The 125,666-nt window shown below is 45.4% G+C and overlaps 1 protein-coding gene across 1 annotated transcript; it reads right to left on the reverse strand.

Moving 5' to 3' along the window:
* Positions 1-38,015: 38,015 nt before the first annotated feature.
* Positions 38,016-117,502, reverse strand: RECQL3 (DEAD/DEAH box RNA helicase family protein). The gene is made up of 19 exons (XM_087370806.1): positions 116,803-117,502; positions 110,480-110,648; positions 110,254-110,361; positions 110,094-110,101; positions 109,899-109,982; positions 109,670-109,810; positions 109,539-109,573; positions 109,272-109,355; positions 108,034-108,122; positions 102,264-102,416; positions 102,022-102,122; positions 84,037-84,186; positions 83,740-83,832; positions 50,951-51,016; positions 50,711-50,841; positions 50,201-50,295; positions 43,186-43,316; positions 38,853-38,962; positions 38,016-38,681 (listed from the first exon to the last, which is right to left on the reverse strand). The coding sequence occupies exons 1-19, from the start codon at positions 116,815-116,817 to the stop codon at positions 38,300-38,302; spliced, it is 2,145 nt and encodes a 714-aa protein (XP_087226932.1). The 5' UTR covers positions 116,818-117,502; the 3' UTR covers positions 38,016-38,299.
* Between the last annotated feature and the right edge of the window lie 8,164 nt (positions 117,503-125,666).

Here is a 125,666-nt window from a genome sequence, read left to right on the forward strand (position 1 = left end):
AGTTATATGCAGATGTGGCAAGCATTGGAGTCGAAGGCATTAGCCGAAATGTAGCTGCATGCAGATTGGGCGAGATTTGCCAAGGGTGTCTTTCTGCTCCAAAGGAACTGAAATAGGCTTACAACCTCTCATCCCATATTTGGACAGCATGTCCAATCCATACGGCCTGTGCAAGAGCCATATCCCACTTGTGGATCTAATCACCTCAATGCCCAAGAAGTAACACAGCTCTCCCAAATCCTTCATCTCAAACTTCTGCTTCAATAGCATTTTCACATGAAGGATATCTTCATCACTATCACTTGTGATGATCAAATCATCAACATAAATGACAAGCAGTATAATGTCTCTATTTTTCTCACATAAAGTGAGAAATCTGCCTTGGAAATCTAAAAGCCAATAGTGACAAGATACTGCCCTATCTTGTCAGACCATGCTTTGGGTGCTTGCTTCAAGTCATACAAGGCTTTCTTCAACCTGCAAACAAACTCAGGATGAACAGCATGAACATAACCTGGTAGCTGCTCCATATAGACCTCTTCTTGCAAATCACCACATGCAAGAAAGCATTCTTTACATCCATCTAATGTAAAGACCATCCCTTTGAAGCAGCCATAGCAATGACTACTCTTACGGTTGCCATCCTTGCAATCGGATGGAATGTTTCTTCATAATCAATGCCATATGTCTGTGCATACCCGTTGACAACTAATCTTGCCTTGTATATGTTCACAGAACCATCTGCATTGTGCTTCGCCTTATAAACCCACTTGTAGCCAATTGCATTCTTGTCTTTAGGTAAAGGCACGAATTCTCATGTAGCATTTGCTTCGAAGGCATCCATAAATTCATCCATGGCTTCCTCCCATTTTTCTTTTCCCATGGCTTGCTCAAAAGAAGTAGGTTCTAGTTCATGTATCACTTTGACCATATACGCATAGTGAATGGCTATAAATCCATCATATTTCAGCCTATCCATAGGATACCTAGCTCTGGTAGACCTGTGCAAAATAGGCTCACTACTAGGTGCTCTCAAAACATCCCTTATCTTCCTTACTCCAGGTGTAACAATAGAATGAATACCCAACTCATCATCAAGGCTCTGTTCTAAGCCACTGGATTCACCATCCACATAAGAGTGAACTGCATTCACATCAACCATGGGCTGATCTACTTTCTCTTTTCCCGTTCGTGATACTTGCATACCGCTATCTGCATTGATTTGAGGAGATCCTCTTGATCTCAATCTACCTGTCCATGGCAAAGTATGTGAACCACTACTAGAGGACACTACAGGTCCACTAATCTTTTGTGATTACTCCTATGAATTCTATGCAGCATTACCATTTTGTGCATCTACATCATCAATCACATTTACTGGTTTATACCAGCTGCTCATCTCATCAAAAACAACATCTCTACTCACTCTAAACTTACCAGTAGAAGGGTTATAGCATCTATATCCTTTTTGCTACAGAGAATAACCAATAAAGATGCACTTCTTAGCTTTTGGATACAACTTGGATCTCAACTCATCTGGCACATGAACATAGGCAATGCAACCAAAAACTTTTCAATGAGAAATATCTGGTTTCCTACTAGTACACTCCTAGTACACCTCTCCTCTGGCGTCATGCCATGTATTGCTATAGTGGGAGTCCTGTTCATTATGTACACTATTGTAGCAACTGCTTCAGCCTTCTTGACAAGTTGCAAAAGATCCCATGAATGTGAAGAGAGTAGGAGAGAAGGAAGGAGTCTTACTTGCAGCTTTCTCACATACACAATGGGGGAATATACACAAAGGTGGAGGCTAAAAACAATTTTTCTCTTCTTAGATGTGAAAGCCAAAAGAACTCTCTATGTACAAAAGGAATAGGTGAACCCTATATGTGGGTCTCAAACCAAACTCAGCTAACTAAGGTGGCATACTAACTGAGCCACTAACTAGAGTACATAAAGATAGCTATCATCCCACTATTATTCATGGGCGGTGTACCAACTACATCTGTAGCTAACAAGTCGGTGACATAAATGCACAATGATCACCCTGACATATCACGAGTGGAGCTCGATATCTCAACACTTTATTGGTTATTCTCTGCACAAGAAAGGGTATAGATGCTATAACCCTTCTACTCGTAAGTTTACAGTGAGTAGAGATGTTGTTTTTGATGAGATGAGTAGCTGGTATAAACCAGCAAATGTGATTGATGATGTAGATGCACAAAATGGTAATGCTGCACAAAATTCACAACAGCAATCACAAATAGGTGGTTGACAAATCAAGGGTTGGAGCTTACCAGGCATTGCGTTTGGTCAAATGGCACAACCTCCCAATTCAAGGCTAGAAGGACTTTCTATTTCATATCTAGATTTGAACAACTCATAGGTTTGCAATTGACATTGAATTTCCTTGGATCTAGGCATGGCAAGGGCGACGAGCATAATGGAGCTATAATTGTTATGAAGAGAGCATTGACACATGAATAGCTTAAGGAAAATGGAGCCTCATTCAATTGTGCATATGATGTCATGGGTTTCTTGAGTACCAACTTGTCTGCAAGCTAGCTATGCATCTAAGAAAAGGAATGTAGCACAAGGTTAAGGAAGGAGGAGAGAAGGAGATGTTGATAGATCTATATAGTGGAGCTATCAACCTGTTCCCAAGACACAATCCATGCACTATGTTAGAGAAGCTACACAAGGGGCCAGCAAGGAAATAGCAATGAAAAGGTTCTCATGCTACTGCAATGCTTGTATCGAAGAGTCTTGGAGAAAGTGCATGAATAAAAATCATGTGTCCAATTGGAAATATCACATCATTGTTCCTAATGATGTTGGTGATTTGTGTAGTGATGATGAGCTCCTTGATGAACCTATTTATGCAGGGCATCATGATGCAATTATTGACGCTCTTTGCATGGGGGACAACTTTGCGGTGAATGCAGAGGTAGACAATAAAGAAGGTGCACACTTCTACATTTTGAAGTGTACCAAAGCTAAAGAGTGGAGCAAAAAGGCTATGCAAGATGGTTGGGACAACATAATAGTAGAAAACTCTAATGTTGTGAAGGGTTTATTTTATGGCCATCAAGGTCACTGCCGCTATAAGCTTCTTAATGATCAAGTTGAAGTCTTCTTATACTCCCATCTTGTAAGGTCAATCAAGTTTCCACTAGAGTCCATTGAGGGAGAGAACTTGTACTTGAAGTGTATGAGGTAGTCTACAATAGTATGCCTTATGATATTGAATATATTTATTTCCCTACCTTGCTTTCATTTCTAGCAATGTTTGCTTAGACATGTTTGCTTAGACAAGGGTGTTGTGTATGCTGGTATATATATTGTCTGTGGATATGCAATATCAAAACATTAGTGAATGAGAAATTGCTTTAATAAAAAATAGAAAGCTATGTGAGTGCTTTGTGACTGCTTGGAAGTGCTTGACCAGGGCTTTGTGACTATTATGACACTACTTAGTAGTGCACCGTGAGTGTTAAGAGACTTCTTGGAAGTGCTTTGTGACAGTTATGTGAGTGCTTTGTGACAGTTATGTGAGTGCTTTGTGACTATTATACGACTACTTGGTAGAGCTTTCCTTGTGACTACTTTGTGAGTGCTTGATCATTACTTTGTGAATTATGACTGCTTGGTATTCTTTGTGATTTTTATGAGACTTCTTGGAAGTGCTTTGTGACTGCTTGGAAGTGCTTTCTGATAGTTATGTGAGTGTTTTGTGACTATGATATGACTACTTGGTAGAGATTTGTGGCAGTTATGTGAGTGTTTTATGATAGTTATGTGAGTGCTTTGTGAATACCAGGCAGTCTCATAACTGTGAAAGCTATGTGAGTGCTTTGTGACTACTCTAAGTGCTTGATCGATGCTTTGTGATGATTATAACCATGATTGGTTGTGCTTTCTAACTATTAGGAGACTTCTTAGAAGTGCTTTGTGACTACTAGGACTTCATGTAAAAAATAGTCATAATGGATGGCAAGATCTCTTATTCTATTGTGTTGAACATGATCTTTGTTAACACTCTTATCATGAGATATGAGTAGTTCTCAATTATTAGATCTTGATAGTATTCTTTTCAAGAACATCCCATGCACACTACTATAATTCATAAATGAACAAGTTTGGAATCAAGGGGTTGAATCTATGCTCAATCTATGTAAACAAATTTGGAATTTATGAAGGTTGAACAACCCCACTATAAAATTCAGCCATTATGTCTTCTTTTGACATTCACATTTTAGGCTATATATATGCTATTGTCTTACAAACATTATGCTCTGGTGAATTCATGTAAATATGAAAATGACATTCAAATCTTTGGTTAAAGGACAATCATTAATGCAGAAAGGTCAATGATAATATTACTTAATGTGGTTACAATACATTTTGTAGGCCTTCCAAAAATGAAAGGAACCTGGGTCGCGATTCACAAAGTACATAGATAACATCATTTAGTTACAATTCATACATGACAATATATTTAGTGCCAAGACCCTACCAAGGTTTTGGGTCTGACATATGTTCGGGGCATCTCAGGATCAACCATCTCGGCTGGCATCCATCCTAGATGTACAACAAATTTTTTTGCAACTTGCAGGCTTTCCTGGTCTGACCAAGATCCAAAAGGGTCTCTAGAAGCAAACTGCAACCGATCCTATGATGGTAACCACTGCCCTAACCATGGTGCCAATTGTCTAATCAAAAAATTGCAATGCATGTGTGCAAGGACTATTTTCATCTTTGGAAGTATGTTGGATGTCCAGGCATATTTCCTGTACACTTGTAAAAGATATCATCAATAATTACGGTACATGACTCATCGTAGACAGGGTATTTCTCCCAAAAATACCATAGGTTCTTAAAAAATATAGGCTTCCCATACAAAAAGGTGAAATGCACTGAGTCACAATATGCTTAATCCATCCACCCTAGGATAAGAGGGTCCTAGCTAGGAAAGCATAGTTTGAAACACCTTCTTAGGTCGTGCACACACTGTGATCTCCATATATACACATCAAACCATCGATTCGCCAAATGCAAAAAATGTTCTACATCCTCTGGAACAAGAAATGTGACTTCGAGATTAGATCCTTTGTTGAAGTCTTGTACATGCCACATGTAAACATGCCATTGTGATGAGAAAAACTATTTTTTATGATTGTGTGGATGAACCAACATACTGTTCATGTTGAGAATAAGAGCACTGTTGAGAGTTCAAGCTTAACATCATGTGATCATGTGTGCATAGCACCATCACGTGATCATATGTGCATAGCACTAACCTTATAGAGTGCTATAAAGGAAAGGGTTAGATCCCCTAACCGTAACCCTAAATGGGTTTGTATATATTCTATTTTTTGAACTAAATCTAGTGTACAGTTAGTCATTTGTGGTGTGCTCTCTAGGTGTGCCCTCTCTCCTCATCTCCACTCTTCTCCTCTCCCCTCTTCATATTTTGTCATGGTATCAGAGCTCCCTTGCCTTCAGCTGAGGCATTGTGATTCTTGAGAGTGTGTGAGAGTGTGAGTGATTGAGAGATTGAGAGATCGAGAGTCCTTTCACTTTCGATGAGTGATAGAATTTCAGTCCATTTGAATAATTTCCGTCCAATTCATTTGAGAATTCCATCCTTGAGAAAGAGAGATATTTTTTTTTTCAGTTCGATTCCTTTAGAGAGAGATCTTGTTGCTGTGGGAGTGAGAGAGAGAGATGAGAGTCTTTCAAAGAGAGATGTGTGAGAGACCTCCTTTGGATTTGTTGAGAGGGAGAGAGAGATAGAAACTATCTATCAAAACAACTAAGCCGCTGAAAGCTTTGAAGACTGATGCTATGTAGCCTTGCAATTTGATTGTCTCTCCAATGCAATGCTTGGCCTCCCATCGATGGACTCCTGCTATAGCCAGCTTCAGCCGCTTCAAAGCATGCACACAGTGCTAGCTCCTCCAAGAGGGCCAATGGGCCTACCTCAGCCGCGTCTTTGACTCCAAGGCTTCGACGCCCAATGACCAGCCCTCCTTTAATGAGTCTTCCAACGACCTCCTAGACAGATCTTCCCAACGTAGCGCTCTAGCACCACACAGCCAATGCCTACGCACGGGCCTCCTCCCAATGAAGCAACATCTCCGTGTAGCAACCGGCTCCTTATAGCCCATAGCTCTCGAAAGGCCTCTCTCAATGAGCTCCAACTGCCTCCAAGCCGTCGCCAATGACAACGCTTCAAACTCCACACCACGCTCCAATGCTTCATCTTCGACTGCAAAGCTTCAGCTGCGCCTCCAAATATTCCGCTCAGAAGCAAAAGCCTTATGTGTGGCCGACTCTTCTATGGACGACGGCCATCTCCCTCGCCTATAGTGCCCAACGCCTCCTATACCAACCGAAATCAGTAAGGCGTCTACTCCAGTAAGGCATTGCGCAAGGCTCCAGAAGGTCGTGCCCACGGCCTAGCTCCCACAACCAACTCCTCTGATCTACAGCGCCATAGCATTGCTCATAAGCTTCAAAGGCTTAAGCATCTCCAAAGGCGGCCAAATGATCGGCGTACATAGCCAGCCTTCTACAACGACACCACAAGCACTATAGCTACTACAAGCCATCGATAGCAAATACACCATCCACAAATTCTGCAGCCTCTCCAACGACTTCGACATCTTCAGCGCCCAGTGCCCAGTGATGGCCAGCAAGCTTACACCATAGCACCGACTGCTCTAAAACGAAATGACAACGGCCAGCTTCTCGTAACGCTACATGCTCCATAGGCGAACTCCTCTACAAACGTAAATCCTCACATAGATGAAATCTCTAAGATTCCATCAGAATCATCAAGATTTCAGTGAACTACTACATGACACGTGGCACAAGCCACCAACCCTATCACAAGGTTTACCACACACACCCGTGTGGTCTCAAAGTTGACTCGTGTCAACCTTATCTGCCACATCAAGAGTCTCCCGTGCTTGCTACATCACCTTATCTGACACGTTAACAGCCCCGTGAGGCTACCATGTCACCCCTGCTAGCTCAATTGCCACATCACCTGCCACATCATCAAAGACATGCCATCAGTGACACATCATTTGCCACATCACTAATGACACATCACCTACCATGTCATCAGGGACACGTCATTAATGCCACATCATCATTTGTGCCACCTCAGTTGTCTAGTCAGCACTGACCTCTGCAGGCACACATAGTGCTTCACAGTCACTACATGTGACCACTTTTGCCACCTCAGCATAGGGCTCCACTAGCACACCTCTTGCTAGGCACAGTGCCACATCATCAATGTGTGTGACCCACAGTGACACATCATCATTGAGCACATTTGCACTCCTTTTGCCCCTCCACCTAGATCAAGTCATATCTCTTGATCCAAGAAGAATTTGAGGGCGCTCTAAAAAGGAAAGTCGATCGTTTTTCGTGCTCTACGCGCTTGGGACATCACGCGCACATTTCAGTGCAAGTTACACTCACATTTGAGCCTTGCTAACAAAACCACTTCCTTTATGCACATTTGCCTCTACATTGACGCATCTGACCCAGCACTTAAAAAGAACAAAAGAAAAGGAATTATTTGCTATTCTTTCATCGATCGACGGTTGGTATAGATCTAGATTAGAGTAGACTAGATCGCCATAGAGGGGACGCTTTAAATTTCCCCAAGTTGCCAATCTAAGCCATGCCTGAGATTCTTGACTAGTACCTACTCGGAGCCATATGCTCATATATGGTTTCACATCATTACATTACCTAAAACCTTACGTTCATCAGTTCAGTGAGCAGACTTCAGACTTCAGACGCACTGTAGATTGTTTTAGTGGGCAGATAGCATTTGATTTCACACACACATGCCACCATTGTAAAGCCTATTCGGCTATCTCACGGCATCATGCACATCATTTCAGCCTTGTAAATCCTCTTGGCTATTCCCGGCATCATTGCCACAAGCCTTGTAATACAAATCAGATTTTATATATTGCAGTTCTATTTTCACCGATAGTTCAGAAATTTCACTTGGCATAGTCAGTGTATTTGCAGTTGATTCATACAGAGATTTTCATGACACTTTTGAGTACATTTCTTGCACCATGTCTATGACTAGCAACCTCAATCTGGAGGCATCTGCTAAGTTAGACAACTCTAATTATGGTACATGGAAATACCGAATGGAGACCATTCTTGTACTTCAAGACAAATGGGAGTATGTCGATGGGTCTACACCTAGACCATTGGCCGATCCAACCACCAGTAGCTCTACTCCATCTGTTGTCACAGCACCAGCAACGGGATCTACATCTACACAAATAGTTTTCACACAGTAGCAGATCTTGCCATTGCCTGAGCTCAATGGGATAAGAAAGTCAAGTACGCCTATCATCTGATCAAGCAACATCTGATCAAGCAGAATGTGCAAGATATCATGCTAGGGCAGCTCAACACAATCAAGACATCAAAAGAAGCATGGGATATGTTTGCAGCTCTCTACGAGTCCAAGAACACATCCAGGATTCTCACCCTGAGAAACTAGATCAACCAGAGTTTCCGCAACAGCAGTGAAATAGGTCATGCTTATGTACTTTGCATAAAAGACTACAACAATCAACTTGCAATAGCAAGAGAGACTATGTGTTAGATATCAATGCTCCACTCTCTGTAACTACGTGGGAACCAACTAACTCTACTTGTAAGCCCCCCATATTGAGTAGCTCGGTTATCTGATAGGTCCTGGTTTGGACACTAGATAGGGGCCATGTGTGGCCTGATGGCTAGATGGCTTTAGATAGAGTTGGCACACTGCCAACTAGGCTACATGCAAGTGCAGGAAGGCATCCCATGATTGACCGCACTGAGGGTAGATGGAGCATTTCTCGGGGCAGTCCACTCTCAGGTTGCAGGGCCCGTTTGGAGCCCTAGATGATCTCGGATGGCTCTATTTTGCACCATGGTTCTATCATGTGGTCGGTGGTCTATTTCGGGACCAACCCCCAGTCAACCATTTTGGGCGGACTGGGTCGGTCACCCAATTGGGTCTAACTGACTACGAGTGGTGGCTATATAAGAGCAAGTCCGTGAAGCCCATCATCATCATTGGCTACAGCAACCCTAATTCCTTAGCATCCAGCCTCCGTCCTCTACTATTTCCAGCATGCCATCAAAGCTTCTCACACAAGAGTGCATGGCTGGGAGGCAGCACCATCTATTGTATCAGTTTTACAATAATCAAATTTTTTACTCTCCATACTATCTGCTTTTCTCTCTTGCATACGAGATCCTATTATCTATTGAGCATAGACGTTGTATTGTTTTCTTACATGGTATCAGAGCCTGGACTCTAGCAAGAAGATTTGGTAGTGTGTTTCTGTTTGCGAGCAGATTGTGAGAGATGGCCTAGCCAGCAAGACTGCGAATCCCACCGTTCGGCGAAAGCGAAAATTTGGGCGGCACTAACTATCCACTCTGGAAGTTCAAGATGAAGACCATCCTAAGTGCATACGAGCTTTGGGATACTGCTACTGAGGTGGATGTGAAGCCGGTTGCGAGATCCGAATCCAGCCAATGCAGGACAGCAGATAGTACCAACTATGGATGAGATTCTTACTTGGACAAGAAGAAATGTAGTTGCACTGTGTTCTATTGTCTGCAGTGTAAGTGATTCTATCATGGCGTTAATTCAACATGTCACCATAGTGGAGGAGGCATGGACGGTCCTGAAAAATCAGTACGAGACCACAAATCAAACGCAGATTTAGAATCTGGAGGCTCAACTTGTGAAAGAGAAACTGTCTGAGTCTGAAGCGGCAGAGAAGTTCATCACCAGGGTGAAGAATCTGCGCGATCAGATGACTGCAATTGGCATCACCATCACTAGCGAGAATCTAGCATGAAGGTGCATACGGATTCTCCCACCAAAGTACAATGGTCTTGTTACGACGCTGAATACACAAAACAGAAATCTGCCCCTTAACTTTGAGGATTTCAACATGATGCTTTTGGAGGAGGAGATGCGTTAAAAGACGAGGACTGGAGAAGATTTGGCTTTCTCGGCTAGATCAAAGAAAGGTAAGGGTAAGGACTCTGGTAACCCATCTTCTTCTGATGATAAAAAGAGAAGGAAGAAGATCAAGTGCTTCTATTGCAACAAGGCAGGGCACAAGTAGAATGAGTGCCGAAAGAAGATTGCAGATGAGAAGAATAGAGTAAAGAAAGAGTCCAGCAATAGCGCACAAGCAATACTAGTAGAGCTGTTCATAGCAATTGAGGAGATTTACACGGAGGCAGTTCATGTACCTGCAGAAGAACCTTGGATTATTCACAATGGTGCATCGTGCCACATGACCAGTTAGAAGGATTAGTATACCTCTCTACATCTGGTAGGGAATGACATCATGGTAGCAGACGGCAATGATGCAAAATGTCCAGCAAAAGGAAAAGGTACGATTGCTCTCAAGTCAGATGGAGTTGTAAAACAGTTGTCTGATGTTCTTTATGTGCCAGATATCAAGAGTAACTTGTTGTCCATTTCTGCGATCACGGATCAGGACCTCAAAGTTCACTTCGATAAGAATGGCACATAGATTTTGGATCTTCAAGGGAAGGTCGTTGGTAAAGGTACATGGCGCAACGACATCTATGAACTCTCAGCTTTCAGTGCTCGAGCCGATGTGAAGAACACTAAAGTGTGGCATGAGAGGTTTGGTCATCTAAACCTTAGTTCTTTAAAGGAGATGCATAAAAGTGGAATGATTGTAGACCTACTAGAAATTACAAATCTACCCGATGTATGTGAAGCTTGCATGATGGGCAAGCAACATCGGCAGCCCTTTCCTAAAGAGGCCAGCAGGGCAAAGGCTCCTCTAGAGCTCATTCACATGGACCTTTGTGGAAATATGGAGACAGAATCTTTAGGTGGTTCCTACTACATGACGCTGATCGTCGACGACTACAGTAGAAGGATATGGACATACTTCCTGAAGACTAAAGATGAGGCTTTTAGTAAGTTCAAAGAATGGCATGTAATGGTCGAGAAAGAAACGGGGAGGAAGGTGAAAAAGTTGAGATCAGATAGAGGTAGAGAGTTCACATCAAGTGAATTTGAAAGTTACTACAAAAGTCATAGGATCAAGGGCAAAAACCCCCACCACATACACCACAGCAAAATGGAGTAGCAGAGCGCAAGATGCGCATCATCTGCGAAATGGGCAGGAGTATGATGAAAGGGAAAGATTTGCCAAAGACTTTTTGGGCTGAAGCATGTAACACGGTAGTTTACATTCTGAATCATAGCTACACAAAGGCTATGAATGGGATGACTCCATTGCAGGCCTTTTCTAGTAAGAAACCTTCAGCTGCACATTTCAGAGTTTTTGGATGTGATTGTTTTGTAAATGTCCCTGATGCTAACAGGACCAAATGGGAACCGAAGAGCTGGAAGTGTATTTTCTTGGGCTACAGCGAAGAGGCAAACGGTTACCATCTCTATAACACTGTTACCAAGAAGGTAATAGTAAGTCATCAACTAGGATCAGGATATCCATCCAGTACAACCACCAACAGTAGACCGAACTCCCCTAATGGTGCTTGGGAGGATTCAAGATAACGAAGAGGAAGAAGAGCTTGTGGAACCACAAGGGCAATGGCCATTCCCGAAGTGGGTAAAGCAGCTTTTGGATGGTAGAGAACCTCCAGCCATTGAGGAGGAACCATCCGAACATCACCGGTCTAAGAGATTAGAGGAGCAAAGAAGGGCGCAGGAACACTTGGTCAACTACGCTTTGATGATAGAGGTGATCCGTGCTAAAGAACCCAAGTTTTTTGAAGAGGCACAAGGTGATGATAGGTGGATGGAGGAGTCGGAGTATGGCTCCATAATGAAGAATAACACTTGGGACCTTGTGGATCGACCACCAAAACGCAAGGTAATCGGTATCAAGTGGGTGTACAAGACCAAGTACAAGTCTGATGGCACGTTGGATAAGTACAAGGCTTGGCTCATGGCAAAAGGATTCGCATAGGTACATGGTTTTGATTATCAGGATACTTTTGCTCCCATAGCTCGACTAACCATAATTCGTAGTGTTTTGGCTTTAGTAGCCCAGGGAAGTTGGCCCGTGTTTCAGATGGATGTAAAATCCACCTTTCTGAATGGAGATCTCAAGGAGGAGGTATACGTGGAACAACCACCAGGATTTGTGATCCCCGGTTCAAAAGGTAAAGTCTGTAAACTGAAGAAGGCACTTTACGGGCTAAAACAGGCCCCACAAGCATGGTACCAACAGATTGATGCCTACTTTATGCAAAATGGGTTTAGGAGGAGCCCATCTGATGCAAATTTGTATATCTACAGAGAAGGAGGTAGGTGTATGATCATGGTCCTTTATGTGGACGACCTTGTCATAACAGGGAACCATGAAGAGAAGATCTCGTAGACAAAGCATTTGCTAGGAAGAGAGTTTGAAATGACAGACCTCAGACTGATGCATTTTTGTTTGGGGATTGAAGTTTGGCAAGAGCCAAAATAGATCTTCATCTCATAGTTGAAGTATAGTTGAAGTATGCTAGAGAGATACTGAAGGCATTTGGCATGGCTAAGTATAAGATAGTTGGCACCCCTATGGAGGTGGACGTGAAGCTCTCAAACGAGGATTCATCACCACTGGTGGACGAAGCAAAATACAGAAGGCTTGTGGGAAATTTGATTTACTTATGCAACATGAGGCCGATTTTGCAACTGGTGTACTAAGCAGGTTTTCCAATAAGCCTCGGGAGAACCATTGGAGGGCAGGGATGTGGGTGCTGAAATACATCAAAGGCACACTTGATTATGGCATCACCTATACCAAGGGCAACATCTTGACCGGATTCTTTGACTCGGATTGGGTAGGAGACGTGGACAGTAGGATATCAGTGATAGGTTACTGTTTCTCACTTAGATTTGTCATGGGTCAGCAAGAAGCAACCCACAGTTGCTCTTTCTTCTACCGAGGCTAAGTATCAGCATGTTTTGCTTCTTGTGAGGCAGTGTGGTTGAGGAGGATTTTAGGGGACATGGGTGTAGTGCAGGAATAAGTCTAGCCGAGTATCAATTATCACTTGGTTTGCAGATACTTGGTGATATTTACCATTGAACCAACAATGCGAATCATCATGCCCAAATTTAGTGCAAGTGTTACAATACTTACTTTTGCAATTTTCTTCTAATGTACATTCCAATACACTTGTTGCACAATTTCTCATTACTGCCTGGCTTCCATTGAATTCCCAATTCCTTCAATGCATATTTCATCATGGACTTGAGTATATATTTCTTTGAAAAATCTAGTGTCACTGTCTGCATCTTTCTTCCTTATCTCTTCCTTAAGGCCTTCACTCTTCTGTAGAGTGACATCTCGGTCAAGTAACTCCTCATATATCTAAGTCAGATTGACTATTTTTGGCTTATCCAAGTCCACCTGAGTACATCTCGTAATCAACCATGATCTAATGGAATTGTCATATAGCATATTTGTCAACTAGTTGATCAATGCTCGCCTTTGTAGCACAAAGTCTTAGACGTTCTACTTCAATTCACTCAGCTTGGTGTGAGAACATATTCTTCATTATTATCCCATCTGAATTGATGTAAGAATGCTTTAGACAAAGCATACCAATTAGGGAAATTCCCAATTGGAGATTGGTTGAACCATACCTGCACATTTTTTATCAAAGTGTAGGGATGTATTCTTATGTAGTATGTGCATTCAAAATCAAGGGTATTTAATTATGACCACTTTCTAGGTATTTATTTATAGAACTCTAATTTTAGCTTAAGGTTTAAAATCTTATATAAGTGGTTTGAGTATTTGTTAACATTTAGAAGGGTTTTATGGCCTAGTGGTTTTACTCAATGTGATTAACAAAATTGAGTGCATCTTGAATGCTATTTTTTAATTTGGTTCAAGAAAGCTATTGGCTGGATTTCAAAGTAGAGGGTCCTCCTTTAGCCTGCTCTTCTCTGATTAGGTTCAACATTGATAAAAGATTATCAATTGAGAAATCATTGCCGTAGAATCTACTAGTTGCTCTCCACATTTTCATCACAAATTTTTCGGATAAGATCAGTAGCTTGAGTTTGCCCAGCCTTGGCCTTTTCATCCATACTACCAACGTTCTCTTGCATCAAGTAGAGTTTGAGGGCCATTCATACATCAAATCATTGCGCTTCATCCATCGAATCATTGCTATGCTCGTTTGTCATACACCATTTTTTTCAAGTCACATTGTCTAGTAAATGTTCTCCACTCTTTATCCTGGCTCTTCATGAAATACTTTTTTTGGAAAAATTATCCGCTTTTTTTTCTCATGTAGATGTTGAATCCTTTGGGTACATTCTATGAAAATCAGTGTGGTGAAGCTTTCAAAACTAGCAAATCATGTGCTAGATCAAATTTGCATGAAGAAGATCCATATGGAGGCATTTGCATTCATATGGTGACTTTGTTCACTTTCATCGTTATCTAAGAGGACTCTTAGTCTTAGCTTTGGGAAATTGATTCATCATTGCTCAAGTTTGCATTTGATTTTGAAGCAATGATTCAATCTTTATTGTAATCTATGATGGGTTTGTTTTTGAGTGTTTTGGAGTCAAGGGTGGGTACTATAATGGATACGATGCCCTTGAGTATAAAGAAGGGTGGAAAGATACCTTGGATCCTCTGGCTATATTTCTCACTAACCAAATGGCAAAGCATGTGAGAGACATGACAACCATATTAGCATCAAAACCACTCATCAATGGGTGCCAAATAGCTCCCCATAGTCAAATATTTGCCCCATTTGCTTGTAAGATCTTGTTTCATCCTTCCCTTAATTTGAAAGGGCATTTTGATTTTTAGAAGTAGTCATTGGTTGTGTGTTTTATATCTTGTTTAACTTTGATGCTTAATTGTTGTAAATCATATTTTTAGGATTTTTGCTCCTAGTTTCCTTGAGATCTAGCAAAATTCTTTCTTCATGTTCTTCGCAATTTTCGATTTTCCTTTATGGTCATTATGTATTACATTTGTATCTAATCAACTCTTCTAAGAAAAGAGTGAAAATAAATCCGTGTCTTTGCATTTGTCTTGGCTTTTTTCCTTCATGGTCTTTACGCATTACTACTACGTGTCTAAAAATTTCTTATCGGAAAAGATTGTTCAATCAAGAATTTGCATAGGGAGGCTTTCACAAGATTGTTAGACTAGTCATATTTGAGATTGGTAGCATACAATGAGAATTTCACATATTTGGCATTTTGAAGTTCTAAAAGTATTTTGTGATGAAGAGATCTAAAGGTTAACCTCGGAAAAACCAATGTTATGGTCTACATCCATCTGAAATTTTTGGGCACTTTTTGGCGAGCATGTGCAAAAATGCCAAGCATACTCTCTTTCCTCTCTCTCTCTCTCTCTCTCTCTCTCTCTCTCTCCCTCCTCTCTCTTGTTTCCTCTCACCTCTCCTACACTACCTTTATATTATGACTTACTCACAAAATGTAGAAACTGAATGAAATATAAAAAAGCATAGATGATACTATATTCCAAATAGCAATATTGTACTACATCTTGGATAGCCAAACACTCTAACTCACTACATGGAGCCATGGAACTAAAAAGAAGTTTGTAGAGGTAGCCACATGCTGATCTCAAAGGTAGCTAAGCAAATCACACCATCCCCAAATGTGCTCAACCCGTCATTGCTTGAGTTGCATGCAGATACTTTTCATGTAATTGCCACATGGCAATAAGTCTACCAACCTCCTTTAAACCTTGCCTAGACAACCTACTAATCCAATCAAAGTTTGGCTCCAACACCCCCCTCAAACTAAGAATGGGTGATCTCTAGGTTAACCATGAGAAAATCCTGTTGTCAACAAACTGACAAATGATCAAAACAAAGATCCTTCTTCCAAAGTTGATGCAAAAATCAATCTAGCATATACAAATATTTACCACAAAAGAAACTGGCAAAATCAAACATATCCTACTCAAAATGTTCACAATTGACCAAATAGCAACAATAGACAAACCTAAAACATGACATAACAAAAGAACTTGAACCGACTTGACAATCTCGACCATGCCTCAACCCTATAGGGTAATTTTGGCACCTTAATTCATGACCTTATTCAAGACTTGACTACTATTTGAGACCTCACTTTAGAATGCATATTCATCATAGTCGACACCTTCGACCTCACATAGACCTGCAACATCTCCGTGAACTTTTGCTGCATGTGCCGTATCTTTTTCTTTCTCCACTGCCTTGTTTCTCTTTTCTGTATCCTCTCATTTTATATAGCAATAGTTTTCATGATGACTAGGATTTCCACAGTATCCGCATGTCAAGTCCTTCTTTACCACCTTATCTTTCTTGGGAGATGTCTTTGACATATAGGCACGGTCCATCCATTTTTTATCGAGGCTCATCATCCAGTAAAGTCATGATCATTTCTTGTAGGAACACTGTTCAAACACAAGATCTTTGAAATCCCATCATATGCTGGTGGCAAACTTGTTAGAAGGACTGCTTTGATGTCATCATTGTCTGCTTTAACTTTTAAATCAAGAAGCTGATTGAAGACTAATCGCATCTTATTCACATTTTCACCCAAAGAACCGTTTCCTCCATTTTTAGGCCTAAAAGCTCTTGTTTCAACATCATCTTAGAGTTCTTGAGACTAGCACTGAGCAGAGTTTCTAATAGAGTTCTTGAGACTAGCACCGAGCAGAGTTTCTATTGCAAGCCAGTTGTCTACAACACTTGAAGTCAAGTCGAGATGCTAACTGTATTTTGTGCCCAATGCTCTACTCATAATACCGAGAGCTATTTCATTATGATTCTCCCACTGTGCAAAGTTATCCAACTCCTTCTCACTTCCTAAAATAATTGGCCACAACCCTTTCTCCATGGGGTAGAGTCACAACTACAATTGCCATGTAGGAAAATTGGTCCTAGTAAATGTCACCAGCTTCATTGCTTCATACTTAGTCTCCATCACATACGAACCTGCTCTAATACCAACTATTTAATTCAAGAGTAGTATTAACCTTTATATCAAGAAGTACTCACAAGACATATAAATTGCATGAAATATAAAGAAGCATAGATGATATTGTATATTAAAGAACAATATCAGACAACACCTTGGATAACCAAACACTGTGACTCACTACATCAATCCATGGAACTAAAAAGAAGAGCCACAAGATGATCTTGGAGGTAGTTGAGCAAATCACACCATCCCCAAATATGTTCTGAGTTACATACACATACTTTTCATGCAATTGCTCGATTTTGTCTCCGACACCCTCTCTCTCCCTCAACTCTCTTTTCTCTTCTTCCCCAGTTAATTTATCGCCTAGGAATGGACACGTTGTCATCACCTTCAACTCGAAGACACTCAGGAAGAGGATTCTACAACAATCCTATAAGCTGAAGGGGACAAAGATATGGATTGCTGAGGAGCTTACAAGAACCCAATTGAAGAACAAAGCTACCAAGCTTGCTAAGGTTCGGGCAGCCAGGGAAGCAGGAAAATGGGCAGTATATCGTGATGGTCTTGCAATGATTAGAAATTTTTAGACAAAGTCTAAAGACCCTCAGTCTTAAACTGATGTAATGGCCTCTCCATAGCCTAGTACTTAGTTCCATTTATGTTTTATGTTCTATGTGTTTTGTTTTTTGGAGGAATCTGATGATACTCCCAGGGAGGTTGCCTATGGCCCTCTTTGTGTTGATGTATAAGCAAGTCTCTTTTGTCCCATAAGGTCTCCAGTGGACATTAATAAACTTTCTTTCTTTCTTCCCCATCTCCCTTCCTTGGTGATCTCTCCCTGCTGCTCCACCCCCTCCCCCTTCCTGCTGCTCCGCCCCCTCCCCCTGCCTGTCCCTCGTCCCCTCCCCTTGCCTTTCCGCCCCCTCCCCCTGTTCCGCCCCCTCCCCCCTGCTGTTCCGCCCACTCTCCCTGCCTTTCCGCCCCCTCCCCCTGTTTCGCCCCCTCCCCCTGTTGCTGTTCCACCCCCTCCCTGCTATTCCGCCCCCTCCCTGCCTGCTCTCCCGCCCCCTCTCTTCCTCTCAGCCCTCTCCCTACCTCTCAGCCTGCTCCCCCCTGCCTCCTCCCTCCTTCTCCGCCCCCTCCCGCCCCCCTCTGTCTCACCCGCTCAGCCTCCCCTCCCTCACCCGCCAGCCCCTCCGCTCGCAGTCCCCCCTCCCTCACCCGCTCAGCCTCCCCTCCCTCACCCGCCAGCCCCTCCACTCGCAGTCCCCCCTCCCTCACCCGCTCAGCCTCCCCTCCCTCACCCGCCAGCCCCTCCCCCTGCGCCTCAGCCTCTCTCTCTCCCCCTCCGCCCCCCCTCTGTCTCAGCCAGTCCCCATTCCCTCCCTGCGCAAGCCTCAGAGCACCGCAAGCCCACTCCCTCCCTGCACAAGCCTCTGTTGGAAGGGAAGGGGGTTTAAGGAAAGTCTTAAACTCCTCTCCCCCCCCCCCCCCCGTGTGAATAGACCTACAGCAAGTGTCCTTAAAGTGCAGGAAACAGAAAACAAAAAACAGAGTAAAAAGGGGCAAAAAGAGGCAGTTTTGAGAGCAGAGAATTCAGCAGCTCCACCATGGCCCTCAGAGGCAGTTTTGAGCAGAGAATTCAGCACTTCCAGCCGTAAGGAGATGCCACAAACAAGGAGCTCCACCATGGCCCTCCAAGGAGCAAAAGTAGAGAAAGATAAGAGCATAGGCACAGCAGTACAAGAGCTGAAGAGGCAAGTTCTTCTTTACCCTTAACATCTCCTTCCCCACCACCTCCAACGACCTCCCTTGCCTCCACCCCAACCCTTTCCTACCCACCTACTTTACTCAATCCTCCTGTGGCTCCAACCCCATCTCCTTTACTTCCATCTCCCCCATCACTTCAGGTTACCTCCCTTGCCTCAATCCCAACCCTTTCCTACCCACCTCCTCTACTCAATCCTCCTCCTCCCCCTCCTTTAGTTTCACCTCCTCCTCTTGCTCCTGTTCATTCCTCCCTAGCCCTTTCCCTTGCTTATTCCTCCCCTCTCCTAGTCCCTACCCATCCTCTTCCTTCCTCTTCCTCCCCTTCCCCTATTCCCTACCCAGCCTCTTCCCTCCTCTTCTTCCCCTCCCCTAGTCCCTACCCAGCTTCTTCCCACCTCTCCCCACTGACCCTCCCTTTCAGCCCCTTCCTCCCCTAGTGTAGGCTCTTCTTCGGTCCCTGACTCCCTACTTCCTTCTACCGGATCTCTCTCTTCAGGACCTCCATTTTCTGCACCCCTCCTTTACTCACCTTCTTACCCTCTTACCCCCTCATCCTTGTACCCCCTCTCCCCTTCACCCTCCACAGCGGAAGCAGTCCTGGCAGATAATCTGCGCTTGAGAGATTTAGTTATGCAGTGCATGGAGACTTGCAGACTTCAGGGCGCTGCGATTCAGTCTCTCACAGCACAGATACACACACTGACTGATCAGATATCGATAGTTGAGAGTCATAGATCTGATCAGGACTCCCATATTCGCCAGCTTCATACCAGAGATATTGATCGGGACATCCAATTACGGACACATGCTGAGCGCATAGTGCAACTGGAGGCACGCATTCAGGAGCATGTTGTGGCATGCGATGATCGCCTCCAGCAGCTGCATGTAGCTCCTCCAGCTAGTGCAGCAGTTGAGGAGAGGTTGGCCACACTGCAGACAGAGGTACAGAAGACCTCAGAGTGGGTGGACGTTGTGCGTAGAGCCCCACAGGCCCAGCAGACCACAGTCTCTGAGACTATTGCCGAGAGTCAGCGGCGAGCTCAGAAGGCCCTCAACATCCGCATCCGCGGAGTTGAGCGATCAGATACGAGATCAGCCATGGACCAGGCGACAGATTTCATATCTGGGACACTCGGAGTTCAGGATCATGGCATAGTAGCTGCATATCGAGTGGGCCGGGATCCAGCACGGCACCAGCCACTTATCATCAGATTCAGAGATGCTGAGGCCCCGTCTCGCAGTATTACGAAGGAGATCCAGATTGAGGGACCATCCACAGATTCACATGGATGAGGACCTTACAGCTCTTCAGTGGGAGGAGCATAGACGTCTCATTGCACAGAGGGATGTTGCCCGTCGTGAGGACAAGTGGGCCATGATCAGAGAGGGCAGACTTTTGATAGGAGCTATGCGATCTAGACCGGCACAGTTGACGACACGAGGCCTATGGGACATGTAGTCTGCCAGATAGCTTGAGTTTCGCAGTTTGGAACTGTAATGGTTCCCTCACAGCTCAGCCTGGCAACTTACGAGAGGCCTTTTTTGATCAGGACATCGTCTTCTTTACAGAGACCCATGAGAGCCCAGAGAGAGGCTTGCCGCAGGTGACAGGGTATGCCTGGGATTGATGCCTTAGCTACAGTCCTCTCCCGTCTTTTTAACGAGTCCATTTGTACAGGTCTTCCACCTAGTTGGCTAGAAAATACTATAGTACCCATACACAAGTCGGGGGATCCTTTGGAGGCGTCGAACTACAGGACCATTATGATTGGCCATGTCATGGCCAAGATTTATGCGACCATTCTAGAAGGACATATAAATGACCATGCCGAGGCGACAGGCACGAGAGCTAGAGGGCAGGCAGGATTTCGTGCAGAGCACTCGACTCTAGATCATATCTTCACACTCAGGGCTTTGATTGAGGAGGCGAAGTCACGTAAGCAACGGCTCTATTGTTGCTTCGTGGACTTCAGAAAGGCATTTGACACTGTGCCGCGTTTCAGACTCTTCCAGCGACTTCGTGACTTGGGATTCAATGGGGAGATTCAATGGGCGATCATGGCCTTGTATGAGAGAGTCACAGGTAGAGTCAGGACACGGGCGGGGCTGTCGGGGGAAGTACGCAGTACGATAGGAGTGAGTCCTTTGTCTCCGACACTCTTTGGTCTCTATATTGATGAGTTAGAGATGTACATACAGACGATGGGTGGTACAGGTTCTTTACTGGCAGGATCCACGATACCGATTCTCCTCTATGCAGATGACGTGGTTCTTATTTCTTCCTCCCAGCAGGGTTTACAGGCACATCTCCATGCACTCCACAGCTTTTGTCAGGACAGAGGGTTGTCTGTAAACCTTGGGAAGACCAAAGTCATGGTCTTCAACACGTCATACCAGGTTTATAGGAGAGGCGAGTTCTCTTTCACATTTGATGGGTAGGAGGTGGAGCTAGTCAGGGAGTATACATATTTGGGTGCCACATTTAGAGGTCCAGTCTTCACCATGACGCATGCAGCACGAGATAGGATCAGTAGAGGGTATGCCGCCTTGGCTCTTCTCGAGAGGCAGTGTGCACAGTCACATTTTCAGCATCCCGACACGAAGTCCTTACTTTTCGATACGCTGGTGAGACCTGCAATCATGTATGCTAGCCCCTTTTGGGCAGGAGATCTCAGTGTTGCAGATTGGAGACGAGTAGAGAGGTTACAGATCATCATGTTCTCCAGATTGATCAGAGCAAAGACCACGGTACCACATCAGATTACGTTCGCAGAGTTTGGAGCTACACCCCTAGCGCTAGATGCAGCATTTCAGTCAGTTACATACTTGCATAGGATCAGGGCGCTCGGAGACTCAACAGCAGGCAGAGCACGATTACCGTGGCTAGCACTGACATCCTCGTAGATGTTAGCGGAGAGAGGTCATACTTTTTGTTGGTACCACACACTCTCCACATGGCTCACCTCGCTGGGCTTGGATATGGATAGGCTGCCACCATTTCGATACAGCATAGATGCCCCTCGCCTCCCTCTCACTCGACATGAGCTCAGCCAGGTTATCAGGGCAGATTTGTTGCAGCTACACACGTTTCGCACTTGGGTTCATCCCACGGAGCTTCCTACGAAGATGGCCCATTAGGAAAAAAGGGAGCTCATTTTGGGGCCTTTTAGAAGAGAGAGAAAATAGGCTCTCAACCAATTAGGAGTGGGCCAACGTAACGTTGAAAATTCAACAAAAGAAGATGAAAATAAGAAAAAGAAATAGTACTATATGTTCGTAGAAGCATGTCACATTAATGAGGTGATCTGATTTGAATCTTTAAAAAATTTATTTTCTGTGCAGAATTTGATGATTCTGACACCGCAGACGCGTCCGGAACGGCCCAAAACCCCAAGAATGGCACTGGAAACGTTGGAATCGGACATCCGGAGGCCCGGAAACGGCCAAAAAAGGCCGAAAAACGCGATTTGCAGCAAAATGCGATATGGCACTTTTGAAATTTCAAAAGGTGCCAGATCGCATTTTGCTGCAAATTCCACTTTTTGGCCTTTTTTGGCCGTTTCCGGGCCTCCGGATGTCCGATTCCAGCGTTTCCAGTGCCGTTTTTGGGGTTTTGGGCCGTTCCGGACGCGTTTGCGGTGTCAGAATCACCAAATTCTGCACAGAAAAGTGTTGCTCTTATATGAACATTGAATGTAAAGCATGTGAAAGAATATATTTATTCCTTTTCACACTGACATTTCTCACGCAAGTATCCATATTTTCTTGCTTTTGTAGAGAGAGAAAAGAGAAAATAGTGAATTTCTTACAGGGCCCCAAAATGAGCTCCCTTTTTTCCTAATGACATATCGTGACCATTTTCTCAGGATTTCAGAGGATGGCTTCATCATATCCCCAGGATATATCGGCGTTCATATGTCGCACTCACTCAGGATTGCCTCAGGGTATCTTCCCACAGATTAGACGTTGAGGCCGGCAGGATGCGTCGTACAGCTACCGGACATAGACCCAGGCGAGAGACTAGGATATGCCCTTGTTGCACTATGGGGGAGGTGGAGACTGAGGAGCACTTTGTTTGCAGATGCCCTTTATATTATGAGATCCGTGGCAGATTTCACTGTTTATTTGGGCACGGATTTGGACCTCTCTCTCGGATTATGGAGTATGAGGATCAGTATTGCTTAGCGTTGTTCATCAGGGAGATCACCAGATACAGAGAGAGATTCCTCAAAGAGCACCGTCACATCCCTGCCAGAGACCTGGTTATTCATGAGGAGCAAGACGAGGCGCAGGACCATGAGCACAGAGATAGCCCATCTTGCCAGAGAGCACCGATGGTTCCACCCTGAGGATGTACATATGACATGATCCGGCAGCACCGCAAGATGATCTTACACAGAGGCCGTACCCGTCGCTTTATTTCTAGACGACGGAGGATGATGGCAGATTTTCGGAGGAGATTGCTCCATGGAGACTTGGCACCGCCAGCAGCCCATTTGACACTTGCCCAGATCTTCACACTCATGGCAGGAGGCATGGTCGATGGCCATGACTTCCATCATTTCTTTGGATCACAGACCCCTTAGGGAAGACGATGTTCCTCATATTTCATATTTTACATTTTGTATCTAGGCATTTTTGGTACTCTATTTCATTTTATTTTGTATCTAGGATTTTTGTAGCCATTTTTGGCATCTTAGCGGTATTACGATGAGGCCACCTAGTTGGCGCATCGTTGATGATGTATTTTCCTTTCGGATGATTTTGTGTCCCATAGGCCATGTATGGCCTTCCGTGGACCTTTAATAAAATTTCTTTCTTTCTTTCTTTCTCTCTCTCTCTCTCTCTCTCTCTCTCTCTCTCACGAAATGCATAGTTTTCACCTAAAAGTTGTGTCTATCACACTAAATGTTTCACAAGAACATGCTTTTTGGGCTTGTTCGACAACCTAGCTTGAGAATTACCATGAATATTGAAAAAATAAGAAAATCATGCTGAAAAACTACATTACAAGAGCCATAAAATTTCCCCATGTGCTAAACAAAAAATTTAAGTAGTAAAAAATCGTAAACCAAGAGTAGTTATTTTCATAACTCCATCATTAAGTCCCAAAATTTTGGTTAATAAATTCCTTTTGCTATGTTCCTACATCTTACTTATGGAGCTCAAGGAGACATGCCAGAAGAGGCTCAAGAAAATCCCCAAGAAGAAAATAGTTTTGAAGAAAAAGACAAAAATATTGAAGAAACATAGGAATTAGAGGCGCAAGATATTAACCTTGAGGAAAAGAGTAAAGAGGCTACACATTTGGATATTATAACTAAAGGAATTGATTTTGAGACCTATATTCCAACTATCCCTATGCTTCCATCCTTTCGAATTCAATGCTATCAAACATACTCATCCTCTTTGACCATGACGGAAGATTAAGCCATCGCATTAATTGCTCAAGCTTGTAGTCTAGACTAATATGTTGCTATTGAAGATGATGATTTGATGGTCCTAGAAGATAAGTTTGACCCCAAGGAAGCACTATCTATGTGCTTTCAAGAAGCCATAAATTTTGAGGACATGGATGATGAGACCTTTAATTAGGTCCACACAAAGATGCATGTATAGCCAAAGGTACAAGAGCACAGGAAAGCAGAGAGTATTGAAGATGACAGCTTTCTTAAAAGATCCATTGGAAGCAGAGAAAGGGAACTTGGACAATTGTCTTCCCTTTCACACTGAAGAAGATTTATTCTGCCAAGATCCTTATTTATCATAGACAGTTGAGCAATGATGGAGAAGATCTGGTCTTTTTCTTCAAATGTTTGTCGGAGTTTCTTAGTAGTTACAAAGTAAATTGGCAAAAAGGCAAAGTGATATTAATTGAAAAGTTATTTGTGTTGGACATTCTTGGGTATTGCCTAGGCCAACAGTACTCAAGGGCAGGGTACTTTCTCACCTACACTGCATATGCGCTAGCACATGGTATGCAAAATTCTCTACACCAAGATGGTGATGGGGAGCACCATCTTATAAGGTTTAGAGAGCTAGTTTTAACTTCTGAATCTAAATAGATAGAAGAGGGAAGCTCGATGAAAAAGATGCAAAAGTGTAAAAACTGATTATATTTTATTTTCCATTGTTACAAAGGACTACAACAAAAGATAGTCAACTCTCAATTTGTGTTAAATTTCTTAGAATACATCATATAGCCTCTAGTTTACTCGAATGATTTGTATATTGTTCTATTATTCATAAACTTTTAAGCTCTATCAATCCACTTGTGATCCACAAAGATATTTGACCGCCATGTTTCTGTGTAGCTATTGAGTTGTCCAAGATTTGCCTCCTTCTTTTCTTTTGTGACATGTTGTGAAGACAAGTTTAACTTGTGATAATATAACTTTTTACTTATTTGTAAACTTTGTAGTATATCTCTATAGAACCATTGAAATACTTTTTGAGACTATTTGCCTTTTGTGCTCCTCTTAAATATGTTGTCGAAGAAATGGACTTCTTGCAGTGTAATGAGACCTCCATTCCTTGTGTAGACCCAATTGCAAGGCATTCATTCTTTTTGACAAAGTACGAAAGGTGGTTATAGATAATATGTTGCAATCAAAAAAAATATTAAATCCCTATTTTGTGATGGATCTTCTTGACAATATAACTTAGTTTTTCTTACCATATAGTGTGTTATGTTGCAACTTGTCCAAGCTTGTTTCATTGATTTTCCAAAAGTTTTCAACTCCTCTTCTAAATCATGGTGATCGGTCTCGGTCCATGTCTTTTTGTCACAAAGTATGAATAGCTTGTCTAACTATTTCCATACTTCTACTTTAACATTTCTAGCGACATCATTCACCTCATCATCTTTGATAGATTATGTACAAACCTCCAAAGGCCATATCTGTCTCTCGAAAGGTATGTTGATTGTCTGCCAAGCTTTCCTTCTCTTTGTGGTTTTGATAAAAACCTTCTAGATTGGACTCCACCTATTGATGGTTTGATAGAAACATCATTTCCATTTGTTGGCTTTCTATATCCGTTGTTGTGATATGAACCATCTCGTCCATGGAGACCCATGTCTAATACTTTTTCCAATGTAGTAATTGCTTTTTTCCTATGCTTTTTTAATTGAAGCTTCTAAGAAAATCCAATATATTAAAAAACCAACTTTTCGATGATTCAACATAAAGCATGCAATGTGCATATATGTACATTGCACAAAGGAATGTCAAGGACTGCTTTGAATTATGGATCAATCTTATCCCTATTAGGAGCTTTTCTCCACCATTTAGGATCCATGACATGGGTTGGCTCCTTGTAATAAAGGCACGTAGGTTTTGAATTACCTCCTTTACTTATGTTCAACATGCACTTCAGGGTCTTAAGGTCCCTTGCCATATGCCAATCAACTTTGAAAATCACCTTGGCCTTCGACATAAAGTTTCCCTCCTTGAACTTGATTGTGGATGACTGCTAGTATTTCCATATGATGGAACACCGAATCAAGAGTTTGGTGGTCCTCTGTCTTAACCTGCCATTTGAAAATACAACTCTATTTAAGTTATGTGGTTTAAGAATCAGACATCCAGACATTATAAATATCGAAAACCATTTAAAGTCCAGGTTTGTGCTTACCTCAAAAGAACCCAACCACTAAATGTGCTTCTCTGATTGTACACTAAAATGCTTTGAGTTTGCTTTTGTTATTGATGGATCAAGGGCTCTATTCAATAAGCATGATGGTCACTCTTTCAATATTTTTATCCTTAACAATTTCACATTCATCCACCTTAATAACAAATATAAGATGTGCTTGGCACTCTTCAAACGTGATACCATAGAATTCAACCATTCTACTTTGTAATTGTTGAAGATCAATAAAAATATTGTTCCAGGGATCATACACATTGCTTCTTTTGCTACTTTCATATACCCCCTCAATATGCAACTAGCACTCAATAAAATCATCTAATTGGTGGTTAAGTAAACCTCTTTAACTTCCATACTTCTGTAGAATTTGGTAGAAGCACATATTTGATCCTTTAATCATTTAAAGTTGATGAGACTGCTTTAAAAATTGATGAGTAACCTTTTCTTCTAACTCCACTCTCATCAAGAGCGTCTTGGATTAAGTTCACATTAACTTTGTTTCTTTCTATGAAATGTTGCACAATGTCACGCTTGATGGTTTTAAATTTCTTTTCCTCAATCATACCTTTCGCAATAGTAGTTGAAAATAAACCTTTCATTTGTTTCACTAGAAGAGCATTCAAATCAACATTCTCCTTTTGAGGCTCCAAAATGTTTCTACAAAAAGCATGCATACGTAAGAGTTTTTCTTCATTTCCATTAACATAACAGTATTGAACACATATGCATTCCAAATCGCAAAAGAGTTAAAAAAAAACCTACTGTGCTTCTTGAACTCGTTGCTTGCACCCTCCACTTCCCACTTTCAATCCTTGCTCCGAACTCACAGCCAAAACTAGTGGAGAGGTGAAAATGCAAGTGCCATGTGGCACAATCTCATGCATAATTCTGTGTGGTTCCTATGAGGAGGCTTGGAGAAGTATTTTGGTAAATGGATAGGCCGTGAAATTGACTCTCCCATGAGAGTCGGAGCTCGTCATCTACAAGCAAGTAGGGGTGACATTTTGAAGCTAGACCTCGTCATGGGATTGGCTATGGCTGCTGGCATGACTCTTTGGCTCTCCACGAGCTCGTATGGATCTCTACTGCGACATTTACATATATGCGGCCTGAATACAAAAGTATGATTGGAGTTCTTTGCTCCGTGTGTTTGGATCAAGAGTCTTTCCTTGTGGTCAGCCTTTGTGGCTAGTGTGATGGGCATTTTGTAAACAAATGCAACAAGCATCCGTTAGAGTGTGAGTTTAGTCCTTAAGGTTGAAGCTTCTCAATAAAGTGTGCTTTATATTTCATGCTTTATATTTTAGTCTCATAAGTCCGTGAGGCTTTCTGAAGACGTAAATCTCTCTCTCTCTCTCTCTGTCTCTCTCTCTCTCTCTCTCTCTCTCTCTCTCTCAAGATTCTTCAATATCGGGAATGTTGTATTACTCAATGTATTTCAGAATAGTTGTTTTCCTACCCCTTCCATAAAAGAAGGGAGACACTTGTATTGTGATTTTCATGGGTCCCATGGGTCGGTTTCTCGGCCCCCAGAGGACGGTAATACATTCTTCTTCTTCTTCTTCTTCTCAAAGAGGGCATGGGGAGAAAGTCAAAAGCCCCAAAAGACAAACAAGAGCAAGATTTTGGCATCTGGATGGGCACTAGATCTGAGAAATTGGTTCAGGAAGTAAGAGGTAGAGGAGTACTTGAACTACTCACTAGAGGAGGTAGATGAAGATGCTTTTCATCGTGACCTGCTGAATGCACTACATAGGAAATGGCAAACAGCTAAAAATAGAGATAAGTTTGAGTACTACTGCACATTTATCAACCCCCAATATTAGCCCACTTATACGACAGAGGAGTCAGCCACGCAGAAGTACATTTGCACACCTATGGCAATGCATAAGCGGAGGGCTTTGGCTTCACTTCGCACCCGATCACACCAGCTACAAATTGAAATAGGAGGATGGAAAGACATGCCAAGAGAGAGCAGAATATGCCAATTATGTGACCAAGGTATGCCAGAAACAGAAGAACACATGGTAATGGTATGCCCTTACTATGCACACATTAGGAAAAAGTTCAGCTCTCTTCTTGAGGGACATAACAGACTAGCTAATTTGCTACATAAGGCGTCACCCTCAGCTTTAGGAACATTTGTATCTAAGCTTTTCAAGCACGGAAACTCACCTAGACATAAAGGTAGTTTCTCTTATTACCCTCCCCTTTGAGGGAGGAGTCTTTATGTATGTAAGATTTGTATTGTTTCAGGTCCCATAGGCCGATTTTTGGTCTTCAGAGGACGATAATATATTCTTCTTCTTCTTCTTCTGCACGCGCGCACGTGCATGCGTGTGCGTGTGCGTGTGTGTGTGTGCGTGTGTGTGTGTGTGTGTGTGTGTGTGTGTGTGTGTGAATTCTGAATTCTCAGTTAGTGAGTTAGTAGTGCATGCTTGCATCTCTCCAATACCATAGGTTAGAAAATAATTTGGTTCAGGATTCAAGGAATCTTCTAGGTCTGCATCAGCTAGAAGGATGATTCTTCTCAAAGAGTGAAGAGACAATCCTTTCTTCTTTGACTCTCTTATGGCATGGTGTAGCAATTGCACAGTGACACTACCCCAACACTCCTAAAACCTCTGACCAAGCAAACACAAGAGCACACAAAACATGAGGAATTTGAGTAGGCTGCCAACCATGACACCTATGGGATAAGATCCTGAATCAAGAGATGTCCCCTCCGAGCCACGAGCTGAGCTACTCACACGAACTCCCAACTGGATCCTGACCATCCTGGTGTCCCATACCACCAGGTGGTGCCTAGAGGCCTTGGATCTGCTGCTGGGTTTTGGGCTACGCTAAGATGCAGGTGCACGTCTGTGACTCAATCCACAATTAGACCTAGCACTAGTGAACTAGACTTGCTTCCCTTGGCTCCACTGAAGACTGAACCTCTAGGCCCCCTTTACAGGCTCAGGCCCCATTTGCCGGAAGTTAGTGGGAGCATTGGTCAAACCAAAAGGCAATACGAGAAACTCGTAGTAGCCATACCTAGTACGAAAAGCGGTTCTATCTATGTGTTTAGCATAGATACGATTTTTTTTTGAACTAAAATGACTTCATTAAGTATGAATGAAAACCGCGAGAGCAAGCTCAAATGCAAGAATACATCGTGCTATGTACGAGGGAAAAAAATAGCTTAAAAAAGGCTAATAAAAAACCAAGGCGGGGGTTGAAAATGCCACCTCAACCTTAAGGGAGACTTAGAGAAGAAAGGAGATCCTCTAAACTCTGAAAAAAGTAACTCTCCTAATAGTGGCTGCTCTGGAGGATCCCTGCATGCTCGCTCAGATGGCCATCATAGTGTGAACTGTGTTGGTCCAAATATTGGTAATAGTCTAAGAGGGGTGAACCTTGGTACACTCCATCGCCTCTATACACCTAGCTCTCCAAATATGCCAAGCTACAATGCTAGCCAGAATCTCCCATGATGCATCTACTGAGGCATGAGCAGCTCTGAAAGGAGTGAAGAAAACATCCTGGAGGGAACAAGACTCCACTGAGTGTCATTGTACAATGAAGGCTGGATCTGGATCATGTCCCTCAGAGAAGACATGAGAGCGAGTAAGAGATAACCATGCTACTAAACCCCAAGTCGTATAGAAAGGTGTTGTATGAAAGATGCTGAAAATCCTAGCAATAACTTTCCAGATCGTCGTCCTCACTTGTCTGCACTCCCAAAGGCAATGTTGTACTGACTCAACTGCTATGTGGCAACGAGGACAAGTAGGGTCAGGCCCCCCGAACCTAGATCTCCACAGGTTCACTGCAATCCCTACATGAATAGAAAGCCAAAAGAAAAGAGTGATCTTTCTATTCCTGAGGGATTTCCAGAGCCTACGCTAAAAGTTTTTTCGCACAATTGCAAAAATCTGAAAACTATCCCAATGAGGGGCTCTAAAGGGCCTCCAACCTCTACTGCTGAGCTGAAATCTCCAGGCATTTCTATCTGTATAACGAAAGAAGGGGATGCTCTTCTCTCTGTGCCCCTCATCAATTTATTCCCACTCCCCTGGGTCCCACTGTAGGGACCTACTAGGGGAGCCACCGTATAACCAGATTCTCCAAGACCCCAATGCAAGAAGAAGAGGATCAGGGTCAAGATACCACTGTGAATCCGTGCCCCACTCCATGAAACCTGTAATCCTAACAGGCTAAAAGGCAACCTCCAAAAGAATATCATCAGAAGATCTTGTAAGTCTGCCTCCCGACTGAACATCAAAGACTAGGGTATCGTCATGTGCATCTCGCAGGGCAATAACCTGTAAAGGAATGCCCGTCCCTGAGAACGATCCCCACCAAGTGGACTCTATGATTGGCATGTCATTTGTATCTATTCACTTTGCCGGAATGGCTGTCTCTATCTACAGTATCTTGACTGCAGTCCCTCTGAGGTAGCCAAGTGCTAAGAGTCTCTGATCCTCTGGAAGTCTTCTAAAGGCCTGCCAGGCACCTACTGTAGAAGCAAGTCCCCTCTCCCATCTAGACCACTGCATATAGTGTGACACTCCAAGTGGCATGCCATGGTCATCCAATATCGAGTCATTACACGACTGGTTGCCTGTGAATATCTTCACAAGAGGTGGGTGGAACTCTGCAAAGAGTGTTTCTGAAGCTGCACCAAGCTTTCAAAATAGCAGCTAGATGTGCTGAAGTAAAGATCCATCATATGATGTCCATCCAATCTCCCCCATGAGATGGAGTACAAGATTGAATGCTGCGTGAGAAGAAATCTTTCTAGGGCTCCTTTCCAGGCATCAATCCACGTACTACGAACTTGCAGAGCAAGGCCATACATTGCAAGTTCGGGTCAATAATATTGAGACCTCCTTCTCCTATGGGGCGAATGAGGGTCTCCCAAGCCACCCTGGCTACAACATCTAAGGTGCCATCTAAACCGCTCCATAGGAAGTTCCTAATAGGTCTCATGAGCTGAGCGATACAACCTCTCGACCTGCACCAACAAGAGCAAACGAACCAAGCAGTGGCCAATAATACCTCGTTCACAACAACCACAACTCTAGATGCAAGGTCAAGTCTCACAGAACTCCAAAAGATGAGTTTCCTCCTGATACTCTCCAACACGAGAGCAAATTGCTATGCTAGAGAGATGCCCACCCCAACTTGGCATGCCAGATACATGACAGAAACACCCCTCTGAATCCAAGTGAACCCTATGTCATTCCCCTAGTCTGGAGTGCCCTCATCACTGATCCAAAAGCCATTGGATTTGTTCAAATTAATGTGTGCACCTGCCGCAATGCAAAACAAATCCAACGCCGTCCTGCATGAGGTCTGTGTCTATGGAGTGGCATCCAAAAAATAGTTGTATCATCTTGCCTAAGAGCTCATCCTCCTGCCTCAATGGAAGCCTGAACCCTATAATACCAGCTTGAGCTCTAATGTAATAGCTCATAGCTTTAGCCATAAATAAGAATAGAAAGGGGGCTAGAGGACATCCGTAGCGGACTGATCTGGTAATCTCAAACTTGACCCTCCTGACTCCACCAATAAGAACCTGGCTGTGAGCTGATCTATAGAGGGTTGACAACCCTCTGATCCATGCATCTAAGAAACCAAAAAGCCCTCCAAAAAGCCTCCAGAGGGTTGACAACCCTCTGATCCATGCAAGTAAGTGTCCCTCCAAAAAGCCCCAGTCTACCATGTCATAAGCTTTCTCAAGTCCGGGAGTAGAATGACCAGCCTATGGCCATTATGCATGGCCCAATCAGAAGCCTCTCAAAATGAGAAGATGTTGTCAAAGATGCTCCTGCCATGCACAAAGCTAGTCTACGTATCATGGATAAGATCTGGAAAGGACTGCAGACGAAGGCTGATAGCTTTTGCTAAGATTTTATACAAAGTACCCAGCAAAGTAATCGGTCTTCACTAAGACACTAAATTCATGCAATCCCCTTTTGGAATCAAATGAATGAGGCCTTCCATAAGTGAGTCTCGCATCTCACCCAAGTCCCAAACACCCTACAGGGCTGAAGTAATGTGATCCCCAATCTGGTCCCAAAACTAAGGGGGTAAGTCCATCTGACCCAGAACAATTGCCCTTGTGAAGGGCCCTTGTGAAGGGCAGAGAGAGAAGTCCCAAACTCTATGTTCGTGAAGGGTGCATCAAGTGAGACAATCATATCCCCAGTCACCAACATAGGTAAGTGTTGTCAAATAACCACTCTAGCATCATCTGTGGCTTGAGTGTGAGGATCTACTTTAAGAAGGGAGGCATAGAAATCAGTGGCAACCTGCAAGGCAGCATTCCGATGTGTCTGAAGAACTCCGCATGAGTCAACAAGTTGTGAAACGCTCTCCTTACTATGTCTGGGGCCAAGAGTAGAGAAGAACTACTTGTTGACCCTTCCTCCCGTCTAAGTCCAAAATGACTCTCTAGCATGAAAGTCATACTTTACTCTCTCTGATCTAAAAGTGACTGCTGCTGGGCCCTTGTTGCAATAAGGCGCTCCTAAATCCAAGCATCTGTAGGCCACTTCTGCTCCTTCCTCTAGAGAGCAGCCAAATGGCTGACGGATACCTGAGGGTTTGACCCCTCTGGATACGAGTAACTGAAAGATAAAAGTCGCTAATACCAAAGATAGCTGCAGCTAAGTCTGACAGAGAAAGCTTCCCATCATGCATATGAGATAACCAAGTCCTCAACACTGTCTTTATAAGGCCGTCCTCTATAAAAGGCATTTGGAATCCTAACACCGACAGAGCAGCCCCTCCCATGTTGATCTGAAACCATCAGAATCATTGGAAAATGATCTGAAGTGGACACCTCAACTGCAATGCTAACTGTACCACCTCTGTCAAGAGCCCAATCATCCACATAAAATCTGTCAATCCGTGCATGGATAGCCATCTGCAATCTCCTGTTCAACCAAGAAAACAGGAGAGAATGTGACTGAATGTGAAAAGTATCATTGTGCCAAGCATTCCTGCCATTGTAAGGCATACCAAGCTACTCTATGTAGGGAGTGGATACCACCTTCCCTACCACCCCTTTTGTCTGTGGGTATTTCAGCTAGGTTGAAATCGCCCCCTATAATCCAAGCCTCTACAATATGTGACCAAGAGAGCAGTTCCTTCCATAGAAGGACACGATCCCCTCTAGAATTGGGTGCATAAAGGTTTAAAAAACCAACCTTATGCCCACTAATCAAAAGTATAATCCACTGAGCTCTAGAAGGGACTATGATCCCGTGTCCAATCACAAAGGAGAGTATAGAAGAAGAAACAGAGATACAAGTACCTCCCTTGGTGCCCAAGGTGGGTGACCAAAAAGTATGGCCTAAGAGAAGCTTACCCGACTTGCCACAATCCCTGACATCCAATTTGTGTTCTTGAATCATAAGAATATCAATGGGTCCCCTAGTAACACTTGGATGAAGTTGGTTACAAATCAGCTGCCTACGACGACAGTGAGGTACACCCCTGAGGCCCTAAATGTTCCAACTGATAATCCTCATTTACGAGAGGAAGAGGATGAAAGATCTTACCCGACTTGGTAGCGGAGAAAGCCCTCTCTTGAGAAAAGTTCCTCCTATCAAGAGGAGGGATGTCAACTAGGGATAGCACACCCACAACTGCTGAAGGGGAAACTCTGTCCATGGATAAGATGTGCTCCCCTAGCGTAGAGGGTACGAACTCCTCTGTCTCAAACTCAGCCAAGTCTGCCATAACTGAAAAATGAATTCCTGCGAGATATCTCTGGCGCAAGATTGTGAAGGAGCCCTATGGATGGAGGAGTGGAACCAATAACCTCCTTACGTCTGTCAAGTGTAGACAGAAGTGCAAGAGAAGGAGAGGGGTGCTGCATGACCTCGACCATGACTTTGGCATTATACTCAAGTAAGACACGGGTCTCTGCCATAAGGATCTCCCTAAGCGCTCCTGCACATGAACACATGAAGAGGCACGAGCAGTCTCATCTGCACATGGAACCAGGACATGAATGTCTCCTGCCTGAAGAGACGCGTCCACGATGCCATCAGTGGTAGCCTGAGGTGGAACTAGCTCACCAACTCTGACAGGCACCCAATAGGGGACGACAATGCTACAGGACGTGTTGATTGTCCTGTCCGCACTGAAGAAGTACCAGGACGAGAGACTGATGGTCCTGGCTACGCTAAAGAAGTACCAAGACAAGAGGCTGACAGTCCTAGCTGTGAAGTTAAAGGTCCAGCAGTGTGGGAAGAGGTAGGATAAAGAGCTGGTCGTGAGGAAGGCCCAGAGCTATGAGGCGCACCCGTGGACCTTTTAAGTCTTTTCTTCTTTCTTTTCCTTGGGCAGTCTCTGGCAAAGTGCCCAAGGGTCCTGCAAATCCTACACTGATCTTGTCTCCTTGCAATCTCGACTCTCTATCTGAAGGAGCCATCTGGACACTGAAGCATAATGTGGTCCTCCGAGATGTTAGAGTCGAGGAAGACATCCCAGGGAGAGGGGGGATCTCAATTAACCATCCCAAAGGTGGCTCCAATGGAATGCAAAAGTTGATGGTACACTTGAGGAAGGTCGAGAAATATGATGAAGAGTGACGTCGTGTGGCTATCTTTCTCGATAGGATCAAACCCTTATGAGAAAGGGGTTTAAAAAAACCTCTTAGAGCTCAGTGCTAACGGACTAGCCTGAAGCATTGTACATGCTACCTCCGAGGAGTCGAAAACAACCTGGAAGAATCCTCGTCTAAGCAGACGAACATCTGTGAGATGCCCTGAGAGGTCTCCAAGTAGACCGGAGAGCATCCAGTCCCTGGTCTGTAATCTTGGAGGATGGGACCCATGGATGCGAGCAAAGAGACATGTTGAACTCTCTTGCACTGCATCTTTGTTAAGTTGCTACAACTCGTCTTTTGAAAAGAGCATTGTTTTCACGGCCGTTGGGAGTGAACGAAGATTGGCTGAAGAGAGCCATCGCCAATCGAGGTGGGTGAGGCTGACTCGAACACGAAGAAGTTCCTCCCGTACTAAGCTGCCCGGAAAGGAAGGAGGGTGGGTTGAGGAGAAGGAAGAGGGAGGGGGAGGGGGGTGGGCGGGGGCAAAGGAGAGGAGGGGGTTGAGGAGAGGAGGAAAATGAGCAAGAGAGGGAGGATGAGGAGGAGGGCTTCTAGGAAGGAGGCGGCAACTAGGAGGCGGCAGCGGGAAGGGAGGAAGCGGAGCAGGGCAGATACAATAGGTCCTTGAGAAGAGGGAATATCATCACAGTGAATACCAAATTGGGTGTCCTTATCCAAAAAAGAGTATATGATCTTTCCATCCAATCCGAATATCGAACACTCTATTCCGATCCACAAGTCCACATGTTTCAAGTGCATAACATAGCACGTAAGAGTAGCTGTGTAGTCTTGAATCCCGATAGAAAGTTCGTCGACCTTACGAACACAAAACTACTTCCCAGCTAGAAGCTGCACCTCGTAGGTGGGATCGCTTGGTGTCGTGGACAGTCCCATCTTCTGCACAAATTTGTAGTTCACAAAATTGTGAGAGCTGCCCAGGTCAAATAATAGGGTGAAACTGGAAGTGTACTTGCAACTTGTGTAACCAAGTGCGACCACTTTATTGGTCCTGGACTTTTGATCTCCGAGATAGGGATCTAGTGTAATATTCGGACCCAACACTAAAACTAAAGCATCGACATGTGTAAGTGCTTGGACAGTGCTGGTCAAGGGGATGATAGAAGTCTAAATCCCTTGGAGTTGCTATGTCAACCCCATATGATTCGTATTAACCAGTTCAAACTTTGCGTCAAGAGCGGAGGTGAATTCACTGAAAGCAGTCTTTGTAATCAAATCATCATAAAGACCCTGGCCGTCCCCTCCGTGGTAATCCATGTCTTGATCACCTTCTGAAAGCCTGGGTTCCACTGAATCATTCATGAGTAGATCGTGACAACGAGAGCGTTGAAAACTAAAGTCGGAGGAGAAAATAGTCTAGGAAAGGGGAAGCAACTGTGGGAGTCGAAAGTAGGAGCAGCGAACAAGGGACTGCCACGACAGTAAGCGAAGGGGGAAAATGGCAAGGCTAGGTGGTGAAAAAGGGAGAGTAGCTGATCCGAACTGACGAACTGCAGCAGACCAGCCCTGGCTGATGGGATCTGATAGAGAAGGCGACTGAGAAGAGGGTTTCGTGCGCAATACTTCGGGCTGGTGGAGGGAAAAATCGCCAGGATATAGGCTAGGTGAATACTCGCTTTTAGAAAGCCAAGCTTTCCAAAAAAGCAATCTGCCTTACTTGGAAGGCCTAGCGCTTCTTTTAGCTTTCCAGCCTTGAACACTGCTCAACCCAATCCTAGACAGATCAGCTCCTATCACACACGCCGTCTTGCCCTCTTCCATCACCACTACTCAGCCAGGTGAATGCCCATGGACCCCCGAATCCCACCATAGCCTAGCACTTCGCTTTGGCAGCCCTATCCAAGCAAATCACCTCACCATCCTCTCGCCATGAGATTCTCTCCACTCCAATTTCCTAGTTGAAAATCCTTCTCGCCCTGGACTTCCAGCGACTCTTTTGACTCACCTTGCTTCACAACAAATTCACCTAGGCTCTTGCACACATCCCTTCTATCCCAATCCAGACGAGAAAAAACCTAACTGACGAATCAGCAAGCCCTTGCAGGGTATCACAAGGAATTTCGAATTGAATCATACCTGGAGGAAATCATGTCCACTCTTTCTCGCAACAAAGATTCATATCTCAAGAGTTGCTCTAATACCAACCGACACGACCCCAGCACTCCTGAAACCTCTGAGCTGCAAGCAAACACAAGAACACACGAAACATGAGGAATCTGAGCAGGCTGCTCACCACCCAACCATGACACCTACAGGATAAGATCCCGAATCAGGAGATGTCCCCTCTAAGCCACCACGAGCTGAGCTACTGGCACGAACTCCCAACCAGATCCTAACCAACCTGGTGTCCCATACCACCAGGTGGTGCCTAGAGGCCTTGGATCTACTGCTGGGCCTTGAGCTATGCTAAGATTCAGGCGCGCATCTGTGACTCAATCCAGGATCAGACCTAGCACTAGGGAACTAGACTTGCTCCCCTTGGCTCTATTGAAGACTGAACCTCTGGGCCCCTTCATAGGCTCACGTCCCAATGCACCAAAAATAGCGAAGACCTAAATCTGATTCGTATCCTTGTCACTCAACCCGAGAATCAAGCCTTCCTAGCCCTAAGACTCCCCAAGCTACCTGAGCTAGTCTTGTGTACCCCAATACACGTCAAATATCAATCCATGCACATGACATGCAGCCACAATCCTGGTTTCTCTCGGGATATGCACATGCTCCGGTTTTTTAGTGATAACTTACCACTTGTTTCTCATGCTCTACATTATGTATTTCTGCCTTGGCTACTTAATAGAAGTCTATTTCATGCTTAAAACAAGAAAAGTCAGCGTAAATATGCCCCCCCCTCATATTGATTTTAATGGCTAGTCTTCCAAACAAAATTAGCAACAATGAATAAAGAGACCATCTTTATTAGATACCCCCAACTGCCCATCCTGTCAGAATAGAAAAGAGTACATTATCAACTACTTATGGTTATCTTGAAGAGCCAGCTGATGTGTGGGACTGGTTTCTGAAAGACATGTTGAAAGACAAATATGAAGCAGCTTGGACACCTTACATGTATGGAAGCATATCTGGAAAGGATAAAAACGAGCTATAACAGATCATCAAAACAAAAAATTGGATTCTGACCCATTTTCAAGATGGATGACCAAAATAATTCAGCTCCAATGTTATGATCATGCCTTGGTGGAATTCCCAAACTGTTTCTAAAGCTTCCCCTTTGGCGACTTAGTTGTCTTTTGCTTCTTGCACATAAAAGCAGCAAAAGAAGGTATTGGTGGCAAAGTCTTGATTGCTACTTCACTATATGCTGTTTTGGTTTCAATAGAATCATCCATCAGTCTTTTGTTCTGCATGTCCAACAGCCCATCAGTTCTCGGTATCCCAGATGTGCCCATACTTTTTGATTCTGTCAGCATCTGTGTTGTTTCTTCTGTTGGGAGTCGTGCCTTCAGTTCCGTCAGCGAACATGAAGCTAACCATCGCAAGGTACTTGCAACTTGTGAGTTATAGAAAGATCTACCAGACTTGCCATACTTTTGGAAGCAATCGTTTTCTAACGTCTCCACCACAAATTTCAAGTCCATGCTGCAGAGACCAGCCATACATTAGGCGTGAGAAGAACAAGAGTGATGATCAATGTATATTGTTGCTTACATGCTAATTCTCCACATAAATAAGATTCTAAAAAAGATGCAGTCCTAGAGGCTAGAACAAGGAAACACACACACACACACACACACACACACACACACAGACCTGCATCCTTGGTAACTCGCAAGAGTTTGATCTACTGCTTTTGTCAGCTTCTGCAGAGCCAGATCCCTCACAGACTGGGATACTATGTTCTTCTCAGTGTGCTTGCCTTTCTGCATGCAATTTTAAAGAATAACTATCAATGTAAGGACAAAAGGAAAGATCATCTTGAGATTTTAGCAGCTGAGTTCAGTTCTCAAGATAAGCCTTTTTTATTAACCTACGAAGGAAAAGAGAATTCTCAATTCATACAGTATCATCAAGCACAATATTTAGTATTAACAAACCCAAAAGCACAAGCTAATGTGCAATCCTTCACCTATGCCAGACACAAAATAAATTTGATGAGCAAGAACAAGCAATATCTCTTCTCAAAGATTGCTGTCCATGGTATAACAATTCTCCCAGATCATGGGGCATAGCTTTGGCAGCTGTTACTACATGTTTGAACGTAGAGGCCTCCTGACAAAGGTATCTGTGGAGATAGAAATAGAAGATACTGGAAGAACAGAGTGACAAAATCCTGTAAATCGAGCAACAACGGTATAACTGAAGGGAATAACAATTGTAGAAAATGAAGGGGAAGAAAGAAGAATGGCAAGGCACACATGCATGCTCATCACTCTCTTTCAAATGGTCTGTATACTACTTGGATCAATCAGCCTAGAGATAGTAGTAGATGACATGGAGGCCACATGTCTTCCTCAACACTCCCTGCAGGCACATAAACCCCCAACATGCAAGGTAACGCCATTTCAAATGTATAGAGGACTACTGTAGGTGCCTATGTGACATTAAGGTCCCGATGGGGAGTGGTCATTCATGCCTAGCCACACTAGGGGTTGAACAGCCTTTAAGTCTGATGCCTACAATTAAACCTCCAACACTCTAAGCAAGAGACCGCTCAAACCTTCTGTCACCTTCTAATGCACCTTGAAGCCTGTACACCCCCGCAGTCTCCTCTGCTTCCACCATCCATGCTGGCCCATGCTCCTCTTGCCTGTGAACCTGAGTAGGCACCTTTCCAGTGCCATTTTTGTGTTGCACCTCTGCTCTAGCAGCCTGCCCTTTTCTTCCCAGATCCCCCCTCGTCTTTCCACCTGCTTTGTCGTTCCTTTTAACCCCCCTCCCTAGTGCATTCCACATGCTTTTTGCTCACTGCTGCTCCTCTTATCCTTGCTTCTCCAGTGAGCTGACATCCCCTTCTTCTCTTAGACTCCTTGGTTCAACCAGCCGGCATGTATGGTAGTCCTTGTTGGGGACCCGACCTCTCAGAGATAGAGTGGGCTCGAGTAGAGTGACTACAGATTCTCTTGCTCTCACGGATGATCTGGGGGAAACCATCGGTGCCACATCATATCATTCAGACCGAGTTTGGCGCTTCTCCACTGCAGCTAGATGCAGCATTCCAGACCATTACTTATCTACACCATGTCAGACAATATGGAGACTGCACATCGGGGAGACGTAGGCTGCCATTTGGCTTCGTCCATGAGTCTTGCAGATGGAGGGGACGAGAGAGGCTGGTATGCACAGACACGCAGGTGGTTCGAGAGATTCAGGCTGCACATGGATAGATTACCCCCCTTCTAGTACAACCTAGACTCCCCATCTATCCCACTTGGGTACCACGAGGTCAACCAGGTCATTCGAGAGGATCTCTTACAGTTACACACATTCAGGAACCTAGTTGGAGCCAAGAGAGCTTCTAGTGACTCAGCTTCTACAGAGATCACTGCCTTCGCTTCTCTGAGGAGGGATTCATTGTCCCGCCAAAGTACACTCGGATTCACTTGCCGCACTCATCGAGGACCTCCATCGGTCAGTTTCAAGTATCATCACACCGACTCCAAATCAAAAGCGAACGAGATACCAAGGGAGTACTGCCTATGTATGCTATGCAACCGGCAAGAGGTTGAGTCAAAAGGAGCACTTCGCACTTCGATGCCCCGTGTACTACGAGATCCATGGCCACTATCATTGCCTCTTTAGACGAGATTTGTGCCCCTCTCCATACTCCTTTCGTATCCAAACCACGGGTGCCTTGCTGCTTTCATTCATGAGGCGGTTCGACATGGAGAGCACTTTCTCAGACACACTGCCCAACTCTTCCTAGAGCCAGATCACGGAGTTCTTCCAGCTAGATCATACGGACCACACACTCACCAACTACAGACGTAGTAGGGACCCAGAGCCCGAGGCATATCATACTCGACAGCGAACGGACACATAGATCACATTGGTGACCTCCCATCCTTGTGCAGACCTGGAACACGACCCACAGGTGTTACAATAGCCTTGGTTAGGAGCAGATTCACTACCAAGAGATCAAGACAAACATTGCCCACAGATAGTCGCCAGCGCTCCATCACTGGCTACACATCAGCAAGACCTCGCCCCCTCTCGAGCTCCCCTTGACATTTACACCTTGTGAGGCCACATTGTACTGGCCAGAGCCGGCATGGCCTGGTGATGTGGATTGATCGACATGATGAGGATTGTGATAATGATGATGATGATGATGCCATTTTATTGATGATATGACATTTACTACTTAGGACTTAGCATTCAGCATAGATGAATATGCTCGTTTGGTAGCTCCACCCTTTCTATTGTTGTATCAACTTTTCTACGAGTCTCATAGACCCATCGGTCTTCCGTAGACTATAATAAACTTTCTTTCTTTCTATATAATAAACTATATAGCAGCAGGCCAGTTTTAAGCGGGATCATGGGACCATGGACCACATTCTCGCGCCTAGATGTATCATCGAGGAGGCGAGGGTACGGAAGCACAGGGTTTATTGTTGCTTTGTGGATTTCCGCAAGACATTTGACACATTTCCGAGAGCTTGCCTCATACGACGCCTACAAGATTTGGGTTACGACCAAGAGATCATTTGGGCTGTCATGGCACTTTATGAGCGAGTTTCAGGCAGAGTCCGAATAGGATCTGAATGGACAGACGAGATCATGAGCACTATCGGGATCAAAGGGTATCCATTATCACCTACCTTGTTTGGCCTCTACATTGACGAGCTCGAGACAGTGATGCAGACACAAGGGGAGGTAGGTTGCTCTGTCGCGGGCATGTTGATCTAGATACTGCTTTACGCAGATTACGTGGCTCTCTTGTCTTCCTCAGCAGAGGGGCTCCAGAGACACCTTGACGCACTACAGTCCTTTTGTGAGTCTCATGATTTGAAGGTCAACCTGGGTAAAACCAAGGTTATGATCTTCAATACGTCTCAAGCCATCATGCACCAGGAGCAGTTCGCATTTGATGGGTCCCCTGTTGAGGTAGTTTGCAGCAGAGGGAGTCCAGAGGTGATTGTATGCACGCACAGAGAGATGGTTTGAGGGACTAGGGCTCCACATGGACAGACTACCTCCTTTCCAGTAGAGCATGGATGCTCTGTTCTCTCCCCTCCTATCACACGAGGTCAAACAGGTTATCCGTGAGGATCTACTACAGCTACACACATTCCGGACTTGGTTGGACCCGAGTGATCTTCCAGTGAAGCTGGGCTTCTACAGAGATCACTTCACAGCGGAGGGTTTCATTGATCCACCAAGATACACGCAGATTCACCTACCCGACTCGCTGAGGATCTCTCTTAGGCAGTTCTGGGTCTCTTCACACAGACTTCGTATTGAGAGCGGTAGAGCAGAGCGGTTACCCACGGAGAGGCACAAATGCACACTGTGTGACATGCAGGAGGTTGAGACAGAGGAGCATTTCATCTTCAAATGTCATGTTTACTATGAGATCCGAGGGTGTTTCTACTGCCTCTTCAGAGATAGTTATGGGGTTTTGGCCCGTCTCCTCTCCTACCCAAACCAGCGGTGTTTGGCTGGTTTCATTCATGAGGTGCTTAGACACCGCGAGAGGATACTTCGAGCACGGAGACAAGAGCAGACTTCTTTCTCGACTGATACCTCTCAGAGCTCTATCACGTAGTTCTTTCAGCCAGATCACATAGACCCCCACGAGACGAGACCTGACATGACCGTGACCCAGAGCCTGTGATCCGATAGCTCAAACAGAGGGTTGACACACAGATCATACTTGGGGACATCCCCTCCCAATGTTCATAGCATTACAGGTTTTGCAGAATTCTTCTTTGTTTGTAATAAGGTATTCCTGGCATTTACTTCGTTGCCTGGTGTATTTTCAGAGCTTAAATACAGGTCTTATGCTTGCAAAAAGAAGATGCCTTATCAAGTACCCAAGTATTCTCTATGAGAATATCCAAGGTGATCACAGGACCAACACTTGAAATAAAATGTATATCCCAGATTTCTAAAAGGAGCATAAACATGAATGAATTCTTACTTCTGACTTCTGCAGTTGTCTAGAGTTGTATTCTCTTTCAGCTTGCAACAGACTATTGAGTTTTGAATCCAGCTTCCCTTTCAGGTGTCTCTGCTTCCTAATGACAGCATCTGCAATCTGAGCTGCTTCATCTGAACAACGAGCCCAAAGAACAAAATTACATGGATGTAAAAATATCAAGGACCATAGAACAAGCATTGACAACCCACATTCTTTGAATCCTTAGAAGCTCTAACTAATATCAATGTTGACTGTCATAAATGATCGAAAGGGTTACGAAATCCACAGTGACATCACAGAATGCTTGAAATTTGTGACAAGAGACTTGTGTGTGGCAAATTCACCAACTTTTTAAGGAGAAAAGCTCTAAAGGCGGAGCTCACAGGCCAAAAGCAACTACAAATAGTGGAGCACCCACTTTTGGGAGAAAGCTCCTGCTTTTCAGTAAAGCCATCCTATTTTGGCTAAAGCATCACCAAGCTTGATGCGAAAAGCCAAGAAGCATGGGCTGGCTACCAAGTCTATATATTTATGTATTTGGGCTCGGAGGTTTGAGAAAAGAAAGAAAGTTTACTAAAGTCTTCGGAAGACCAATGGGTCTATGAGACTGAAAATCCTGATACAACGAGCTGTGGTAGTGGAGCTACTAAACGAGCATCCATACCAATGCAAAATGCAAAATGAAAAAAATGCAAAAATGCAGAATGGCAGTACTAAGTCCTAAGTACAACGTACAACATAGTCATGTCGATGGTCGACTATATATCAATCTCAGCATCATCATCAATATCATCATCATCCCCAGCAACAGCAAGATATCAGGATGGATGAGGCAGTGGAGGCATGAAGTCGGCAATAGAGTGCTGTCGGCCACTCAAAGGTGCGGTCCTGGCACATCTCCTGGTCGTAGCTCTGCGTCTAACCAGGGCTATTGTGAACCCCGTCAGTCGGGCTCTGACTCTAAACAAGGAGGGGATGTCTCCAAGTGTGATCTGTGTGTCGATCCTCTGTCTGAGCTATCGGGTCACGAGCTCCGGGTCACGGTAATGTCGAGGCCTCGTCTCCTTGGGGTCCATGTGATCTAGCTGAAAGAACTCCGTGATAGAGCTCTGAGAGGGATCAACCGAGGAAGAAGTCTGCTCCTATCTCAATGCTCGGAGTATCCTCTCGTGGTGTCTAAGTGCCTCATGAATGAAACCTGCCAAACACCGCTGGTCTGGGTAGGAGAGGAAACGGGCTAAAATCCTAAAGAGACAGTGGAAACATCCTCGGATCAAATAGTACACAAGACACCTAAAGATGAAATGCTCCTCTGTCTCAACCTCCTATATGTCACACAGTGTGCATATGCGCCGCTCCCTAGGTAGTCGCTTTGCTTTGCCGCTCTCGATGCGAAGTCTGTGTAAAGAGACCCGAAACTGCCCAAGAGAGATGCTCAACGAGTGGGGTAGGTGAATCTGTGTGTATCCTGGTGGGTCAATGAAACCCTCCACTAAGATATGTAAGAAGTGATCTCTGTAGAAGCTAAGCTTCACTGGGAGTTCACTCGGTTCCAACCAGGTCCGAAAAGTGTGTAGCTGTAGTAGATCCTCACGAATAACCTGGTTGACCTCGTGTGATAAGAGGGGAGAGAACGAAGCATCCATGCTATACTGGAAGGGAGGTAGTCTATCCATGTGGAGCCCCAGTCGCTGAAACCATCTCTCTGTACGTGCATACCAGCACCTCTGATCTCCTCCTGCTGCAAGTGCCATAGAAGAGGATAGAGCTATCCATGGTAGCCTGCTACGCCCCGAGGTATAATCCCCATATTCCCTAACTCGGTACAAATATGTGATGACCTAAAATGCAGCATCTAGCTGTAAAGGGGGTGACCCAAAATCAGCCTGAATGATCTGGTGAGGAACGGATGACTTACCACGAACCATCCATGATAACATGAGAACCTGTAGCTGCTCCACACGGGCCCACTCTGTATCCGACAAGTCTGGCCCCCAACAAGGGCTGCCATACATCCCCGCTGGGAGAGCCAAGGAGTCAAAAAGCAACCCCTTGGTGTGTGGATCCTGAAAGTGAGAGCGGAAGCACTGCCTCTCTAGCCTGGCGAATGAGGCATACCCTCTACTCAAGCGTGCCTGCATCGCGGGTCTCATAGTGAACGGTCCGGAGAAGATAACCCCAAGATAAGTGTATGATGAAACTATCTCAACAGATGACCCCGCAAATGTGAACTGCTCCTGACGCATGATGGCTCGAGATGTATTGAAGATCATGACCTTGGTTTTACCCAGGTTGACCTTCAAATCATGAGACTCACAAAAGGACTGTAGTGCGTCTAGGTGTCTCTGAAGCCCCTCTATTGAGGAAGACAAGAGAGCCACATCATCTGCCTAGAGAAAAATCTGGATCAGCGTGCCTGCAAGAGAGCAACCTATACCCCCCTATGTCTGCATCACTGTCTCAAGCTTGTCAATGTAGAGGCCAAACAAGGTAGGCGACAAAGGACACCCTTGTTTGATCCCGATGGTACTCATGATCTCATTGTCCACCCGGATCTTGCCCGAACTCTGCCAGAAACTCTCATAAAGTGCCATGACAGCCCAAATGATATCTTGGTCATAACCCAAGTCCTGTAGGCGCCGTATGAGGCGGGCTCTTGGGACCGTGTCAAATGCCTTGCGGAAATCCACAAAGCAACAATAAACCCTCTACTTCCGTGACCTCGCCTCCTCGATGATACATCTGAGCGTGAGAATGTGGTCCATGGTTCCATGATCACGCCGGATTCCGGCCTGTTGTCCTGCTGCTCTAAGTCCTCGACACTCTGCAAGTCTGCTAACCTTGGAGTCAACTACTGATGCATAAATCTTGGACATGACACGTCTAATCATAATGGTCTTGTAGTTCTCCGGGCTCATGGGATCCCCTGCCTTGTGGATGGGTGAGATAGTGTTAATGGTCCAAGTGTGTGGAAATCCCAAACAAACCGCTTCATTAAAAAGCTTTACTAAGATCGGGGCTAGGAGGTTAATCCCATATGCAATGAACTCAGTGCATAGCCCCTCATGATCCTTCGCTTGGCCATTATGAAGTTTCATTATGAGAGCTCCTCTTCTCTAGCCCTCTCCGCTACCCACCCCGCTTACCCCTCCACTACCCCTCTGCTACCCCCTCCGCTAGCCCCCCACTACCCCCCACTACCCCTCTGCTACCCCCCCCCGCTACCCCTCTGCAACCCCCCCGCTACCCCCTCGCTACCCCTCTGCTACCCCTGCTACCCCATCCGCTACCCCTCTGCTACCCCCTCGCTACCCCCTCCGCTACCCCTCCGTACCCCTCCGTACACCCTCGCTACCCTCCGCTACCCCTCGCTCAGCCCCCCCTCCCCCAAACCCCCTTGCTTTTTAAAAAAAATTAATTAATTAATAACCCCCGCTCGCAGCTCCGGCCTTTTTTTTTTTTTTTTAATCTCTCTTCAACAGCTCCGACCTCCTGCAATCCCTTCTTTACCCGCTGCTGCCTCCCCCATAATGAAGGGAACAAGGGGATGAGGACAGGAGACTAGGTAGGAGACCCTTCGGTCCAAATTTGCATACGTGTGGAGATGGGGAAGGGAAACGGTGACAAGGCGAAAACACAAAAGCAACTCAGTCTAGAGGACTTAAACAAACACAACAACAGGAGCGGTTTGAAAGTGGACAGCACCGCGGCCCAGAAGAAAGGGGCCCATCCAAAGCCCATGCCCCTTACCACATCCCCGACCTCTATGGTTACCACCACTATTTCACCACCATCATCCGCCTCATCATCTACACCACCTCTCTCCTCCCCCTCTCCTACATCATCATCACAGGTCTCCTCTCCAGTAGCCTCACCACTTGCCCCACCGGCCACGGCTCCACAATACTTTCCCTTCGCATCACCTCTACCTCTCAGTCAACCACCCTTCATCACCTCGTCCGGCCTCGCTACTCCTACATACCACTCCCCCACCCAGATCATGCTGTCCCCACCCTCAGTACAACGTCGGCAACCCACCTTCATTCCAACCCCTCTCGAGACCCAGTTCCCACCTGGACCAAGATATCTTGGGCCCCCACCAGATGCTTGGGACTCCCTATTAGCTGAGATACACAGCATCTGGGCCCATTAGGCAGAGCTAATTCTTTCTTTCTCAGCTTTTTGCGTAGGCCTTCAATTTTTTTTTTTGTATTTTATATATTTCTTTAAGTGTTGATATGCAAGCCTTGGGACTCGGGTCTTCTACTTTCTCCGCTTTCGTCCAGAAGGTCAGTCCTGGGATCAATGAGAGCGCGGGGGCTCCCGCAGCAGCAGCTCCTTCGATGGTGGAGAGGTGTAGAGGCGCAGCCTGGGTGACACCCGCGATAGCAGCATGGGGGAAAGGGGGGCGCAGCAGCGTAGGCAGCAAGCATGGAGGGGAGGTAGGCGCAGCGGGCAGCAAACAGCGTGCAGCAAGCAGCACAGCAGGAGGCGTGGCAGAGCTAGGCAGAGGCATGGTGGAGAGCAGAGCAGCGTGCAAGGCGGGGAGCAGAGCGACAAGCATGGCGGGGGGCAGAGCTGCGTGGAGAAGCAGCATAGCGGGGAGAAGCAGCAGCATGGCGGGTAGGTGGAAGCAGCATGGCAGAGAGAGAGAGAGAGAGAGAGAGAGAGAGAGAGAGAGAGAGAGGGTTGGTGGGAGGGGGTGTTGGAAAATGAATGGTCACCTCCCCACTTGTGAGCCCCCAAATGAGGTGTGCATCGAGGGGTGGACCAGAGAGAGAAGAAAAACATGGAGCTGCCATGTGGGCAGCAAGCCAAAGCAAAGTATCTGGCTGTCACGAGCAGATCCATGGAGGACTAACTGGCTGCAGCAAGTCACGGATGACATCAGCGAAGTACAAAAGGCTATGGGCGGAGTATAATTGTCTGGAAAGAAGCACCTACATGGAGTTGGTGGAGGCAATGATAGCCAAGGCTTCCGCATCCTAGATATGCCATGCTCTCACTAAGACAGGGTCTGCAGGCATTGTCACTGCTGTCGAGGTTGATGTGGTTGGAGTAGTCAAGGTATCAACTCCGTCCCCGTTGCAGTCTCCCATGACTACCTCAACACCTAGTGGCTCCGGACCTTCATCTTCCACAACGGGTAGTTGGTCCCATCAAGCTTGCTTGTCTCACCAAAGTTTGGGATCTGGTATCTATTGGCCATGATAATGAACTGAAATAGGAAAAAGGGATTAGAGTGTCGTACACCTTGTCTCAACCTGAGCCTCCCAACTGGGTACAATCCTTCATATCCCAAAGCTAATTCCTCCAAGCAATGAATCAAGGTCATCCTTTGGCAAGGTCCTTGCCTTCAAGCTCCACTTCCTGAGAACTTCCGTCAGCTTTGATACCATGTTAGAAAAGTGACCTCTCTCACACAGAGGGTACCCGCAGTGGAAGACTGATAGTTAGCCCAGGAATTACACGCGGAAGTGTTCACTATAGAAGCAATCCTTCATCAAGTCTGTGTACTTCACAACATTCATGTGTACGCACAAACTAAAAACTAGGGCTTTAGGCCCTCTTTTCCATGCAGGGGCCCGGTCCATTTGCTGGTTTGTGGGTCGACTTGGTTGGCTGGCCCAACCGACCTGGTTGCCCTATATAAAGGCAAGGGGCCAGCCCCCCTTGCTCCTCTCTTTGCCTTCCTTGTGCTGCTGGCAGGGTCCCTCTACCATCTCCATGTAGGTGCTTCTTTCCAGGCAATTACTCTACCCATAGCCTTCCATACTTTGCTGCCAGTCAGTCCTCCAGGGATCTGCTCCTGACAGCCAGGTACTAATCAGTCCAATCATAATGGTACTGTAGTTTTCAGGACTCACGGGATCTCTTGCCTTGTGTATGGGTGTATCTATCCCATATGCAATGAATTCAGTGGGTAGGCCCTCAGGATCTTTTGCTCGGCCTTTGTGAAGCTTCCGGGTTGCGTGTTTGACACCACCCGCTGTGAAGAGCGTGCATGAGGTGGGTGTGGTACATGTGAGAGGTCAGGTGCTGGCTGATTAGGAACATCGTACAATGTGCGTGCATTATGGCAAGATATCATCTATAGCCTGTGCACCACATGGAAGCGTGGGACGTCGAGATCTAGGGCAAAACCACCGCCGAAAGATGGGAGCGTTTCAGCAAAGGCTTGGCTTGCAAGCATATTATATATTCATGCCGCGAGGAATTCCCTGGTTATATAGCCCCTGTTTCACAGATTCACTAGGCAGTGAGCAGGGTTCTCTGGAAACAGGCTGGTTCCCTTTTAGGCAGTTTGTTGTATTATGTTTCCCAGGGATTGTTGATTTGTATGGGATCTTTTCAAGCATAAATAGAAGTTCATCTCTTTGGGGGGAAAATAGAAGGTTCTTCTCTTTGCGGTCTTTTCAAGCATGAATAGGAAGTTCTTCTCTTTAAGGCAGGAAAAAACCGTTGCCAAAGCAGAGGAGAGCATGTACCATCCTACAGGATGAGAAACAAAGTTCTATTTGATACAATTCCTTCACAATAATACATGAACTAACTCTTTACAATTGACACAATCACGAAAACCTGTTGGGCTTACGTCCCTATAGATCAGATAATGCTTAATGGGTGTAATGTTGAGGCTGCACTAGATTATGACGTGAGCCAGTGTATAGAGTCCTAGACATTTGTAGGACTCCGAGTATGTGGTCATCTAGAGGTTCATGTGGTGATAATTTATCCATCATAGATAGGGCACTATGCCATGTGTCACTCTATTGACTTAATCTTAGCCTAGGGCTTAGGGTTTCCTACGATACCCACAGTTTTATGGTATTTCACTGAGTGAAATCTATATCAGCTTCTCAAGCTTTTTGCAACCTTGTGTTCTCTCCGCTCTCACAAATTTCACAAGTACAACGATCCATCGAAACATAGAATTTATCCTTGCTTTGCAAGCTCGACAAACAGTTTCAAGGTTAAAAGATCACTACAGTAACTGACAAAAATAGATACTCACTATCAGAGGTGGATATATCTTCCTCTAGATCATCCTCATCCTCATCTGAATAGTTCCAGAATTCACTTTGAGTATCTTTAGCTCCATCATTCTTGCTGCAATACCAAGAAAGAATAATTAGTGTAATAACGGAGTTTGTGGAAGAAAGTCCCACAAAGGAAAAGCCTTGGCATTGTAAACACAAGAAAGCAATATACACAGACTTGTATTTATGCTGCATTTCTAATGAAATTATGTGAGAACCTAGTCATACAAGCAAATTTGACAGTTTGACCAAACCATGGATTGATGCAATCAAAACCCATACAAAGACAAGAAAAGTGGGGGAAAGAAATACAAGAATTGGATAATACTAAATCATCATCCAGGGCCTGTGAAATGAATTCACATGAACATCAGACGAGGAATTATTTCAAACAGTCCAACCATGTGCAACGGGTATAATGTGTTAGAATTTCCAATCCTTGGTTAAACTATCAGATTCCATTCCACTGAATCAAGATTGACTACCTTCTTAAAAAAGCATAGCAGCTATTAGGACCACGTGCACTTGCAAGTTCTGAAATTTGTTGCAGCATTTCTGAAACTTGTGCTTGATGCCGGCAAAAATCACAAGCCTGTGAACATAATGCTGGAGAGACCTGCAAAAAGCTATAATCACGTTATTAGTAACTAACTTCCAAAACCTGACTTCACCAGTGGCAGAAAACATCCCAACACATATTTGCCTCAGTGGATGACAGGAAAGACCTGTTCTCCAAAGTGACCAAGAATCTTTTGCCGTCGACACCCTGCTGTGTCACAGTAGGCAGCCATCTGCAAAGAACAAATATAATTCAAATTTTTGGAGCAGAAACCTGTCTCTCTCTCAATAGAAAGTCCAACCCCCTTGTAAGTAAGCATTATAGTTGCTTCTGAAAAGAAAATGCAAACCATTCATTCTGAGTCAGAATGTCTGCAATGCAACCAGCCACCAGGCCATGTTTTCCATCCATCAGAACTTCTACAATTAGAAAGCAGAGCCCTTTTATGGCCAAGGATAGTGTTCACTTGGAGTTCTTAAATGTCAAGCATGGATTACCAGTCAGTGCTTGAGACACAGTCATACCATGTCCGATAGGTTGGCTTTAAAGCAACATGTTGGTCAGGCTTGGGAGGCTTCAAGCAGGTTTTGATTTACTATGTGTTTTCAAAACAGTTATGTGAACTTACTGAACACTTTGACAACCGATCATTATGATATGCAGTAGCTTTACAAACCGCTTTTCTGTTTCTGCATGAAGATTCCTTGGGATAGAGATGCCTCATGCTTGGCACTTCCCTCCCTTATATACACTATTTATGAAAGGTAACATACTATATATAACTTTGCCGAGCTTCTACACAGTCGATCTATGACCTCTATGACCTCTCCTTTTGATTTGATTCACCTCATGTGCAAATATAGGCGTTTTGTTCTGTTTCCAGATGTGCATAATGTATTACCGTCACTGCTGTTAGGGTTTCGATTGTGCTTTGCTGATCTACAGACTTGAATTTGAGGCACATATTTACCCTTGCAATACTTCTGGGATGTCTGCACTATTTCAATGGAGAAATTTCCTTGATCGGACATCTTTGCAGGTCCTTGCTACTGTAGGCACAGGTCAATGCCTTTGGATAGGTCTGGAGTCTCCATGCTGCTGTCCATATTTACACCGTTTAACAGAGGGGAAGGCAAAGCCTAATGCTCCACCTCCTCTATGATGAGGAATGAGACCTGCTGCTAGAGTGTTGTGAACAGCACATCTTCTGGTTTAATCTGATCTGTGAATGTACGTTTGATTTGTGCTGTGTAGGTGCCTTCTTGGAGCCTTGCACGCTTCTGTTGGATTTGATGTCATTGAGCTGATGTTGATTGTTTTTTGCAAGGTCGTCTGTTGACGCCTAAATTGCACATTGAACATCAATCTACGTTGTTGTATGCTACCTGACTATCCAGTTCTGAGAGTTGTTTTGAAATACAGATTTTACTTAATTATTGGTAGTGGATATTGAATGGCTTTATGGCTGTATGAAATCAGGTGTAAAATGCTAAAGTTGGCTAGAGGCCGCAAGTAAGGTTTTGGCATGCTGTAGCCTGTGTAGAAGTTCTGCAAGAAACCAGTAAAATCACAAGTGCCTTGCAGGCAGGACATCTTGCTTGGCTTGACTCCACAGACAGATATGATGTACCCTGTGTTTGGAGATGTCAAATTCCCACACAGGGTTACATGAAAGGCATCTTCATCAGCAAAGGCAAAGAAAATTTCTTTGTAGTCATTTAACATTTTCTTTGTATATACCTTTGTAAGACTAGAATGAGTCCAATCATACAAATTTAGATTTTTGCCTTGTACTTCACAATTCCTGATTCGCTCCATCCTTCCACACTCTCAGGCCTCACTAAAATCAATGCAACAAAAGCTCTATATAGATAGATAGATTTATTGATCGGTACTAGAGAGGGAGATCAGCAGTCATACAGCGGCATAGGGGCAGCGGGCACTAGGGCAGGCAGGTTTCAGGAGATGGGACTCTACTCTAGAGCTATCATTGAGGAGGCGAGATCCAGACACCAAAAAGTCTACACATGCTTCGTAGACTTTTGGAAGTCCTTTGACACTGTCCCACGATCCTGCATGATCAGGAGATTACAAGGGATGTAGATTCCACAGACGCTGATCTGGGGTGTGATGAGCCTATATGAGTCACTCAGAGGTAGAGTTCGAGCCCCAGGTGATCTATCGGATTGGGTTGAGAGAACGATTCGGGTGAAGCAGGGTTGCCCACTCTCACCGACTCTCTTCGTACTTTACATCGATGAGATCACGTCCTTCATAGATCACCTAGGGGGCGAGGGATTCATTACTGGGCAATCTCACGATACATATATTGCTATATGCTGATAACATAGTCCTTATATCATCTTCCGGAGGGGCTGCAGAGACATCTGGAGGCCTTAGAGGTGTTCTGCAAAGACAGACAATAGTTAACCTTGGGAAGATTAAGGTTATGGTCTTCAACACCTCATGCGTAGTGCTCCGCCGACTTAGCTTCAATTATCGTGACGAGCTAGTGGAGATAGTGCAGTCCTACACATATTTGGGAGCAATCTTCACAGGACCCATTTTCATGATGACCCATGCAGCCCAAGCACGACTCACACGGGGGCACAGTGCTTTGGCTTGACTAAAGCAACAGTGCTTCCAGGTGCACTTCCAGAATCCACCGACGAAGCGTTGGCCTTTTGATACGCTAGTGCGGCCAACTGCCATCTATGTAGCACCCTTCTGGGGATGCGATATCACGAGGACAGAGTGGAGGAGATTTGAGCAGCTACAGGTGATTATGGGGTCCAGGATGATTTGGTGTAAACCCTCAATCCCACATGAGATAGTGCAAGCACAATTCGCCGGGACACCTCTCCAATTGATGCCATCTTTCAGACAGTGCTTTTCATCCACATAGTTTGGGACTTACCTCACTAGAGACTTCCGAGGCTGGCCCTAGAGTCTAAGAGCGGGCCTGACACATAGTCATCCACATGGCTTGCCAGGCACACTACCCAGATGGACAGACTTCCCTCCTGTTAGTACAACATGGACACGCCTCCTTAGTCAACCCACGAGATGAGATCAACCATATCATCTCGGACCTGGGAGGGACCAAGAGCTCTAGTTCTATTGCGACCACTTACTGAGAGTATCGAAGGAGGGATTCATCATCAGACCCCCAGTATCTCGAGGATTGAGGAATCTCACATGCACTGAGGATTGCCATTGGGCAGATGCGGGTTTCGTCCCATCAGCTGAGAATTGAGGCGGAGAGAGCCGCGAGCATACCCAAAGAACAACGGATATGCATGCTATATATGCTAGGGACGGTTGAGACAGAGGTGCATTTTCTTCGTGCTTTCCCAGCCTACCATAAGATCCAGGGGCGCTACCATTGTCTCTACTTGGAGGGAAGTGGCTTCGGCCCACTATCACGATTGATTTCCATGACCAGGACTGCATTGGGCTATATCTAATGGAGATGCGCCAGCGCAGGAAGACACTACTGGGACAGAGCAAAGAGCAGCAGGAGGTGGCTAGACCATAGGACATAGAGCCTGACTGAGCACTGCAAAGCGTCACAAACTTGTACATATTTGAGTCAGCCCTAGGACACAGCAGAGTGGAGGAGAAGCTAGCTGACATGAGGGCAACCTGGATCAGCAGAGAGGGCCAACACAATGCCGCCGAGAGAGGGATGCAGAGACCACGCGCAAGACAAAGAGCGCCCAGAGCACATTCTACTTTGCTCCAGCCCTTTGAGGCTTGTATGAGTTTTGTTTTTCAGTGCACTTTGTCCCATAGGCCCGCGAGGCCTCCCACAGACGTTAATACATCTCTCTCTCTCTCTCTCTCTCTCTCTCTCTCTCTCTCTCTCTCGGAGACATACACTAACAGAGACATGTCTTCTACATTGAGACACGTGAGAGCCCCCAGAGAGGACTGCCCACCGTGACAGGATATACATGGGAGTCATCTCATAGGAAGGAGACCAGGAGAGACACTGCTGTGCAGGGTTCGAGGGGGGGTGGCTATCCTCTTTAGATCACACATGAGACCTCTCATATCAACGGCACAGAGAGAAGAGCATGCGCGACACATGTGGATACAAGTCCAGCTACCAGACACACAACCGATTCTCATAGCAGTGTGTTATTTCCCTCCAGATACTTCATCCTATGCACGTGAGGTCACCACAGAAGGGCACAATCCATATGAGTCGATTCAGGATGATATCACTGAATTCTCCAGGCAGGGGGACATCCTTCTTCTTGGTGACTTCAATGCACGCACAGGGAATAGGCAGGTGGGCCTACTGGATTTTGCATCGGATTCCATCATAGCACCAAAACTAGATGCAGCTGAGCTCGCGATAGTGAGACACTCTGCAGATGCACCACATGTGAAAGAGTATGAACGACATCTACTTGAGCTAAGGGCTGTTCATGATTTGATCATTTACAATGGTCTACAGAGATGGCCATCATCCAGTGGTCTCACTTGTTTCCCACATGGTGGAGGGACAAGCACAGTGGACTATCTATTCGGTTCCTTGACCTTTACCTCACGGATATACGACTTTACTGTGCCCCCTCCCCCACTCGGTGCTGATCACTCGTACCTAGCCTTTTGTATCTCTACCACTATGCCAGCCACAGAGAGGGTCCCCCCCGCGTCCACTCGTGTACAGGTTCACTTTGCTTGTGCCCTGGACCCCATCTATGTGAGCAACTTGGCGAAGGGGCTTCCAGCTCTACTACTTGGGGATGATGTAGACCTCGCCCACGCCTCAAACACCCTTTCCATAGTAGTCATGAACACAGCCATCAGGTCCTTCCACACGACTCGATTTGCACATGCCTCACTAGGGAAGATGCCACAAAATCCTTGGTATGATGATGAGTGTAGAGAGATGAGAGCTCACCTCACACGCGAGCGAGCCCTTGGCAACCTGACATCATCTGAGGCACAGCAGGTTTCACGACGACTGACACGTCGTAAGCGGCGGGCCTTCCTCATCCGTAGAATGGACGAGGTGATCAGTTCATTCCGAGGGGGGGATCCCACCATTGGTTGGGGGTTTCTATCGTAGGGGAAACCACCTATACCCATCACAGACCCAACTGTTTGGCACACTTATGCATGCTCTCTTTATGATGTCCCGATGTAGACACCACCTGATATGTCCACTATGCCCCGGCCCACCACTTGCCACTTGTTCACTGCACAGAACGTGCGGGCTGCACTCAGCCGGCTTCACAACCGGAGAGCACAGGACCATGAGGGACTACGGATTGAGCATTTTGATCATGGACAGGTGGTTTTGGCTCCGGTACTAGCATAGATGTTCAACCACGCCATATGTCACGGCTTCCCACCCTCATGGGGTACCACCACCATAGTACCGATACACAAGGCAGGCGACCCTAGGGATATTGGGAACTATCGCACTCTCATGATTGGCCACACACTGGCCAAGATCTATGGATTGATACTAGAGAGGAAGATCAGCAGCCATACAAAGGCACATGGGTAGTGGGCTCTAGGGTAGGCGGAAGGCCTTCGACACTGTCCCGTGATCCCGCGTGATCAAGAGACTACAGGATATGCACATTCCAAAGGTCTTGATCTGGGGGGTGGTGAGCCTATAGGAGCCAGTTAGAGGGAGAGTTCGTGTCCCAGGAGGCCTATCAAACTGGGTTGAGAGCACGATTGGAGTAAATCAGGGATGCCCTCTCTCACCAACTCTCTTCGGGCTCTACATTGATGAGATTACATCTTTCATAGACCGCCTAGGAGGCGAGGGAGCACCACTAGCAGACTTGATGACACATATCCTACTGTATGCGGATGACATAGTCCTCCTATCATCTTCGCCAGAGGGACCACACAGACATCTAGATGCCCTAGAGGTGGTGTTTTGTAGAGAGAGAGACCTGATGGTTAACCTTGGGAAGACCAAGGTCATGATTTTCAACACCTCTTACGCAGTGCTTCAACGACATAGCTTTACATACTAGAGTCAGCCAGTGGAGATTGTCCAGTCCTACACATTTGGGTGCAGTTTTCACAGGGCCAGTTTTCACGATGACCCACGCAGCCAGAGCACGACTCACACGAGGGCATGGTGCCTTGGCCCGTCCAGAGCGACAGTGCTTCCAGGCACACTTCCAAGACCCACTGACGAAGTGTTGGCTTTTCGACACTCTGGTGAGGCCGACCACCATGTATGCGGCACCTTTTTGGGGGGGTGATATTTCAGCAGCAGAATGGAAGAGATTCAAGCGGCTACAAGTGATTATGGGCTCCAAGATGATTCAGAGTAATCCCTCGGTCCCCCATCAGATAGTACAGGCAAAGTTTGCCATGACCCCTCTCTAGGTTGATGCCATTTTTCAGACAGTGACTTTCCTCCACAAAGTTTGGGACCTACCTCGCGAGAGACTTCCGAGGCTGGCGCTAGAGTCCTCCATACGATTATCTAAGAGTGGGGCAGGTACAACATGGTTTGCACGCATCACCGCATGGTTTGCTAGTCACGGCATTCAGATGGATCGGCTTCCCCCATTTCAATATAGCATGGATGCACCGCCCAAGTCAATCCCACGAGATGAGATTAACCGCATCATACGGTTAGATCTCCTCTAGCTCCACACATCTCGCACTAGGGGGGGGACCAGGAGTTCCCCACCAAGACCCAGCTCTACTATGACCACTTTTTGAGAGTATCGGAAGATGGGCTCATCATCAAACCTCAGTATCTGGAGGACAAAGGAGTCTCACACGCACTCAGGATTGCCATCAGACAGATGCGGGTCTCGTCCCATCAGCTAAGGATCGAGACGAGGAGAGCTGCACGCATACCCAGAGAGCAGCGGACTTGCAGGTTATGCACGATGGGGGCGGTCGAGACAAAGGAGCACTTTCTATGTGTCTGCCCTACCTACTATGAGATCCGAGGGCGCTACCACTACCTTTTTCAGGAGGGAGATACTACTACAACATATCAGAGAGCAGGAGGATGGGACCACCGCACCACAGGGTATCGACGTAGACCGAGCGCAGAGGCAGGTCACGGATTTCTATGCATTTGACTCAGCCCCAGGGCACTCTATGATGATAGAGGAGGAGGAGCTAGCCGACATGAGAGATATATGGATCAGTGGAGGGATCCGACATAGCACAACTAGACAAGGGGCACAGAGACCATACTGCCCAAGGATTGCCTTGGCCTTTTCAATGAAGAAGAGGATTACACAGCAGACGAGAGGACTACATGTCTCAAGAAGGAAATACCACAAGTAGAGTGGGATCATAATGATATTGGCTGTCTCCCAAACAGGAATGCAAGTACAAGTGTTTTTCAAGGAGAGAGTGGGGAGAATTAAGATTCTTCGACGAACAAACAAGTTGACGGGCACAAGGATTTGGATCTCCAAGGAACTCACCTTAACTCAGTTCAAACAGAGGAGTGTCGAGCTCACCAAAATGAAGGATGCACATAAAGCTGGAAAATGGGCTGTATATAGAGATGGAACAACATTAATTAGGGATTTCAAATCTAAACCTAAAGACTCTCAGTCATAAATTGATGTTATGAAGGCCACTTCTATTAGCTTTATAGTCCTAGTATATATCGGTGTGATATAATAATCGAGCTGAGATGCCATGTGCACTCCTCAACCCTCTGGCGTATCCAGATGTTGCAAGTCTTTTTGACATTTTGTACTTTGTCCCATAGACCCGTGAGGTCTCCTACGGACGTTAATATGACTTTCTTTCTTTCTCTCTCTCCGTTCGTCACCTCTCAACCCCCCCTCTCCGTCCGCCACCCTCAAAACCCCCCCTCTCCGTCCGCCACCCTCAGACCCCCCCCACCCTCAGGCCCACTGTTCACTCCATTTTTTCACGCCATTGTTCACGTTTGTTTGCTCTTATCAATGTTCACATTCGTTTGTTCACGTCCGTTGTTCGCCCATCTGTTCACGTCCATCGCTCATCGCTGCAGCTACTCACGTCCGTTGCTCATGGCTGCTCTCAGATCGCCGCTCCTCGCTGCTCTCTCTTCTCCCTCTCTTTCCATCACCCCTCAGCCCTCCGTCTGTTACCCCTCTCCTCTCCATCCATCACCCTCAGTCCCCCCTCTCAATCCGTCACCCTCAGGCCTCAGCCTCTCCATCCCTGTTGATCACTAATCGTCACTTCTCTCAGCCTCTCCGTCACCCGTCAACCTCTCCGTCACCCCTCAGCCCTCCGTCCGTCTGACACCCTTAGCCCTGCGTCCGTCAACCCCCCTCTCTCTGTTACCTCTATTGCCTCTCCGTCATGTCTCAGCCTACCCGTCCGTCACCCGTCTCCCTCTCTCACTGACACCCAGATCTGGTTTGATTATGCACGCACACTTTATGACATCCCAAGTCAGCCAGTCCCTAGCCTCTCACACATGCCTCGTCCCACATCTTGCACCCTCTTCACTAGAGGAGGGGTAAAGGATGCTGTAATGAAACTTCATAATGGCCGAGCGAAGGATCATGAGGGACTATGCACTGAGTTCATTGCATATGGGATTAACCTCCTAGCCCCGATCTTAGCGAAGCTTTTTAATGAAGCGGTTTGTTTGGGATTTCCACACTCTTGGACCATTAACACTATCTCACCCATCCACAAGGCAAAGGATCCCATGAGCCCGGAGAACTACAGGACCATTATGATTGGACATGTCATGTCCAAGATTTATGCATCAGTACTTGACTCCGAGGTTAGCAGACTTGCAGAGTGTCGAGGACTTAGAGCAGCAAGACAGGCTGGATTCCGGCGTGATCATGGAACCATGGACCACATTCTCATGCTCAGATGTATCATCGAGGAGGTGAGGTCACGGAAGCAGAGGGTTTATTGTTGCGTTGTGGATTTTCGCAAGGCATTTGACACGGTCCCAAGAGCCCACCTCATATGGCGCCTACAAGACCAGGGGATCATTTGGGCTGTCATGGCACTTTACGAGAGAGTCTGCTCTCTTACTTCCCTCGCTGCTGTGAAGTTTGAACAGTCACAAAACTGCTCCAATGCAAATGATTGGCTTGAAAATGACTTCAAGTGGCTGCAATTTTCAACTAGGGGTGAAGATCTTTGTATGAAGCGAGTAGCTCCCCGTTTTGGAGGCCCCCTTTATAGCTAGATGCTGCATTTCAGGTCATCACATATCTATACCGAGTTAGGGAATATGGGGATTATACCTCGGGGCGTAGCAGGCTACCATGGATAGCTCTATCCTCTTCTATGGCACTTGCAGCAGGAGGAGATCAGAGGTGCTGGTATGCACGTACAGAGAGATGGTTTCAGCGACTGGGGCTCCACATGGATAGACTACCTCCCTTCCAGTATAGCATGGATGCTCCGTTCTCTCCCCTCTTATCACACGAGGTCAACCAAGTTATCCATGAGGATCTACTACAACTACACACTTTTCGGACCTGGTTGGAACCGAGTGAACTCCCAGTGAAGCTTAGCTTCTACAGAGATCACTTCTTACATATCACAGCAAAGGGTTTCATTGACCCACCAGGATACACACAGATTCACCTACCCCACTCGATGAGGATCTCTCTTAGGTAGTTTTGGGTCTCTTCACACAGACTTCGCATCGAGAGCGGCAGAGCAAAGCGACTACCCAGGGAGCGGCGCATATGCATACTATGTGACATACACGAGGTTGAGACAGAGGAGCATTTCATCTTCAGATGTCCTATGTACTATGAGATCCGAGGACGTCTCCACTGCCTCTTCAGAGATAGTTATGGGATTTTAGCCCATTTCCTCTCCTACCCAGACCAGCGGTGTTTGGCAGGTTTCATTCATGAGGCACTTAGACACCGCAAGAGGATACTCAAAGCACGGAGACACGAGCAGAATCCTTGGTTTATCCCTCTCAGAGCTCTATCACAGAGTTCTTTCAGCTAGATTACATGGACCCCGACGAGACGAGGCCTCGACATGACCGTGACCCAGAGCACGTGACCCGACAGCTGAGACAGAGGGTCAACGCACAGATCACACTTGGAGACATCCCCTCCTTGTTTAGAGTTGGAGCCCGACCGACGGGGGTCACAGTAGCCCTGGTTAGACGCAGAGCTACGACCAGGAGACCTGCCAGGACTGCACCTCTGAGTGGCCGACAGCACTCTATTGCCGACTTCATGCCTCCACTGCCTCATCCATCCTGATATCTTGCTGTTGCTGGGGATAATGATAATATTGATGATGATGCTGACATTGATATATAGTCGACCATCGACATGACTATGTTGTAGTTAGGACTTAGTACTGCCATTCTGCATTTTTTGCATTTTTTGCATTTTGCATTTTGCATTGGTATGGACACTCGTTTAGTAGCTCCACTACCACAGCTCGTTGTATCAGGATTTTCACAGTCTCATAGCACATCGTCTAGCCACGCCCATCGTGGGCTACTAACTGTAGCGCCAACACCTCCCTCCATCGCCGCAAGCCCCAGCCAACCTCTCCCTTCGTCGTCACCAACCCAGTAGCCCTTGGTTTTCTTCAAACTATGCGCCGCCGATCAGCCTTCAAGCTGGCTCCAGCTTGTGCGCCTCCAAAGGACCTGCGCCAGGGCTCCAAAGGCCTCCCGCAATCTGCAATAGGGCCCCAAGGCCCCGCGAGCAGCCATGTGCGCCTATATGGCACCCCGCGAACTACGCCAGAGCTTCTAGGCCCCCCACGTGATCTGCTCCAGAGCTCCTAGCCCCCGTTTCTTGGCTGCTCAAGGGTTGCAATGGGCAGCCCTTAGGTTGTGGACGAACCCACAGGGACCAAACAAGAAGGACGTGCATGAAAAGAGCAAAAAGATCAGCATGCTCACTTATCAAATCTGCATTTCGATTTTCCAAAGAAGGGGACATTTGGGATGCCATCTTTTCTTTAATCCTTAATTCTTCATTCTATCTTTCTGAAATATGCAATAAACAGTGAACAGTGAAGAGTAAACGCATTGTTGGATCATGATGACAACACGGAGCTATGTAAAAGGTCTCAAAAGTGCAATGGCAGTCTACATGGCAGGTTCACCATCCAAGAAATCTTCCGAGGTCTTGACTCATCTCAATAAAATTTGTATGGCTTTGATTGAGAAAGTAGATAGCCTTAAGACTACCAATGTAGCACTGATGGCAAAAAAAGCACACATTAACAAAACATTGAATGAAATAAAGAAACAAGGAGGACGTATGCAAGACGAATGGAGAAAGGAGAAAAGCAAGAAAGATGAATGGGAGAAGGAGAAAGAAACATGGGAAGATGAAAAGACCAGCCTCAATGACAACATGCAAGCCATGGGGACAGAATTACAGCAGCTGAGGGACATGCAAGGGACACCGGAAGGGATGTGCAAGGCAATGGAAGAGTTGAAATCTGAGAATGAGAAGCGCAAGAAGGAGATGGTAGCCTCACAGACTACCTTACAAGGGAAGCATGCTGATTTCACACAGCAAATCACTAAAGGGAATGCAGATATGCTAGAATGGAAGAATGTGGTTAAGGGTGCAGCATACCCCAAGAAAGAGATCATCTCTGAAGCAGAGAAAAGAGGGAACAGCAAGGCTTTAAATGTCTTAGTCAGAGGCTTAACAGTTGGAGACACCCCCATGTCAGATGCCAAGATTTTGTTTACCAAAATGGGAGTCAACCTCACATGTGAGGCAGCATGAAGCGTTCGTAAATTTCATGCCCCAACAAGACCCCTTGTAATGAAACTCCTAACAACTGTGGACAGGTCTACCCTCATGAGCATGAAGGCAACCTTGAAGGGGACCAGAATATAGTTGGATGATGACCTCACACTGCTGCAGCAGGAACATCGGAGAGAGGGAATGGTTCGGGTTATGGCAACAAGAGACACAGGTAAATGGGCTGCCTACAGGAATGGAGAAGTGATTATCAGAGAGAAAGAGCAGACAAGGGAGAAAGGGAAGGAAGAGAAGAAGGAGAAATAGACAGCACATGACAGTGTCCAGACCCTGGAGAAGAGAGCACAAGGAGGTTTGAAAATGGCAGTTTGGAACTGCAAAGGCACCCTCTGGTCTGACCCAGGAGGTTTCCAGGAGACATACACTGACAGGGACATAGTTTTCTATACCGAGACACATTAGAGTCCAGAGAGAGGGCTGCCCACCATGACAGGGTACACATGGGAGTCTGCCCATGTGTACCCTCTGGTCTGACCCAGGAGGTTTCCAGGAGACATACACTGACAGGGACATAGTTTTCTATACCGAGACACATTAGAGTCCAGAGAGAGGGCTGCCCACCATGACAGGGTACACATGGGAGTCTGCCCATAGGAGGGAACTGAGGAGGGATAGTGGAGTACAAGGCTCTGGGGGTGTGCCTGTCCTCTTCAAATCAGCTCTCAGGCCACTCCTTTCAGTGGTTAGGAAAAAGGAACATGCACGGCACATGTGGATTAGAGTTCAGCTACTAGAGGCACAACCGCTCTTCATTGCGGTGTGCTACTTTCCTCCGGATACATCATCCTATGCACGTGAGGTTGCCACAAAGGGGAACAGCCTGTATGAGAGTATACATGATGATATCACAGAATTTAGATGTTGATATTCATGAAGATCTAATGGTGTGAATCTTTAGGTGGTTGCTTTTTCATAGATCATAAAAGTAGCTTTTGATAATCTATTCCGGTATCAGTCCCAGTTCTTTCCTTCCCAAGAGTCCACTGTCCCCCACCGATATCACCTACGGCCTGTCTATAACAAGCTAATAGAGAGCAACAGCAAGGTTGAATTGGAGACGTTGAACGAGGTATTCTAACTATTCGATAGGGATGACAACGTGTTGATATCAGCACGAGAACTGTGCGTGACACTCGAGAAGCTGGGATTGTTAAAAAAACCAAATGGTGCAGATTACAGAAAGATGATCAACTGAGTGGATACAGATGGAGATTGAAAGGTGATCTTTGCTGAGTTTTGAAGGATGATGATGCATCAGGGTGACACCCTCCTTCTTGGTGACTTCAATGCATGCACAGGGGTGCATGCACAGGGGACAACCAGGTGAGACTACTTGACTTTGCATCCGATTTCCTCATAGTACCAGAGTTAGATGCAGCTGAGCTCGGGATAGTGAGACACTCGGCAGATGCTCCACACGTGACAGGGTATGGGCGGCACCTACTTGTGATGGGAGCAGTACATGATCTGATCATATACAATGGTCTTCAAAGATGGCGACCATCCGGTGGACTCACTTGTTTCCCACATGGGGGGGGGGGGGCGCAAGCACAGTGGACTACCTGATGGGCTCCCTTGCCTTCACATCTCAGATTCACGACTTTGTAGTACCCCCTTCCCCACTTGGTGCTGATCACTCATACCTGACATTCTGTATTTCCACTACCCGGCCAGCCATCCTTCATGCACGCAATCGGACCCATGTTCACTTTGACCGGACTCTCGATCCAGTTTACCTAAGTCACTTAGCTCGAGAGCTTCTGACCCTACATGGAGTGGAGGTAGATCTTGCTCAGGTTTCAGCCACTTTGGCTTCAGTGGTACACGAGGCTGCCATCATATCTTTCCCTACGACTCAACCCACACATGCCTTGGTTGGGAAGATGCCTCAGAGCCCCTGGTACGATGATGAATGTAAAGAGATGAGAGCTCACCTCACACGCGAGTAGGCCCTGGGACACCTGACCTCATCTGAGGCGCATTGCATCTCACGTCGGATGACACGACGTAAGAAGCGGACTTTTCTGACTCGCAAGGTTGATGAGGTGGTCGGATCCTTTCGAGGGGGAGACCCAACTATCGGCTGGGGACCTTTATTAGAGGGGAAACGGCATATTCCCATCACGGACCCATAGACTTGGCACAGATATGCATGCTCCTTATATGACATCCCAGGTCAGATGCCACCAGATATGTCCACTATGCCTAGACCACTATGCCTAGACTGGCTACTTGTCATTTGTTCACTACGCAGAACGTGAGGAATGCCCTCCTCCGTCTGCATAACCAGAGAGCACCAGACCATGAGGAGCTACGTACAGAGCACTTCGTACATGGACAGGAGGTCTTGGTCACAGTTCTAGCGCATATGTTCAACCATGCCGTATGCCACGGTTTCCCACCTACTTGGAGCACTAACACCATTGTACCGATACATAAGGCGGGGGACCCCATGGATACTCGGAACTACCGCACTCTCATGATTGGCCACACTCTGGCTAAGATTTATGGATCGGTACTAGAGAGTGCGATCAATAGCCATACTGAGGGCCATCGACAGTGGGATCTTGGGCAGGTAGGCTTCCGAAGACGGCACTCCACACTGGACCACATTTTTACCCTCAGAGCCATCATTGAGGAGGCGAAGTCCAGGCGCCAGAATGTCTACACTTGCTTCGTGGACTTTCGGAAGGGTTTGACACAATCCCTCGCTCTCGCCTAATCAGGCGATTACAGGAGCTGCATCTCCCAAAGGTCATGATCTGGTGAAACCTTCCTAGAGATTCCCTGCGACGATTCACACCTCTCTACCATCATTCATTCTGCAAACCAACTCTCTGACCCTCTCTTTCTTTCTCTCTGCAAACACTCTGCAAACACACTAGGGCCCAAGACAACATGTCGGGCTGGACTTCCTCGAAGGTCTTTATTATTTGAGGGTAAAATCTATTACAAAGTTTCACGTGGAGCTGTGTTCCCAAAATTTACAACAAGAATCCAAAATACAAAGGAGCTCAAGGCTCATTCTTTTGGCAAGTTGCCACTTGTCTAATTTCTGGCCTAATTCAAATCCCATGTCCATGGTTAAGGTCTTCTAGGGTCTTCTTAGCACTTGGTCATGCGAATAGCTCCTAATCGCTCGCAAAGCTCTGCAATGCCCAAGTCTGGAACCTTTCTTATACCTGCAACAATTAAGTAAAGCGCATGACCATGGCATCCATTAATTGTTAGTGCTTCGCATGCAAATAATAAACTCTGGACTCTAATCCTAGTCACTGTGGGTGTCCCCAGCAGGCAAACATAACACATAAACATACAACAATTTCTCTGGTTGACCAAGGCCAATCCTCTTGGTCATAATTAAGAGCGTTAACCGACAATCAAAGCACCTTAATTACGGCCAAGTCTCTCCAACCGAAGTTGGCACATCTTGGTTAACGAGGTTAACCCTCTTGGCGTGAGCCAAGTCTCGTTGACCGAAGTCAACACTCTCTGACCAAAGTGAGCAATTTAATTGCTTGGTTAACCGTGGTTAACCATCTTGACCGAAGCCAGATCTTCCTAACCGAGGTTAGGCTTACTTAACCAAGAAAATTGGATGCGAAGTCACGTAAATGCATCATGGTTGGCTACAGTGAAGAAACCAAAGCATACAAATTGTATGATTCCATCAACCGCAAAGTCATTATCTCCAGAGATGTAATCTTTGATGAGGAATCAGAATGGAAAACCTCACCCACACAGGAGATAGAAGCATCGACTTCATAGTCATCTACAAAACAGGTTGATGAAGAAGAAGAGCAAGAATCGTCAGCAACACCCCAAGCAGAGCCACAGCAGCTCAGACGGTCTACTAGGGAAAGCAGACCACCAGCCAGATTGACATATGCTCAGAAAGGCAAAGCAATTCAGGTGGAAACCACCAACTATGCTCTTATGACTACCATCATGGCTACAGAAGAGCCAGTGTACTTCGAAGACGCAGTAGACAAGCCAGAATGGCAAACTGCTATGAATGAAGAAATGGATGTGTTGTATAAGAATAATACTTGGGAATTATGCGACCTTCCACCAGGAAAGAAGGCCATAGCAAACAAATGGGTATACAAAGTGAAGTACAATCCAGATGGAAGTATTCAGAGATATAAAGCCAGATTAGTTGCAAAAGGATTTGCACAACAATATGGTCAAGACTATGATGAGACTTATGCTCCAGTAGCAAAGATGGATTTCATACGGTTCTTGAAATCACTAGTGACACTCAGCAAATGGAATGTGTATCAGCTTGATGTCAAGAATGCATTTCTCAATGGTTATCTAGACGAGGAAGTCTACATGCAACAACCAGCCGGTTATGTTGAACCAGGAAAGGAGAAAAAGGTTTGCCATCTCAAGAAAAGTCTCTACCGCTTAAAACAAGCACCCAGAAGTTGGTACAACAGAATTGACAAGTATTTTGCTGATCTGGGATACATGAAGTCCAATGCAGATCATACTCTCTACTACAAAGTTCAAGGGGAAGACATTACTATTGCACTTTTGTACGTAGATGATCTGATTGTGACAGGAAGCAAGGAAAGCTTCATCTGGAAAACTAAAACAAGACTTATCTGCAGAGTTTGACATGAAAGATCTTGGACTTATGCTGGAATTGAGTTCTGGAGAGATTCAGATAGCACATTCATGAGTCAGCTCAAGTATGTTGACAGTCTTCTGAAGAAGTTTCATATGGTAGATAGCAAGATTGCAGCCACTCCCATGGAACAGAGTTTGAAACTTACTAAAGATTCAGAAAAGCCTACAGTCAATGACAGATACTACAGGCAACTCATCGGATCTCTTATATATCTGACAATCACACGGCCAGATATTTGTTATGCAGTAAGCTCACTAGCACAGTTTATGGCAAATCCAAAACAGTCTCACTGGAATGCAGCCAAAAGAGTCTTGAGATACATCAAAAGTACAAGACAGTTTGGGATAGAATACAAAGGAAGTCATCCACAGTTGCATGGATACTGTGACAGTGACTATGCCGAAGATCATGAGACCAGGAGATCCACACAGGGACATGCATTTTTCCTCGGTCAAGGTGCTATATCATGGTTGTCAAACAAACAGCCAATTGTTTCTTTGTCTTCGACTGAAGCAGAATATAGAGCACTCACTACAGGTGCATGTGAGGCTATATGGCTCAGAAGACTATTATCAGAAACAAATAACTTTGATGAGTCAAAGCCAACAACAATATACTGTGATAATCAATCGGCTCAAGCATTGGCCAAAAATCCAGTATATCACTCCAGGACAAAGCACATTGATGTCAGAGAGCACTTCATCAGAGAAAGAGTGTTACTTGGTGACATCACACTGCAGCATTATGATAGCAAAGAAAATGTTGCAGACATCTTTACCAAACCACTCGGTAAAGAGCTATTCGAGAAACACCGACTAGCTCTTGGTTTGACGCAGAGGAAGGACATTCCCATTAAAGGGGTGTGATGAAATGTAATGCTCAGTCCTTCTTTGATTCCCCAGAATCATCATCTTGAGGGAAGGCCTACTTCATGATGTTGATCTTGAGGGAAGGTGTTGAGAGTTCACGCTCAACATCATGTGATCACGTGTGCATAGCACCATCATGTGATCATATGTGCATAGCACTAACCTTATAGAGTGCTATAAAGAAAAGGATTAGATCCCCTAACCCTAACCCTAACCCTAAAAGGGTTTGTATATATTCTATTTTTTCAACTAAATCTAGTGTACAGTTAGTCATTTGTGGTGTGCTCTCTAGCTGTGCCCTCTCTCCTCATCTCCACTCTTCTCCTCTCCCCTCTTCATATTTTGTCACATGGGATTAGAATTAGGCCAGAAATTAGACAAGTGGCAACTTGCCAAAAGAATGAGCCTGGAGCTCCTTTGTATTTTGGATTCTTGTTGTAAATTTTGGGAACACAGCTCCATGCTGAACTTTGTTACAGATTTTACGCTCAAATAATAAAGACCTTCGCGGGGGTCCAGCCCGACATGTTGTCCTGGGCCCTAGTGTGTTTGCAGAGAGAAAGAGAGAGAGGGTCAGAGAGTTGGTCTGCAGAATGAATGATGGTAGAGAGGTGTGAATCGTCACAGGGGAATCTCTAGGAAGGTTTTATTGGGATTAGAGCTTTGTCTCGCTGTTTTCCATTAACAGTGACGATCTGACGAGAATCCTTGCTCTACCATCGTTGATACGCTATTCTGGCGACTAGATTGGATAGAGCGTAGGAGCAGGGGAGGAAATTCTTCCGTTAGTTTTACCGTTGTAAAGTTGTGTGGAATTGCAAACGGAGATGGGTTCCTGAGCAGCTGACGGAAAGGATTTGGAGACCTGTAACATTGATTCAAGCGTAAGTTGTCCGGAGGGGCTAGCAAAGATTGACGACGAAATCCCGTACGCTTATGAAGGGGTACTCCCTGTTTGGTGCGACAGCACGCATTTGACCATGAGACAGTCTGAAAATCGTGGTTATTGCGTTGATCCACGAACATAAGCTTCGGGAAGAGCATGCAATTATGTATGATCAGACTTAGGATTCAGCACGGGTGATGATGCTTGTTTCAGTAGCTCCATCCTTACTGTGATTTGTATCAAGTTTTCTTTCAGTCTCATAGACCCATCGGTCTTCCAAAGACTCTAATAAAATTTCTTTCTTTCTTTCTCCATACTGCCCCGCCAGCCTCTCCGTACAGTCCCGTCATATCTGTTGTACAACCTTGTACAATCCCCGTACAGTCCGTCGTACCTGCCTCTCCGTTAGCCGTACCTCTGTCGTACACTCTCTCCCCATAGTACCTCTCCGTACAGTCCTTTCCTCACCCCAGGCTAAGCTGAGCCCTTTGGCTTAGCTTGGGGGTTAGTGTCAACAAAAGGGCACAACTAAGTTTGCACAGGCCACTATGGAACTCCCGAAGATGAAGACTTTTGCCTCTACACCGATTAGAAAGCCCTCCTACTCTGATGTTGCAGCCTCCATATCGACACCCAGCCCCTTTGCATTGCACTACAAGCGAAGGATTGGATCTGATCCACAAGCAAATATACTTTCTACAGCAAGAAGTGAGAGAGCTCAGGCTTATGGTTGCAGCTCTTGGAAGAAAGGTGAAGGAGATGGAGAGCAAAGGCAATCAAGAAATTATTTCAGAGGTTATGAAAAAATACAACACATCTCCAGTAGTGGCAATACTTGTCTCCACGGTTGAAGAGATGATCACCACTCAGGTAAGCTCAGCCAAGAAAGAGATGGCTATTCTAGCCAACAACAAAATCAACAAAGCAGATCTATATACGGAGGTAAAAGAACAAGAAGCCATAGCAAAAAACAAGAAGAGATTGCGTATAGGGGGGCTGCCAGAGGATTGTATGGGATGTCCTGTAGATGATTTTACGGAAGGATACAAAGTAGAAGAGAAGATCACAAGTCTCAAGAAGGAGATACCACAAATAGAATGGGATGAAACCGACATCAGTTGGATCTCTCAGAAGGGAACACAAGTACAAGTTGAGTTCACAGAGAGGGCAAGTAGAGTCAAGATTCTCCAATAGACAAACAAATTGAAAGGCACACGGGTATGGAAATCTGAGAAGCTTACCCCGAATCAGCTCAAACAAAGGAATGTTGAACTTACTAAAGTGAAGGATGCACGCAAAGATGGAAAATGGGCAGTATATAAGGATGGACAAGCCTTGATCCGTGATGTCAAATCTAAACCTCAGTCTTAAACTGATGTTGCTCAAGCCGTTTTTTTCTAAGATAAAATTAGTAGCTAGTTATACATCTAAATAAACTAGAGCTGAGCTGATATACTCCCCCAAAGACTCTTAGTCTCTAACTGATGTTGATGTTTTATTTGTATTTTTTTAGTCCCATAGACCCGCGAGGTCTCCTGTGGACGTTAATATATCTTTCTTTCTTTCTTTCTTTCTTTCTCTCTCAGAGCTACGACCAAGAGACGTGCCAGGACTGCAGAGCTACGACCTGGAGACGTGCCAGGACTGCACCTTTGAGTGGCCAACAGCACTCTATTGCCGACTTCATGCCCCCACTGCCTCATCCATCCTAATGTTGTGCTGCTGATGATGATGATGATGTTGATGATATGCTGAGATTAATATATAGTTGACCATCAACATGACTATGTTGTACTTAGGACTTAGTACTGCCATTCTACATTTTTTGCATTTTGCATTGCTATGGATGCTCGTTTAGTAGCTCCACTACCACAGCTCATTGTATCAGGATTTTCACAATCTCATAGACCCATCAGCCTTCCGAAGACTTTAATAAACTTTCTTTCTTTCTCTCAAGAGACTACAGGAGCTACAGATTCCAGAGATACTGATATGGGGGTGATGAGCCTGTATGAGTCAGTCAAAGGCAGAGTTCACGCCCTAGGTGGCCTATCGGATTGGGTCGAGAGTACGATCTGAGTGAAGTAGGGCTGCCCCCTCTCACCGACCCTCTTCGGGGTTTACATTGATGAGATCACTTCCTTCATAGACCGCCTAGGAGGCGAAGGATCACCACTAGCCGACCTCATTATACAGATATTGTCGTACGCGGACGACATAGTCCTTATCTCATCTTCAGCAGAGGGATTACAGAGACATTTGGAGGCCCAAGAGGTGTTTTGCAAAGAGAGAGACCTGATAGTCAACCTTGGGAAGACCAAGGTTATGGTCTTTAACACCTCACATGCAGTGCTCTGTCGACTCAGCTTCTTGACATAGAAAGAAAGAAAGAAAGTTTATTAAAGTCTTCCGAAGACTAATGGGTCTATGAGACTGTGAAAATCCTGATACAACAAGCTGTGGTAGTGGAGCTACTAAACGAGCATCCATCTTTCTTTCTCTCTCAGAGCTATGACCAAGAGACGTGCCAGGACTGCAGAGCTACGACCTGGAGACGTGCCAGGACTGCACCTTTGAGTGGCCAACAGCACTCTATTGCCGACTTCATGCCCCCACTACCTCATCCATCCTGATGTCGTGCTGCTGATGATGATGATGATGTTGATGATATGCTGAGATTAATATATAGTTGACCATCAACATGACTATGTTGTACTTAGGTTGTACTTAGGACTTAGTACTGCCATTCTACATTTTGTGCATTTTGCATTGGTATGGATGCTCGTTTAGTAGCTCCACTACCACAGCTCATTGTATCAGGATTTTCACAATCTCATAGACCCATCAGCCTTCCAAAGACTTTAATAAACTTTCTTTCTTTCTCTCAAGAGACTACAGGAGCTACAGATTCCAGAGATACTGATATGGGGGGTGATGAGCCTGTATGAGTCAGTCAAAGACAGAGTTCACGCCCTAGGTGGCCTATCGGATTGGGTCGAGAGTACGATCTGAGTGAAGTAGGGCTGCCCCCTCTCACCGACCCTCTTCGGGCTTTACATTGATGAGATCACTTCATTCGTAGACCGCCTAGGAGGTGAAGGATCACCACTAGCCGACCTCATTATACAGATATTGTTGTACGCGGACGACATAGTCCTTATCTCATCTTCAGCAGAGGGATTACAGAGACGTTTGGAGGCCCAAGAGGTGTTTTGCAAAGAGAGAGACCTGATAGTCAACCTTGGGAAGACCAAGGTTACGGTCTTTAACACCTCACATGCAGTGCTCCGTCGACTCAGCTTCTTGAGATAGAAAGAAAGAAAGAAAGAAAGTTTATTAAAGTCTTCTGAAGACTGATGGGTCTATGAGACTGTGAAAATCCTGATACAACAAGCTGTGGTAGTGGAGCTACTAAACGAGCATCCATACCAATGCAAGATGCAAAAATGCAAAATGGCAGTACTAAGTCCTAAGTACAACATAGTCCTGTCGATGGTTGACTAGATATCAATCTCAACGTCGTCATCAATATCATCATCATCATCATCGACAACAGCAAGATATCAGGATGGATGAGGCAATGGAGGCATGAAGTCGGGAATAGAGTGTTGTCGGCCACTCAAAGGTGCGGTCCTGGCACGTCTCCTAGTCGTAGCTCTGCATCTGACTAGGGCTATTGCGACCCCGTCAGTCGGGCTCCGACTCTAAACAAGGAGGGGATGTCCCCAAGTGTGATCTGTGTGTCGACCCTCTGTCTGAGCTGTCGGGTCATATGCTCCAGGTCACGGTCATGTCGAGGCCTCGTCTCGTGGGGGTCCATGTGATCTAGCTGAAAGAACTCCGTGATAGAGCTCTGAGAGGGATCAGCCAAGGAAGAAGTTTGCTCCTATCTCCGTGCTCGGAGTATTATTCGCGTATCCCTGAAGAGGCAGAGGAAACGCCCTCGGATCTCATAGTACACATGACACCTCAAGATGAAATGCTCCTCTGTCTCAACCTCCTGCATGTCACACAGTGTGCATATGCGCCTCTCCCTGGGTAGTCGCTCTGCTCTGCCGCTCTCGATGCGAAGTTTGTGTGAGAAGAAGTTTGCTCCTATCTCCGTGCTCGGAGTATTATTCGCGTATCCCTGAAGAGGCAGAGGAAACGCCCTCGGATCTCATAGTACACATGACACCTCAAGATGAAATGCTCCTCTGTCTCAACCTCCTGCATGTCACACAGTGTGCATATGCGCCTCTCCCTGGGTAGTCGCTCTGCTCTGCCGCTCTCGATGCGAAGTTTGTGTGAAGAGACCCGGAACTTCCAGATATGCATAATCCACCATCCCCCTGGATCAAATGGAATCAACAGCACACCAAATTGATGTAGCCACCAGCTCCTTCCATATACCCACATCTTCACTAAGCCTCCACGATCCCATAGCTTATCCTGCCAAGACATTACACAACTCCACTGGCTATTAGCCATCACACTTGTATCATGAGTCTTGCTCCTCTTCTCATGAGTCACATCTTTTGAGGTCACTACCTCACACACAGATCTCACGAGCACAACCAGCTCATAATCTGTGATTAGGGACTTCTCAACATACCCTATTGCCTCAACCTTATAAGTTGCAAAACTTAACCCATCACATGAATTATCAAGATCACCCAGGAGCAAACAAACATCCTTCCCACCTGAAGAATGCTCAAACATATGAGCACACTCTTTCTTGTCATTGCCAACCACACATGCAAAATCCACAAGGGTATCATCAAGTAAAGCATCTAGCTGATCATCAACCACACTATCACTTCCATCCAACTCAACATGCATACTGGTGTTTTCATTCTCTTTCGAAGAGATCAATGCTAGCATATCATCCAGTGCATCATCAAGAGTGCAACCCAGCTCATCCTCTGAATCGCCATCATCCTGTAAACACTGAATCTTAACCTCATCATACACATCATGGTCCGCATGCACACAATCAACACTTGCTGGTCCCACCCAAACTAAGTGTTTTAATTACAGGTCTTTTACTTTATCAGTAATAGCCACATCAGCTTCATCACTATCAGACATGATTGAGCTCTCATCTTCACTGCTAGTTTCACCTCTTTCTTCCTCACTTGCTGAACCTGAAATCTTAGCCCCTTCAGTATGCACAATCACAGTGTCAACCACAACCTAATTGCATTCAGCCATCATATGCACATCATCACCACACAACACTGGAGCATGATCGTCAACTACACACACAGACTTATCCTTAGCTGCCTTTAATGGGCTCTCAACTTTTCTGCCATCTATGGCAACAACCCCTTCTCTCGGGCTCTCCTCTGCCACCTCACACAGATCTAGCTGAGCAACACCCTCCTCCATAGCAACTGACAAGCCTCCATTCATAATAAGTGTAATGATTTCCAGCTCCCTTACATCATCAACATCCGGTTTCTTCAACAATGAAGACAACTAACTCTCTTCCTCTGATGAGATGCTCTCTTCCTCTGCCTCACTCTCTATCTCTTCGTCTATTACTGTCTCCTCAAGTTCCTCTTCCAATTCCAACCTACAGCTCATATTGCACTGCATGGGTTTAGACATAATCTCTAGTATGGTCTCCATTATGATCAGGCTAATTGCCTTTCCTTTCCCCTTATCTTCCCATTTCACACCACTGGTACAGAGCTGATTCAGATCTTTCACCTCCATACTGTAATCACTTGGTCTTATCATTTGTTCTCTGTTGCACAGGATAGACATCTCCCCCTGCCCTAGCTGGCTTATCACAGTGAGGGCTGATATGTCCCCACTCCCCACAATTCCAGCATTGGACATTGCTCATATACCCTGGTACTCTCCTTGCACCAGCTGAACTTCCTTCTCCTCCAGCCATAGCCTCTCTCCTGTTATTTTGACCTCTACCTCTTCCTGCAATCTCCATCCAATTCAAGCTTAAAGACTTCATGAGCTCCACTGCTTCATGAATATCTTTCTTCAATGAATCCTCCTGTTTAGGAATTGCTATAGCTTCTTTCTTAGGATGTACATTCACCATCTCTGGAACATTCACATACTTATTCAGTTCTTCCTGTATTCCCAACTGCCTCAGACGCTTCACCTTCCACTCCTTCTCACGAGCAACTCTGACAGCCTCCTCAAAGCTATCCAGATTCTTCAGCTCCACCTTCAAACGGAGGGTAGGCTCCAGACCAGCCACAAACCGGTCTCTCTTTATCATCTGTGGGGGTACTTCAGGAATTAAAGCCTCACACCATAGACTCCACAGTCTACCAAACTCTATCAGATACTGATCCACATCCTGACTATCCTTTTGCTGAATTTTACACAACTCCTTCCATACTTCATTCGGACTCCTTAACGGATAAACTATGCCAAGAAAGCAGCTCTGACCACGCCATACTCAGGGTCATGCTGTTGAGCATTTCTGAAGGTGGTCACAAACATCTGTAACCATGCTTTTGCATCACCCTGTAAACAAAAGGTCAAGATCTGAGAAAGGATCTCTAGAGTTGCTCTATCCTTCATCAGGGCTGTAAACTCCATCTTTTCCAGAAACTTAGACACACTTTCGTGCGGTAACCCCCAGGATTCTGGAAAGTCCTGTGCCATCTCTTTCAGCTCTTCAACACTACAACTGACTGCACAACTTCACACTTGTAAACTGAAGTGCACAGTCCTCCGTGGAGGCACCAAAACGTGGATGGACAAAAGCTGTAGAGCCCAATCCGCCTTCACAGGCACCCTCATCCATGTTTAAAACAACCGAACAACACCATCACAAGGAAAAAAGAATTCATTCAACATCCTTGTCCCTACACACCTCTACATTCAGCACATACACTGGCCACATTTCCTCCGGAAGCCTAACAACCTCAGAAAGAAACCCAATGGACCACACAGCCCAACACAAGTCCCTACCGACTGAGCTCAAGCTCACAAAGCATTCAGATACATTATACATCCAATCCCACAATTCACCGGACAACCACCCACAAAGTGGCAACGGTCAAAAATCTTATCATGCCTTCCCAAGATCAACATCAAGTACTAGAAATGATGCAGCCCATCTCCTGCACGTGATCATCCAAGCACTGCAGTTCCTTCCTACTCACAGAGCACACAAAGCTCACAGACTCCCGGTTCCAAGGTCCTTCCAGACCCCCCCAGAGATTCTTCCATGATCGACTACTTGGAGTCCTCTCTCTGAATTCTGATCTCGCGTGTAACACCCGCATCTTAATGGTCTTCGAGCTTCCTGCAGAGACTCCATCTCCATCTCAAAGCTTCCAAACCCACAGCGTGCCTTTGCTCACAGCTCTCCTCCTCACCATAACAATGACTGCCCTCAATAAAAAAGCCTCCAGCCACACAGAAGCCAGATTCCAGAGCTCCCTTCGGCTCCCAAGCCTTTGGAACCTCCCCCTCGTGTAGTCGTGATCATCCAAGCCCCCCCTGGAGTAGCGACGCCTCTCCCCCCGTAGTCCTCTTGCTTCTACGAGCCTCCATGCCCATCAAAGACCTCCAGCCAGCCCGTCGAATACCGCCTCCTGGCAATTCTTCACCACCCCGAGGTTTCGTGCAGCTCCCTGCCTCCTTGCGTAAACCTTGACCTCCTTTGTAGCTTTCGGTATAGGCCTTCCCTCCAACGGACCTCCAGCCTGCTCATGTACCGAGATCCAAAGCCCCCGGCTCATCATCTCGTCTCCTCGCTTCTTCTGTGGCCTATCTCTGCCCCCCGGCAATGACTCCCTTGTTCTCAGAGCTCATGAAGCTCCCTTCTCTTCCAAGGTCCTCCCGCTTCTTCTATGGCGACGCCTCTACCGTCACCAAGCTCTCTTCTGCTCACCGCCTAGTAGCCTCACCTCCAATACGAGCTTCTCCTGCTCTCATTGTCTCCCTCGCATCTATCCTCCACCTGCAGTCGCGATTCCACCACCTGCTCCTTCTCGAACACAAGCCTCTCCAACCAAGCTTTGCCCCGAGCAACCATCGACCTCCGCTCCTGAAATTCCGCCTCCCTTTCTACCATGCAGCTCACGACCTCAGTCCCTTGACTCCTTCCTTCTCAGAGATTCATCCTTTCCATCGCGCTTCTGAGCTCCTCCTAGCCCACACAGCAGCAACACCTCTGGTCCAGCAGCCTTCTCCTCCCTAAGCTTTCTTGCCCACCGCCTCACAGCTCCTTTGCGAGCTCACCGAACCACCGAGCTCTCCCCTCCGTCCCCCGTCACCGAAGAGCCCTTCCATAAGCTCCCTTTTTGCGCGATCATCCTCCAGGTGCCCACGTACTCCTTCCTGAAATTTCCTTCAAGTTGTCACCTTCATCTACGTCCAGCTCGTCAACTAGAAGCTTCCCTTCATCCTTCTACGTAGCATGCATGGCCTCCTTCCTTATAAATTAGCCACGTCATGCTTCCTTTTTTACCACTCTTCCACCTTGCCTCAAAACATTACACCAAGACCATTGATGCCCAAAATCTCATGCTTTAACACACCAATGCATGCCACAAGCGCTTAGCACCATATTGCCCATACCACCACATCTGGTGAACACCATCCCGACACAAAGGATCTACAAGGAAACCACGACAAAAAATGCTCATGCCCTCATACAGAAAGGACTCGGGACAACCATGAAAGCACATGTCATCCCTCAACAAAACACCATCACACTTTGGATGCCATGCTCTGGATTAGCCTGCTGCAACCACACTGCTTTCCATCAAAGCCTAAAGCTTGATTGCCACATATATCCACACATCCATGATGCCCACACTGAGTCAATGAGTGCTCCCATGACTTTACCACAATACGGAACATCACTCATGTACACATGTACAAGTTGTGTTTGGGGTTTTCAAAAATCTTCACACAACGGTTACCCTTGCAGGTTCCCGTTTGGCCACGTCAACCCATCTGGAAGTCTCCTCAATAGCAGATTGCATGCTCACAATATGTGCCTCAACCACCGGGGTACTCCTAGGACAGTGTGTATGGCTGTGACATCCTGTCGGAGCTGCATAATATCCTGTCTGAGTCCCTGAATAAGACCCCCTGCTCCCGAATGGCCCTAGCTTGCTCCTATATGATGCGGCTCTGCTCCTGGTTGAAGCAAACCTGCTCCCGTGCGAAGCGAGTCAACTCCATTACTGCATGATATCCTGTCTGAGTCCCTGAATAAGACCCGCCTGCTCCCAAATGGCCCTAGCCTGCTCCCATATGATGCGGCTCTGCTCCTGGTTGAAGCGGACCTGCTCCCGTGCGAAGCGAGTCAGCTCCATCTCACACTCACGAAAACTATGTATCTCCATGAGCAAGGTCTCACAGGCCTTTGGTGTATCAGCCCACCCATGTCCATGCTGAAACTGTGATGACTGTGGCATGAAAGTGTGGGACTGAGTCCGGAAACTAGACGGTGATTGGGTGAACTGGGCGAGGAACGAAGATGACAATGGAATGGATGAGGCAATCTGAACGGGGTGCGGGAGCATGGGCTGACTGAGAGGAAGAGGGGAGAGTGAAGCGTAATGCAGAACAGTGTATGACACCTCCGAAGAAGGGGTCATAAGCGGTGCGAGAGCTGTAACAGGAGAGGAGGGGAAGGGAACAACAATCGGCACCATGGGCATGAGTATGCCACTGATTGTAGATGTAGAGGGAGCTGAGACTGGAACTGGAGCAAAGCCTAAGTGGGGGTTGAAGTCGAAGTAGAAATAGAGATAGTGAAACTGGCCTCTAATCACTCAGAGGGCAGTGGAACTAAACATTTAATCACTTCAGCACTTATTTACAGCTCACAAAGCATATATCACAACCATTAACCATTGCATGATCACCATTTGGCATTTACCCATTTGTTCACAAACAAAACCACTGAAAAAGGGATGGAGGCTAGAATGCCCCTGCTCAACAGACATAGACAAGTGCACCCGATTGGCCCCAAACACCGTGGCACCCCTTTCGGTATTTCTTTATATTTCACAGTGAAATCATTACAAGTTGCATCTAGGAGACCTTCCCTGCAACTGAGCACGCAGCCCCAATTCACTAAGCCTTCGCAAGGCTTTCAAGCATAGAACACCATCACATAAGTGCACTTAACCCATAGGCTCAACCCAAAGGCATTCTCTTTTCCGAGTGCAATTCCATTGGCTGTCCAGATGCAATCATACAGCACCCCAGCTGCACTCTCTTTGAGTGGTTTCCAGATGGCATTCACAAAGCTTTTCAAAGCTCCAAAATAAAATCAGCAAAGTACCCAACCAAAGAATGACTCATGTAGCACTGCCTGGGCACCTGTGAGCCAAGAAAGAGGCAGCACACGAGGCCAACCAATAGCTTATGGCAAAAACAAATTGCAGTAGCAAAATCACAACTCACCAAGCCCTGAAAACTCGAACCAAGTCCTCAATCGCCAAGAGGACATAGTAGCCAATGCCCAATTGCATTCTCAGCCAAAGAGGAGTGCAAAGGCATGAAGAAAGAGCATTTACAAGAGCCGAACAGCAAGAATTCCACTGAAAAATGCGAAAAGAAGCACTTCTGTCGCGAAGAAGTGGGAGTTCTTGGGCTCAAAAGAAGCGTGCTTCAGAGAGGAATGCATTGAGAAGGTTTTGGAGAAGTTTCATCACCGGAAAGTCCTCCAAAACTGAGAAAAACCAGTCAACCAGCGTGTGGGACCACTCGAAATTCAACAAAAAGCTGTAGCTTTGCAAGAGGAGAGGCCCAGGAGGCGGTAGAAGCAAAAAGATCCAGAAAAAGCCACTTTTGCAAATCCGACCAGCAAAAGAAGTGCTCAGCTCTGCCCGTTCTACCAAACGCACGGAGGGAAAAGCATATCACTACGAAGGGGAGGCAGAGGGGAAGCCATCGGGCCAAACGGAAGTCGAGGAATCCAAACGGGTGAGGAGTTATGAAGAAAAACGGAATTCAACTGAAGGAGGCTGAAAAACCAGTCCAAAATCTCAACAAAGGGAGAAGATGAGAGAGAAAACCACACATGTGAAGTTTAGAAGACCCAGGAAGGTCCAGGAATGGCAAAGGAGCATGTAGAAGGCACTAGAGCCACCTGGAACTCTAGGGGGGTCACTGAAAGTACATGGCCCTCTAGGGGGCCCATTAAAAATGCCACATCATCATTTCCCAACAACACTCTTTTAATTCCTTGGAATGCCTTTGGGCCTAGGGATTAATTACGATTATGTGCTAGGCACCATGCCGCGTTTAATTACACATTATTAAGCCCACGCTTGGACTTTTAAAACCAAAGTTGTCACGGTCTTGTAGTACATTAAAGTACTTAGAATTTCACGCCCCCGTGACAGATAGAGGGAGCTGAGGCTGGAGCTGAAACTGAAACTATAGCGGAAGCTGAGGTCGAGGTACACATAGAGGCTGAAGAAGCTGAGGCGGGTCTTGCCTTTGCCTTGCTATCTACCCCGACTCCACTTCGGTTGTAACATGTGTTCACATCCTCCAATTTCAGTTGTGTCGTTTGCTTTTTTTTGTTGTTGTTGTTGTCATCATTCTTGGCTTTGTCCCCCATTTCTCTTGGACCCTTTTTTTTTTTTTTTTGGGTGCAGGTTTTAGTGTCCGACCGGCGGGAGCAGGAGCACTGGCTCCCCTTCATAATGGGAGGCACGCCCAGTGCGAGGTGGTGGCGAGGCGGGGTGGAAGCTTGAGGTGGAGAGGCAGCCAGGAGATGGAGAAGGAGAGGCTAAGGTGGCGAGGAGTTTTTTTCTTTTTCTTTTTTCTTTTTTTTTTTCTTTTTTTTTAAGGGTGGCGAAGGAGAAGCTAAGGTGGTGAGCAGCGAGGGGCTGAAGCGGGAGCGGGACGAGCAGAGAGGGGGGTGGCTAGGTAGGTTGAGCGTAGGGAGGGGGTGGCTAGGTAGGCTGAGCGTAGGGAGAGGCTGAGTGTAGGGAGTGTAGGGGGCGTAGGGGTAGGCTAAGCGTAGGGGGTGTAGGGGTAGGCTGAGCGTAGGGGTAGGAGCGTAGTGCGTAGAGCGTAGTGCGTAGCGGGGTATGAGCGTAGGCTGAGCGTAGGGAGGGGGTGGCTAGGTCGGCTGGGTGTAAGGGGGCGTAGGGAGAGGCTGAGCGTAGGGCATAGGGAGCGTAGGTAGCGTAGGGCATAGGGCATAGAGCATAGGGAGAGGCTGAGCATGAGCGTAGGGAGAGGCTGAGCATGAGCGGGAGAGGCTGAGCGTAGAGCGGGAGAGGCTGAGTCCTACACCTACCTGGGAGCAGTCTTCACAAGACAGACCCCTTTTCACCATGACACATGCAGCTCATGCACAACTCACACGGGGACGGGGTGCGCCTGATTGGAGAGAGAATACTTCCAGGCACATTTTCAGGACCCAGTGATGAAGTGTTGGCTCTTCGATACGTTATTGCGGCCAACTGCCATGTCCTTCTGGGGATGTGACCTACCGATAGCAGAGTGGAGGAGATTTAAGTGGCTACACGTGACCATGGGATCTAGGATGATTTGAAGTAAGCCCTCAGTCCCGCATGAGATAGTACAGGCAAAATTTGACATGACACGAATACAGACTGACGCCATCTTCCAAACAGTCACATTCATCCATAGAACCTGGGACCTACCCCACTGGAGATTACCGAGACTGGCTTTGGAGTCATCTAGACGACTAGCTAAGGGCGAGGCAGACACATGGTATGCCAGTGTGTCCACATGGCTCGCCAGACACGGGGTTCAGATGGATAGGCTCCCTCCGTTTCAATACAGTATGGATGCTCCCCCCAAGTCGATGCCGCGAGATGAGATTAACCGTATCATACGGTTAGACCCGTTAAAATTCCATACAGCCATACTCAGCTTGCTCTGTGCACTCCCCTCCTGGACTTGACAATGTCACAATTCCCCCTCTTCCTTCTCCCCTTCTCCCTTCTCCCCCTTGTCCGCTCTTTCTCGGATAATCACTTTGTCATCCCTATAAACAGCCCATTTCCCTGCTTCCCTTGCTGCCATTACTCGTGTCATCCCCTCCCTTCTATGTTCTTGCTGTAGAAGGGTGAGGTCATCATCCAGGTAGATTTTGGTCCCCTTCAGATATGCTCTCATGCTATGAGGGTAGACCTATCTACCGCAGTCTGGAGTTTCGGCACTAAGGGTCTTATTGGTATCTCCGTCCTCCCTACCCTCCAAGCTGCCTCACACGTAAGGTTGACCCCCATCTTGGTGAATAAAGCTTGAGCATCTGCCATTGGGGTATCTCCCACTCCTAAGCCTCTAACAGTTGGGCCTCTCTTGTATAGAGAGTGAAGAGTCACACATGAAAAGGTGTGTACTCCAAAGTGTATGTGCATGAAGAGGTGTGTACCCCTTGATGAGAGGGTACATTACAATGGTAGTGTCTCTTCAATAGAATGTCTCTTGTAAAGGGTTGTGTCTAGATTCTGAGGAAGCCAATGAGTATGCGTATGGACCAAGCCATGAGCATGGATCCCCAAGTAGAAGATATAGATCTGCTGCAAAGGCAGGACATGTTTAAAGCTAGGAACTAAAAAGAAGATCTGTCCATGAATCAGAGACAAAAAGAAAGAAAAATGTATTTACGTTTTCTGGAGGCTTTCAACCAAGAATCCAGTCATGGACACAGACGGGCTAGTAGGAGCTCGCACCACAAAACAAATTTGGGTTAGAGGACACCTAGACCTACTACACCATCAAGTCATGGACACAGCCAAGTTAATAGGAGCTCACATAATAGGACAGCATCACAACAAAGGACACCTAGTCCTGTTGCTCCACCGCCAAGCAATAGAATGCCAAGTCCTGTACTGCCATCAAGAACAGGACACCCAAGCTTGTTGCACGGCACAAGCACTGTAACCTCACAAGGGAGGCATATTCTTGGTCAGTCTATTAGCCCCTGATATATGGTCCCCATGTATTCACATCCCTTCGCTTTACTATTCTTGTGAATCTTCTAGGCATAACTATAGGCATTGGGGGGAAAGGGTGTGTGCAGATCAAAAGGGCGGGTGCAGATCAAAAGAAGGCACAGTGCTGACAGCTTTACTGCAGAAGTCGAGATCTCAGGTCAAATATTGGCAAGTTCTCTTGTTCAACAACATTCAAAGTCACCTTTCATTAATCACCTTGAGAACATGATAGCAGTACTAAGAACAACCCAATAAAAACAATGTCCCCACTCCACATCCCGTAACTTTACTATTCTTGTCAATCTTCTAGGCATAACTATAGGCATTGTCCACCCAAGAAATTTCATGAAGGGCTTGTGCAGATCAAATCAAGACACAGTGCTTACAGCTTTAACTGCAGAAGTTGAGATCTCAGGTCAGATATTGACAGGTTCTCGTGTTAACAACATTTGCAATTAAGAAAATAAAAATGCACGTCATTTAGCAGTGTTAACCAGTGAAATCTGAAAGAAATTGCCAGAATGTACACATTCAGCAAGGCAATAGGAAAGATGCAGAAGAGTGACTCCTTATCAATAATGGAAGATAGACCAATTGAGCTTTCATGAGAAAGAAAGAAAGAAAGAAAGAAAGAAAGAGAGAGAGAGAGAAAATTCAGATCAATCATATTCAATAATCATTTAATGTTCATCCTATCATGAAGAAGCCTTGACATCAAACACAAATGCTTCTACTTCAGTGGCAGATTAGCACCTTGCAGGATCTTGTACCCTTCATTTAAATAAATTTCACATTCTTCATCTTTCTACATTTCAAACAGTCTAGCATTTCTCATGACCAAAGAAAGCAGGATACAATGAGCACTTTGACTTGCAAATAGCCATATGCAAGATACCTCTTTGAAATCTTGAATGGCCTTTTTTAGTAAAGCCTCTGAAACTTCTGCCTTGTTTTGTTTTCTTTTTGGAGAGTTTCGCAAAAGGAAATCCTGGAGCACCATACAAAACTCAAACTGTCCTCGTCTATAATTTGACAGAAAATATCATCGCACCTTATGTTCAAAAATATATTTTAGCTGTCATTAATATCAGCTCCTAACAACACATAAAGAAGACAAAAAAGCTATTTTTTTATAATCTTATCATTTCTTTATCTGAAATGGACAACTTCAATTCATGAAGCTCTGTACAACCATTCTTCTATAGTCATCGAGACCATAGTAAAGCACACTTCTTGCAAATTTATGATCACGTCCTGCCCTTCCAGATTCCTGATAGAAGCTTTCTATGGATTTTGGGACATTAAAATGGCACACGAGCCGCACATCTTTTCGATCAATTCCCTGTGTCATGAAAAGGCCCAACTGAATCATGCAGTGTAGAATATGGATAAAAACCCAAATAGAACTCACAACATTGAATTCTGTCAACTGCTCAAACAACATGAAGACAGTTGTTTAATACATACCATCCTGAGAGTGTTGAAACCAAGCTCCATCAAGACAATGCAAGAACACCAAAACAAAACAAAGAGAATGTTCAGGCAAGGACAAAATAGAAACACGCTATAAGATATTAACCAATATCTTGCCTAGAACTCGCAAAAGTTATTTATCTATTGCTGTGAGTACATCTCTGACAAAATTTGTGACCTTAACTTTTGCAACACCTTTGATGAGCAATCTATACGTACTTGACACACACACGTGTGTGTGTGTATGTGCGGGTGCGTGTGTGCGTGCGTGTGGGTGTGTGCGTGAGTGTGCGTGTGTGTGCGTGTGTACACACACCTTTGCAAGACTAGAATATATCCAATCGTACAAATTCAGAATTTTGTTGAGCTAAAGTACGATTTTAGCTGTTGAACTATAATCATAAATAAATGTCTAGGTATTAGGTTGTGCAAGACCTATTGGCTCCTCCCAAAACAGGTGATCCATGCAATTCTTGGTGCTTGAGCTTCATATTGTATTTAGGATCCTTGCAACATACTGTTTTCTAACTCGCGCAAATAAAAACCATTTAGACAAACTATGGTGGTTTATTATCTCTAATTGTGCAACATGGAAAATCCCATGCACTATCCACTTGGGTTGTGGTTGGGCCACCTCTTTGGCACTTCTTTGAGCCATTGCTCACAAGTAAATCCAATCGACTTCTAGGTATTTGATTTTTATTCAGTAAAATTTGCTTGCTTTAGTTATCACAACTGTGCCAATCCCATCCATCACTGACTCCACAAATGAGCAAAGGTCTCTGTGACCTTATATGCCTCCGAGATATTTCAATCACTAGCAAAAGCTGCTTCATAAGGTGTCCTCCAATGGCTGAGAAAGCAGTGTCATTCACGATCAGCTATTCCAAAGGAAGATAATTGTCCAATATGCTTCATTTTTCACTCACATAACACTTCAGTTGTCAAAGTTTTGCAGTAAAGCATATTGTCCAATAAGTTTTAAAGATTTACTCTTGAGATTAATTATTCACATGCACAAGTACTTAGAAATTTACCACATCAAAACATATCATCCACACATCTCATAGAATTAAGACACACTTAATAAGACAACTTAAGAATTAGCACAAATGATTATCCCACACATAAATGGCAACACTTAGAACATGAAATAGAAATATAGATTAGAGACTCAGAAAGTAAACTATGTGCAAATGAGGTCATGTCTCCCCAATATGATTAGAGAGGCAATCCTAGGGTATTTGTACTTGTAATTATGAACAAAGAGATGCAAAATTCAAGACTCTTGTGACAAGCCTACTTTATCCATAGATATACAATTATACTTTTCTCGTGTTGATCACACGTGTGAGTGTTTTGTATTGTTTCACAACTTACACATTTGGCTGGCTGTCTTCATCAAATCAAGTGCATCGGTCATCTTCGGTTACAAAGATTTCTTTTCTATGGTTTTAGAACCATGATTTCACCTTTTGCGAGGGTATGCAATGCTCATTTTTCTCTCTCTTATTCTTGTTATCTGAATCACCAGATTGTTGGAAATATGGGCCTATGGCATTGGTGGGTCCTAACCCCCTTGTGGCACCTTGAACAAATGTGGATATTGGAAGGGTATTGAGGCCCCTTTGGTGTGCAGATGACACGTGATGAAATGAGAGGAATAATCCCTATGCAATTGTGGTGTGCAGTAATCCCTGGATATATTAGGTGGTAAAAACCCTCTCCATTGTCTTACTGACTTTTTGGACAATGGGGAGGCTCTTGCACGGGTAGATAGCGGGGGGGTTGGGACACCCTTGCACGGTGCATTCCTTGGCTACCAAGTGGCAGCATCTGCAGGCTTTTCCAACATGGTATCAAAGCAAGGGCGGCCTTGCGGGACTGTGACAACAGTGAAGTGATACGTGTAATCTGTGCGGCATATCTGTTTGTAAAACTCATGTTCGTAGTGGCAGTGATGGCTAAAACATGCACTGAAGATTGTGCATGCATGTGGGATATGATGACCCGCGGGCGTGCTCTAGCTAGCATCTGTCCTGACGCAAAAAAATAGCCGCCGACCAGCTCCTCTGTCAACTGGACAGAACATATGCGCGCTTGTGGCCTGCAGGTGCAATGTCTATCCAAACGGTGTGATGGTTTCACAGCGGGATTTGATGGCTTGCGTCAATCCACATATTTAAAAAGTGTTTCATGATGAGCTGGGTGACTGACGATATTGACTAACCTGTCCCTGTGTGTGGGTGGTGAGATTTCTGTTGGCTTATCTGACCCTCAGTGGTTGTTTAGCATGTGTTTGCTGATCAGTTCTCTTGTGGTGTTGGGCCCATTGGGGAAAGGGGGGTGTTGGAAATATGGGTCTATGGCTTGGGTGTGGTCCTAACCCCCTCGTGGCACCTTGGACCAATGTGGGTAATGTGGACATTGGAAGAGTATTGAGGCCCCTTTGGTGCGCAGATGACATGTGGTGAATAATGAGAGATTGAATAATCCCATGTGGAATTGTGGTGTGCAGTAATCCTTGGATATATTGGGCAGTAAAAACCCTCTACATTGTCTCGCCAGCTTTTTGGGACATTGGGAAGGCTCTTGCACGGCTAGGAGGCGGGGGGGGTTGGACCCCCTGCACTCAGTGCATTCCTTGGCTGCCAAGTGGCAGCATCTGCCTGCTTTTCCTACACAAATGTTGGGAGCTAGTGCATTGGGTGGATTCGACTACATGTGGAATTATCTTATACTCGTAGTTTGTTCAAGCCCATAGAATTGATTTTTCTTACGGGTCACCCTCCACCTGTCAACATGCCTAATGAAACTGTGATGCTCAGCCCATCAATAAGGTTTCTATAACCACTCCAGGATCAACACAAAAAGGTTTTGAGCAGTAGAAACATTTCCTGCCTGTTTTTGCCTTTCCTCAATTCCTCTTGCATCCTACCTATCCCTACCCTTCTCCTTTCTTGTTTCTCCACTCCTATATGTTTCAAAGTTTATATTTTATGTATATTAATTATGTGTGTTTCTAGGTGAAACTTTTAAAATGTTTCTCTTTGAAACCCTTGAAACACATTTCTAGAAACGGTCTAATGACTATGACCCACTCATAGGGTTTATACATCCTAGTACCCCCATGCATCGAGGGATCATGGGGCAATAAATTAGTTTAATTAAATTATTATTATCCATTTCCTAAGTTTGGTCATTAAATTAAATATTATTAAATTATATTCTCCATTTCCTAGCTCCAATTATATTATTATTATCCATTTTTACTGTACCTAATTTAGGTTAGCATATTTTTTTCGTATAGAGAATTTTCAAGGAGATCGTGCAACCTCCCATGCTCCTCTGCTTCTCCCTCTCAACGTGGATCGGGCCTCAGGATCACGGCTATATAAAAGCTTCTCCTTATCTTCTCCATTCGGCCTCCACTTAGGGTGACATCAGGTTTAATTTGTGATTCAAACTGACCTTCGCGTGCAACAACAATGGCACTAGGTCAAGCTTCTCTTTTGCTTGTATGGCTGGTGGTTCCCTTTTCTACTGGATTCAGGGTAGGCTAGTTCGACAAACACATTTTGGCTGTCTCTTTCTCCCGCCAAGGGTTTTGATGATTTGCTTTGCACGTGTACTACAAGCTATTTTCTCCCTCGTATTCATTTTTGGTGCGTGTATTACATGCTCGAGGAAAGTTGATCGCCGTTTTCTCTTGGAGAAAAGCAGGTCCTCTACGATGCGGGTCTTCGAGGACTTCCTGTGTGATTTGATGGGCAACCTATGGCAAAATAGCTCCTTATCTACACTTTTGAAAAATGTCTTTCAAGAGCGGGCCCTTTTTTGTGTTCTTGTTGATCTTTGGTGAGGATTGGGATAGAGACATTTGTCTTTCACCTCATGAGCTGGTTTTTGAGAGGTTAGGGATTGAGATATAACTCTCCTCTCTGTTGTGACCGTTTTTGTGGATGTTTAGGATATAGGCAGCTCTCCATGTCTGAACCATTTCAGTGTTTTCTGTTGGGTTAGGACTGCACCAACTGCTGAATCTGAAGCATCCACAAATACTTCAAAAGGAAGAGACCAATCAGGGGGTTGTAGGATAGGTGCCACCCTAAGCATCTTTTTCAAAATACTGAATGCATATTCTTGAGGATTTCCCCAGATGAATGGTTCGGTATCTCTAGTCAGCTTTGTGAGAGGATAACAAATATCTGCAAGGTATCTTAAAATTTGCAATGCCATTTGATTTGGCCTATAAATCTTTGAAGTTATTTGATGTTTTTTGGGGCTTTTGCATTCTGAATTGTTGAAACCTTGTTAGGATCAATCTGCATACCTTGTTGGGAGATAATATGTCCTAGTAGTATTCCCCTACTAATAGCAAAAGCACACTTTGCTAGCAAATCTGCATCTAGCAAAGCATAATGCTAAGTGATTCAAGTGTTCCACCATCTTTCCAAAAACTGAGAAATCGTCCAAAAATACCTTCATGAAGGATGTCAGGTACTCTGCAAATACCTCTTGTATATATTTTTGAAAAATAGGTGGGGCATCCTTCAGTCCAAAAGTCATCACATTGGATGCAAAGTTCAAACACACCCCATTCTGTGACAAAAGCAATTTTATCCCTATCTTCTGGAGCCATTCTGATTTGGTTGTACCCACTAAAGCCATCCAAAAAACTGTAAATTTCATGTCCAGCTACAGCATCAAGCAATGAATCACAAAATGGTAGTGGGAATAAATTAGTGATAGTGGCTGCATTTAATTTTCTATAGTCTACACAGATTCTCAGTTTTCCATTTTTCTTTGGAATAATGACAATAGGAGATAACATGTGACATGTGTCAGGGGATATATGAAACCAACTCTTAATAACTTGTCAATCTCCTCTTTGACCAGCTTGGCATAATTTGGATTCATTTTGTATAATTGGTACTACATCAGTTTTCAGATTGATTCTATGTTGGCAGAATGTAGGATCTATCCCCTTCATATCAGTGTAGTGCCATGCAAAAATATATTTGTACTACATCAATAATTCTTTGAGTGCCATTTTAAAAGGTGGAGAGATTTGTGCTTACCATAACTAGTTGTGGGTTGTCACTCTTTGCCAAGTTCATCTCCTCCAAGTCATCCAGCCTGATCCTAGCACTTTTTTGCATATGTTCTTCAAATTGTATTTCTGCTTCCATGATTGCCTCATCTGCTGATTTAGAAGTGAAATCTCCTAATGCATCATCTTTGCTTGCATCAGTAGCCTCTGTTGTATATTTTTCTATGAAAACCTGATCCGACTGGTTCCCGACTTTGTTCTGCAGCGGTCGGATCTGTGTCAGAATGTTGTATCTGCTGATTTGGACCTGTATACTGATCAATAATCTTAATAACATCAATCTCAAAAATAGAAATACAGTGGGGTTTCTTCTGAGGAAAATTTCTTCCTCATCTTCATCAAAATCTGGAATCATATTGATTCCCTCTGCTTGAAGTGGCTGTGTTTTTTTTGAAAAACACCTTCTGGAGGATAGGTTGATCTTCACTTTCTTTTTCCCTTTCCTGATAGTGATTCTCTCTGAGCCCTAGTCTTGCTTGACCTTGGCATCTCTTAACCATGGCCTATCCAATAGCATTGAGTAAGCAGAATCCTTTTCCTCCATTTTAAGCACTATAAATGTGATTGTGAATGTTAGTGCCCTCTCAATATTCCAAGAGGTTGGATTCTCCTTTGGTCAGCCATCCTCACCTGAAATGGTGTTGGAACCAATTCATTGCAGCAAAATTTTTTGAATATATCATCTGATAGGATATTGAACCTGAGCCTCCATCAACCAAAACTTCTGGAATCCTCTACCTTTTGTAGTCTACATCAATGAGTGGTACTTGGTAGTCCATATCTTCAACTGTTGATGTGTAAATATCTGGAGTTTCCTCCTTATCATTACTTGGTTGTTGAGCTTTTGTTGGATGTAACTCTTCTGGATACAATCTCTTACAAATTTGTTGTTTGAAAGCTGGAACTAAGTTTAGTAGTTGATCAAGAGTAATTTGTACCTTGGAGTCCATTAACTCTTGGAAAAAGAGTGTGTTGTCTTCATTTTGCATGCTTGTGTCTTCTGCATCTCTTGGGCCCTTGTCGTAGTATCCTCACTTCTTGGAGTTGTTTTGGCATGTATCATAGTCCATGGTTTTGTCTGTGCAATCGTATTCTGTAATTCTGGGAAGTCCGGCTTTGTTCCGACCTGAGAGTTCGTTTTTTGTTTTGGAGTTGCATTTTGACTTGAGTAAGCACTTTCTGTATCTTGGCTCTTCCCTGGAATTTGTGCTGATGTATTACTATTGCCTTGTAAAGCTATAGCTTGATTTTTGTGTTGTTGTTGTTGTGCAGGCGGACTGTCTTTGGACTGCAGTCTTTGGACTGCAGTCGGCTCTGTTTGTACTGTATTATCCCTTTGCCTCTATTAGTCAAGTGTTCTTTTCTGACATCTTGTGAGGCGTTGTTCTCTAGCACTTGTTGCAATGCTTTGTTCCTGGTCTCAATTTGATTTGGCCAGTTCATTAGCTTGGCTATTTTCCTTGGAGCATCTCCTAGCCCTGGACCCTCGTAATGGCTTTGTATTCTTGGACCTCGTAACTGCCAAAGCCTGAATATTTCTTTGATTGCGTTGATTGTTGTGGTTGTACTCCTGATTGATGGGTTCTGGATAGACCATATGTACTCCTGGAGGAGGCTGTTGCTGGTGATTTTGATTGGTCCTTCCGTCGTATTGAACAATGGGTATACCTCTTTCCTCCCTGTGCTTGCACCAAAGCTCACATGGTAGACCTTGCCTATGGCCGTCAATACCACAGTAGGTGCAAGCTTGGTCTTGCATTTGCCTCTGCTGCTGGTTCCCCCATGGTTGTTGATTGGGCCTTCTTGGAGCTGCATTTTGATACCTTTGTTGTGTTGGTCTTGCCACTGCTATTTGATTAGCAGGTATTGCTGGTGCTTGATTCTGTTGTTGCTGAATATAAGGTGGTACTCTCCCTCTGTAATTGGGGTTGTACCAGCATCTCTCTTTGTCATGATTGTCCTTTTTGCAGAATTCACATGGAACCTTTTGTCGATGTGGGGGTGGCTTTAAGCTTTGCAACTAGTTAGTCATCTTCTCCAACTTGGAGATTTTGTCTGCTGTCTTTTTTACTGTGGATTTTTTTTTCAGCTTTTGCTTTTTCTCTTTCTTCTTTTTCTTGGAGTGTTCCTCATCATCCTCATCATTTTCTGATGAGTCATCTTCCTCATCTTCAGTATCTTCTTCTGCTTCACTATCTGTGTCTGTCTCTGAGTCTGTTTCTGAATCTGAATGTCTTTTCTTGTTTGTCTTCTTGGATCTTGATGCTGTACCAAGCCTTCTCTCTGTCCTCTGGGCAGCTTCTCTGGGCAGCTTCCACCATATTGTTAAAATCATTTGCTCCTTCAAGTTGGTCCCTGCCAACTACTGCAATTCTCAGTTCCTTGTTTAATCCTTTGCAAAAATAGTCTCCCAGTTGCTCCTGGGTGGGTCTTTGGTTTGCTGTTAGCCTTCTGTTGAGGTTTCTAAACATCTGTGAATAGTACTCAACCATGAGGTCTTTTTATTTCATTGTTCTCAATTTTTTCAAGATGCCCTTTGGTATTTTTTCTTTCCTAAAACGACTTAAGAAAGCAATCTTTAATTCATCATAAGTGGCAAAATGTGCAATACCATACTGCATAAACCAATTCATTGCTTTACCGCTGAATGTTGCTGCAAATTGCTCCTTCTTGGTATCATCTGACAGTTGTCCAAATCCACTAGCTGTCCACCTTGTCTCAAATTGCCCAACATGGCTATCAAGGTCTTGACCTTTCTTTCCAGTAAACTTTGCAGCTTTGACCAATGGGTTCTGCATTTTTTGCTGAGCTGCTGCTGGAACTTGAACTTTGACAGGCTTCTTCTTCTTTGGAGGTGGTGGGAGGGGATTGAAATTCAGTTGTTTCCTTGCAGTCACAAAGACACTGGCTGCAATATTAGTGGCAAGTGTTCTTTGTAGTAATTCATGTGTTGGAGTGGATAGCATTAATCTTGCTAGCTCAATTTTTGCCTCTTGCACCTCTTGGCTATGTAGGGAATTATCCGAGGAACTTGTCCCACGATATATTTAGGGTCGTGAAAGATATCCTCTGAATCATCTGTTTGGGAAGCAACCTCTACCCGACCTCTATTTCTTGTAAAATATGCAATATCAGTATGGCGAGGTGACGTTTCCTCTCTCTCTCTCTCACACCCCTCCGCTCAGCCCCCGCAGCCTACGCTCAGCCCCCTTGCTCAAGCCCCCCCGCTCACCCCCTCGCTCAGCCCCCCCCCTCACCCCCTTGCACCCCTCCTCTCACCCCTCCGCTGCCCCCCCACTCACCCTTTGGACCCCTCCTCTCTCTCTCAGCCCTCCGCAGCCCTCCCGCTCACCCCCTCGCACCCCTCCTCTCACCCCTCCGCTCAGCCCCCGCAGCCCCCCCGCTCACCCCCTCGCTCAACCTTCCCGCTCACCCCCTCGCTCAGACCCCCCGCTCACCCCCTCGCACCCCTCCTCTCACCCCTCCGCTCAGCCCCCGCAGCCCCACCGCTCACCCCCTCCCTCAACCTTCCCACTCACCCCCTCGCTCAGACCCCCCGCTCACCCCCTCGCACCCCTCCGCTCAGCCCCCGCAGCCCCTCGCTCAGCCCCCCCGCTCAGTGCCTCACTCACCCCTCCGCTCAGCCCCCCCCGCTCACCACTCGCTCACCCCCCCCGCTCACCGCCTCGCACTTGCAGTCCCGACCCTTTTTTCCAGCCCCGACTTTTTTTTTTTAACACTTCTTTTTTTCTTTTTTTTTCCTCCCTTTTTTCTCCCCCCCCCCCGCGTCTTCTCTCTCTCTCTCTCTCTCTCTCTCTCTCTCTCTCTCTCTCTCTCTCTCCTCTCTCTCTCCCCCCCCCCCGCTTGCAGCTCCGACCTCCTACAATCCCTTTGCCCGCTGCTGCCTCCCCCATAATGAAGGGAACAGGGGGATGAGGACAGGAGACCAGGCGGGATACCCTTCGGTCCAAATTTACATATGCGAGGAGATGGGGAAGGGGAACGGTGACAAGGGGAAAACACAAAAGCAACTCAATCTGGAGGACTTCAACAAACGTAGCTCCGCACCGCGGCCCAGAAGAAAGGGGCCCACCCAAAGCCCATGCCGCTCACCACATCCTCGACCACTATGGTTACCACCACTATTTCACCACCATCATCCGCCTCATCATCTACGCCACCTCTCTCATCCCCCTCTCCTACATCATCATCACAGGTTTCCTCTCCAGTGGCCTCACCACTAGCCCCACGGCCACAGCTCCACATTACTTTCCCCTCGTATCACCTCTACCTCTCAATCAGCCACCCTTCATCACCTCGTCCGGCCTCGCTACTCCTACATACCACTCCCCCGCCCAGATCACAGCGTCCCCACCCTCAGTACAACCTCAGCAGCCCACCTTCATTCCAACCCCTCTCGAGATCTAGTGCCCACCTAGACCAGGACATCTTAGGTCCCCACCAGATGCTTGGGACTCCCTATTGGCTGAGATACACAGCATCCGGGCCCATCAAGCAGAGTTGACACATTACACTCAGGAGCAGGCCCGATACACCCAGGAGTAGGCCCGCATTATTTACGCACAGGGGACCCTTATCCAAGGGCTTAGACACAACATCACACAGCTTCGAGAGGAGCTCGGGACCCTCAGAGTAGTGCCTGGAGGCACCCTAGTCACAAAGATGGAGGCACATATAGCCACGATACAGTCAGCTATAGCAAAGACGACTAGATGGGTGGACGTGGTGAAACGGGAGCCCACAAAGGCAATCGTTTCAGCCACCATACAGGACCAACAACAGAGGGCTTCGAAGGCCCTCAACATCCGGATACGAGGGATCACGCGAGACAGCACCAGCACCACTACGACGCCCATGGAGGAGGCGATCACCTTTGTCACCACCACCATGGGGTCCCCGACCATGGCATAGGCGTGTTGGGAGAGACCCCAACCGAGAGCAGCCCCTAGTCATTCGCTTCAGAGATTCACATGCTCGACTAGCGACACTCCGACGTCGAGCCGTCCTACGAGAGCATCCCACCCTGTCCATGGATGAGGATTTGACACCACTACAGATTGAGGAGCGACGCGTTCTTCTGCAGCAGCTCGATGTTGCCCGTAAGGAGGGAAATGGGCCGTGGTCCGAGATGGTAGGTTGTTCACCGGCACCCGTCGAGCTCCCACCCATACCCCCTAGGGGGACAGGGCCTATGAGACTCAGGTTTTCGAGACCCTAACCTGCACCATTTGGAACTGTAATGGTACCTTATGGTCGAACCTAGAGAACTTCTCGGAGTCTTATACAGCACAAGACATAGTCTTTTACACAAAGACACACCAGAGCCCAGAGCGTCCACTACCGATAGTCAGTGGCTACACATCGGAGTCAGCCTTCAAGGATGAGACGAGGGATACAGGAGGAGTCTGAGGATCAGGCAGGGTCGCAGTATTGTACAGGTGTTCCCTCACTGGAGCCATCTCCATTGAGAGGAAGGACGCACACTCCCGATTCATGTGGATCCGGATCCCGACGCACAGACACCCGTGACCTTTTCATAGCAATATGCTACTTCCCAACAGACACATCCCACTTCGCCAGAGTGGCACCAGAGGAGGGTGAGACATCGCCATATGCACCCTTACATCAGCATATCCCAGACCTTTCAGCCCGCAGGGAAGTTCACCTTGTTCGGGACTTCAACACCAGGATGAGCACGCGCCAGGCACCACTCCTGGACTTCCGAGACGACTCTATCACGCTACAAGACATGGACCTAGACGGAGCAAGAATGACGAGCACCTCATCGGACCGACACAGGCCTATTACACCATATAGACACGCGCTCCTTGATCTGGACAGGATGCATGATCTCACCATCTACAACGGGCTTGACCTATGGCCCTCCTCAAGTGGTTTTACTTGCTTCCCACACGGGGGGGGCACTAGTGTAGTAGATTAAATCATGGGATCCCCTACCTTCACTTCATGTATCACCAACTTCACAGTAGCACCACTCCCTCCAGGAGCTGATCACACATACCTATTCTTCACTATCGCCACCCCACGCTTAGCCACACCACACACACCACATAGGAAGCACGACACCTACCACGACATACACTTTGATCACAGCCTCTCCCCAGCCTACTCTGGACGCCTAAACAGACTCCTAACCTACATCGATCACATACCACTCATGGAGGACCGTGCTGCCCTGATTAGTCGCACACTCCACGACGCTGCCCTCCAAATCTTTCCCCACACCACACGGTCCACTAGACCACCACCTCTTGGTTCTGTACCCTGCAACAACTGGTACGATGAGGACTGCAAGGCTTATCGCCATCAGCTCCGACTTGAAACCAGATGTCACCTCCCGAACACACCATACACGGTATGCAAGTACCGACGTCTTGTACGTCGGAAGAAGCAGGCATTTCTTCGTCGAAATGAGGAGCAGCTGCTGAACATCTTATACAGCAACAACTCTAAGGATTTTTTGCGGAGATTCCTTGAGCGTAGGTCTCCATCACCCCTCACCGACACGAGAGTCTGGCATACGTATGCACACCATCTTTATGATGTCCCACACCAGCCCACTCCAGATCTCATACACACACCTCGCCCCACCACTTGCACGTTGTTCACTAGAGGGGGAGTCAAGGACGCGACATTGAAACTGCACAATGGCCGAGCTAAGGATCACGAGGGGCTATGCACTGAGTTTATCGCATATGGGATCGACACTTTAGCCCCGGTGCTAGCAAAGCTATTCAATGACGCTGTTTGCCTTGGCTTCCCCGCACTTGGACAGTCAACACCATCACCCCCATCCACAAGGCAAGGGATCCCATGGACCCGAGTAACTACAGGACTATCATGATTGGACATGCGATGTCCAACATCTATGCCGCTGTATTGGATGCGTCGGTCAGCCTATTCGTAGAGATGAGAGGGTCAAGCCGGTTTCAAGCGAGACCATGAGACTATGGATCACATACTCACACTCAAGAGTGTCATTGAGGAGGCCAGATCACGGAAGGAGAGGATATATTGCTTGTGGATTTCCGCAAAGCCTTTGACACAGTACCTCGAGATCGTCTCATCACACGCCTACAGACACTGGGATTTGATCAGGAGATCATCTGGGCAGTCATGGCACTGTATGAGAGAGTCTTAGGCCGAGTTCGGACAGGCGCAGGTTGGACAGATGAGATCTTGAGTACCATAGGGGTCCAACAGGGTTCTCCGTTATCACCAACCCTGTTTGGCCTCTACATCGATGAGCTGGAGACTTTCATGGGGGCGTTCGGAAGGACCGGTTGCTCACTTGCCGAGATCATCACCAAGATTCTTCTTTATGACCATGACATGGCACTCTTGTCGTCCACACCCGAGGGGCTCCAGTGACACCTGGATGCACTGCAGGCTTTTTGTCTATCCCATGATTTGGAGCTCAACCTTGGCAAGACCAAGGTCATGATCTTTAACACCTCTCGAGCAATCATGCGACGGAAGCAGTTTACTTTCGGTGGGTCACCGGTTGAGATCGTATCCTCATACACTTACTTGGGGGTCATCTTATCCGGCCCGATCTTCACGATGAGACCAGCGATGCAGGCCAGACTGAGCAGAGCATACGCCTCACTGGCTCGACTAGAGAGACAATGCTTCCACTCACACTTTTAGGACCCTCGGACCAAGGCTCTTCTCTTCGACTCCTTGGTCTGACCAGCCGGTATGTATGGCATCCCTTGTTGGGGACCTGACATGTCAAAGATAGAGTGGACACGGGTGGAGCGCTTGTAGATCCTCATGCTCTCACGGATGACCCAGGGGAAACCATCTATACCACATCACATCATTTGGTGCTTCTCCACTCTAGCTAGATGCAGCCTTTCAGACCATCACATATCTACACCGGGTTAGATCATATGGGGACTGCACATCAAGGAGACAGAGGTTGCCATGGTTAGCTCTCGATTCCTCCATGAGGTTGGCAGCTGAGAGAGACGAGCAATGTTGGTATGCACAGACTCACAGATGGTTTGTGAGACTAGGGTTTCACATCAATAGGATACCTCCACTTTTCAGTACAAACAATCCCGATCGGGCCACACACCAACCAGGTCATTCGAGAGGATCTCCTCCAGCTACACACCTTGAGGACCTGGTTGGAGTCGAGGGAGCTTCCAGTGAAGCTGAGTTTCTATAAAGATCACTGTCTGCGTATTTTGGAGGAGTGATTCATCACACCACCAAGGTACATTGAGCTTCATATGCCTCAGTCACTATGGATCTCCATCGGACAGTTTCGGGTATCATCACACACACCGCCTCCGCATAGAGAGCGGCAGAGCAGAGGGAATCCCTAGGGAGCATCACATATGCATATTGTGCGACTGTCAGGAGGTTGAGTCGGAGGAGCATTTTATTTTCAAGTGCCCAATGTACTACGAGATCCGAGGCCGCTACCACTGTCTCTTCAGAGACGCGGCTCCGGGCTCCTTTCAAGATTCCTCGCCTACCCAGATTCAGAGATGCCTCGCGGCCTTCATTCACTAGGGGGTCCGACACAGAGAGTACTTACTCAAGCGATGGGGCTTGCCCACATCATCAGACACCTCTCAGAGCAGGATCACAGAGTTCTTCCCATCGAGTGACATTGATCATCCAGTCTCTAGCCGCAGACGTGATAAAGACCCCGACCCGACGATCGCAGCACGACACACGAGACATCGAGGGGACACACAGATCACTCTAGGGGACATCCCGTCATTGTTTAGACCCAGGATACGTCCCACGGGAGTCACGGTGGCTCTGGTCTTGCGTCGAGCCTCCTCCAGGAGACCGAGACGCACATGACCCCTTGACGGACGCCAGCGCCCCATCACCGACTATGCACCAACTAGGGCGACATGACATACGGAGGGTTACGTTCCGCTCCAGTCTTTTTTCTTTACCCTTACTGGGATTTGTATCAAGTTTTCTTTTAGTCTCATAGACCCATCGGTCTTCCGAAGACTCTAATAAAATTTCTCTCTTTTCTTTCTTTCTTTCTCCGAAGCTATACGACATGGGCTAGTCGTGCCATGAAAGGGAAGGAGAGAGGTGTGATTATAGTAGCTTACCCGGTGGTCAGAATGCGCTGCTATCAATTAAGCTTTGTGTGCTGCTTTCACAGTGAAACTGTGATGTCGGTGCGGTGATCTTCTTTGTTGACCTTGATGTACTGTGCTTGTTTCGGTGTCTTGTTGATGTTGTTGTCGTACGTCGCTATTCCAATAGGATTCCGACTGTCATCTGACTTTGCTTGTTATTGTTTTTGTCGAGGTCTTTCTTTGTGAGTTGTGGCTTGAAGCTTTGAGCCTTGCTGGATTGAAACGATTGCTCCTGCAATTGATGCTTAATGACAACTATATTAAGCCTCGTCAAAGATCGCTTTGACGGAGTATTGCTTTACAATACGGATGTGCACGTATTGCTGAATTGTCGCTGTGAGGTCTTCCTCTACTAGTGTATTCACTAGGCTAGAGTTTCGGGCAACGTGCAAGTTTCTTAAAGATTTTCTTCCTAGCGTTTGAGCGTTGCTCAAGTACTACTGCTTTTTGACACTGGCTACCATTTACGATGTCCATTGTAACCGCTGGCATATTCGCCAGCTTTGTGCATGCAGGTGTGATCCTACGACGCCATTGGAAGCTTTGATGTTTTCGGAGTTGCGGTTTGTATGTTTCTCTGTTGTTGTATCACGTCATAATTGACAATGTTGCTTGTTTTGCTATGAGCGAAAACCGGCAATTCTGAGTAGAAACACTGATAGGATCGCCAATAGTGTTCAGAGTGTCTTCAGACAAGTGAAAAGCACAAACACATCTCCACTCCTAACAACAAGGTGCCAGTAGTCGGAGTATAATCGGAAAATAATCGGACTACAAAGCTATCACCAGATGTATAAAAAGGACAGAGAAAGCCTTCCAAAGGTAGTATGTTTCTCGTATATTATGTTTTAGCAAAGAATACATCAACTCAACAACTCCCTCTTCAACAGGAGCTGATACAAGGTTTATATAGCCATCCGGGATCAGTCCGACTGTTGTAAGGCAACAATAAGTTTCAAAATGTAACAGTCATAGTCCAAAACATTATGTGGTGGATCAGGCCACTAAGGAGTGCTGTTAAGGACAGTTACAAAATGATCCCACTACTTTGTTCTAGTAACTCCCTCTTACCAAAGGTGTATTTATCCTATCCCATGGTGAGTGTCCACGTGGGTGGAGGCTATGCCTTCAACAATCTTCCATGCCTTCCCCTCAGTGATGCGACTGATTCCAACATGGGAATCCTCCCCAATTATTATCGCAATTAGTTTTCCAGGACCCCCCCCCCCAAGCCAAGAGGTTGGATCTGATTGCAATTTACTCTAGAAGGCCAGTATCAGTTCCAATTGGATCCCAAGCTGCCAGATTGGATTGCAAATTGCCTACCAGAGCTCCTAGCTGCTGCGAATTTATACCTGGGGTCGATTTCAGAATCTAAGGAGTTGGTATGCTCATACATGCAAATGGTTTGCAGGCCTGGGACTCCATATGAACAGAATGCCTCCATTTCAGTATAGCCCCGAGGCTCCATCCATTCCGATCACCTATCATGAGGTGAACTAGGTCATTAGAGAGGATCTATTACAGTTCCACACATAAGACGTGGCTAGCACCTCATCAGCTTTTGGTTAAGCTTCTATAGAGATCACCGTCTACAGACTCGAAGGAGGGATTTACTAAACCACCAGGATATACTCAAATCCATCTTCTCGATTGGGTAGTTCTGAGTATCTTCTTAAAGGCTACAGATTGAGACAAAACAGGAAGAGGGCACTCCATGGGAGACAGATCTGCACTTTATGTGATATGCAGGAGAGTGAGATAGAGGAGCACTTTGCGTTCAAATGCCATGTGTACTAAGAGATCCGTGGACGACACCATTGTCTATTCAAGAGCGATTTTGGCCCACACTCAAAGATTTCTCGGCCCATCCTAATCAGCGATGCCTAGTAATTTTCCTCCTCAAGACCCAGCAACATAGAGAGCGCGCACAGGAGAGCATAGGAGGGGTCGTCAGAGCCCAGCCAGAGGAAATTCACATACTTTGACTCCAGTGACCAGAGTCGTCAAGGGCAGCATGGGACGAGACGTAGTAGAAACCCAGAGTGCACGACTCAATAAACTCGCACTTGTCCAACGATGAGCTACCTCTTGGAGATTACAGAGGAGAGATGGACCCAAACACACTAGTCAAGCTGAGCACCAGTAGCTTTCCATCACTTATTTTCTTCCTTGACGACACCAGTCCTCACCAGATCCAGAGCCATTGATGGCCGAGCGCATCTTTTCTATCCTCAGTCGACCAATGGAGTTCATCCCACAAACAACATATGCAATTCCCATCACTCCTGACTGGATGGACGGTTTGCTAGGGACCTTCCCTCTTTGCCCTTTGCATTTCTCTTTTCTCTCGCCGTGACAACTCGATGAATTTATTTTCTTGTCTTGGACATCAGCCTTGGGCGTGGGTGCCCATTTTTAGTGGCCCCAGCCCTTAGCTTTCATTGTATCTGGGTTTTTTCAGTCAATAGACCCTTCGGTCTTTCTTACACGTTAATAAAATTTCTTTCTTTCTACATACCCTCCTTCTGTTTCCAATTTCTTAGCATCTCCTTCATATGGTAAAGTTGATATCTCTGCTCACTGCTTTACATTTTGCAGAAGGAAATTTTCCGTTAAGCTTTAAAAGAGCGAGTTAGAATGACAATTACCCTTAAGAATACTATATGGACCAGCGCCTTACAGTCTGCTTCACAAGGTTGTCGACTTTATGCTCTATGACAATATATAAGTCAAAATTTTCTTACTGAGAGGAAGCTGTGTGTCTCCAGGATTCAAAAGATTTAAATATGCAAACAATACATGGAAAGCAGTTCAAACTTTGGCTCCCCCTACATAGGTGGCTGGCTTAAATTTAAGATTTCTTCTCTTTCATGCCCTAGTGACTTTACAAGCTGTTCCAAAGATTTTGCTGACTGCCTTGGGCACTATGAAAAACTCACTGTCCTGGACAAATGTTAAAATTGGCTCACACAATATATCATTATGTACATGCTTATAAATCTTTCAAGTGCAATCCAGGATATCTGGATTACGTACCAGCAAGTCATTACAAGAATGGGACATCTAGAAGGATTTACATAAGACCCTGTACTGCACTGAAATCTATGATTTGGCATGCTGGTGTGGAACATATTTCACATGCATAAACCTATCAACCAGTACCATCCGATGGTGTGTGCTTCTCACTCATTTGACATATCACATATAAAAAAACATTACTGAATTTTTATCTGAATTGCCAGAAGGAAATTGTACTGCCTAATGATAGCATCTCTTCCCTGAAATCTCATGTACTCGAATTTCTTGGGCAGATCGTCAAGTAATAGATCTTAAGAAGAAAAAGAAAGCTCATAAAAAATTCCAGTAAAACAAATAAACAATTGAGTGGAAGCAAAAGGGTGGCTGCAGATATCTTATTGAACACGAACCCAAAAGCAACAGTCCCAACAATAACAGGAACCCTGCCAGATGCCCAGTCATCCAATGCTTGACTTCGAACTTTGTCTCCTATACCAGCATGATAAACTGGCAAGCAGCATGAATATAATTAATATGTATGTCCTCAAGGGCCTTACAGTGTATGTGTCCTATTCGACTTCAATTTTTTTTTCCCATTAAACAACATTCTATGAGGCTACAAAAGTGCAAAGTTATATAAATTCAGACCTCGGCTTGAAACCCCATCTGCTTGTAGCTGAGCTCCAACTTCATCACAAGTGTTACGAGCATGGCAGTAAATTATTGCACATGCTCCTGGATGAGATTCAAGCAAATCTCGCAGATTCTCATATGTGTTCTTGAGTAGATCCTTGTATCGGACTGCATTCACAGAAATATTTTCAACAAGGACAAATAGCATCGGAAGAATGCTAACATACAAATAATGAAATCAGATGGTCGAATTTAAATGCTTAGTATAATTATGTATAGCCCCCAAATGGAAAGTCCAACTTACACCTTGTATTGGCCTCTATCATGGCTGTGAAATAACTCCATAGGTAGTCTCTTTCTTTGAAGATCATATTTTGGCTCATTGCCACATGAGCAAGACATACAAAGCCAGCTAAAGAGGACAGCAGATACACTCTAATAGAGACAGTTTAGATGCATTGTGTTTGAGAGGCATGAGGGTACTTAAGCACTACATTCACGAATATGTGATTGCATCATTGCATGAATGAATGAAGACACAACAAAGTGCTATCGTTTCATCGTCTCGAAAGTGTCTAACTAGACAGGCCAACAGCACTCTATCGCCGCGTTCATGCCTCCATTGCCTCATCCACCCTGATGATGATGATGATGAGATTGATATGTAGTCGACCACTGACATGACTATGTTGTACTTAATACTTAGTACTACCATTTTGCATTTTTTGCATTTTGCATTGGTGTGGATGCACGTTTGCTCCACCTCCACAGCTCGTTTGTACTAGGATTTTCAGTCTCATAGACCCATCGGTCTTCCGAAGACTTTAATGAAATTTCTTTCTTTCTCTCTCCTTAGCATTGTTCAGTTACCATCTGATCTCTCTCTCTATGCACTTGTACCCATTGTTCAGTTACCGTCTGATCTCTCTCTCGCTACCCCTCTGCTACCCCCTCGCTACCCCTCCACTACCCCCACTACCCCTCTGCTACCCCTCCGCTACCCCCTCGCTACGCCCCCCGCTACCCCTCCACTACCCCCACGCTACCCCTCGCTGCTACCCCCATGCTACCCCTCCGCTACCCCCCGCTACCCCTCACTCAGCCCCCCCCCAACCCCCCTTGCTTTTTTTTAAAAAAAATTTACCCCACTCGCAGCCCGGCCCTTTTTTTTTTTTTTTAATCTTTCTCTTCAACAGCTCCAACCTCCTGCAATCCCTTCTTTGCCCGCTGCTGCCACCCCCATAATAAAGGGAACAGGGGGATGAGGACATGAGACTAGGCGTGAGACCCTTCAGTCCAAATTTGCATACGCGTGGAGATGGGGAAGGGGAACGGTGACAAGGCGAAAACACAAAAGCAACTTAGTCTGGAGGACTTCAACAAACGCAGCAACCGGAGCGGTTTGACAGTGGACAGCACCACGGCCTAGAAGAAAGAGGCCCACCCAAAGCCCATGCCGCTCACCACATCCTCGACCTCTATGGTTACCACCACTATTTCACCACCATCATCCGCCTCATCATTTACGCCACCTCTCTCCTCCCCCTCTCTTGCATCATCATCACAGGTCTCCTCTCCAGTAGCCTCACCACTGGCCCCACCGGTCACGGCTCCACAGTACTTTCCCCTCGTATCACCTCTATCTCTCAGTCAGCCACCCTTCATCACCTCGTCCCGCCTCGCTACTCCTACATCGCCCAGATCATGCTATCCCCACCCTCAGTACAACCTCAGCGACCCACCCCCTCTCGAGATCCAGTTCCCACCTGGACCAGGACATCTTAGGCCCCCACCAGATGCTTGAGGCTCCCTATTGGCTGAGATACACAGCATCCGGGCCCATTAAGCAGAGCTGACACATTACACCCGATACACCTAGGAGCAGGCCTGCATTATACACAAGCAGGGCACCCTTATCCAGGGACTCAGACACGACATCACACAGCTTCGAGAGGAGCTCGGGACCCTCAGAGCAATGCCTAAAGGGACCCCAATCACAAAGATGGAGGCACAGATAGCCACGATACAGTCGACTATAGATGGGTGGACGTGGCGAAACGGAAGCCCACAAAGGCAACCGTTTCAACCGCTATACAGGAGCAGCAACAGAGGGCTTCGAAGGCCCTCAACATCCGGATACGAGGGATCACGCGAGACAGCACCAGCACCACTACAACGCCCATGGAGGAGGCGATCACCTTTGTCACCACCACCATGGGGGTCCCCGACCATGGCATAGAGGGAGCATGGCGTGTTGGGAGAGATCCCAACCGAGACCAGACCCTAGTCATTCGCTTCAGAGATTCACATGCTTGACTAGCGACACTCCGACGCCGAGCCGTCCTACGAGAGCATCCCACCCTGTCCATGGACGAGGATTTGACACCACTACAGATTGAGGAGCGACGAGTTCTTTTGTAGCAGCGGGATGCTGCCCGCAAGCAGGGGAAATGGGCCGTGGTCCGAGATGGTAGGTTGTTGACCGGCACCCGTCAGGCTCCCACCCGTACTCCCTAGGGGGACGGGACCTATGAGACTTAGGTTTCCAAGACCCTAGACTGCACCATTTGAAACTGTAATGGTACATTATGGTCAGACCCAGGGAACTTCTCGGAGTCTTATACAAGACGAGACATAGTTTTTTACACGGAGACACACCAAAGCCCAGAGCGTCCCCACTACCAATAGTCAGTGGCTACACATGGGAGTTAGCCTTCAGGGATGAGACGAGGGATATAGGAGGAGTCCGAGGATCAGGCGGGGTCGCACTATTGTACACACTCGATGGAGCCATCTCCATTGAGAGGAAGGACGCACACTCCCGATTCATGTGGATCCGGATCCGACGCACAAACAACCGTGACCTTTTCATAGCAATATGCTACTTCCCGCCAGACACATCCCACTTTGCCAGAGTGGCACCAGAGGAGGGTAAGACATCGCCATATGCACCCTTACATTAGCATATCCCAAACCTTTCAGCCCGCAGGGAAGTTCTCCTTGTTGGGGACTTCAACGCTAGGAGGAGCACGCACCAGCCACCACTCTTGGATTTCCGAGACAACTCTATCATGCTACCAGACATGGACCTAGACGGAGCAGGTATGACCAGGACCTCATCGGACTGACACAGGCCTGTTACACCATATGGACACGCACTCGTTGATTTGGGCAGGATGCATGATCTCATCATCTACAACGGGCTTGACCTATGCCCTCCTCAGGTGGTTTTACTTGCTTCCCACACGGGGGGGCACTAGTGTAGTAGATTACATCATGGGATCCCCTACCTTCACTTCATGTATCACCGACTTCACCGTAGCACCACTCCCTCCAGGAGCTGATCACACATACCTATTCTTCACTATCGCCACACCACATAGGAAGCACAACACCTACCACGACATACACTTTGATCACAACCTCTCACCGGCCTACTCTGGACGCCTAAATAGACTCCTAACCTACATCGATCACATACCACTCATAGAGGACCGTGCTGCCCTGATTAGTCACACACTCCACAAGGCTACCCTCCAAATCTTTCCCCACACCACACAGTCCACTAGACCACCACCTCTTGGTTCTGTACCCTGCAATAATTGGTGCGATGCGGAGTGCAAGGCTTATCGCCGACAGCTCCGACTTGAAACCAGATGTCACCTCCCGAACACACCAGACACGGTACGCAAGTACCGACATCTCGTACGTCTAAAGAAGTAGGCATTTCTTCATTGAAATGAGGAGGAGCTGCTGCACATCTTGTACAGCAACAACTCTAAGGATTTTTTGCAGAGATTCCTTGAGCATAGGTCTCCATCACCCCTCACCGACATGAGAGTCTGGCACACGTATGCACACCATTTATGATGTCCCACACCAGCCCACTCCAAATCTCATACACACACCTCGCCCCACCACTTGCACGTTGTTCACCAGAGGGGGGGTCAAGGACGCGACATTGAAACTGCACAATGGCCGAGCTAAGGATCACGAGGGGCTATGCACTGAGTTTATCGCATATGGGATCGACACGTTAGCCCCGATCCTAGCAAAGCTATTCAATGACGATGTTTGCCTTGGCTTCCCCCGCACTTAGACACTCAACACCATCACCCCCATCCACAAGGCAGGGGATCCCATGGACCCGAGTAACTACAGGACTATCATGATTGGACATATGATGTCCAAGATCAATGCAACTGTATTGGATGCGTCGGTCAGCTTGTTCGCAGAGATGAGAGGGCTCAGAGCAGAGGTCAGGCCGGTTTCAAGCGAGACCATGGGACTATGGATGCCATAAGCTATTAGTTGGCCTCGTATGCCGCCTCTTTCTTGGCTCACAGGTGCCCAGGCAGTGCTACATGAGTCATTCTTTGGTTGGGTACTTTGCTGATTTTATTTTGGAGCTTTGAAAAGCTTTGTGAATGCCATCTGGAAACCACTCAAAGACAGTGCAGCTGGGGTGCAGTGTGATTGCATCTGGACAGCCAATGGAATTGCACTCGGAAAAGAGAATGCCTTTGGATTGAGCCTATGGGTTAAGTACACTTATGTGATGGTATTCTATGCTTGAAAGCCTTGCGAAGGCTCAGTGAATTGGGGCTGCGTGCTCACTTGCAGGGAAGGTCTCCTAGATGCAACTTGTAATCATTGCACTGTGAAATATAAAGAAATACCGAAAGGGGCGCCACGGTGTTTGGGGCTAATCGGGTGCACTTGTCTATGTTTGTTGAGCAGGGGCATTCTAGCCTCCATCCCTTTTTCAGTGGTTTTGTTTGTGAACAAATGGGTAAATGCCAAATGGTGATCATGCAATGGTTAATGGTTGTGATATATGCTTTGTGAGCTGTAAATAAGTGCGTGCTGAAGTGATTAAAGGTTTAGTTCCACTGCCCTCTGAGTGATTAGAGGCCAGTTTCACTAAGAGCCCCTGAAAGGGACTATCAACCAATAATTCCTCGATCTGTGGTTCCAACATGCCACACCTCAAGAACACACTCGCCCCAACGAGAACCATTCTGGCCCTACTCCCGAATGCAAGGTATACAGAATGCCCACCCCAATGTTTACGAAGGTGGGTACTAGATAGATCTGCTGGTCACCTATAACTAAGCTATAGCATCTGATCGTAAGTGCCAAGCTGTGATACTAGCCATCATGTCCTATTTCATTCTCAGATAAGTGAGAGAGACACTGAGTGGGCAATGACTTGACCCAGTGATCTCCTGCAATTCACCAAGCCCTACCTCCCTATGTAGGTAGAAGAGCCAATGTTTTGCATCTAAAAAATATTCTTACAAGAGCATGAAAAAAAGTTTTGCATCTTATAGTTCATAGTATCATTTTGTGCTCCCAGCAAGGGACACTGAGTGGGCAATGACTTGACCCAGTGATCTCCTGCAATTCACCAAGCCCTACCTCCATATGTAGGTAGAAGAGCCAATGTTTTGCATCTAAAAAATAGTTCTTACAAGAGCATGAAAAAAAAGTTTTGCATCTTATAGTTCATAGTATCATTTTGTGCTCCTAGCATGTTTTCAACAAAGTTTTGCATCTTGTGATGCCAAAAAACTTAGTATCTAAAAAATGGTTCTTACAAGAGCCTGAAAAAAGTGTGAAAACACCATCCCAAAACTTTTTGGTTCAAATAACGCTTTTAGGTGAATCATTCAAAGCAATATAACGCCTCAGTTGTTTGTCTCCAAACCCCAAGGGTGGTCACGTGGGAAAAAAATGGAATCAAGGAAATTAATGTGATGTTGATGTTTTTTTAGAAAATTACCTTCATAGTATATATTTGGTCGATTAAACGATGATATAAGAACTATTGGCTCATGTAAGCGCAATGATCTGACTATGTCTTCTTGAACCCTGCAAGTTGAAAACTCACTTCAAAACTTGGCATTGTCTCCAAGAAACATACAGGACATGGTCAAGTTTTTTACAAAACCTAGTATCATGACATGGTCACAACAGCTGAGGCCTTCATTATAAGGATCCACTATCAAAGTTTCAACCATGAGCTTAACAATGCATGACATGGACAATAAGCTAGCACATTCAAAAATCATGCCCCATGCAAGGCACGTGTGGAATCTGTATACATACATTTCAAAGCCTCACATTTGTACACGAAGCAATCTACTGAGTTGAAAAGTGCAATGACATATCTACAACCCCATTCAACCACAAACATTGTGCAAAGTGGCCTTTTCAACTTTTTAGCATCGTCACTCAAAGTAACCCCAAGATTATAGGACAAATGCATTGCTAAAGATAGAGGAAAGAAATTCCCAGGAACCAGCAACTGCTATTCCCAGCAGACATTGCAACTCTGCTACTACAGAGAGGGATGGAATTCCGATTGGCGTTAGGTAGTGTTTGAAGATGGCACACATTTAGAGGCATGGGAGTGTCTGCATGCTATGACATTCCCACTTACTCCATTTGTCCCAAGATACACACAAATCAAACATACATCAAGGAAAATAATGTCCTTATAATCTCAGTTAACCATACTCATTGTAGAGGGAAATTTTTCATCCTTAAAGCATACGCACTCCACAAAAGCATCAAGAACAGTACCTAAACGAAATAGCATGATCTAAGGGATGTAACTTAGACAATAATCTAACAAGGCCTATGCATGTCTGTTTTAACGTCAAAAAGATGCAATATACTGGAACAAACCGCAAGTTTAATCAGACCTAAATATCATGAATAGAACAATATCACTTCTTAGCAGCTGTAGTTTCTGTCAAAGCTAGGTGGACAACTGGAACACAACTCCTTCACCACACTCATTGTAGAGGGAAAATTCTGTTATCCTTTTAGCAAGTACACTCACAAAAAGATCCAAGAAGACTACTTCAAAAGAAAGAGCATAATGTAAAGGCTGCAACTTCAATAATAATCTAACAAGGCCTACGGATGTCTGTTTTTATGCCAAAAAGATGCAACATGCTGATAAAAAGCCCAAGTTTAATTGGACACTTATCATCACCGATACAGCGATCTCACTTCTTAGTAGCTGTAGCTGTCAAAGCCAGAATAGGGACACTTGGAAGGCATCTCCGTAGTGTTGATAGTTGACGATAGCTTGGCCTGAGAAGAATTAATTATCAGAAAATCAAGAATCAAGGTCAGTAGGTTTTCTTCAGAGTGACATTAAATGCAACTGATAGTGTCTTTGTCTTGATTTAAATTGATCTTTGAATAGATATATGCAATAGCCACTTACAATTGCACCTAGAATAGAGACAGTAAAAAGCTATGTAGCAGCTATACCTAAAATCATGGCCCCAGGAAGAAATGCAGTGTGCCTGCCATTGACATGTTAATTTCAGTTAAGAAAAGGTGATCACTTGTAATCCAAAACGTTATACTCATGAGAGAAGTAGATAGAAATCAGCACATACCTCATCTACTGCAATCAGATTCAAAAGACCTCTAGCATACAGTTTCTTCAGTTTGGATGAAAAGTAACTTGTGGCAATTAGCTCCGGAGTCACATACAGTAGTCTTAATGAAGGCTTCCCTGAATCCAAGTCTTCGTATATCTGATGGTAAATGAATCAAATTATAAATTATTGGCCTGAGCAAAAATGCTACCAATAAAATATGACAACGATTTAAGTTTGCTCTCACCTTGCACTTGACTGATGCATGTTGCGTTGAAGAGAGAAACTCAGCAGCAATGCACTGTGACTTTAGCAGTGCAACTTGGTTTTCCTAGTGAACAACCCACATTTTACCCTCTTAATCTTGAGAAGAAATAATCAGAATGGCATCTGTGCTGTTGAGGTGAGATGAAAAACATGGAAATCAGAAAAGATATCTTACCATCAGAGCTGTGTAGAGGGTTTCATTGAGACGATCGAAGTCACATTACAAGAACTCATTAATTACAATTCAACCTCATTTAAAAATAAGAAAACTATAACATTCAAAGTTGATTTATGAAACAAACAAGAAAGACTTAAACTCCCCAACAATTGATTACCTATCAAGGGAGACACAACAAGCACAACACCGGCCTTTGCAAGTGCCGGTATTTGATAGCATAACGATTTTCCACCACCCGTTGGCATTAAACAAAAACAGTCTCTTCCTGCAAGCAAGCCATGCACACCTAATAAGAAGAACACATAACAGATAAGCAAAACAGTATCCTTTCCAATACATGGCCTTTCTAAGAGCATGAAGGGGCATAGAATTAGTGATCGGACCAGATAAAACAGCCTCAATGGCCTCCAATTGCCGACCCCTAAACTCAGCATGTCCAAAGTTTTGTTGTAATAGCTTAAAAAGCTGCTGTCTTTGAGAGACTTCAGCATCCTTTTTGTTTGTAATTTTCGAATTCCCTATCTTCTGCAGTGATAGAGTTGCCTTCATCGTCTTCAAAATTTGACACACAAAATCCATGTTAGCTCTTTAAAAAGAAAACCTTTATAATACAAAGCAATTTTCTGAACAAAAGAAAAAGGTTTTACAGGTGCCATGCTCATATATAAAATGGAATGTTTACACTATTCGAAACAACCATCTTCTACTATTGGTACTGTTATGTGGATTGCTAGTGGTCATATGGTGTATTTTGCGGGTTTTAATGTCACCGGGGTCGAAGGCCGTGCCAGGTTTTTTGTAAACCCACCTTCGCTATGGAGTCCAGAAGGAGGTGGGGGTTCACGGGGCTTCCATTCGTGACTCTCCTCGCAAATCGGGTCACTGGGACTCAAGATGTGTGATTAAACGTGTTAGGTGTGGTTGTGTTCTCATAGGGGGTTGATTGGTTGGGGGGTAAAGGGGTAATGTGTAACGGAAATAAGCTTTAAAAAAAGAAGGATCAAGCAGGTAAGGTGGCAGGGAAGGGAAAAGGGAGGACGCGGAAGGAACGAAAAAGAGATGGACAGGCTGTGTGTTCTGGGGGAAGATGAATGGAAATTTGTTTTTTTTGCTGGGCTTGGTGTGTCTCTCCCTCCTCCACCCTTGCTTCCCGTGAACATGGTAAACGATCCTTAAGTTTTCCATCTGTTTATTGTATTTGGAAGTGAGGATGCATAATCTTCAATAGAGGACGTTGGGAAGAACACATGCTTCTTGGGGAGTATACAGGACAGACTAAAAGGTAAATGAATCTTCGCAGCAGCCATATATGGCTTGGAGCATTGGAGACCTGACCTTCCCACCATAACAGATTGGAAAGAGAACATGGACACAAACTTATCACTACATTCAAATAAAAAGAAAAGAAAAGGGCATAGGCTGGAAGCAAGAAACCTTGGAAACCTTGTACTCCACAATAAGAAATGCCAAATTGAACTAGAAGGTTTTCCAAACCTTACAAGATGGCACCCAAACCCTCTTTGTGAGACAGTGTGGTCCACACGACACCTTTGTGGTTGTACAGGGACATTCCAATGTGTATCCCTCAATACAAGTAAGCAAATCAAAATTGACAAAACAACTTGTTACCTAGAATACTAAGTTTGCACATGTTCATCCACAATTGCATATATAGCAACCTATGGGAAGTCCAAAACAAAAACATCAGTGTACTACAGCTTTGATATTTTTCCAGGTTTTCTCTTTCCCCAATTTTTTCTTTGCCATGACTTTGGTGAAGATGCCCATAATGACATTGCACCTCAAAGTGATTAGAATGGCTATGGCACTCTTACTATCACGGCAGCTAGGAATGGCCCCACCCTATGAATATGCAAATTTCAAGCATCAAGACCTGAACCTGGACACTCTATAGTGGTTGTGCTTGCAAGCACTGGCCAGCAAGAAACAATAATCTAATGTAAATCATTATGTATCAGACCAATCCAAATCACAAGGCCTCTGGAAAAAAAGTCTCACCCCGTGTAATGTATTTAAAACTAAATGGTACCCTAAACACACACAAGCGATCTCTTGGATGCCTTCCAATGCATGAAATTGGGATTGTGCCAACTGATTGAACATACAAATAACATGTGCAATGTTTTGCCTCATGATGCAAAAATAAAGCAAACTGTCCATAATCTGCTTTGTAGACTATATTGACAAACTCTGAATCGTCATCAGTATTGAGAACAACTCCAATTTCAAATGATGTTGCTGTTGGTTTGCAATCACTCATCTTGAATTTCCTTATGATTTATCTAGAAACTTTGTTTAAGACATAAATGCACCTTCTTTGTCTTGCCAAAACTCAACCTCCCAAACAATAATGAATCAACCTTTTCAGCATCGTTGCCACATAGAATGTATCATCTTTATCACATACCAATTGTTTCAGAAGGCTAGATTTTTAGCCTTTAGGCAAGAAAATGCATGAACCTTCTGGTACAAAGTTTACCCAAACAGCAATCACAAGTCACGTCCAGGCAGGCTCCTCTTTAGTCAATCCAACCCCATGCATATGAGCTGGAAACCTCCTACGTGCCTTGGCATCAATCCTTCCCAAGCGTAGTCATGGAGGCCGGCAAAGAGGAAACAACAGTGAGTCTTGAAGTGAATTTCCTACCTCACATACCTTCACATGCCACTTCCATACCTATACTACGTCCCCTAGATGTTCATTTCCCAAGCATGCATCTATAACTCCCCCTCCACCGACTAGACAAAGCAGCAATCAAACTTTGTGAAAACATAAGAAAGCATACCTGGAATTCACCACTCCAGCATACCTCGCAACCAATTCAACCATGATCGACTCATCCATGATGGGGCGGCTCTGATACCATCTGTCACGTCCTCACAGGATCTAACCCTATCGCAATCATGGCCAACAACATCAGAATCATGTGCAGGCAACAGGGAGAGGCAGGACAGCGAAGGGAGAGGGAGGGTCACCGAGCCCAGGCTGGAGAGCCTCGTGGAAACTACCAGGCCTTGCAAGCCAAGCCCCACCCTTGGTGTCCCATATCGCCTGCTGAACACCTGTGCTAGTAGCTCCCTGCTCTGCTCCTTCCTGGCTCGTGTGTGCAACTATGGCCCTAGCACTCCCTATATAGCCTCAGGAAAAAGCGCTCGCCAAGAAAAGCACACAAGCGCCAAGAAAAGCGAAAAAGCAATCCTGTTGACCCATGTACCCACGGATAGCACTCTAACTCATCATTTGCCTGCCTATCCCTAGCGTGCACATGACACTTCTCATCCCAAATTTCGCTCAATGCATTAGGTACATCTTCCTTAATAGTCTCCCTTTAGCTTTTTGTGCATTAAGAGGTATTTCATTTGTGTAGCCCAAGTGTGGAACCCTTTCCCATTGAACCTCTTTATAGATGAGGTGCTTAACACGATTTGAGGAGGTCTTGCCTGATTGCCACCCAAGCGATGTCTATTCCCATAAAGTTTAGAAATGCAATGCTAAAGAGTTTGTGAGATTTGACATGCAAATGAAGACTTTCCCAAACAATCATAGCACAGTGTGTAATACCCATTCTGCTATATGTGGATGATGTAGTGCTGATATCAGGCAAAGAAAGAGACTACAGATGCGCTTGACAACCCTACCAAACTTTTGTGAGAGCCAAGACATGAAGGTTAACCCAAGTTATGACCTTTAACACTGATGAGACCTAGATCCATCACAAGACCTTCACACTTGTAGAGAAGCCGGTAAGATAGTTGTATACTTAAAGTGCACTTTCATAGGCCCCAAGTTCACCATGAAACTGGCATGAGGACATGCTTCTCAATTGAGACTAGAGAGAGAGTGTTTCCAATACCTGAATATGAAATCGCCTCTCTTTGATTCTCTAGTTCAACCAATGGCCCTCTATGCAAGGGCTTTTTGGGCAGTAGATCTGTAAGAGGATGGCTAGAAGAGCTTTGAGAGATTACAAGTCATGATGCTATCTTGCATAACCTGAGGAAAGAGATGTACACCACACGACATTATCCTATGAGAGTTTGTAGCAAAACCCATCCACACAGATCCATCAGTTCATATCATCACATATCTGGACCAAGCCAAACAATTCAGCTATATAGATGCAAGCAAGCAGGGTCCTCTCATCATCAATGTAGCTCGTAGCTGAGGGAGACAAGCTGTGTTGGTATGCCCAAATATCTCAATGGTTCCGTTGGCAAGGCATGCCCACTGATCACCTACCACCACCATACCTAGGTGCCTGCTTTTGCATCCAACATAGCAAGAGATTCATCGAATCATCCGAGACAACCTATGGCAAGTATACATCCATAGAACATGGGTATCCCCCTGTAGCCACATGCAACCAAGATGGTCTTCTACAGAGAGCCTTTGCTCCACTTGGGCAAGGATGGCCATCCAGGTGCCAAGATATCTATAGATCCACCTCTCCCAGGCAGTACAGCTCACCATGGGGCATGCTCATCCCACATATTCCACATCAAGATAGGACACGAGATTGAAACCACACCACATCACAGATATAAAGGCTCTGCACTCTTTGTGACACACATGAGATGGAGACCGAGGAGCATGTCTTTATGCATTTCCCAAATACTATGAGGTCTGAGGGACATATCATTGCCTTTTCACTCAAGGATATACCGATATGAGTAAAGTCATTGACTGTCCAAATAAAAGATGTGCTGCACTCTTCATATGCAAGGTTACCCAACTCATGTCTGTTTTGAATTCAGGCATTCAACTATGGTGTGGTTAGAGCCCTTGTTTGTCCGTGTACTGCCATGTACTACTGCAGACCTCAGTCTGGCTTTTGACGGCTGCAGCTGTGCTGGTCCACCTTGTCTGTGACTCTGTATCTTGCAGCCCTGAAAAGCTTCTGAGTAGTACAGCGGTCACCAGTCCTGTCCACAGCAGGTCAGTCCATTTTCAATGGCTCCCTTTGATAGGCTGCCCTTGCCCTTTTTTGTCCTTTGATTGGCTGCCCTTGCCCTTTTTTGTCCTTGCGTTACGTCTATTACAACACGTGTTAGCATCTCCAGTCTTGTCTGGTTCACTGCTCTCTATGCGGCTCTCTGATCCGCTGCTCCCTGCACAACAATTGCACAAGTGGGACTATGATACATCATCAACTCATGCCTTCTTCTTGAAGATGCTCCAGATCAAATCTGTCCTGCTGCCATGTGGGAGCATGCTCCACTTGCACCTCCACTCACGTGCAGTCATAGCTCCTGGAGCTCTAATACCACGTTATGAATATCACCATGTGGCATTCAACTGTGGTGGAGCTGTGTACTAAGGGTGCCCCAATCCTTCAGCCATCTAGCCACTCCAAGAACCTCAACCCTTTAAAAGTGGCTCCGGAGTATTGGAGGTCTTCTCCTTTCAAGGCTTCATATACCTTGACATTGAAATACCCACTTCGATGTGGGATTAAGCCCTTTTACATCATTGCCACTTGTCACATCTAGGTGAGGTTTTATTGGCCCTCTCTCTTCTCCTTGTGCCTTCATGCACTCACTCATGATTACGCCACATTCTAACAAGGTCTAGACTCATGAGACCCATGGCCCCAAATAGTACATCACAAACTTCTTCACAAGAGAAGTAGTAGGGAGACGTTGCAACCAAGACCCTGGCTTGCAAGGATGTCAGGTTAGTAGGAGATTAGATACAAGTCCCATGAGCATCCAATGCATTTGGGATACCATCATTGCAGCGTCTTGCCATCAGGCTGTCTCACATGCCCACGAATACTACCTTACTGAGAGGAATCGAGGATGCTAGAGTCAAATCTCAAGATGCTAGTGTCAGATCTCAAGACTCCGGATGGGACCCCAAAACGGCCCACGCAGAACTCTGACCGACACGAGAGGTCACGACATGATAGGAGCTACTCTCTGCTGGAGTAATTCTTCCCAGCCCATGTTGTTCATACTTAAATGGAATTTCTTTTTTAAACGTAGAAAATTGGGATCCTTTTTCTTTTTTAAACGTAGAAAATTGGGATCTCAAGACTCCGGATGGGACCCCAGAAGGGCCCATGCAGAACTCTGACCGACAAGAGGTCACGACATGATAGGAGCTACTCTCTGCTGGGGTAATTCTTCCCAGCCCATGTTGTTCATACTTAAATGGAATTTCTTTTTTAAACGTAGAAAATTGGGATCCTTTTTCTTTTAGAATTGAAAAGACCATCGCCAAGGCCTTTCCACCTCCTCCATCTTCACACTAAGAGCCCTCATAGAGAGGCCCGATTCCAAAAACGAAGAGTACACTACTACTTCGCGACTTACGAAGAACTTCAACTCTCTACCATGAGCTCAACTTATAGCACAGCATCGAGGCACATGACCTTGTATGAGCATTCATGGCCTTATATGAGAGCGCTACAAGCATCCATGGCCTTATATGATAGGGTTACAAGAAGAGTGCAAAATCTCCCTTGAGCGCAAAACAACATGCAATGACTCTACTAAAACTGATATCTCCGTATGTTTTCATGTCCGCTAAGTGCTTCACCTTTTTTGGGCTGTTTTGATGTCCTCTAGTTGCCATTGATTGGTCTATAATTTGCCCTAACGTTGTCCTCATATATCCACAGCATCGCTCTAAGCTACCATTGACTTTTAGCACGAGCTAAAGCTGTTGAAGTCTTTTGCCTACCTTGCACACATACATGCTACAGCGCCATTCCTTTGTAAAGCAAACAAGTTGATAGTTACGCTCGAATGAGTCACTTTGGCAGCTTGGCCGTTTTCCCTGCAGGTTCTATTTTGGAAGTTGCGAGGCAAAGATTGAAGGTAAATGACCTTCTGATGTCATGCAAATCGATGAACGTACTTCCGGTCCAGAGACAGCTAGGTCGAGCTTCCCTCTCTTGTCACATCCCGATCATCACAGTACGATTGCTTTGAAACACGTAGTTTGAGCGATAGCTTCGTCGGCTTACAAATCAATTCATAGGTTAATTAAGGCTCGAATGAGTCACTTTGGCAGCTTGGCCGTTTTCCCTGCAGGTTCTATTTTGGAAGTTGCGAGGCAAAGATTGAAGGTAAATGACCTTCTGATGTCATGCAAATCGATGAACGTACTTCCGGTCCAGAGAGAGGTCGGTCGAGCTTCCCTCTCTGTCACATCCCGATCATCACAGTACGATTGCTTTGAAACACGCCTTTGACTTAGTTTGAACTATAGCTTCGTCGGCTTACAAATCAATTCATAGGTTAATTAAGGCTGCCCTTCGGGGGATATTGAGTTTAGACGAGTGAGAGTTCTGAGTTCAATCCCTTGGGGTCTATCTCAATCATCCCGTTTGGGAGCGGTATTGGCACTTTCAATTTCAGTACGACACACATCCAAAAAAGTTTAGCCTATGATAGGCACTTTATTGAATATTTATGCAGACTGGGTTTGGATAGGATTTGGGAGGATGGTAGCTTGTCTCTTTGGCAATGCTTGGATTGTGTTGTGCCTCAATGGGGGAATGGCATGACAATTTACAAGGCCTCGTGGCACCCCTTCTTTTTGCCATTGGGTCGGTGCCATTAATTCACTTGCAAACGAGAAGTTGAGACAGGGAATATCAAACGAGTGGCTCTCCCCTCAAGAAAACAAATGTGTGTACCCCTAGTAGTGTGCCTAAAGTGCTTGAAGTTCTAAAGAATTTTATTGGGCCTCTCGATCACAATGTAGTTGGCAAAAAACATTTGTGCTCATAATAGATTGTAGCCCCCTCCTGCATTGGGTGAATGGTCAGCAGGTCCAAGTGGTTCGTGGGGCTCTGTATGGCCTTATAACCACATCATATCAATCTTCGTGATTCTTGATTACTTCCTTAGCTTAGGAATCCAATCATGTGAATTATTAGGATCACATATCAAATATCATAAATATATATCTTCATTCTAGATGAAAAACCAAGGTTGAGAATCCTTCTAAAACTTGGCATACATATGTTAATGCTTGAAGCAAAGGTAGAACATGTATAACTCCACAAAGTTGGCATACATCTTTTTTTTCTTAAAGCAAAGGTAGAGTACGTATAACTCCACAAAGTTGAAAACCCATGTGCCAATGCACGTTTTGATGACAAAGTCACCACACATGTTAATGCTTTATGTGATGAAAATATCATCTTGCTATGACAAAAGTAAACAATATTCACCTTAAGGCAATGAAGACTATAGAATCATCACAATAGCTTACATAACCATAATAGAAACTCGTAGGCTTGATTTATGATGGCTTGGCTTTGTCACTCTTTGCCTTTGACTTGGCTTCAAATATTTTGGTCTTCCATTTACTCAAATTATTGATTGTCTTTTTCCCTCTCCCTTGTTTAAGCAATGCAAGGGTTCTTTGTATGCTCGTATGCTTGCTAAGATGTCCTCTCTTGCACTCCTAGTAGCTAGCCTATGTGATGCTACTAATAATGTGCCATTTACTGAAGGGAAATCAAGAGTCCTAGCTAATGTTGTTGCAATGTGGAAAGAACCAGGAGATGGGCAAATGAGCATGCAATAGAACCAAGCCTACACCCACACCTCATGTATCACAAACACTCTCACATAAATAATTAGCAAGCACACACTCTCACATTGGAGCTGTTCATGCTCTTAGAATTTCATTATGAGCAACAGATCAGAAGATAGCAACAATATCATTTACAGTGGCGTGCTTGCTAATCATTTATGTGAGTGTTCGTAATATGTGATATGTGTGTGTAGGCTTGATTCTATTGCATGCTCAATCTCCATATCGTTCTTTCCACATTGCGACAGCCTTAGCTAGAACATTCAATTTCCCTTCAGGACATGACATACCGTTGGCAACATAGCATAGGCTAGCTACTAAGAATGCAAGAGAGGGTGTCTTAGCAAGCCTACAAGCATACCAAGCACATGAGCACTCGTCAACCAAGCCTTATAATCATATCATATCAATCTTAATTTCTTCATGAACTCCTTGAAATGACCTTGACTTAGCTTAGGCATCTAATCATGCGATGGTCACATATCAAAATATCCTAAATACATACCTTCGTTTCAAGTGAAAACCCAAGGATGCTAACCCATTTCAAATCTTGGCATACCTTTGTTTATGCTTGAAGCAAAGGTACAAAGTTGAAAACCCATGTGCTAATGCACATCTTGATGACAAGGTCACCACACGCGTCAATGCTTTATGGGATGATGACAACATGATGATATGACAAAAGTACAAGGTTTTGAAGCAAATATCCCCATAAAAGCAAGACAAGAAGCACGTTAAATACTCCAACCTGAGGCAACAAAAATCTTGCATAAATATAATAGAAAATCATAGGCTTGATTTGTGATTGCTTGGTTTTGTCTCTCTTTGACTTTGACTTGGCTATAAAGATTTTTTCCTTCCTTTTACTCAAGTTGTTCAGTCTCTTTTTCCCTCACCCCTTGTTTGACCAGTGCTCGAATGCTTGATATGCTCATATGCTTGCTAAGATCTTGCACTGCTAGTGGCTAGCCTACATTATGCTACTAATGGTGTGCCATTTAGTGAAGGAAACTCGAGTATCCTAGCTAATGTTGTTGTAATGTGGACAGAACCACATGGAGATGGGGGAAATGAGCATGCACTAAGAACCAAGCCTGAACCCACACATCTTGTATCACAAACAATCACATTAATAATTAGCAAGCACACCACTCTAGCACATTTGTATTGAACACGTGAGAGCAATACCTCAAGATCCCAACACACCTCATTGTTGAAGGATGTATTTATGCTCATGGTTTCTCATGCCAAAATTTTTGGTCAACGATAAACCAAGGCTATAGCTTCTCAAGCTAGCTATGGGGTTCTCTGAGGTAGAGATAGCAAAAGGGATTAAGTTTATCACATCCATTTTGAGATTTCTCTTGGGCAAGGCACCCAACCAAAATAGATACAAGAGAAAACACACAAATAACTTTATGTTTTAGAGATCACAATCATCATCAATAAGATTGCCCTCCTCATCAATTGTCTCTTTGTGTTCAACCATGTTCACCATATTCTTCTTTTAGTAATACCATATTCTTCTTTGAGTAACACAACATAACTAAAGAATGTGCCACAATTGCATACCACCATATGGATTTTGTATGGACTTATCGTGTACATGACCTCCTTGAGATGACCTTTTCTTAACTTAGGCATCCAATCATGTGACTTACCATGGCTACACATCAAAATATCATAAATAGATATCTTCATTTTAGGTGAACAACCAAGGCCAAGAACCCTTCCAAATCTTGGCACACATCTATTTATGCTTGAAGCAAAGGTAGAGTACGTATGACCCCATAAAGTTGAACACCATGTGCCAATGCACATCTTGATGACAAAGTCACCACACATGTTGATGGTTTATGTGATTAAGAAAATATGTTGCTATGACAGAAGTAGAGGCCTTGCCTTGATTAAAATATCCATAAAACCAAGACAATAACCACCTTAAATAATCTAGCCTGAGGCAATGAAGACTATACTCACAAAACTTGCATAGCCATTATAGAAACTCTAAGGCATGACTTGTGATGGCTTAGCTTTCTCAATCTTTGAATTTGACTTGGCTTTAAAGATTTTTTTCTTTCTCTTACTCAAGTTGTTGATTGTCTTTTTCCCTTGCCCTTTTTGGACTAGTGATCAGGTTCTCGCTATGCTCATATGCTTGCTAAGATGCCCTCTATTGCACTCCTAGTAGCTGGCATATTTTTTGCTACTAATGAGGGGGTTGCTTGGGCGGCGGACGAGGGAAGATCCCCGTGCCCACGCGCAACTGATGGGCTGCCCCAACTCAATGCCATGCCCACTTTTGCCTAGATTCAGTGAGGGGCATGGCACCGACAATTGCGCCTCCGAGCACGACCCCTCAATGTTACATCCACGGTTCATGATGTTTCTCATGAATGTGTGTCAATGATCCTTCCGCAGGTTCACCTACGAAAACCTTGTTACGACTTCTCCTTCCTCTAAATGATAAGGCTTAATGAACTTCTCACAACGTCATCGGCAGGAACCACTGATGTCGTCGACCATGCAGTAAATGGGAATCGAGTGTCCTAGCTAATGTTGTTACCATGTGGAAAGAACCATATGGAGATGGATGAGTTGAGCATGCAACAGAGAGAGAGAGAGAGAGAGAGAGAGAGAGAGAGAGAGAGAGAGAGAGAGAGAGAGAGAGAGAGAGAGAGAGAGAGAGAGAGAGAGAGAGAAGAAGGTGGGGGGAATCAAAGCTAATTTACAAATAGTCGTAGTTGTGTGATGTTGTATACATAGCATAGTGCTCTATAACACAAGACTTGATGGAATTACTTGTTAACTCATGCTCTCACAAACTAGCTCTCACCCTTACTATAGTATCTACACCAACCCATTCTTCATCGTCATTGGAGACAACTCACCCCATAGCCATGTCCTTTGTGCTCATGGTTGCATCTACTACCTTGACCACATCCTTGGCACTCGTGGTGGCTAGGTTTAACCTTTTTCCTAGACTTAGCTTCGATCAAGGTAGAAACCTAGCCATCCTCACCGAATCTGTTACCTAACCAACTACTGAGAGTTTGTCCCTGACCAATTCACCTTGTGATGTGGTCCTATACCATGTCCCCTTCCTCCATGCTCATGCTATAGAGCTTTGTTTCAAGGTTAAGAATCCTCACATAGCACCCAATCTTGTATTGCTACTGGATCTGTTGATATTGTAACTGCCACCACTGTCATAGTGATTGGAGTCATAGTGGGCTGAGACTTTAACTCCACTCCCATTGTATTATCTGACACCACCAGATGGCTCTAGACCTTCATTTTTCAAAGAGGGTAGTTTATCACATCTGGTTTGCTCATTTTCCCAAAGTTGAGAGTTGGATATCTTGCCACCATGACAATGAACTAAAAAGAGATAGCCGTAGAAAGCCATACATGTATCCAAACCCGAGTCTCCCTCATTCTTGCAAGGGTACTATCCTTCAAATGTAAAAGATGATCAAGCTTTGAATCAAGCTCATCTAGCAAAGTCCTTGCCTTCAAGCTCCACCACTTATGAACTTCTGTCAAAGCTTTGATACCATGTTACAAAACCGAGTGTGCAACAAGAAGATTATCTAGCCCAGGAACTCACATAGTGGTTCTAGATATGTAGGAGCTTGAGATTGTCAATGAGACAGAGGTGTGGAGCCTGAGCAGATTTTGCTTCATCACTTCAAGAAAGTTATAGACAACTATCAGTGCATATACTTAGTCAAGTTCAAGAACAAAGGCAATTAACTACATTAATTGGTGGCAATGTAGTGGCAAGTTTGTAGAGCTAGGATTGTGCCTTGGAGCCAAATAGGCCCAAGTTGAATGTAAAGAATGAGGAAAGAGAGTGGTATAAAGAGATTAGGGTTGGCCCTCCCTTCAAAAGGTGGCATGTATAAAAGGCCAAATGTTTGACTTTGGTATTCAATTGTTGGATGCACACAACATGGATGTTTTTATCGAAGCTATGCCAATATATTAATATAAAACCTTGGCAAAAGTTTATTGATCTTGTTTTTTTAATTCATAATATTGATAAGATTTATTACACTTTTATATTTTCTCTTTTGAATTTTGAAGTAAAAAATGTATGTATTGGTGAAACTTTATATTTTTTGGCATAAAAGTTTCAAATCCTAGCGAATCTTTCAAACATATATTTTTATTAGGGCATACAAACTTTTGACATCAATATAAAATTTTACCGTGTTAATGAAGCTAACTTGGACAAATAAACAAGCTCCCTCTTCTCTTACAAGAGTGGTTTTGGGTGTTCTCTTGTTTCCTTTGTAGTGCCTTTGTGTTTGCCACTTCATTCTCCTCTTCTCCTTCCCTTCCCCCCTCTTCTCCCCTCTCCCCTTTCCCTCCTCCTCTCGTGGAAACACATTGCAACAATCCGGGAGCCGCTTGAGTGACACTTGCATATGGCTCGTGCTTTGCATTATTCTCACAAGGAGTAGCTTGGAATGGAGGCTCCATCAGCATTCCTTCAAGATCCCCATGACACGTGAGTCACCACCGATATCAGCCATCTTTGCCACCATTGTTGGGGAGTTCAAGGTATGATTTTGCATTACACTTGCTTTCTCTCATCATCTACCCATTGCTCATTGCTTCAAGCTTAACTAGGAGCATTGATAGTGGAGAGAACAGTTATGGTTTATTTAGGTGACAACGAATTTGTGCTAATCACATATGTAAAAAATCCTTTCAAAATCTGGCATAAGATGAGTGCTGCACAAGCCTATGGTTCTTCTCAGATCAACAAAGGAGAGCGCACAGGGTTTATGAAGCCAAGTTGTAGCAAATTCATCATAGTGGCGATATTGTCATACCACTCTCCACTTGACTACTACTACATCCCCGAGAGTAAGAACATGGAATGCCGTGCTTGACAAAATATGAAGAGGGGAGAGGAGAAGAGTGGAGATGAGGAGAGAGGGCACAGCTAGAGAGCACACCACAAATGACTAACTGTACATGACTAACTGTACACTAGATTTAGTTGAAAAAATAGAATATATACAAACCCATTTAGGGTTAGGGTTAGGGGATCTAACCCTTTTCTTTATAGCACTCTATAAGGTTAGTGCTATGCACATATGATCACGTGATGGTGCTATGCACACATGATCACATGATGTTGAGCATGAACTCTCAACACCTTCCCTCAAGATGATGATTCTGGGGAATCGAAGAAGGACTGAGCATTACATTCCATCACACCCCTTTAATGGGAATGTCCTTCCTCTGCATCAAACCAAGAGCTAGTCGATGTTTCTCAAATAGCTCTTTACCGAGTGGTTTGGTAAAGATGTCTGCAACATTTTCTTTGCTATCACAATGCTGTAGTGTGATGTCACAAAGTAACACTCTTTCTCTAATGAAGTGCTCTCTGACATCAATGTGCTTTGTCCTGGAGTGATATACTAGATTTTTGGCCAATGCTTGAGCCGATTGATTATCACAGTATATTGTTGTTGGCTTTGACTCATCAAAGTAATCTGTTTTTGACAATAGTCTTCTGAGCCATATAGCCTCACATACACCTGTAGTGAGTGCTCTATATTTTGCTTCAGTTGAAGATAAAGAAACAGTTGGCTGTTTGTTTGACAACCATGATATAGCACCTTGACCAAGGAAAAATGCATATCCGTGTGTCGATCTCCTGGTCTCATGATCTCCGGCATAGTCACTGTCACAGTATCCATGCAATCGTGGATGACTTCCTCTATATTCTATCCCAAATTGTCTTGTACCTCTGATGTATCTCAAGACTCTTTTGGCTACATTCCAGTGAGACTGTTTTTGATTTACCATAAACTGTGCTAGTGAGCTTACTGCATAACAAATATCTAGCCGTGTGATTGTCAGATATATAAGAGATCCGATGAGCTGCCTGTAGTATCTGTCATTGATTATAGGCTTTCTTGAATCTTTAGTAAGTTTCAAACTCTGTTCCATGGGAGTGGCTGCAATCTTGCAATCTGCTATATGAAACTTCTTCAAGAGACTGTCAACATACTTGAGTTGACTCATGAATGTGCTATTTGAATTTCTCCAGAACTCAATTCCAAGACAATAGTGCATAAGTCCAAGATCTTTCATGTCGAACTTTGCCGATAAGTCTTGTTTCAGTTTTTTGATGAAGCTATCCTTGCTTCCCGTAACAATCAGATCATCTACATACAAAAGTGCAATAGTAATGTCTTCCCCTTGAACTTTGTAGTAGAGAGTATGATCTGCATTGGACTGCATGTATCCCAAATCAGCAAAATACTTGTCGATTCTGCTGTACCAACTTCTGGGTGCTTATTTGAAGCCGTAGAGACTTTTCTTGAGATGGCAAACCTTATTCTCCTTTCCTGGTTCAACATAACCTACTGGTTGTTGCATGTAGACTTCCTCGTCTAGGTAACCATTGAGAAATGCATTCTTGACATCGAGCTGATACACATTCTATCTACTGAGTGTCGCTAGTGATATCAAGAACCGTATGGAATCCATCTTTTCTACTGGAGCATAAGTCTCATCATAGTCCTGACCATATTGTTGTGCAAATCCTTTTGCAACTAGTCTAGCTTTGTATCTCTGAATACTGCCATTTGGATTGTACTTCACTTTGTATACCCATTTGTTTGCTATGGCCTTCTTTCTTGGTGGAAGGTCGCATAATTCCCAAGTATTATTCTTATACAAAGCATCCATTTCTTCATTCATAGCAGTTTGCCATTCTGGCTTGTCTACTACATCTTCGAAGTACATTGGCTCTTCTTTAGCCATGATGGTAGTCATAAGAGCATAATTGGTGGTTTCCACCTGAATTGCTTTGCCTTTCTGAGCATATGTTAATCTGGTTGGAGGTCTGCTTTCCCTAGTAGACCGTATGAGCTGCTGTGGCTCTGCTTGGGGTGTTGCTAGCAATTCTTGCTCTTCTTCATCAACCTGTTCTATAGATGACTGTGAAGTCCATGCTTCTATCTCCT

The sequence above is a fragment of the Dipteris shenzhenensis genome, chromosome 32, assembly GCF_047967505.1.
Source record: "Dipteris shenzhenensis isolate YYH24624 ecotype China chromosome 32, Dip_SZ_1.0, whole genome shotgun sequence".
NCBI lineage: Eukaryota > Viridiplantae > Streptophyta > Polypodiopsida > Gleicheniales > Dipteridaceae > Dipteris > Dipteris shenzhenensis.

Excerpts from the sequence above, each read along its gene's own strand:
- RECQL3 (XM_087370806.1), bottom strand. Across the intron at positions 110,362-110,479 it reads CATTGAGGCTGTTTTATCTG|GAAGAGACTGTTTTTGTTTA; the intron begins GTCCGATCACTA and ends GCTTGCTTGCAG. Across the intron at positions 43,317-50,200 it reads AGATATATCCACCTCTGATA|ATGAAGCAGCTCAGATTGCA; the intron begins GTGAGTATCTAT and ends CTCGTTGTTCAG.